The sequence below is a fragment of the Dasypus novemcinctus genome, chromosome 13 (genome assembly GCF_030445035.2).
Source record: "Dasypus novemcinctus isolate mDasNov1 chromosome 13, mDasNov1.1.hap2, whole genome shotgun sequence".
Lineage (NCBI taxonomy): Eukaryota > Metazoa > Chordata > Mammalia > Cingulata > Dasypodidae > Dasypus > Dasypus novemcinctus.
This window is the reverse complement of record NC_080685.1, coordinates 83,210,578-83,348,223: the sequence shown is the minus strand read 5'-3', so window position 1 is coordinate 83,348,223 and position 137,646 is coordinate 83,210,578. Positions and strand designations below refer to the sequence as shown.

Below are 137,646 nucleotides of genomic sequence, written 5' to 3'. Positions count from 1 at the left end.
GGAAATGAGCTCCGTCTAAAATGCTTGACTGGTTTCACTCCTCCTAGCTGGGTGGTGCAGCTGCCAGGCCAGTGCTGGGAAGCTTGTGAGCTAACACCTGAGAGCCACAGTTCCTCGTTTGGAAAACGTAGGAACAGCTAAAACGCAAGGCACAGAGCCCTTAACAATAGGCAGATGGCCCTTTGTCTCACTAGAATTGCCTACGTGACCCACATCCCAAAGCCTTTTGGTGCAGCGCCTTCAGGGGAACCGAAGAGCACTTCCTCAGAAATGAACTGAATGGCCTCCACGCTGCTGCAGCTCGAGGCTGAGACAGAGACGTGTGCTCACAGGAAGTCAGTGGTTCCCTTTTTAATAATACCAGCTCCTTGTTCAGCCTTTTCTTAACTGCCTTTTATAATTTCCCCTGTGTTGGACCGGGAAGCTAGGCTGTCCTCTCAGCTGCCCCTGCCCTGCCCGGGACTTCCCTCCAGAGGCTGAGTGGAGGGAAGAATCCTGCGGGGGAGAGCAGCAGGCTGCGGTCTCAGCACCGGCTGTTCCTCAAAAAGAGGCTGAGCTCCAGCGAGCTGAGTTCAACGCTCAGCTTAGAGGCCCCTGTTGGTTGTGCTAGAGGCAAGGGGAAGTATTCTTCCTTCCCCATGACAATAGATGAAGGTTCACCCATGTATTACATACACTTTAGGGACAGAGTTCCTCCTAAACAGAACTTCCTCCCCTCTCCTGCCATCCCCATACATCACACACACATCCCTGTTGTAACATTTGTGTGTGTGTGTGATGTATATATCTTCAAAAAAATACAATTTACAAAAATGATGGGGTGGGGGGTGGGGGTGGGGGGTGGGGAGTGGGGTGTATGGGAACTTCTTATTTTTTTTTAATGTTTTTTAATGTAACGTTCTTTGTGATCTATTAACTTTAATTTAAAAAGTGTAAAAAAAATAATGAATGAAATAGGTTGAGAATGCCTGCTATTCCTGGAAATATCTGAGATAGAAGAGTGCTCTTACCTTGTTACTATGATGTTGATTGTTTCTACAATGATAAACTAATTATTGAAAAGGAAAAAAAAAAGTGAATAGAGTAAGCCTAGGCCATATCAATGACAAAATTGACTTAATCTTTTCAAATACATTGAATTTTCATCCTAAAGGAGCTCAGTTCTTTTTACTAGGTTTACCCTTCAGGTCACTCTAACCCAGCTAAATAAGAGCAGGTCCCTTGAAGCCAGCTCCTTTGTTTATTTGCTTTACTCTTTGTTCCTTAGAAACAAAAGAACCAGTATGTTTTACTGGATTACCTCTTCTACCCAATAGTCTGTGGTGATAGCTTAAAATGAATGAAAGCGAATTCATTTTTTCAGAACAGAAGAGAGGCCATTCATACATAGAATGCCTCCATATAGATGGACATAAAATTTTAGTTTGAAACTTATAAATTTTGACATACTGTGAATAGGATATGCACACGCAAAAAATGAAGTACAAGCTCAATTATGTGCAAAATTTACAACAAATATTCACTTAAAAAATTCTCATAATGAAAGAAAAATACATTATTCTATTTCATCTTCACATTCTCCATATGAAGACACTGCTATTATATTAATATTTGTATTTATGATTACATGGAAATTATATCTGATATTTGTAATATATCATATCATCATAAATCAACAATAATTTAAAGCTGGATTTTTAAAAGCTGTTTGTATTAAAAGAATCTGGCTTCCACACAGTAAGTAAAAATCATTTTTTCTAGCTATTGCAAGTTGGCTTTCAAAATAAGCCAATTCTCAATATTAAATAGTATCAGGCAATACATGGTAAATTTGTTAGGTGTTTGATAATGGTATTGTGATAATTTAGGAGTATGTTCATAATTCTTTTGGCTATTCAGATGGGAGTCTTTAGGAGCAAGTATCATGACAGCTTTAGAATGGTTCAGAAAAAATATCAAAGAGATTAATAAGAGACTGATAGATGAGCAGATAGACAAAGAAAATATAGCAAAAAATAATAATATTCAGTGAATCTATGTGTGGTATTGGGTGGTCACTGTCCAGCTTTATTTTTATTTAAATTTTCATAATAAAATTTTCAAGAAGAGTAAGTGTACTAGCATGCAAATTTACTTTGCCAATTGGGCTTCCAGTTATTTTATTTTTTAATGTTATCACAACTATTTGATATTCCCCCTCTGAACTACTAACTTTATTACTGAGTATTATTCACTTCACTACTACGATAAATGTATGTACAACTGAAGCGTAGTTAAGGAAGAAGAAACTTCTAAATGCACATTTATTGATGAGATTATCCATCTTCCTGTAAATAGGACAAGTTTATTGATGGGTGGAAAAAGTATGTTCCATCATTTTTATTAGATTCCATTTATATAAATGTGTGTGTGTATGTGTGTTTGTCTGTGAGGGAAGACAAATAGACAAATGTATGTAGAAGGAGATGCCCAGAAGTATGTTCGCCAAGAGGGGAACAGCTTATCTCTGAGTGTTAGAGAGGTAGGTGATATTCTCTTTCTATACATTTTAATCTTGTTTGCTCTTATATAATGAGGGTTATATTATTAAAAAACAAAAAGTATAATACAGCAAATAAATCACACATTGACTTTAATCCTGTCCTATTTGAGAAATATATAAACTTATTTTGAACAGAAATATATTCTCTGTATACAGTATAAATGACTGATAGTGACTTTCTCAAGAAATATATAATGGTATTAAACTATTTTTAGGTTGCGATTACACTCATATTTCTTTTCCTTTCCATTTAGGATAGCATTTGAGTATGTGGTTTTTATTTCAAAGAATTTAAAATTCTAAATAAATAACTTCCTTCAACACTGTATTTTCCTCCATATCTCAGGAAAGAATTATTCATCCTCTGCAGGCTGACTAAAGCAAAAGATTAGTAAGTCAAACTATTACAGTTTCAAGGAAAACCTCTTCATGCTCATTTGAAGTATCATTAACAAATCAAACCTTCACAGTACCAGAGAAAGCAGACGTGACTTTCATTCCCACTTCTTAATGTATCTCATAAATGAATTATACATGTGCTGTTTTCATATAGGAGTACAGACCTATGAAAATGAATAAATGCAAATCACATTAGGCATACAATGTACACTCTTCCTCATCATGTTTATTGAAGTGAGGACATTTATTTAATTTTTATCTTCTGAAGACATGTTTACTAGTTGCTGATCATGGCTAGATTTGGGCCCTACTTATAAAGTAGTATATTTAATTTTTAATCAGCAGCATGAAGTAAGAGCTGTTGCTTGAAGTCGACAGAGAAAATGGATTCGGAAGAGAAGGGTTGCAGTGAAATCTCAAAGGCCTCACTTTTCTTCCCCTACTTTCATCCTTAGTGGATTAAAGTATGCTCATGGGTATTCATGTAAATGTGCTTTGTTCAGTTCATGTGAAAATAGTGAAATGGCAGAAAACTAGTGCTTTCTTTTTTATTTGTTCCATTTATCCTTTTGAGCAAACCCATTCTCAAGAAAGGGTCAGAAAACATCACTAATGATCACATAGTGGATGGAACACTTGAGTAAAAAGCACGTTCTAGCACTTAGCCTTATTTCTGCTATCATTTAGCTGAATGGGCAAATTATGTAAGGTATCTGAGCAGGTCTGTTTTTCTTCTTTTTAATGGAAAAACAAATGACTTGTAATTGGGGTCTCTAAGTTTCTTATGTGTTCATTCACTTCCAAACATGGAAAACATTCTCTCAGTGGAAGGGCCAAGTGTGATGTGCAAAAGGATGTCAGCACCCCAGGTTCTGGAGCTGTTTACCAGCTCTAGTGGATCCCTCAGCTTCCTCTCAGGCTCTCAGGTCTCTGCCTCTATACCAGTATGAACAACCGAGTCCAGAGTTCCCCAGACCACAGATCCTTTCTCTATTTTCTTATCAGTTGCAGTAAGTATCCTGGTTGAAATCAGCACACTAGTGTTTGAATTCAATTCCCATTTGCAGCTATTTTTCCTCCCAGCAGCTTATGGAGTTTTCCAGTTATCTTTGTTTCTGGTGCTTCTGTATGTTTTCCTTCATATTTTTCTCTGGTCATTTCCCTCCTTTCTGCATAATATGATACCTTGTCACCCAGACCTAGCTCCAGATCAATACCATGAGATCCCTGTAAATGGTGAGGATTACAATTAAGCATGCCATTGAAATGTGGAAGTGTGGATTGAGGTGTCAGAGCATTACTGCTCAAAGTTTCTTCAGAAACAGGATATGGTGCCAGTAATTCCTTCCTAGGTATAAATTACATGGTTCTTGATATAGACATTAACGTCCTCACAAATGGATGTCGGCCCCATATTGTATATATCTGTAGATATCAGCAACAGTGGCAAAGAAGGAAAACCAAATATGGTGTGAGAGGTGTCTCAGGGTGTGATAATAGCAGCACATGTAATTCTATTCCTTCTTGCCTTATAGGTGATTCTCAGAACTGTTTGAGAAAAAGAGAATTTTAAATATGGAGTTTTAAATGGCAGAAGGGATAGTGAGAACATATTTTTTACCATCAGTCTAAAATGGAATATGAAAAGGATTTTACATGTATTTTAGCTATATACTTATTTAACCCCCGCTGTCTGAAAATCATCCACAACTAGTCAAATCATTTATAATTAGCTTCTAAATTTTCCATGAAGCTATTCTCCATAAATACTAAGTCCTAACATGAGTACAGTATTTCATCTTATAGTATAGGCTTTTAAATAATATGTCACATACACTGAAACTCTGAAGTGTAGATTACTAATCAATCAATCCACATGTATTTAAGTCACAAATTTGTTGTACGCTTATACCCTAGATTAGTTAGATGTGATGCAGTTATAGTAATTGTGTGAGATTCAGTAGAAATGCCCTTTAAATATTAAGAATAATTAGGATAAGTTTTGAAGGAGAGCTTAGGACTCCAAACAGCAACAATGAAAACAATAACAATGATAACATTAGTTACCATTTATCAATCACTTGTTCTGCACCAGGCATTTTTATAAGCTTTTTAATACATTACACTGAAACATTAAAATAAGTAATGAGTAGTGCAGTATTATCCTCACTATTGAGCTGGAAAGACTGAGATTGCAAAACAGAGAATGCAATTTGTGGCCCACACTATATTATTTTGCTTTATTTTAAATTGGAATTAGTTGCCAACATTTAAAAATAAGAAAGATTTACATAAACATCCGTATTTCTAGTTTCTCTTGAAAATCTAGAAGATTGTGTAAACTAAGGCCAACATTCTCACATAACAATAGCATGCCTCAGCTAAAAAATTAGTGCCTCCTCTAAACAAGTGCCTGCTTTTGAACTCTGTATAAACGAAATAACATGCAATTCATTTGCATTGTCTGTGTGGGTTCTATTGCTTAGCACTGTTTGTGAGATTCCTTCCTATTGCTATGTATAGCTTGTTCACTCTAATTGTGGTATAGAATTCATTTTACAAAATATTGATTTTATTTATCCATTCAAATGTTGACAGCTGGTTATTTCCAGATTTGGCTATTACAAACAGTAATACTCTGAACATTCTAGTACCTATCTGTTTGTGAATGTGCAAACAACCTCTTATGAGAATAAGCCTAGAAATAGAAATTCTGGTTCCTGTGGTATGCATCCATTCAATTTTAGTAAATACTGCCAACATATTTCCAAAGTGGCTTCACCAATTTTTGCTCCCACCAGAACTGTATGAATATTCTAATGGCTCCACAGCCTCACCAACTTGGTGCTCTCATTCCTTTCCTTTCTCTTCCCTTCACTTTCCTCTTCTCCTTCCCTTTCCTTCCCTTCTCCTTTGCTTTTCTTTCTTTCTCTCTCTTAATTTCTTTCTCCTTATTTCTCTCTTTTTCTTATTTTAGCCACGCCAGTGAAGGTGTAATAATGTCACAGCACGGTTTTAATTTGCAGTCCCATAATGTTGAATGAAGTTGAACAACTTTCATAACTATGTTGGCCATTTGGATATTCTTTTGTGATGACCCTGTCACAATTTTTTACCCAGTTTTTAGTTGTCCTTTTCCTTATTGATTTGTATAAATTCTTTGTATTCTAAATGCAAGCCTTTACCAGACATGTATGTATTGCAATTCATATTTTCCTACTATGTGGCTTGACTTTTCACTCTTTAATGATGTTTTTAATGAGCAAAATTTCTCTGTTTTAATAAAATCCAATATGTTAATTTTTTCACTTTTTTCTTTATGCGTGGTAATTTTCATGTCCTGTTTACAAAATTATTATCTATCTCAAGCCATGAAAACATTTGCTATATTTTATTCTTGAATTTTCACCTTTAGGTCTACAATGCATCTGGAGTTGCTCTTTGTCCATAGTGTTGAGATAAGGGTCAGGACATCTTTTTTCCATATGGGTATCAAGTTGACGCAGCACTATTTATTGAAAAAAATGTATATATTGTCCATTCCTTCAGCAAAATGCAGTGGTTCCTTTTTCAGAAATTATATAACAATTTATGTTTGTGTGTGTTTCTGTATTCTATTCAGTTATTTGGTCAGTTTATTTTCCTTATACTACTACTACACTCTCTTAACTACTATACTTCTATAAAAGTATTGATATGTTAAAATACAAGTTCGCCAAATTGGTTACTTCTTCAAGATTGCCTTGGCTAATCTCGGCTCCTTGCATTTCCATATACATTTTAGAAATAGCTTGACAAATTTCCCAAAATATCTACTGGAATTTTGATTGAGAAGCACTAACTGATAGGTCAATTTGAAAATAATTTATATCTTTATGATATTTGTTTCCAGACCATGAATACAATATAGAACTTAATTTATTTAGGTTTCTTTATTGTTTTATCTAGAATATTTTTGTTTTAATTATAAATGTCTCTCATGTCATTAATAGACATATTCCTAAATATCTGGTATTTTTTTAATAATAAAGTAAATCATATTATGTTCTTACTTTCATTTTCTTGTTTGTTCCTAATATATAGAAATGTTATATATTATTATTTTCTGTGCAATTACTTCCCAAAAAATTTTGGCAATTTTAAGATTCATTTGGACATTCTATGTATATAACCCAATGATATGAAAATAATTATAGATTTATTTCTTCCTTTCTTATTCTTATTTCTTTTATTTATTTTTCTTCCCTTATTGTTCTAAGATGAAAAGTAGTGGTGATACTGGGCATCACTGTCTCAGTCCCAATCACAGAGGGAAAGCTTTCAAAAATATACAATTAACTATGGTATTTGCTGTAGGGTTTTTTTAGAGATACTCTTCTTTTAAATTTCTCTTCCCTTCCCCCCATTGTCTGCTCTCTGTGTCCATTCACTGTGCGTTCTTCTGTTTCTGTTTGCATTCTTGTGAACAGCACTGGGAATCTGTGTCTCTTTTTCTTGTGTCATCTTGCTGCGTCAGCTCTCCGTGTGTGCTGTGCCACTTCTTGGCAGACTGCACTTCTTTTTGTGTGGGGTGGCTCTCCTTGCAGGGTGCACTCCTTGCACGTGGGGCTCCTCTACACGGGGGACACCCCTGCGTGGCACAGCATTCCTTGGGCCCATCAGCACTGCATGTGGGGCCAGCTCACCGCCACAGGTCAGGAGGCCCTGGGTTTGAACCCTGGACCTCCCATATGGGAGGTGGACGCTCTATCAGTTGAGCCAAATCCACTTCCCAGAGATACTCTTTATCAGTATAAGGAAGTATCTTTGTCTTCCCAGTTTGCTGAATTGTACTTGTATCCTAAACGTATCTTTTTCTCACCTGTGGATAGGATCATGCTTTTTTTTCCTTCCAATTATATGGTAAAATACCTTGATCGTTTTTGAATGCTAAACTTCTCTTGCATTCTTGGAATAAAATCTTCTTAGTCTTGATAGATATTATCCTAGTTTTTATTTGTCACTATTCTATTTAATATTTTTGCGTTATTTTATACTTTTTCTTTCTTGCAACACCACCGTACATTTTTGAAAACAAGATTATACTAGCCTCTTAAAATAAAATAGAAAGTATTTCCTTTTCTCTGGTCTCTGTATAAGATCACTATTACTTACATAAACCATCTAGGCCTGAAGGATTTTTTAAGGAAATGGAGGGCATAGATTTTAATAATAGAATCAATTTATAGATATAGAACTTTGATATTTACTAATTCTTCTTGAGGCAGATTTGACAGCTTTGCTTTCAGGAAATTTGTTTATTTAATCTAAATTGGCAACTTTATAGGCACAAAGTTGTCCATAATATTCTTTTACTATCTTTTTTTGAAGTTTATAAGAGCTGTAGTAATACCCCTTTTTCATTTCTGATATTGTTATTTTATGTTATCTGTCTTCTTTCCTGATCAGTTTTGCTGGAGATTTATTAATCATTTCAAATAACCAACTTTGGGTTTTATCAATTTCCTCATGTATATTTATTTTCTACTTCATTGATTTGTTTTTTGCGCTTATCTATATTTCTTCCTTTCTTGCACTTAGGTTTGATTTGTTACTCCATTTCTAGTTTCTTGGGATAGAAGTCCAATATTGTCTTATACCATCATCTTAATTAATTTATATTACTTTCTTAACTCTTGAAGAGATTTAGATTTTCAAATTAACTTGTCTAAGATCAACATGATGTACTAAGAACTTACTAAGAGATAATGAGGCAAAGATTAAAATCTCAGAGTTTCCTAACTCCATGAAGTTTCCTATTTATATAGGATTGGTCCTGAGGTAAATGTAACTAACTGCTCCCCCCCAAAAAAGAAAAATAGGAAAGCAAAAGTAAAAGAAATGAACTTTTACTCTTATATACTCCTTGCAAGTAAAGAAGAGCTTTTGGAAGAGATAGAGCAGTGGGAAGAGAACCAACAGAGATGTATCTACTTCCTAGCTAGGGGATCTTGGACAATTCTTTCCATCTCCCAGCACCACTAATTGTTTGCCTACTAAATGAGGTACATGGACTAGTTATTTCCAAGTTTCCTCTCTGCTCTAGAGTCAAGGTTTCTCTCTGTTCTGACAGAGTTTCAAGGAAGAAATGATTATCAATACGATTAAATACTGAAAAGTTTAAAAAACAATGTTTAAGAAAAGGTTAATGAGTTCATTAGTTAAGGGACCATTGCATTGCTGAAGACGAGAGCCAAATTACAATTTTAAAAATAAAATGGATTTTATGTTTTTTTTACGCAGATGTGGAACCCTGGTGGGGTAAGATATTTCCAAAAGTGTTGCACTGTTAGCACAAGACATTGTAGGGGAAGAAACAAGTATAAACCTTTCTCAGACAGTGATGCTCAGTTTTCTGAGTCCTCTTTTTCAAAGCTACAGAGCTGCTCTGGATTGGTAACAGGATGGAATCAATAAAGAACATTGCAAATATTAAAATAGAAAGAATAACACTTGGGTTGTAGCATCAAAAATCTACCCAAGAATTAGTATAAAAATAAAGTCTTAGATAAACCACATCCTCCCAGACAAGGCAAGCTTGAATAGAACAGATCCTTATACCAAGGTTCATGACAGAGTTGTGGCATCTTTTCATTGACCTAGGTTTTTCATTTATGCCATATCAGAGTTGAATCCACAACTAAACTATCTTAGACTCAAGAGCATATTCCAAGATAAAAACCCTTCTCACTTAGACTACATTGATGCCTGCTCCCAACAAAATAATCAAATCACTTGCTAGTTGTGAATTGTGTTGGGAGGGGGAAAAAAAGCAGGGGAGAATCAAGCCTCTGGTCTAAAAGAGAGTTTCTTAGGATCAGAATCTTTTTCTTTCTCTTTCCCAGTAACTGTGAAGCCAAGTAATGGTCTTGAATATGAGCACTCTCTCACATGGAAGAAATAAGAGCAAGTATTTCATTCTATTATTCATGAGTTCAGAAATTTAGCAGAGGCGATATTACCTTGAAGATGCTAAGTAGAGTTTCAGGGCCCTGGCTTATATGGCTTCCAAGGTGTTAGGCAGGGCCCTAGAAAAACAGTGTTTGCAAGGTCTTATATAATTTTTTAATTTGCAAAAGTAAGATATTTGTGTATTCTTTTTTATAAAGAATATCCCCATCACCAGCACTCCTGAAAATCATAAAATCTTTAGGCCCCTCAACATCCAGATAGGCTCATACTTTGAAAGGAAGAAGAAAAATAGCAAGGTAACTGGAAAGGGTGGGTGGATAACACTGAACTTATGTTCCAAAGTCAGGATTTTCACAAAAAAAAGTAGGTACTTTCCAAAAATAGATACTACAATTCCTTGGGGAAAAAATAATTTCTAAAATTCCATCGAAATAATAGGAAAATGAGTTACCCATATGACCTGAATTCTTGACATCCAACTGAAAAACCTGTCAGAAAACATTTCAGCAATACATCTGCCTTTCTTGCAAAAAATTTATTTCACACATTTAAATAGTGGCAGCTAGAAGGAAAATAGTATGATCGTTGCAATGGTGTTGACAATCTTTTGAAAGCAGAATGTTTTTGAAAGTGTCAAATTTTTGGAGTTTACTATTCAAATTATTATATTAAAGTATACTGTGAACATTCTTTTGCTTTCATATGCTGAAAGTATAGCAAAAATGCAATTGTTCATATTATAAATATATTAGATGCTGTGTTAGAAATGACAACTCATATCCCAAATAGCTTTATTTATAAAAGACTCTGCATTTTAAAAATAGTAAGAAGGACATTCACTGAACATAGCCACAGGTGGGTCAGAGGATCCAAGATGTACAGAAAGAGCAGCCACTAAGCCAGTAAGAGCTAACTTAGATGTTTTGTAGTACCTATAGGCCTCCAATATAAAAAGGAGCATAAAGGAAACCCTCAAGACTACTGAAAGACACTGGGAATGAGATATCTTCTTTTGTGAAGGGACAAGGTTTTACAAAAGTTGAAGCAATGTGTGGGATTTAGACTCAGAGTCTTGACAAAGATAGTACTGTGAGTGCACAGACATGACTCAAGGCTCATGATCTACGCCAGTGATTTATGGTCTCTACTCCACTCCCGTTCAGAAGCCTTAAGCTTTAGAAAATTTATTCGATGAGACCTATGAGATTGTCAGTGTTGGCCAGAGCTTTAAAAGTTGTCCTTCCTTCATTGTAATTCTCTCTGGGATTTCCTTCATTCTTTACAAAATAAATGCCTTCTAAGAGCTGATAGGATGGGAGAACGAAAAAAAAAAAAAAGAATACCCTTCCACCCCATTATTTTGCAGGCTCTAGTTAAGAAAAGCTTTGGCCTACCCACAGGTCTGTCACCTGGAACTCCAGGGAATGAGTGGTGATGGTAGATGGCAGCCCATCAAAAGATGGAGTTTGGATCCTTTGGAGCAGGGACAGCATATGGACATGATGTCTGCAAGAGAGACAATGAGGCCAAGTCACGTGGGCTAACAATGCTCCTTGGGCATGTATGTGAGGGGCAGAGGGTTATGGGAGAGAAAAAAAAGACTACCACGAACTACGCAGTACTCACATATTCTAATTTTCTTACGCCCTTCTGTGAATTAAACAATCCTCAGTGATTCAACAAATTTCAGTATTGTTGCAATACAAGCTATTACCATCCTGACTAAAAGCTCCCGTAAGTCTCCACTAGCCTTTTTGATTTTTTGGTTTTGGTTTCTTTCCTTATGACACTATAACATACGTTTATTCTCAAGAGGAAGAGCTGTGTTTAGTAATACCTGATAATCTATTATTAATTAATATTATAAAATAATAATCATAAGAATTCTTGTTTAAAAGCACAAAAATGGAGAGAAAATTCTCTCATTATTCACATTTAATTATTAAGTTTTTTTGGCAACTCAGGTTTAAATACCAAAGACTGAAGTATTAATTGCTTACATTTTATGAGTAAAGAAGTCAATGCAATTTTCTTTTTTAGAAATAAGCACAATTACTCACATGGTACATGTAGTATATTTTGTTCATCTCTAAAGAATATGACAGAAGCCCTAAAATTTTAAATAGTAATAACTTTTTGGAAAAAGTTATTTAGCCATTATAAGAGTTTGTGTTAAGATTATCTTTTACCTATCATCTGTTTATAGATATATAATGAGATCAAGAATGTCAATAGCTCCACTGAATTTAAAACAGCTTTTCCAAATTCTCAACTTATTTGCTTTAAAAAAATAAAATTTCCTGAAGAATAGTAAGGCGATAAGACAGATTTGTCCAGCCTTTTCATTTTACATAAGAGAAAACTGAAGCCCAGTGCTTGTTTTCCCCTGATGTACTCGACTAAAGCCTCATTATCTTCAGCTCTAGAAGTTGACTTGCATTTTTGGGATACCATTTCTAGGTATCTAAAATGAAAAGTTTATCATTCCTTTTTCATTTAATCGGGCTTAAATGGAATGGTTTATGTCTCATCACTGAACTTAAGACTACTTGGTGAAGAAATGGTTATGATTCTGAGACGGTGATTAAGTAGAGACAGTTGATAATCACAGCTCAAGGCTGCTCCTAAATTCACTCAATAAAATAATGCACCTTAAAGGCTCCTAAAAACAAAGTCTGTCTAGTAAAAACAATATTAAAAACAATATTGCAGTTGGTGCTGTCATGTATTTTACTGTGGCATGTATTGATTTAATAGAGTTGAGGATCTCAAATACCCGATTAAGTGATGTGCTTCTTCCTGTAGAAATCTGAAAGCTGCTAAATACCTCTGCCATAGACACAAAGACTTTATTAACATAGTATAAAAGAAGCTGTTATTTGGGAGTTGTTAAATTTGGCAAAAAAAAAGAAAAAAGAAAAGAAATGTGCCTCATTTATTTTTAGCACTTCCAAATATAAAAGAAAATATAGACAAAAAATAAAGGTAAGAAAATGCCTAAAGCATGCTGAATATCATAAAGTACATATTTTGAACACTGTGTTATATAACCAGTGCTGGCCACCTAAACAATAGGAACAAAATGCCTCGCACATAATTCATAATGAATCCAGCCATGTAGGCTGTGTATTATATTTTATAGGATTGAGACCTTCAATTTAATCTAAGAAAACAGTTCAGGAATGTGGGACTCAAAATGATTTAGAATTAATTTCTTAAATTGTTTTCTTCTTAAGCCTCTTATATTTCTAAACTCAGTCTTGCAATATAAAATTGTATACAGATAATTTAAAGTAAAAACAATAAAAGAAGCTCAAATGTTACACTTGTATTTTTAAGTTAAAATTTTCTTGGGGCTAAAGTGTAGATGTCTTGATAGTATGATAGTTGAGGTTCTAATTAAATCATTTGAGTCTTTTAAATTTCACACAATAGTTATGAAATAAAGGGATTTAAATGTGGAATTGCCAGCACGATAGTTAAAACTGCCATATCTAGTTTGTGTGAGATCATTCCGTTATGAGCCTCTGTGATTATTTTGAATATATATCGAGGTTGATATTCTAGGGCTTTGTTTGTTTTTCATACTTTTAGTAATATTAAACAAATTTTATGGTTTATGCAGACTGGTATTCTTGAAGGAGTATGTGTTAGTATATGTTTATTGGTAATATCTCCTCAGCTAATTTCAGCACTCTCAATTGTGAACCACTAGATTAGGCAACAGGATAATTTTTAATGAAGAGAACATATAATGAGTGTAATATGCTTTACTGAGCACTGGTTTGAAATCATTTTCAAATATGGCTTTTTTCCCCTTTTCTTTCTCTTAGGAAGGGTGGTCATAAGGGAACTGAAGAAGAAAGGTTATGTTGGGGGGAGGAAGGGGGAGAGAGGGACAGAGTGCTGGCTGCTAAGTCACACCGTCTAAACTCTGTGGAGAAAACACACAGACAGGATTTGTCACCAGGTTGTTCTGTGGTCAATGGAAAATCTCTATCCCTTACACATATAAATGCAGAAATCAGTAGCTTTTCAAGTAAAAAAGAAAAGGCTTTGTATAATCCAAAGAGATATTCTATGAAACAGCATTTACATTTGTCCTTGCTACTCTCCCGGGGTGCGCTGTGACAGAATCCTCACACAGGGTGACCCTCCCACGGATGCCTCATCACACTGGCCCACCTGTCGTCATTTTTGATGTGGGCTTGCAGAGTCCTGCTCAGAGCTGACTTAGCTGTGGGCTGAGCTCCTTACAGAAAATGTTAACAAGAGCAGGCATTGAGGAGAAGGCTCTCCTGCAGGGATTCTGACCCGAGGCCACAGATTCGGTAGTGAGTTTATAGCTTCAATGCATGTTTTTAATTTAGTCACCTCAAAGATTTGTATTTCTCAGACTTACAAACTGCCCACCCCCTGTCCCCATGCCCTGGGCACCTCCCCCGCTTCTCAACCCCAGAGGAAGTTTATCTTGTAAAGAACAGAGAGTCCAGTTAGGGAACTAATGAGCTACATACACTCTGCTTGATATACAGTTGTTTTCCCTCTTCAAAAGGCAGCTCATAGGGGTGTTTTGTGTTTGGGCATTACCGAAGTCACCACAAATCACCCCCTACCCCACCACCCCTGCCAAATTATTTTTGATTTTTCAGAGTTGGTCATTCCAAGTAGCTTTTAATTGGGATTTTGACAATAGAAATTTTAGAGACCTCTGGAAAAGCAGAGAATAGCTTGTAGAATTAACTATACACGGAAATTGCATTCAATGATTTGGAAGGGTAGATTCTGTTTAGTCTAATACAGAATTTCTCGTTATTGATGTTTTTGATCTGGTAATTCCTTGTTGTGGAATCTGTCCTGTTCATTGTAGGATATTTAGCAATACTTCCGCACTTCTATCCTCATTCACTGAGTCAGTAGCAACACCCCCTCCCCCAATTGTGACACCAAAACTGTCTCGAGGCATCACCAAATGTCTCCTGGGGATAAATTATCCCTGATTGAGAAACACTGACCTATGTAGCACTAAGTAAGTTCCTGTCATTTAATTACACTCTGGAACTCTTGGATTGTTATACATTTACTACTAGAAACAATTATAGCTATAAAATCAGAGTTCAAAACTAACACAAATACCCTGGTTATATTCAAGCTAATGAATAATTAAGTAGAATGGCTTTTATTTTTCCCAAAAGGAAACTGCTTATAGACTTATTTTGTTTTTAATTTTGACAAACACCTTGATGTATAGGAAATAGAGAGAAACCCAGTCAGTAGGAAGCCACAGTCTTCCCCTTTTTTGTGAGTGGTTTTAGTGATAAGTGGATTTTTTTCATAATCCAGAGGAATTTGATGATTTTTTTTGCCAGTTACATACCCATTTCATGTGGCTGACCCATTTTCCTCTGATTGTGTCCAAGATCTCTGTGTTGCCGTGTTCAGGGGAAAGCTGGGGCGTGAGATAAGGCACACCTGTTGTTAATCATTCATTTGTGATTAAACGATAGGGAACTAACTGACTTGGGATTTTTCAGTAAGGAAATATTACCAAGGCAACAACTGAAGAAGGGTATCAAATGGAATTCTTCAAAATTAAATCAATCAATTTGGTCTTTACAACACTAGTATACAAAGGTAAATTTGTTTTTAATATTTAACTAAATGCATTTTAATTTTTAAAACAGAGTAGGTATCAAAAAATGGAATAATTCCTGATGTAACTCAAGTGAAGTAATTAAAATAGACCTTAACTATTTCACTTTGAAGGCATTTTCCTTGAGGCATAAACTTTAAATGATGGCCATTTGTTATAATCCATAAGGGAAACTCTGGTGGAGAGCAGAAAGGTTGATATTTAGCAAGGGGAATTCCTATAAGAACTAGAGAAATGAAGAAAGCAAAAGAAATGTGAAACTTAAAAATACAATGAAATTTTACATTTAATAGCTTTGCAAGTTTAGAGGATGCTTTTGTTATTACCCACGAGGGCATAAAAATTAAACAGTGAGATTCTAGTGAACAAAGAGCAAACCATTAACTATTATTTCAGTTACTAAGAGCAGAGATGGAGTATGGAATATAAAATTTTATTTATGTAATAGATGAAATAAAATTGAATGAAGGGCTTGTGAGTAATAATGGGGGAATTCTTCCAGGTAGCGTCAAAAATGCATATTGGGGGAGCAGATGTTGCTCAAGCAGTTGAATTCCCATCTCCCACATGGGAGATCCTGGGTTCAGGTCCTAGGTTTGGTTCCTGGTGCCTCCTGAGAAAACAAAAACAAACAAGCAAAACAAAGAAACCAACTTAGGTAAGCTGATGTGGCTCAGTTGGTTGAGCTTTCCACCAGCTTTCCACGTAAGAGGTCCCAGGGTCAATCCCTGGTCCCCAGTACCACAAAACACACACACACACACACACACAAAACTTGTATATTGGTGTCTGTGTAAAACTTCCCCCACTGTGCAGATTAAAAAAAGGAAAGCAAGCTTTCTTGTAGGCATTGGATAACTGCAATTGGAGGGATGATATTGCCTGGATCTGTGAGGTACCAAACACGGACAGAAACAGCAGAACTATAAGAGTAAAGTTCAAGGCTAATTAAGACACTGTACTTTAAGAGACTGACCTTGGAGTAAGTGTAGAGAGACATGGGATCATTTCCAATCAGTATACTAGCATTACTTTGGCTTAGCATGGGATATAGATTCAGAAGAAGACACAAAAGATGAGCAGAGAAATGTCAAAAGAAGAAGAGGATCATACGGGGGAAGGAACAAGAAAATTCTGCTAATTGCTTCTGATTCTTGTGAGAGTAGACAAAAACTAATACAGAAAACACTATGGTTAATTTTATATTATTCATAGATAGTAAATATGCTTTTATGCTTACATTAAATATTTAGTAAGCTATACATATTATTTCATAGAAGGGATTTTTCTTTCTTCTCAATTAGTTATTTTATTTGCTTTATGTGGTCCTATGTCAAAAGAATAAAGAAAAGCCTTCTTGTATCATTTTTAAATGTTCCTGAACCCTATGGAGCCAACTAATATTTTCAGACAAAATTTTTGTGCCTAAAGAAGAAAGAGCTTGTAAAATTACAGAATTAGAACACTGCTTGAAAATGACTTATGGGTTAAATATACTATATTTTCATATACATTATCTCAATGTTATTGTGAACTTAGTTGGTCACTAGTCTTTTTTCTAAAATGATCACATAATCCAGATGCCTTTGGAATATTTTCCAAAAAAAAAGGAAGAACTTGTTCAAAGGGTTCTTACTACAAATTTCTTAGATGTCCTAATGGTAGCTTAAAATTTTATCATTCATTCATTCATCAAATACACATATACCTGCACACATATATGCACATGTATAATAGTATTTACATTATGGTAAATAAATATGTATTTGCTGTATATGTGATGTGACTAAACAGTTATGGTCCCACTTCCCAAGAATTTCTCAGTCTTGTAGTGAGAGAAAGAAAATAAACTAAGTAACAGATAAAAATTTAAAATTGTGATAATGCTGTACTGGCAGGGGAAAGGTGATGGGTTAAAAAAACAAACAGAGGGAGTGGAGGAAGCTATGTAGATGTGGAAATCAAGGAAGGTCTTTCTGAGGCAGTGATGTTAAAATTGAGAGTAAAGAAAAACAGGACTTCAGTGTTCAAAAATCTGAGGGAAGAACTTTTTAGCTGAGAGGACAGTTTGGGCAAAGATCCTGAAGCAGGTAAGGATATAGTGTATTCAAGGAACTGGGCAAGACCAGTGAGACTAAAAGTGATGAGCAACAGTAGAAGTTGATGGAGTTTCAGGGGTTAGAATGGGCCAGTCAACACCAGACTTTTTAATCCATGTAAAGGAATGTAGGAATTGTACAATGGGAAATAATTAAGCACTTTAAGTCAGGAGTGACATAACCTGACTTACATTTTTAAAAAAGGTCTCCTTAAACCATTCTGCAAAGAACGAAGAATTGAAGTGAGGAAATCAGCTAGGGTGCTGTTGCAGTGATCAAAATGAGAAATAATGAAGTCTGGAAATAAAGATAGTAAGAGTTGGGTGGAGGAAAGCAGACAGGTTCCAAATACAATTTTGAGGTAGAATTGACAGGACTTGAGGCTTTCACTAAAGTGGTAATGATAGGGGTGAGGGAAAAGTAAAGGAAAAAAGAGAATCAAGGATGATGCCACATTTTCTGGCTTAAAATTGGATGGAAGGTAATGATAATATTGGGTTGAAGAACATTGTCAAGGAGAGATTAACAAGGAATTGAATTCACAAGATGAGAATGTGACATCAAGTTTGGGATTCACATGAAATATTTAGTTGGAGATGTCAGCTACAGGGTAAGGAAATGACAAAGAGCCCTAGCTGCTGTGGACTCTAATATCCATTGCCACATTTTCCCTGAGAACATTTATCCAAGTTCTGCTCACAGCTAGTACCTGTCCCAGTGGGATTACTAAGGCAAGCCTGTTCTTAAGAGACACAGGAATCCTCTGGAAGATGATTTTGGCTGAAGGTATTCCTTGATGACCTTTCCAGACTTTTCTTATACTGCCCTCTGGTCTAGAAGGCTTCCATTCAACCTTGCTTCCTTTACTTGGGGTCAGATGGGCATCCCCGTCTAGCAGCTCTCCCAGCCACCAGCAGCTCCTTCCCTATCTTCTCCCATAGGCATTTCCCCTATTATGTCCTTGCATGCTTAATCTCTTCTAGGCATATATTTCTAGGAGGACACAGATTAACATATTTCACATGTGGCTACTTCAGCCTCCCTAAGCCAAATAGTAGCCATCCAAAATAACAACCTGTCTGCATCACTGCTGACTGACCAATGCTAATTATTTTTATTTTTTTAATGACATGGAATGCATATGTGTGTTTTTATACACCAAAAGTCATAATGTCTTAGAATGTTAGAAATATGTGTTTTACTTTCCCAGGCTGCTTCAGTAAATACCATGAAATGGATTGGCTTGAAAAAAAAATTAGGAATTTATTAGCTTACAGTTTTAAGGCTGAGAAAATGTCCAAATCAAGGTATCATGAAAACGATGCCTTCCTGAAGACCACTGGCAATCCTTAGCTCCTCTACCACATGGCAAAGCACATGGTCTCTCCCTTCTCTGCAGGGTTTCATTGTTTTCAGCTTCTTGCTTCTGTGACTTTCTCTCTCCCTGTATTCATTCCCATTTATAAAGGATCCAGTAATAGGACTAACACCCATCCTGAATTAGGCGGGTTACATCTTAACTGAAGTAGCCTTATCAAAAGATCCTACTTAAATGGGTTTTAAGTACAGGAGTGGATTAGATTTAAGAACACGTTTTGGGTGGCGGACTTGGCCCAGTGGTTAGGGCGTCCGTCTACCACATGGGAGGTCTGCAGTTCAAACCCCGGGCCTCCTTGACCCGTGTGGAGCTGGCCCATGCGCAGCGCTGATGCGTGCAAGGAGTGCCCTACCACGCAGGGGTGCCCCCCGCGTAGGGGAGCCCCACGAGCAAGGAGTGCGCCCTGTAAGGAGAGCCGCCCAGCGCGAAAGAAAGTGCAACCTGCCAAGGAATGGTGCCTGCACACACGGAGAGCTGACATAACAACAACATGACACAACAAAAAAAGAAACACAGATTCCGGTGCCGCTGACGACAATAGAAGCAGACAAAGAAGACGCAGCAAATAGACACAGAGAACAGACAACCGGAGTGGGAGGAGGGAAAGGGAGAGAAATAAATAAATAAAATCTTAAGAAAAAAAAAAAACGAACATGTTTTTAGGACATCATTGATTAGTATGTACAATAAGGGGGGGAGGGAAGACACCCACAGGAATGGATTATATTGAAGAACATGTTTTTCTGGGGTAAATACAGCTTCAAACCACCACAGTAAGCAAACAAAGATATTTAGGCAAAGACAATTCTATCACAGAGAAATGAAACCATTTGCTTCTGGTCACCCCATGATAGGAAGACCCAGACTAAGAATTTATAACCACTAGTCAGAGCATTTTCCCTGCTCAACCATTGGAATGTACATTCTGGAAGCCAGGGAGTTTTCTGTTTTGCTCTATGAGTCACTCCAAGCATGTAGACAAATGCATAGCATATAATGGGTACTAAGTAAATATTTATTGAACAAACTATTAACTGTAAAAATCATTAATAATTATTATATAAATCCAATTACAACATACAGAGCTTGAATGCTTCTGGTCAAAGTAGGATAAGAAGAAATAATCTGGAAAAGGGATTCCTGGAGTGGTTTCAGTGTTCAGCTATGCAAGGCTCCTTTGGGAAAGACTTACTAGGTGACATTCATCTTAAAGAAATTCGTTATAAAAGAAAGAAATATTTTGGTGAAGGGAAGGGAAACTGACAATCTAGTCGATGAGAGTTGACAATGGGGGTTAATATGTTTTCATGGGCTCTTCTTCCTGCAATATGAATTTTGGAGGTGAAAATGTTCAAAGTAGGAAGGCTCTTTGTACTGAATTTAAAAGTTAATTTCATGGCACTTTAATAAAAGATTTAAAAGAACATATCAAAACTGGAAGGACTTGCTGGTAAACTGGATGATATAAACTTTTAAATTTTGAATTGAAGGATGGTTGTGACATTGCAACTGGGAAATGGGGAAATTCCAGGACTGAAATAATAAACTCTTTTTTAATCATGTAACATTGTGTAGGAGGTATGTGGCAGTCACAGTTGGTTAAGTTGTCTAACAGTAGTCCCCTACCTCCTCCTCCCTTTTTAGCCACTCATAATACATTTTGAAAAACTCAGACACTTCCTTTCTTAGCTTGTACTTAGGATCATATGAACTGGTTATGATCAGAAAGAGGCAAGTGAAAGTCTGCTTCTGCTTCACAGTCTTCTAGAAGAGATATTTACTACCTGACCAGAAGAAATGAGATTCATTCTCTCACTCTCTTTCTCTCTCTCTCTCTCTCATTCTCTTTTCACCATTTTACTCTTCTTCCTCTACATTGGATGCTCCATTATTTCTTGCCCATGCACTCTGATATGTAATGACATAATACCTGGAGCTATAGCAGCTATTTTGCCAACATGAAGAGAAGCCCATAGAATCACAAAAATATCAACCCAGGACTTTTTAAAAAAAGATTTATTCACTTATTTATTGTCGATATCCTCCTTTCCATTCCCCTCCTCTCCCCCTCCTCCTCCCCCAGTCCTAATGTTTTTGTTGACTTCTGATGTGGAGACAGGGTCCCTGTCAGTTGCACCACCTCTATTCCTATTCTCTGCTGTACTTTACCTTGACTCTCCCCCTCATCTGTCTTTTGTTGCATCATCATCTTGCTGTGTGACTCACTTGGGCACTTGACTTGCTGCATGGGCACTCAGCTCGCCATGTGGGCATTCACGCAGACACTCAGCTTACCACATGGGCACTCGGCTCACCGCACAGGTACGTTTTCTCTTCTTCTTTCTCACCAGGAGGCCCCAGGGATCGAACCAGGGTCCGCCCACATGGTAGATGGAGGCCCTATCACTTGAGCCACATCTGCTTCCCTCAACCCAGGATTTTAATGAGCCAAACCTGAAATCACCTACTCTAGAGTTCTTATTAAAAAAAACAAATATTCTAATGCTCTAAATAGTTATATGATTTTCTGTTATAAATTCATTCTTATTGATAAAAGGCAGAATATCCAAGTAGCAATTTAGGCAAGAAAATAAATGAAGAGAAGTCACGGATGGAAAGGTATTTGTGAGAGTCACAATTAAACTGAAATCATAACAGATCATATGATGGGATAAACCAGATATTTTAGTTAATTTCACTTTGGGATCTTTTAAACAAGAACAGATTGGGAGGAAGAGTAAGACTTAATTAAAACTCACAGACTTAATTAAAACAGGCAATTCAAACATCCACTCCGCTATATTTTAACCTTGTGATCTTTGATAAAGGTAATGAACCTTTTGTAACTCTGTTTCCTCACTTGTGAATAATTACATTTCACATCTAAAGGTTGTTGTAAGCATTAAATGAGATAATCCATGAAAATCACATAACACACAGAGCCTAGAATATGGTGAACAGTTGGTAAATGGTCTGTGAACATCAAATTCTCACACTGAAATAACAGACTTGATATGAGAGCCAAATGATAGAATACATACCAAATATCTACCAGAGATATGTGCTCAGTAATTATTCATCACTCTGCCAGTGGAACAATAACTGTAGATGATTTACTATGGGATTGGAGGTTAATAGATGCTTAGTTAGCTGTTTTCATATGTCATTTCTGGTGATGATAACACACATAGTCAGTTGTAATCTACATTATTACAACTTCTTGAAGCAATTTTAAAAGTGTCAGAATCTACTTGCTTTTAAGTTCTCTGAGGGCAGGTGTTGAAACTAAATACAAGAAAGCCAGAAAGAACTAGACACTCCATGCCCATTGATTTAACAATTTAATGACTATCAGGTAGAAGAAAAGATTAGCATAGAAAGCTTCTAGATGCCCTTTGCTCTCTTACTTGTCTCTCTTGTCTGTTCTGTTATAGCTTAATTAAGTTTCATCTTGGGCTCTCTTATTCTTGGAAAGTTTCCCTGGTGAGTGTGCCTGGCCTTATATTATGAGACCTGTAGTTGTCATAGCCAAGATGTTGGCAGATACGTTCCCAACCTCAGCCTGGTAATCCAGCTGTGACCCTGGAGAAACACCAACTGGTATAACAATGTGATCTGGTTGTTTTCTACTCAAGCCAATAGCCTTGCCATAATACTTGCATAGTCCAATAAAATATGAGTGCAAGTGACATGGTCACTTCTAGGTGACAACATTAAAAGCCATCAAGATTCACCAAGTTTCCTTCTTTTTCCCTGTAATACTGGAAGCAGATGGGGCTGCCAGCAGCTGGTCTCTGAGGGACTACAATGGGCAGAGAGTAAAACTCCCTGCCAGCCCATGTCGGGCATGTACTATGAAACAGAAATTTATTTCTGTTCTCTTAAATCTCTGAGATATTGGGATTTTGATTTCTACTGTATTACCTACCCTGACCTGATGAAAACTCTCCTTGAAGATGGCCTGAATGCCTCTCCCCAAATTAAAGAATTCCAGAATTCAGATCAGGACCAGCCATCTTGGGGAAGCTCAATAAAATCCCCTACTTGAATTGAAGATGTCCATTAAAAAAGTGTTTCAGGGCCCAATGACAGAAGTCATATAGTATTCTCATGCTTTGATTTTTTTAAACTCAAAGACAAAAGGGAGGATAGCATAAAAGATACTAAGAAGCAGAGGAGAGGTTCTTGCTTATTTATTCCTTCACTCTTGTCAGCAAGGAGCTACATAACTATCCTTTGGAACACTGGCTCAGCTCACACATCGGTATTATTGATTTCAAAAATATGAAGTTATATGATGGAACGGCAACAGATTTTTTTTCCATATTCTTCCTTTACCCATTTCCGGTCAGATAATTGGAGTGTTTCCTTTGTAAGATTGGGAGGAAGAGCAGTCCAGTGTGCCTGCTAGCTCCTTCCCCTCAAAGGTAGAACTGCTCTTATGGGTGAATAGCTTCACTGCCAGAGCCCTTGGCCCTGGGGAGCAAACACACACATTTATACCTAGCACCCATCTCCAATCCCTTCCTAACCCCTTAAACTCTCACAATTCCTCTATCTTCACAGCTACCACCAAGTCTGATAAATAAAATGCTTGCTTCATTCCGGCATTCTATTACTCAGGGATTGTTTAAGCCTTCCTAAATGGTATACTAGATAAGTAAGTAAACAAAAGATGTTTTGTGCATCTTAGAGTCTACTCAGATACAAACAATGTAATAGCTGGAAAGAGCAACTGCATTCCTAAGGTTACAATTAAGTCAACATGTTGTATCAAGCTCATAAAATATTGACTAAATTCATGAACTTCTTAATAGACACTCCTTTTGGAATTACTTTTTAGTGTTTAAATAAATAAAAGATAATCTAAAATAATCTAATCTAAAACATAAAAATGGCAATGGTTGCTTTAGTTAGAGTACTTTTGGTGAGGTGAAAGATAGATTGTGTTCTTTGCCAAACTTTACCACTAGGTCTTTGTGGATTTCCAGTGTCTACAGAAGTAAGTATATAGTGTGCTAACATTCAAAAATGAATGGAGAAATAAATTGTGATTAGAATTTCAGCTTCTTACTTTAATACACAGTCAGGAGAAACTCTTTCCTCTGTACAAAGTGAGCCCATCCAACTCTAGTTTATTGCTTACTTAGGTAGAAGGAGCTGCACTAGCAGACTTTCTAGGGACATTTCCTATCAACCCTTAGATGGGAAGGTGCTGGCTCTCCTATTGAGCTTCAATAACCTAGTGAGTGAAAAATGAAAAGTATGTGGTATCTCTTGATGTGAACCAGACAGGTAAGAAAATCAATGTTTTTCACTGGACATCAGAAGTAAAGGACACAGACATATTATCATCATAATGTCTATCTAAATTTAATTTTAAAAATGTAATACCTCCATTATTTGAGACTTCGGGGGATAATAAAAAGTGGACAGTCATTATATATTGATTAATCCAATGTCAATTCCCAGTTCTTCTCTTCCTTGATCTCTCAGCCACATTTTTTTTTAAGATTTATTTATTTATTTATTTAATTCCCCCCCTCCCCCGGTTGTCTGTTCTCTGTGTCTATTCCGCTTCTGTTGTTGTCAGCGGTTCCCTGTGTCTATTCCGCTTCTGTTGTCGTCAGCAGCACGGAAGTGTGTGCGGCACCATTCCAGGGCAGGCTGCACTTTCTATCGCACTGGGCGGCTCTCCTTACAGATGCACTCCTTGCACGTGGGGCTCCCCTACGCGGGGGGGGGGGGGGGGGGACACCCCTGCATGGCAGGGCACTCCTTGCGCGCATCAGCACTGCTCATGGGCCAGCTCCACACGGGTCAAGGAGGCCCGGGGCTTGAACCGCGAACCTCCCACGTGGTAGACGGATGCCCTAACCACTGGGCCAAGTCCATTTCCCTCTCAGTCACATTTAACATAGTTGATCCCTCACCTCTACTTTAAACCCTTTCTACACTTGCCTTCAGGATACCACCGTTTTTTGTTCCACCTTCCCGATGCTTCTTCTTGGTCTCTTGCTGATTCTGTCTCAAAGCTCCAGTCACTGAAGCTTGAAATGCACCAGGCCTTAGTCATTGGACCTCTTCTTTATCCTCGTGCTTCCTAGTGATCCCCATATGACTCTGTGCACTCTTTTGACATTAAAATAATTGTTTTCTACTCTGATCTCTTTTCTGAACTCCCGACTTGAATATTCAACTGCCCTGCTGACCTCTTCATTTGCATATCTAATAGGCATCTGAAATTTAACACAATTTAATTCTCTCTCAAAACTTTCCTCTCTAGTGTTGCCCATTTTAGTAAATAACACCACTTAGGCCAAAACCTTGGGAATAAATCATTATTCCTCTCTGCCTCTCACACCTTACTTCTAATCTGTCAAATCTCATCAGCATTCTCTCGAAAATATTCTAAAATTGGGTTATTTTATTACCAACTCCAATGTAACACCCTTGTCCAAACCTGCCTTGACTCTTGACCCCTTACAATCAAGTAACTACGCATATTTTATGTTAACTTTTGAATTGTTAAGTCTCTTCCTTTCACATGCACACTCTTAATTAAAACAAAAAAACCCTCCAATCGCTTCCCATCACACTTATAATGAAATCTGAAGCCCTTCTTTCCTGCAAGACTAATATTGTTTGAGCACCTGGCTTTCTCTCTGTTTTCACACTCTCTACCCTATCAACTCTCAAAACCACTCTCTCAATAATTGATAGAAGAGTAGACAGAAAATCATTAAGTATATTGAAGACTTAGATAACACTATCAACTAAACTGACCTAAGTGACACATATAGAGCACTCCATCTAACAACAGTAGATTGTACTTTTTTTTCAAGTGCACATAGGACAGCTATCAAGATAAACCATATTTAAGCCCATAAGAAAGTCTCAATAAATTTAAAAGGATTCAAATATTATAAAGTGTGTTTCCACTTTCCATTTCCAAAGGAATTAAATTAGAAGTAAACAGTAGAAATATCTCCGTAAAATTCGCACATATTTGGAAACTAAATAACATATAGATAAATACTTCATGTCAAAGAAGAATTCAAGAGGAAAATTATAAAATATTTTGAAATGAAAAAGGAAATTATGAGCTATTTGAATGACAATAAGAACATAATATATCAAAATTTGGGGGATTATACTAAACCAGTATTTGAGAGAATTCATGACAATACACCCATATATTTGGGGGGGGGGAAGATCTTAAACCAAAGAGAGCGACTTCTACCTCAAGAAACTAAACAAAGAACAGCAAATTAAACCCAAAGTAGGCAGAAGAAAAAATAATAATCATCAGAACTTAATGGACTAGAAAACAGAAAACAATCATCCCTTGAAAATATCAGTAATATTAATAAGCTTCTAGCCAGGTTAATAATGAAAAAAGAGAAGGCATAAAATATCAATATCAGGAATGAAAGAACTGACATGACTACAAGATTTACAGATATTAAAAAGATAACAAAGGGCCCCCTGGTGCTTACCACAGGCTGTGTTCTTGTACTGACTGTATAGAAAAGGCAAGCAGTGAGCTCACCTCATATATACCTCAGCCCAGGCCTTGTGTCTGGTCTGAATTGTGAATGGGGCAACATGGGGGGGAAAAAAAACATAACAAGGAAATACTGTGAACAACTTTCTGCCAATACATTTCATCACTGACATGAAACGGACAAATTCCTTGAGACACAAGAATCACTCACTCATGGGGGAAAAAAGACAACAAACCCCAGATAACCAGAATAACCCTGTATCTACGAAATAAATTAAATTTCTTCCCAGAAAGAAAAGTCTAGTTCCAGATAACTTTACTGGTGACTTCTATGGAATATGTAAGGAAAAATTTAGTCCAATTCTACCCAAACTACTTCAAACAATAGAAGAAGAAGGAATACTTCCCAACACATTCTTTTAGGTAATACAGAAATTCCTTGATACCAAATATAGGCAAAAACATACCAAACAAAAAAAGAAAAAGAAAACTACAGACCAATACCCCTTCTAAACATAGAGTCAGCAATACTAAACAAACTTCTAGTAAATCGAACACGAGTGACATTTAATCCCAGGAACACAAGGTTGGTTTACCATTTGAAAATCAATCAGTGAAATTCACCATGCTAAAGATGGAAAAGAAAATCTATATACTCTTCTCAATTGATATACAAAAGAGCTTTTCACAAAATCCAACATCCATTCCTTACCACACTAAGAATAGAAGAGATTTTCCTAAAGCTAATAAAGCATATCTATGAAAATCTTTGAACTAACATTATTCTTAATGGTGAAAAACTGAATGCTTTTCCCTTAAGATCAGGAGGAATAAGATAAAGATATCCACTTTCACCACCTCCTTTCAACATTGTAGTAGAGGTTCTAGCCATTAAAGCAAAAATAACTAAGCAAAAGCCAACCAGACTGGTAAGGAAAAAGTAAAAATGTCTTTATCTGAAGATACCATGATCATTACTGCAAAAAAGAGGAATGATCTGTTACACACAGCCTCTTAAAACAATGGCTGAGTGAATGAAGGTAAACAAAAAAGAAAGCATACTGTATGATTCCTTTAATATAAAACTCTAAAAGATGCTATTACTCCATAGTGACAGTGGATTACTGGTTGCCTCTGGGAATGGTGAGGTAGGGAGATGCAGGACTGATAAGAAAAAGGACAGGGAAACCTTTTCAGGGTGATGTTTTCACAGGTATATACATAGTTAAAACATTAAATTATTCACTTTAAATATGTGCCGTTTATTGTATGTCAATTATTTCTCAATAAAAGCTGGTTTTATTAACCATAGTCTGTAGTTTATGTTAGGATTCACTGTCTGTGTTGCACAGTTCTGTTTTTTCATTTTTATTCCAGTACGTACATACAATCTAAAATTTCCCCTTTTAGCCACATTCAAATATGTAATTCCATGCTGTTAATTACCTTCACAATATTGTGCTTCCATGACCAACACAAATTATAACAATATTCTTTCATTAATTGTAGCAAATATACCACGTTAATGCAAGGTATTAATAATAGGAAGGGGGGTGGGGGGGATGTGGGAACTCTTACTTTCTTCATGATTTTTCTGTAAACCTACAACTTCTCTAACATATTTTAAAAGAGAAATAACTAGTTTTAAAAGGGGGTATATAGTAGCTAGAGAAAGAGGTTTTATAGCCATTGTTTAGTAGTGATAGTTGAGTTCCTGAAAAAGGATTCAAGGGGCCATGATTCTGCTAAATATGTAACTAGAATTTGAATGTCATCGTGTATTTTATTTGTAGTCAGACTGCTCACCTTTGAATACCAGCTACATTAACTTAGCAGGTGTGGATCTTTGGCAAGCTTTCTTATCAAATTCATGGGATTGTTGTGAAGATTTAATAGATCACATAGAGAATGCTCAAAAAATGTTAGCTGTTCTATCATTGTGTCAGTATTTTGGGGGTTCATAGCTCTGATCAGGTGTTTAAAAGAGGTCCATGATCAGGGATGTTAACTTGTGTGATAACTGAAACTGAGAAACAGGATTAGAGGACTCAAAGGTAGAGTACAGAAGCAGTGGAGGAAAATGAGTATAGCACCTGAGTTTAAGAGGCGAGAGATGAAAGAGGAACCAGACAAGAAAATTAAGAAGTAATACAGAAGTAAGAGGTAACCAGGAAATGGTGGGACCATAGAAGCTAAGAGAGGAAATATTTTCAACAAAAGGCATGTATTGTCAAATGCTTCAGCCAAGTGAAAGAAGCTCAAATAGGAAATATCAAATAGGAAAAATCCATTAGACTTTTCAATAATAAGTGTATGCTGACCTTTGAGAGTGCAGTTTCACCAGAGAGGTGCGGAAACAAGTGGCTAAGAGTTAAATGATAAAGAAATGCATGCGAAAAGAATGATGAAGCTATAGCTTGAAATGGTAGCAGATCAAAGAGGATATTTCCAATGTTAAGAATGCCTGAATATGTTTTCAAGAGAAAGGGAAGAAGCCAATGAAGACATGTGGTTGGAAATAAAAAAGACAGTGAACTTCACAAAGCCAGATTTTGAAGAAAGTAGGAGATTACAAAGAATAAGGGCACAGATGATTGTCTTAGAAAAGGAAGGTGGAAAGAAAAATGGAAGAATGAGGACCAGAGAATTTGAGCTGAAAGGAAGGAAAGTTGAAAACTCTGGTGTCCTACTGCTACAATTTCTTCATCAATAGCCAAGGTCATGAGCAAAAAGGGACGATAGCTGAGCTGACATTTCTCACACTAGAAAGGTTAGGAGAACATAACTTGAATAATCAAGAGTTTGATCTTACCACTTAGGTGATGTGCTATATGTTGAAGAGTTAAAAGAGAAAGATTATTGCAGCCTCATGTACCTGACAACCACAGACTGAAAGTTGAATTCAGTTTATAATTAGTCATTATGTTGATGCTAGAACCACAAGCAATGACCCGCAGAATACATAGCCATGAAATTGGTACAAAGAGAACTAGTCCTTGGTTCTATTCTGGTTTTGTCATATGACAATGGTGATCCTCAAAGCCTCCTGTAAATCTTGATCTAGGTCTAACATGGTAAAAATTAAATATCTTTCTGATGTCCCTGACTTGCTTATAGATTACATGACTAGCATATTATTTCACTTTCAGAGATGATATCATCCTTAGTTTAATGGGACTTCCTGCAGCCTAGTTGACAAAGTTTTATTGTTGTTTTTCTTTTTTAAAATTAAAGACAGATTATTCTCATTAATAGAGGAAAGTAAATAAATAGGAAAACCCAAACTTTAATGACAGAATGACAGACTCCTTGGAAGCTCAAACTCATTGTTATGTCCTGCAGTCACCCTTAAATTCTAATACATGAAACTGAAATAGCCCACTTGCCTGAATACTTAGGCCTCCTCAGTGATAGAGGCAGTCCCTGTGCTCCTGGCTATATATAGGTCTTTCAAAACAAAACACAATTTTATTTTGTGGATGAAATTCTACAACCATTTAGCTTTATGATATTTTCCAGAGAAAATACTCCATGTCAAGATAAAGCAGTGGGAACAGATGTAGTTTGAGCAGTTGAAGGCCTGCCTCGCATATGGGAGGTCTCAGGTTCAGTTCCTGGTGCCTCGTAAAGAAAAACAGACAATGAGCGAAAAACAATGAGCGGACAACAAGCCAGAAAAAAAGAAAAGGAGAGCAGGGAGGTAGAGTTTAGCAATTAAGTGAAGGTTCTGGAGTTAGATAACCTAAGTATGAATTCTGGCCCCACTGTCTACTAACCACAGCTTACCAATCATTCTAAGTGTCCTTTGCTCCATCTGTAAGAAGCCACTTAATTAAGGAGACTATGCATAGAATATAACAGCCAGCACACAGTAAAGAATACGTATATTAACTATTCTTAGCAGGAATACACTGCATTTTAGAGAAAATAGGTTTGCATCAATAAATAGCTATTTTATTCTAATAATATTCAGTTTGGAAAAGTTATATTTATAGCCTGAATATAAATTAGTTTTTACAATCTTGGAAAGTGCGTGCTTTCCAAACATGAAGCAGAAGGAAATCTTTTCTATACTTTTCCTTGTCTTCTCTCATTAGGTCCATGATGATCAAGAGACCAAAGGAACAACTGATGAACAGTACCTGGCATCCCAGCCTATGTGGCACTGGCTAGAATAATTCATTGTAATTTATAAACAATCATTAAGAACTGTCACCCAGTTTCTGAGAGAAAATTAGGAATCCTTCTGTCTCCTGAATATTTAAGTAGGAAAGAGACAAAAAGAAAGAGGCACAGAGGATATATCCAACTTGGTTTATAACACTGATGAAAAACTTTGCTTTAAAGATGAATTTCATTTTGCCTCTTAGTTTTACTTCTATGCTGAAGAAAAATCATCACAAGAAAATTAACTTCCTAATTGATTTTAAAATAACTGAATAAAAATATCTCAGTTTCCTAGATTTGGTTTACATTTATCAATGCCCATTTACTGGCCTGTGGTAAAGACGGCCATCAATCAATTCAACAACAATTATTCAATGTCCATTGCTAGTCAATTTCCTAGAGTGAATGATACAAAGATGGCCAATAAATGCTGTAAGTGTTAAAAGAAGTAAAAATTAGGTTTATGGGAACACAGAAAAAAGGTATCTAAGTACTTTTGAGGGTCTGAGGTTGGGTCAAGAAGATTTGAATGGATTCTTGAAAGGACATAGGAAATAATGTAAGAAGACAAGGTGTGGGGGGGTGAAAGATATTCTAGGGAGAGGAGCAGCATCCACAAAGCCATAGAGATGAGAGTAAACATGGCCTGTTTGAAAAAACAAAAGTGCTGTGTTATATCCAGAGCAATGGTTCTCAAGAGGAGGGGGATTAAGAAAAAACAAGAAAGATCTTAAGGAATTTTTTGAAAACTACATGTGCCCTTTTCCCACTTTCCCATTACCATATGGTCCCTCAAGGAGCCATTGAATATGGGTTGGCATTTGATTCTTGTAGAAAAGTATTAGTAGAGAATCTTGCAAAGTAGGCAGAGCACTTATCAAGAATTTGGTATGCCAGTCTGAACAGTTTGGAATTTGAGTTGCATACATAGAATGCCATTGCAGAGTTAAACAGGAATGTAAAAAGACTAAATGTGCATGTTAGAAGATGTTTTTGGCATCACTCTCGAACTGGGGCTCTTAACCTTTTTTGTTCCTACCTACTCCTTTGCCAGTCAGTTGAAAACCATGGACTCCTTACTAAGCCCACACTGTACTGTGTATTATTCAATAAATATATCACACCTGCACCAACATATCCCCACAAGAATAAAGTATTTTTTAATTTCAATTCAAGCTCACAGACTCCTTGTTAAGAACTCCTGCTCTAGAACAAAGACTGCAAATTCACAGGTAAAGGGATAGATAGTATATTAACCTTTTCAGGCCACATCGTCTCCACTGCAACTCCTCCGCTCTGCTGTTGTAGTCATAGACAACATAATGTGGCTGTGTTCCATAAAACTTTACTTACAAACCCAGGTGAGCAGAAATTGACCTGCTTGCCATAGTTCCCTGACCCAGGTACAGAGGATGGATTGGAGAAGAAAAGACTGAACCACAGTCAGATATTCCAATTAGGTAATTAGCATAAATGACCAAGTAAGATATGATGAATACTCCAAGGACTCCATTAACAGAGGAGACAGAGGAGAGGAAATAGATTTTAAATATACGTGAGAGATAGAAACAAGAAGTCTTGATAGACAACTGGATATAGGGGAAAGTAATAATGAAGATTTAAAGTTTGGATCTACTTGAGTGAAAGTGTGTGGGGGTACTCCCCACTGGATGTTGGGATTCCTTGTGGGCATAGAACTATCATTACAGAGAATATGGTATCTAAGAAGGTTCTACTCCCTGGCCACAAACCAGAGCCCTGACCAAAGTCCCCATCTCCATACAGGTCCAGGTCCACAATTTCCAGGGCCCAGTGCAAAATGAGCAAGCATGGGCCCTTGTTCAAAATTATTAAGAATTTCAAGACAATGATACCAGAGCATAAAACAAGCATAGGGCCTCTAAGTGCTGGGTTCTATGGATTGAACAGCTCTCACGAATATGAATCCAGCCCTGCCCCCAGCCCCAGCCTGGCACTTTCATTGGGAGTTTAGCTACTATAATTCCAGAAACATGCTATACTTGGTCTTCACAAAAATTAACCTCTGACCCCCATCTCTCTCCCTCTTGCTCCTTTCCCCCCCACCTTCTCCTTCCCCTCCCTTTTCCCTTTCCCCCTTCTCTCAGCTCTCTAATATTAAAGAGAAAATGTTGCTGATTAGTGACATATAGGCCTGTGATTCTGATTTTACACTGTAAGAAGAACAAAAAGCATATGTGTTACTGGCGCAAAAAATGACCCCACTTAGTCCAAACAGCAGTACCCCTGGTAGCAGCAGTGGGAGCAATGGAAATGACCAGCTGAGCAAAACCAACTTATCCATCTGGTGATTGCAACCAGGCACTACTCACCAGGACCTGGTTGAGCTGTCAGTTATATAGCAAGATTGCCTCCACTAAGGCCATTCTGGACAAGACCACAAATAAATGCAATGGTTGTAGCTCTGCAGACTTTGGCAGTCCTTCAGTGTCATTGAAAGCCATAACAGCACTGAAAGCCAGCTGTGCACAGGCATAGATGACAAAGCTGCAGGAGCAGGACCAACAAATTTATGCATCTCAATGGATGGGTAAGAACTGGAGGGAATTCTTAAACCCTTTGGCCAGGTTATCTCCACCTGAATACTTCAAGATGCCAGTGGGGTCAGCAAAGAGATTGGATTTGCAAGCCACATCTGATCCCTTGCTTTGCATATTTGATGATTATGGGCCAAAGAAACAACAGACTCAAGGAAAATTTGCACAAAATGTTTAAGACTGGCCAAGGAATGAAGACAAAGGTGTTATGGCCTAGACCTACAACCTTACCACAGCTCTTCAGAATGAGTTTTTTCCATTGCCTTATAACATCACACCCTACAGGATGCTTACTCAGTCTACACCATCCCCATACCTTCTGTTTTTGGATCAGAAAATGACTCAGACATCTCCTTAACAAGTACCTAACCTGGCTTGGATGCACCACTGGTCATACCTTGTGCTGCCTTCAAGTTTTGTTTTGAGAGCAGGAATGGATAACACCATTTCTCTCTAGCTTGCCTCCAAGTTGGAACCTCTCATCCAGCAAACAGGATATATTTTCATTAGTAGCATGGACAGGTATGTGCCAATAGTTGCAGTATGCAAGAAGCTTACATCTTGCAGTGCACCCTGTAACTTCTTCTAATATTTCAATTGAGCAAAGTCTGCCTAATGCACCTTCTTACAATATTTAATTTTGTGAATTTCTGTTTAAGGAAATTTCATATAGAATTTGGGAGGGGGGGCTGGGCAAGGAACAAGGTAGATCCTTAACAGTCATTGGAAGTGACTTTTTTCTCCCTCTGCCCTGCCACAAACTGGAGAAAAGACTATAAACTTGACTTCAGGAAGAGACATTATTTCAAAGCCTTTGGAGGTCTCCCTTGAGCCAAATTTTATGAAGACTAGGTCTTCACTGGCAAGGGGTTTATTGAAATACAAAATAATTGGGTACCCTGTATTTATCTTTGCTAAATCTGGCAACACTGCAGTGGGAGACTGCACTGAGTGGAACAAGCCTCATGACTTTTAAATCCTTTCTAGTCCTGAATTACTCAATCTAGAACAACAGTAGAATTGAGGAAGGGAGGATAGTGAGTCAATAGAAGAAGAAATGTGCCAATAGAGCAGAAATGTATTCCAAACTGTACATACCATAAATTGCAGTTCTGTTAACCAGCACCCCACCAACCAGATCAGAGGAGGCAAATCAAGTATATACTTGTGGTCTATAAAACGGAATGTGTCCACCATCGAAGATTCTTATGGCACTCCATTGAGATTGAAATGGTTTAAAGCTTTTTATAAATCCCAGACAAGATCATCTTCTTGGAATTAATAAACTCCTGTGCACGTGGGACCCTTTGATTTGACTGAATTTGGTTTGGGGACTTTGATTGGAGTACTTCAGTGAGAAAGGACCCAGGGTGGGTCCCGGTCCTTTTTCTGCAGTCCTATATAAACGGGGACACATGCAGAGACATACAGAGAAAGACAGCTGCCATTTCACCCTGCCATGTGAGAGAGGACGCCAGGACCACCTGCCATCCAGAGGCTGAGAGAGGGCCCCGAAGGCCAAGAGCAATATGCCTGATGACCCACAGCTGAGCTCAAAGAGAAAGGAAGCCTAGAAGAAAAGACAGAGACCAGCCACCATTTTGCCTTGCCATGTGGCAGGAATCCAGGGTCGCCAGCAGCTGACCTTTGGTTAGACAGCATCTCTGATGAAGCCTTGATTTGGTCATTTTCACAGCCTTGAGACTTTCACTCTAATAAAGTTCCATTAAAATAGTCAATCCACTTCTGGCATTTTGCATTGGAAGCCTTTAGCAAACTAAGATAAAGGTGAAGGAAGAAAATACTATAATGTTTAATGTTAAACAAAGAAATAAGTGCTCTGCCAATATTTAATAAAGAATTGAGTTTGGTTCCTTTCTCTGTCAGGAAGTGAAGGTGTCCTGAAGGACCTGTGACAGTTACACAGTCCAGAGGGGTCAATGGAGAAATGTATTTATTCATTTTTTGCACTATTAAAATGGACGAATGAGAACATTCACAATTTTTTTGTGATTTGTCACAAATGAATTGGGAACAATCAAAATATACATGCATCATTTTCTAAACTTAAATAACATTAAATTCAATTTCTTTGGGGTTTAATTCACTTTAAAAAATATATAGGGGTGACAGATGTGGCTCAAGCAGTTGAGCACCCACCTCCCACATGGGTTCAGTTCACAGTGCCTCCTAAAAATAACAAAGAGACAATAAGCAGACAACAAGCAAAAAATAATGAGCAGACAACTAGTGCAAACAATGAACAAAACAGACAAGGGAGCCATCTCAGGGGGAAAATATATATATAAACTACAAAATATCCCAATTATTGTATAACAGTAGGTGATGTACATCAGGGATAGTAGAATTTTAATGGATAAATTTTAACAAAAACTTTTACTTAATTGATGGATGAAATTTAATAGTTATTCATAAGCACAGCTAATAATATATTTCTTCTTTTGAATCTATTTATCAGTGTGGCATGTATTTTTCAGTTTTGACAACCATTATAACCAAATATCAGAATTATGTGATTATTAAAATCATATGTCAATTTGGCTAGGTTATGGTGTTCAGTTGTTCGGTCAGGCAAGCAATGGCTTAATTGTTACTGGGAGGGTGTTTTGTAAATGGACTTGCAACTATAGACAGTTGATTGCCTCTATGACTGATTATATTTACAATCAACAAAGGAGAGTGCCCTCAGCAATTAGGGGAATTTCTTTATTCAACCAGTGGAGATCTTAAAGCTAGAATTGAGGATTTCAAAAATCAGAAAATATTCCTGCCTGTACTTCTGCCAGCCAGCTTCTCCTAGGGAATTCAACTTCACCTTCAGTGAAGTTTACATCTGTCTATCTATATAGATATCCTGTCAGTTTTGTTTCTCTGGAGAACTTTGACTAATACACTATATCATAAAGTTTCTTGACAATAATGAAACATTTCAATAATCTTGTGCACATGTAAAAATATTCTTATGAATGTTTTTGTGAAAACAAAACAGATTTGATATTTTACTTTATATATTAATAATATTGGGGAGAAATTAAGTCTTTTGAATCATGCATAAATAAAATAAAATTATAATATCTTATTATATATGTAATTATTATACATTATTGTTTATTTAATCTTTACTTCATCCTTTTTTTTCAATTTTGTGAATATTTTCTTGTACTTGAATACATTAGAAAATTTACATAATGTATAAATAAATAGTCATAAATCAAAGCTGAATGCTTAAAAATTTCTACTGTATTCAATGATCTGCACAATTATCTATCAGGGGAATTTAGGAGACTCCTAAATAGGTTTGGGGAATTATTATAAATGAGTTCTAAACTTTGTCTTTTTTTTTTCCAATCTGAGTTTATTATTTCCAACAATTCTATGTTATTTCAAGTAGAGCTTAGAAGTGGAGGGACACACTCCTGTTTTTGTGACTAAAGTTTAATTAGTCCCAGGCAACAACTGCTTTAGCTTCAAAATTTAGTGAAAAGGGGATAATCCTTTAGCTTTTCTGATAATGCATAGTATGGCAGCACAGTTTAATATCCAATGTAATCATTTCTTCTGCAGGAAATCTAGTTCCTCTTATTACCACTCATAAAAATGACTTTCAACTCTGAACTTGAACATGGTTGCTGTGTTCTTAATTCCTCTTTTAAAAAAACAGTTTCATCATTTATAATTTGGCAAAGGAGAATGTTGCCCATTCTTTCTCTATTTTTTAAAAATATAACTAATTTTTTCAAATTAAAGCCTTGCATTTGGGAGTACTCTAAAGAAGTAACACACTCAGAAAATATTAGATGGAGCTAAAGAATGGAATATGGATAACTTAATCTTCCCAAAAATTGTAATGAATTCTTGGGAAGCCAAGGAGAAATAAATTGGACTAGAAATCACTTTAAGGTAGCTAGATGTTAAGGATATGCATTAATGTGACCTTTTAGGAGTGGAGCTCATTCTCAATAATATGAAGTTAAAGACTTCTTTAGCTTAGGAAAGATACAGTATATCAATTTTATTACAAATGAAAAATACTTTCAAAATTTTTACTAGACCATATTTTGTAGGTAAACTAAGTATAATTAAGGAAATATTTTAGGAGTTTAAATTTATAATTGTATGTCATCTTTCTATGTAAGCAATGCAATAGAAATGAAGTATAAATACAGAAACAACACACATACTGATTTTTTTAAACTTGCCAAAGTAGTTGAGTTTTCTAAATTAACTGCCTTTAACTGATGCTTTGGTAGCTTATCAAGACAAGTCACTAGAAAGTGAAGAAAAGAAACCTTTACTGAATTCCTGGATACTGACAGCACATGGTGCAAGTAAAATGGGCCCTGGGCCTGACCCTGTCAGCTCTTTCAGGGAAGTTGTGACTTCTTCAGGTTTCAGACCTGACAACAGACCACAAAAGTGTGCTGAATTTGAAATACAATTTACTGATAAATTGTCGCCAGCTTGTAGCTACCAAATCCACCTTGAGAAATATGAAAAAAAAAGAAAGGAAAGAAGGGAGGGAGTAAAGAAAGTAAAGGCCAAATGAAAGATTCTAACAGAATTAACATATTATATTCTGTGCTTTACTTGAGGCTATAAACCCCTCTTCCTGAAGGACTGAAGGACTTGGGTTAATTTCATTTCATTCTATTATAAAGGAATGTACAACAGGTTGAATTTTTTTTTTTTTTTTTTTGGAGGGGTAATAGGGCCAGAGATTGAGCCCTGGAACTCAGTAAGTGGGAAGCCAGCACTCAACCACTGAGCCACATCGGCTCCCCTGAGTTGGGTTTTTTTTGTTTGCTTGTTGTTGTTGTTTTGTTTGTTCGTTTACTTTTAGGAAGCACCAGGAACTGAACCCAGGACCTCCCATCCACTTTTGAAAGCCAACTCATATGCCATCTCTTTTAAGACATCTGTGGTGACTCTAGAATATTTTATACAATGCTGTTATTGATTCATCATCAATTTGTTTAAATGTCTATCTTCTCAGGTAGAACGTAAGCGCTACAAGGTAAGTATATGCATACGTTATTCACCTCCACAATGCCCATTGCTTGGAACAGATCAGCTCAACATGAATACACACTAAATAATAAAAGAAGAAAGAAAGAATGAGAGAGAGAGAAGAGAGAAAAAGAAGGAAAGGAGAGAGGGGGAGGGAAGAACAAAAGATTAAATGAGTGAACAAATAGTATTTAGAGGAGGTTGTTATGGGTATAGGAAGAGTACAGCACATTTTTCATTTAATCTGCCCTGTTAGGCAAGAGGGAGACTCAACCCAGAGCCTTGGATGGGGAAAGCCCAAGAAACGGCTTGTATGGGAATTCAACACAGTAGGTAGCAACAAAGCAAGGTTTGGCAGCTCATTAAAATAAAGCTGTCAATCCAAAAGGCCTAAGCGAAGTGTCAGAATCCAAGTAAAAAGCAAAGGAATAAAAACAAGGAAAACTAGATGAAAGGAGAAGCAGAGGCAAGAGAAATTTCCTTCTCTAAAGGAAGTAATTACTGCAACTTTTTGTGAGCCACTGATGACCTTATCACTCCCATGGTGGCTAAGAACAAGGTCCTGGGATAAGATTTCCTGAACCCAACCTTGGTTCTGTTGCTTACCAACCCTGCTATCTTTAGTCACTTTCTGCGTTTTTCAAATGGAGATGTCAGTCCCTAAACAATGGGTTGTTGTGAGAATTAAATAAAACACAGTGGTAAAGCATTTAGCAGTGATCCTGGCACAAGGTCAATAATAAATATTAGCTATTGCTATTAGGAAAACCTGAATCATTTTGGACATATGAAGTAAGGTAAGAGGTAAAAAATAGATGGGTTCTGGATAGGGTAACTTGGACCAGTCCTAGTCCAAGGATGCTGACCTGGCATCCTATTTGGCTAGCGTGCCCTTTCACTGTCAAAACTGTCCTGCTTCAGATGATAAATTACATATTCCACCTAAATGTAGGTGGATTAAAAACCTAAACTTGAAAATGTTAAAAACTTTAAAAATCTATGTGCAAAAGAATATCTGTGTGATAAATTTTTGAACAAATGACAGATATCTCCCAAAATGCAGAATTGCACTAGTAATCAGGAAAATGCAGACAAAATCATAATGATGATTTTGCTTCTCTAATAGCAAATGGCTGGTTGCAAAGCAAACCTCCCACAGGAACCAACTGAAAAACTGGACAAATTGCAATAGATTTATATTACACAGAGTATATTATTTGATAGCAATGAAATTAAACTGAAAATCAAAACCAAAAAGATAACTAGTTAACACTTAAATGGTACAGAGTTTTTGTTTGGTGTGATGGGAGAATTTTGGTAATGAGTGATGGTGATGATAACACAGCCTTATGAATGGTATTAATACCTTTGAATTGTATATTTGAAAGTGGTTAAAATGGGAATTTAGGATGTAAATGTGTTAATAGAATGAAAATATTAAAAAACATAGATTTGCACAACATAGAGAAAGAACTCTAATATGAGCTATGAACTATAGTTAATAGTATAATTTAAATAATATTGTTACAATTATAACAAAGGTACCATGTTAATGCAAAAAATGTTAATAGGAAAAACTGCAGGGGGGGTGGCTTGTGTATGGGACTCCATACTTTCTGTATAGCTTTTCTGTAAACCTACAATTGCTCTAATAAAAAAAGAGAGAGAGAGAGGGAAAGAATCACTTGAAAATACTCAAGTACTTAGGAATTAGGCAATATATTTCTAAATAATCCATGGGTCAAAGAATTGATCAAAATGGAGAAGATATAAATGATAATAAAAATATGATATATCAAAAATATGATTACAAAGTCTCAAAAACTATTCTTAGTGTAAATTTTTAGCATTAAATGTACATACTAGAAAAGAAGGAAGGGGGAAAATAATTGATTTATATATCTGTTTTAAGACATTTGAAAAAGAAGAGCAAATTAAACCCCAAAATTAGAAGGAATAAAATAATATAGATAAAAACAGAAAAATATGAAAGAAAAAAATGTACTTAAAAACAAATTAACAAATCCAAATATTGTTCTTTAAAAAGATGTAAAGTTGATAAACACGTGCTAAGATTGACAAATTTTTAAAAGTAAAAAATAGTTAATATTAGGAATAAAAAGGAAGTAATCATTACAGATACTTATTCCAGAAAATGCTTCATACTTAAAGACCAAAGTAATTTACCACATTAACACAGTAAAGGGAAAAATTAAGTGATTATCTCAATTAATGCAGAAAAAGAATTCGATAAAATTCAACATACATTTATACTATCCTTACTAAACTAGGAAGAAAAGGCAATTTCTTAATCTGATCAAAGTCTTTTAAAAACTGCAACAAGCATTAGATTTCATGATATTGAAAGCTGTCCTCCATAGATCCCAAATGAGACAAGATGCTGTATAATATTTCCAAATTGGAATGGATAAGCCCGAATCACCCTTAAGTTTAAAATGCATGCTTAGCATCTCAACCTGTTTCTTCCTTAGTATGGGAGAGGCAAGAAAACAGAGGGCAAAGACCCAGAAATTATATCTCTCCCAAATTTTTTCCTTTTTCCTCTTTTAATTTCATTTTGTATATAAGAGGCATTAAGAAGACAGAAAAAAAAAAATATGTTAAAATGTAGGTGCTGCTGGTGTGAAAGAAAGTAAGAGAACATGGCAGAAAGCCAAGCAACTCAAGGTGATTTAAAGAGGCGCAGGAAGAAAGGCAGACTGGAGCCTGGGAAATGAAACACTTGGAGACGGAGGAGTAGGTTTTGGAATGTCCCTATGTTTATGCCTTGCTTCCATTTCATTTTTTATTAGGGTGCAATAAATGCTCCCAAATCCTGGTACAAATTAGATTATTTACGTCTTGCTGAGTCAGAAATAGCCATTGTCTCTTTTGAGTGTGAAGAAAAATGATTAAAATAAAGAAATAAATGGCTTAAAATGATCCTAATTTCTTTCAAAACTCTCAAACAAACAAACAAAAACACCACATTCTCTCTATGCTTTCCCTAACCTAGAGGAAATCAACCACACCCTGAGTTTAATAGGAATATGTGAAGACAAAAAAAACAAAAAAAACCACACAAAACCTAAGGCAGTAGAAAAAGCCTAAAAAATCAATGACAAGGTTTTACTTCCCAGATGAAATTTTTAAATTAAAAATGTAGATATTTTGAATTAACACCATCCATATTACAATAATCATTACAAACCTGTTCATTCCAATTAAATTCAATGCTTGGATTTCAAGCAAGGGCGATGAATATTCCCCTTTGTTGTCGATCTTAAAAATTAAGACAAAAAAGTAATTTTTCCAACACAACCTGTATAAAAGCAATCACCAAACACACATATTCCACAGTGTAAAATTCCCCTTGGTGGTCATGTCTATGTTCACTCCCAATTTGTGCTAAAATAGCTAGGTTAACTTTTTAAAACTCAACATCAGAATTGTTATGCAGACAAAAGAGCCACTAGATTGCATTTTTCATCTGGACACGTTTGTATCTTGCAGACCCAGTCAGAAACTCTTTACAAAACCTAGGACTCCTAGCTGGGTTCAGTAGCCTAGATGATGAAATTCTGGATCCAGTCATAAATGAGCCATTAAAAGCCACTTTAAAATAAATATAAATAAATAAATAAACCAACCAACCAACCAGCCAATCAACCAACCAAACCTGTTGGCTGAGTTTTGCCAGTGCATCTAGAACTAAACTTCACCAGTCCACTATAATCGAGACTGTAAACTGTTATTAAATTGTTTTTCCTGTGGTAAGCAAACAAAGATACATTGAAGTCAGGCAGGTAACAACATTAGCTCCCGATTCATTCCCCAGACTTTATGGAGCCAAATTACACGTTGCCAATCAATATGGAGCCACAGAGTTGTTTTTAAATGCTTTGCCACAGGAATTGGCTTGCAGCCATCATAGCAGGGTGGTGGTATAAGGGAAGCTGATACGGAGGAAGGGGCTGAAGGCTTTTTTTTCCTCCCTGGAGTCTGTTTATTTGTATGTTTGGCTATATAATCAGTATTTTAAAGGAAAGCTATAAATTTAGCACCCCCACAGTCAGAACTCTTAGATTGTGGTTTTAGAAGAGAGAAAGCAATTCTGATAAGAAATCCTTTCTTGAATTCCTGAGTCTTCTCATGTGTTCATAGTGATTTGTTAGATTTCAAACATTTGATTTACTGGTTTCAATTTTTATTGTGTTGTACAATTTTGGAATTCTTTACAGCTTTGCAACTTTGTAATGTGTGCAAAGTCTCCAGCAGGGATGGATCCTGTTTTTAGATGTCAAAAGTCCAGGAAAACAAAAGATAATCAAAAACAAGATAAATATTAAAAGTAATTCAAGTTCGCAGTTTATGAGCTATGCCCATAAACTCATTTTCTTGCCATATACTTTTATTTTCTCATAAAAAATAAGATATTCTTGGCTATTTTACAATTATTTTTCAAAAAATAAATCAAAGGTTATTCCAGGCTTTGTTGGTGATAGAACAAAATATTTATCAAGAAATACCATTATGAGTAGCAATAGGAAGTAGAGCATTTGTATACAATTATAGCATTTGGAGATAATTTTATAAAGCAGACAGCCATATTTTTTAGAATAATCTGCCATAAATAATAGAAGATTTCTTGCCTCATTCTGCCGTGTAAAATGGCAAATCCCTTGGTAAGGCAACCAAAATATACATTGATATTTCTCATGTTGCAAATTTTACCCATTTATTATGGCAGGTTTCTGAAGGTTACGCAGGTGTATCTAGGAATCAAGTAACATGAAACTTTGTCTTTCCTCATTACTTTTTCTCCTTCTGGACATATAAAGCATTTATTAATTTTTTTCTCTCTGGGGAACATTATATCCTCCAAATATGTGCAATAAATTTCATAAGTATCCACAGAAGTTACACTTGTTGCTCAAATGAGGGCAGGGCGCAGTGTAATTATGTATCTGAATCAAGAAAAGTTTCTATTATCCTAAGTTGTGAATGTCTTAGAAGCATGCCCACAGTTTATACATCTCTCCTAACCTTTGGAGCTGGGACATTGCTCACCATATTTGCATTAGAAGTGTATGATGCTCAATGGAGTTGGTGCTTCACATCTCATTCTCTGATACTCAAATCACAGTGCTGTCAAGTTCTGCTTCTCCCACAGCTGGGAAAGGCTGTGTGTACAGGATGCCGTTTCTCAGATTGGGGTTATACATATGTCTGGATACATTTACAGTGTGCAAGAGGATCTGGGAAGCCATAGCATAAATATGGGGCATCTTTTTATGTGGCAGTTTTACTTGGAGGAGAGGGAAAAAGGGAGTCAAGTAACTTAAACTAACTGGTAAGTTATAAAAAATACAATGTTGAAGCAAACATAATAGTCTATTACACTAAATTTGTACAAATATTAAGATAAAAAGGAATAGTCAATAGCAACAACATGCTTCAGAAGTACAAGTTCAACTGCAGCATCCATAACATCCAGGGTAGGCAGTTGTTTCTGCTTTTAGGGCTATTTATGCAGGAAAGTATGAGAATGATGGTAGAACAAAAGTACCAGTGAGCTCTTGACTTTCCCACTTGCTCATGGTATGATCCTGGACAAATCCTGGATCATCTATATATAAAATGGTCAAACTACTGCTACTAAACCAATCTCCCACAGATGTTTTGAAAGAATCAAATAAGATAATGTAGACAAAGGCAATTTGTGAAGAGTAAAGCGGGGCAGGGAGGTAGGTTTTTTCTTTTATTTATTCCTCAGGTTACTAGACACTTATTGAGCATTCACTATGTGACAAGACTCCACTAGGTATGAGTCTTCTTTCCCAGGAACCTAGAGACTGAAAGAAAGAACAGACAAATGAATCAAGCACTTCAACACAGTCCACTGAGGTCAATGATAGCTATTTGCTCTGAGTTTAGTGCTGCTATTTGAGGAAAGACTTTATGGTAAAGGAATAGCTCGGGAAAGAGATATCTGAGCAGAAGGAAAAAATGCAGAGGCCTGGAAGTAAGCACTCACTTCATTTGTTAGAAGGATTCAGTGTTTGAGGAAAAAGCATCTAAGGAGTCAGCAAGTGGTATGTTTTTTTCCCTAGCGGTGTTTAAAGTGGAATGAAAAAGTAGTTGGATTTGCTGAGGGTTGAGGCCTTGCCAGGGGATCACAAAAAGGGAGTCAAATATATAAGCAAAGAAATGATTTTTGTAAGGGCCACAGACTCTAAAGGAAGACACTGGAGAAGTCATTGATAGAGAACACATGATAAGGTCAATGGATGGGAGTCTACACAAGGTTGGAGAAGTTTTCCAGGGAGAGACTGAAGTATACACAACATATGAGGGTTTGACACCCATAAATAGAGATAAAATTATATTGGGGGCAGGGGGAATAGGCTACATATCAAAATGTAGAAAATAATCCAGTTTTGTAAAACTAGACACTTGGAAGTGTACAAAACAAAATATTAATTGTGTTATTGCAGGGTGACAGACTCATGAGCCAGTTTTATTTTATTTTCCCTGTCTTCTAGGTTTTCCAAATTTTCTTCACTGAATATATATTGCTTTTGTAATTGAGGGAAAATTAAAAACAGACGCAGTAGCCCAGAAATATGGGCATAAAACCAAAATAGGTCATTAAAGACAATCATTCTCAGACGTGAATAAATATTTGATATTGGGCAACCTAGAAGCATCACAAGCTGATTGTGAGGTGGACAGACATTGCCGCAGTTACTGTCCACGCTGTCCATCTCCACCTGCACCCATCCTCCTCTCCCTCTCCCGGAAACACACATCGAAACTCATACACACAGTGAGAAACTCACACATTAGCATGCACACACACATACTCACTTCTGCACTTCCTTTTTCTTAAGATGACAGGAAGTCTTAAATACCATTAACATAGGCAACCACACCCAGGGCCCCTCTGAACATTTTGGCAAGACCACGGAGAGTTTTAACTGTGCCCTTTATTGTCACAGTGCAGGTCAGGATATTGGGAAGACCAACTTAAGCCAATAAAATTCTCTGTTGAATAATTCCAGTTTCCCTCTTTACCTCCATCTTTCCACTCTCACTTTCATTTCCAATAAAACACGTAATATAGATAAGTTTATTCCCCATTATGGAGATTTATACAGAAGTATAAAAGACCATCCCCTACCCAAATTCTGATGATGTTTCTCTGAATAATTTACCAATGTCAACATTCAGGCAATTGGAAGATTTTCTTCCAAAGAATAGCCTTCCAAGCTCCATAGGCTTTTCCTCTTATGCTACTCTAATAATCTCTGTTATATATGATTCCATTTCCATATTCATCCTAATATAACTCATAATATTGACTGATTCACAGTATTTCTTTTAAACTCAGTTTAAAGAAGCAGTAACAGGTATAAATTATTAATATATAAAGATCATTCCATCTTTTTTATGAACACATTTTTTGATCTTTTACTCCGCTAATCCTAGCCCTTGGAGTCCATTCATTTTTGGTTAGTTTACTCCACCCCTTTCAAGGGCTAAGCTTTTACTCTTCAGTCCCACGTTGGTCCTAGGAAAGGCAAAATTGTCTTGCTTCAGCTGTAGGTCCCCTATTTCAGTTTCAGGTTAAGCAGTATGTACCTTATGTCCAACTAGATGGGATAGCTGAGATTTGCAGCACAAATGTTCTCTGACTCAACTTTGGATTTGCTTTCCAAAGCTACTTGGCTTCAATTTTGTGGTGCCTTTCATCATTCAATCTGGAAAGTAGAGTACACGTGAACTAAAAACGTACTTGAGGCTTTACAGAACACCAAGGCAGTGTGTACAGAAGTTGTATTAGCTGAGGCATAAATGGCAGTGGATCAGACTGTTTTCAAATTCCTGCAGCACCACTTATTAGCTGTCTCATCTGGAGCAAGTTACTTAACTTATTTGGACACTAATTTCCTTCACTAAAAATGGGATACTAACTGCCAGTTTTTTTTGTAGTTTTAAAGAGATAATATACACACAGCTCCCAGCACAGTGACTGACAATAAATCCATGTTCCTTCACTTCCTCTCCTTTCTTGTGATTGACTGTCTTTTCCTCTGTCACATGTTAGCCATAATATTAGCACATCTAAAACGTAAGTGGAAAGGAACAAGCCCTAAGACTAAACATTTTTGAGAGAAGTATTATTCCGTCTAAGAGTTTGCATGAAGATTGTCTAGGGGTGGTCCAACATTCCAATTATACCAGAATTTCTTGGGAATAAGCTAAGGCTGACCTGAGGGCAGATCCAAACTCCCATTTGGTCCTAGGATCAATCTGATTTTCTCAGGTAAGAACCTCCTCATGTCCCTTTCAAGTCCAGACCAGATTCCTAGGTTCCTCTCAGCCTGGAAATTAACAACAACAACAAAAACAGAAGTAGTTGACTTTCCTGAAGGAGAAGCAAAAAATGACAAAACAAAAAAACCTTCATTCATTTTATGTTCAGCTTCTGGCACTCTGAAATTTTGTATTATATATCCAATGAAATCATTACTCCATAGAGACACAAAATCCCCCTAATAAAATAATATCATTTCTATGACTGAATTTTGACTTCAATAGTCTTTCAAAGTTATCAAACTTCAAATTTCATAAGTGAGCTAAAAAATCAGTCTGCCTTTGGTCAATATTTGCTAATGCAGCCCCTCTTTTCTCTACCTGTTCCGCCTCTTTCTGCAGCTCTTCTCTTGCCCAAATTAAGAAAGCAAAATCTCTGCCGGGAGAAAAGGCTCTTGGAAATAGTCCTGCAGATAGACTTGCATAAATAAGAAGTCAAGGAGTGATATAAAAAGAAACAAAGACTATGATAACTTGCCTTTGGGCCTGCTACTTCTGCTGACTTTCTAGGATAGAGGACTCCTCGATTTCTTTTAGGTCTTACCTTTTGATCTTGAATGTACTGAATTTTTCAGATTGAGTGATAAGAGGTATCATGGACTTCAGTTTGTCTCATTTCACCTGCTGGGATTACAGTAAGGAGAGGAGAAACACAAAGGAGAAAAAGAAACTAAGGTCAATTTGGCAACAGACGCAGTGGGTGAAGGAACTAAGGTTGTGAAAGTGGAACCACTGATGCATATACCACAGTTAAGTCCATTTTCCTTTCATTCAATATTTAACTTCCCTTAATTCCAAACTCTAAAAAGCAACAGCAGATTGAAGAAAGGATTAAATTAAATTTTTCTGAGGGTTCCTCTGACGAATTCACTCCTAGGAATTTTAGACAGAATAGTGCTGCAGCTCTTTGAAAACGTCAGATAGGCTTTTAATAGTGGTAACTAAGGGCCAACAGTGAGAATTCCAAAAACATGCACCCAAATCTGTAGATCAGTTTTGGTGACCACGCTGTTTTATCATAAAATCTTTCAGACTGGAGATGGATGGACAGAGTCACCTGCATTCTCAACTTTCTACATTAGATAGATATTTACTAGTTCATGACAGCAGTTCAGGAATTGTGCTCCTAATAATAGAGGACAGAGTATCATGAGCAGGAAGTTTTACCTAAGGAACTTTGTGTCTTACAATAATGGTGATGACCCTCTCCACTCTTCTACTCTTAAGACTTAGAATAGTGTCTCTCAGGTAGTAATAACTACTTCTTAAATGAATAAATGAACACAGGGCTTACTTTGTAATCAACACTTAAATGCTATGTTCCCCCATCTCAACCTAGGTCTTAAAACCTAGGACTATTAAGGAACTATTTGATAAGGTCCTTAATGACAACAAAATATTTACCTCAAAATTTTCAAATATATTTGTGGCAGTTTGACATTATTTATGAACTCAAAAAAAGAGAGAAATTATGTTTGTGAACTGGTCTGTTCTCCGGGTATGATACCCTTTGATTGTATTAAATTCAAAGGTTTTGAGTTTACTTGATTAAATCAATTTAGAGCTTTTGATTTGGCCAGTCAGTAGGGTTGAGTCCCTGCCCCTTGGTGGCCTGAAAAACAGACACTCACTCAAGAAGACACACAGGAAGAGAGGGAGTTCCAAAGATGCCAGAGGAGAAAAGGCTCAAACTGCTAAAGCCAGGGGACAGATGAGTCGTTCACCTGAGAGTTTGCAGCTGAGCAGCTGATAAAGCCTGAAAAGAAACAAGCCCTATGCCAGACTGATCTAGGACCCTGAGAGGAGAACCTTATGACAGCCTATAGGTGAGATCAGAAAAAGCTGGGCCCATGGCGCCTTAAGAGGAAGAAGGAAGGAGAGACCAGGCAGAGGGCGTCCGCCATCTTGCTTCAACACATGGCAAAAGACTTTGGTGAGAAAGCAGCCTTGAGTTGGACTCTTTAGGGCCTTGTAACTGTAAGCTTTTACCTCAAATAAATAACCGTTATAAAAGCCAACCGATTTCTGGTACTTTACATCAACACCCCTTTGACTAACCAATACAATATTCTTTCAATATGTTAAACTTTCCTGTTTATTCATGCATCCTGGTGGCAAATGTTTATTAAATTCCTACTACTTTATGTCAAGGATATGGCTAGGCTCTGGGATGATATTGACAAAGAAGACATGAGTCTCTGTCCTCAGAGAGCTGCAAAAACTTCCACATAGGTAGATAATTATAAAACAGAGGGCTGAGCACCATTTTCAAGAGATGCAAAGGGAATTGTGGTTATTCAAAGGGGGGAGACTTTTTTTTGTCTTTATTTTTTTAAAAATATGAGGTCCCCATATACCCCCCATCTCCTTCACCCCATTCCTCCCCATTCCTCCGATAACGTCAAACAAATTATGTGAATTAAGATAGCACAAGGCTGAAATTACTCTGGTGGATGTTCAGAGATTCACCTGAGATTATAAAATGACAATGTCTGTATTCATACATTATGCTCATTGTTTCAGTCTTATTTATCATTTCTGATTTTGGTATGCTGTCACTCACACCTTTTTCAGGTTACAAACTCTGAGTCTGTTTCTGGGTTTAAAACTCTGTGTTAAAGTCCTCTATTCTCAGACATTTCACTTTCTGATCTTTTAATCATTTTTGTTGTTGTTGTTGTTCTCTGTATCTATCACATTCATTCAAAATTTTGAAACCAAAAATTAAAAGCAGTTCTCTAAAAATCATTGAGACAATGATATATATCACATGAAAGAGGAATTCTTCTAGTATTCTATTCCTGTTTATATATCCCAAGGTTATGTGGATGAATATCTATTTGTACAAGCAAATCTTGAATAACATATAATAGTCTTGATGATCTAACAAGACCCTTGAAGTGCAATTTTTCTATTTCCCCTTTCTCTTTTTAATCACAATCCTCCAACTCCAGCACAACCCTTGGATTTTCCCTTTCTTTAGAAGTATCCACATGTTGTAAGTTTTAGGTTCACTTCTGAGCAAATAAAAAGTAGTTTAGCAAAAGCAAACTCACAAACAAGCTGCAGTTTCTAATTAAACAAATCACTAATTCCTGTACATTTTCTTCTTATTTACAGTAAACTATACAAAGCTTATTTGTTTATACTAAAAAAACCTGTCCTACCTGCTGAACCCTGCATTGTATGTTTATTGTCATGACAGTCATAAAACAAGGAATGCTTTATGAGAGTTTGCATTTCTAAGATTGTGAAACTTAAAAAAAAATCATCAAATTATTATCATTCAACTGTCAGCAAAATACTTAGAATGTCTTTTCTTAGCTATAAACACATTAAACACATCCTTATTCAACCCTTTTCTTAGAGCTCATCTTTGATTTGTAACTGTATTTACAAAATTCACAAAAACTCTTTTACTAAAAAAAAGAGAAAGAAAAGAGCATTGTACATGCTTTTGTATGCATTTGGTGCTATCAAATATACAAATATTTGCTACAGTTGTTATGATGGATATGGATGTATAGATAGAGAATAAAAATAGTTAACATTTCCATCTTCCAAGTATTTTTCTAAGTGCTTTTCATACATCAAATCATTTCATCCTCACAACAATTCAGTTACTTTACAGTTAATGAATTTGAGACACAGACAGGATAATTAACTTGCACAAAGCAAATAAGTGGCAGAATTAGGCTCTAGAGCAGCACTATCCAATAGAAATATAAAATAAGTCACACTATGTGATTGAAAACTTTCTAGCAGTTACATTTTAAAAAGTACAAAGGAATAGTGAAATTAATCTGAATATATTTTCTTTAACCCAGTACATTCAAAACATTATTTCAATGTGTAATTAATATAAAAATAATTGAGAAATTTTGCATTCTTTTATACACGTTACTTTTTCAAAATCCAGCATGTATTTATAATTGTAGCACTTCTCAGTTTGGACGAGCCACAATTTACGTCCTCAGCAGGTTGGTTTGGCTGGTGGCTGTCCTATTGCACAGTGTAGCTGTCGAGTCTGAGCACAGTTTATTGGTTTTGTTTTGTTTTGATGCTTGACGGTGAGCAATCGCACTCTTTAAAATGAGGAACTTTTCAGAAAAAGTTAGTGGACTTGAATTACATAAATACACAACAGGTCTAAATAACAATGCAAGCATTTTAGCATTTTATGCCTATTTTAACTTCTGAAACTGCACCATAAGCACGAGCTGAGAATTCAGTATTGATCCATTCGATAAGGTAGGGAACCTAGTTCATGCAGATCAGCCCAGTCACACCTCAGCTGCTCATATCTCACCAACTGCCTTGGTTCCACTCGGTGGCAGCAGGCCCCCCTTCTTCCTCCTTTCCCCCCTACTACCCATTTCTTTCTGCTTGGGTGTGCAACTTCCCCTGCCCTAGACTGCGTCCAACCAACGCTTTTTTCTTTCTTTGTAATCTTCTAGAGTAGACACCATCTTGAATTTCCAGTGGCCCTTGCAAGTCCCCTAATACCTTTGACTACCCTCTGGTATTGATGCTCTCTTACATACATCCACTGTGGCCTGCACTTCGTTAGCCAAGGAGAGATTGCAGCTCTGGAGACAAAGTCCTGGAACTGGAAGTATTCCAGAGAAAGAATGCATACTATAGGGCAGAACCCATACCAGGATGTGCTAGGCAGCCTTTTCTCTAGATCTGGATCTTTGCACTTTCTCTTCAAAACCTTGCCTCCCTTTTATTGGGGTTTCCACTCCATCTTCCAGGAACACCAAATGGGTGTTCGTTCCTTCTTTGTCTCTCCCACCCACCCACAAAAGGGAGTTAGGTTTGCCAGAGCATTTTTGACAGCCTTAGAAAATTAAAAAGCTCACAAATGGGCAGCCTGCTGAGAAGGGTGAAAGCAAAGAGGAACACCAGCCCTTCCTTTTGCCCTGACAAGTTTCTGGTGAGGGACATTAGGGGTAGATGGCTTGTTCAGCAGCCTCAGATCTCTGTAAGGACACACTGGGAAATGCCCTCTTCTCCCCAGCCTTGTGAGGCCCTGAGTCATCCTGGAGCAACTTTTACCACAAACAAAACATGGGGGCCAGTGGTGACTACATCCTCTGACCTTAACCCCACTTCCTGCACTGAGGAGCCACTTCCCATTTTACCTCAGGGAAGCACCTCAAAGGCTACACATTTTCAGATTCCATTTCAGACTTATATGCTGCTTTCCTCACTTTGGGGGATGGCAAAAGGGAAGAGAGAAGAAAACTCCAGTGGCTAATGATGATGGATGTATACAGAAAAGTTTGGGTGCTACTGCCCAACACCTACCACCCCCAGCCACATATAAATAATCCAATTTAACTGCAGAATACCCAGTCTTTTGCATGTGAATCTATGAATGTTTTATACCTAAACTACGTAAGAGTAAGAGTAAGAACTTAGCATAGTAGAAGAAATATTAAGAGGCAGTGTAAATATCAAATCTTGGTTCTACCTTGACCTTTTAAAAGCCAAATGACTAAGACAAATCTCCTGAGTTGTCTGAGTCTGTTTCTTCATTTGTTAAATGGGAGAAGTTAATGCTTGTCCTGCCTATCTCACAGTATTTTTGTGAGCTTCAAATATTTATGAAAGTGCTTTGCAAAGTGTCTAGTGCTATACTAATATATTGTCACTATGTCAGGTGCTATTATTAATATCATATGAATATGTACCCCCCTTTGCTACATAAACCTCAGCAGTTGTTAGTAGCACTGTAAAATGTATGTTCAGTTCAACTAGTTTGTATAAAAATGCTCCATATAATAATTTTCAAGAGCCTATAACTTCTAGGTTGATCTAAAATATGTAAAAAAAAAATGCATTTTTTAACATTCATCTTTTCAGGATGATATAGCTTCATTTAAAAGATCAAGGATGACTAATAGGAGAGTATGGGATTTTTTATTTTGGACTAAGACAAACATCCAAAAATTTACTGAGGTGAAAGCTACACAACTCTGTGATGAAAGTGAAAGCCCCTGAGTGTACACTTTTGATTGTACAAGGCATAGGACTATATAACACAGTAAACCATATGGTAGATAATAGACTGGAGTTAACAGTACAATATGAGAGTGTTCTCTAATGAACTATAACACACGTACAGTACTAAAAATATAATAAAGGAGTGTATGGAAAAAACATACCAAATATAAGCTATGGATCATAGTTAACAGAAGTATTTTGATTATGTTCTTTCAAAATCTGTAACAAATATTCCACAACAATGCAAGGTGTTGGTGGAGGGGTGATGAATGGGAATTCTGCATGTTATGCATGATTGTTTTGTAAGCTTACAACTTCTCTCATAAAAATAAATATTATTTAAAAAATAAAAGAACAAGGATGATATCTCAAAATAAGTCCACTATGGACATTAAAATCTATCCTGAGTGTGTTTATTGCTCCATCTTCTTGCTTAATCTTTAGCAAAAGCAAGAAAATTTAATGACCTGAGTCATGGTTACAGACTAATAGTAAAATAGAAGAAAGCAAACCTTCCAAACAAAGAGAAACACTGGCCAATTGTCCAACACACCCTATTCACCACGAGGCATTTGATAGTTGTCTAAAAGCCAGAAAGGTTGGAATAACCAGATACCTGTTTCCTTTTATTCCTTTCTTTAATTTTTATCAGTGGGTCTCAAATTTTAGGATGCATAGGATTACAGTAAATAATTTTTTAAACAATTCCAAATAAGCCAAACTTCAGTGGACTTCTAAGAGTCTTCATTAGAAATCTTGAAATAGACAAACCATGGAGTTTAGAACCTAAAATGTCTTCATAAATTGCAACTTGACTCTAGAAATACCAGTAAGACTATTTACTGCTACCTCTATTATTTCCTTTGTTCCTGCCATTTCAACAATTGGCACTAATAACTACATTTATTGAGCATTTTCTATATGCTGTTCATTACAATAAGCACCTTTTTATTTATTATCTCTAACATTTGCCACACCTCAAAAGATGGACATAATTATAGCCATTCACAGATAAAGGAGCAGAAGTTTAGCTAAGACAAGTAACATTTTGGAGATGATATGACTAACAACACAGTGTCGTCAAAGCAGAAGCCCAAAGTGGATCCAATGTGTGTTTCTTTTTTTTTTTAAGATTTATTTTTATTTCATTTCTTTCCCCTTCCCCGCCCACCCGATTGTCTGCTCTCTCTGTCCATTTGCTGTGTGTTCTTCTATGTCCACTTGCATTCTTGTCACGTAGCACTGGGAATCTGTATCTCTTTTTGTTGTGTCATCTTGCTGTATCAGCTCTCCATGTGTGCGGCACCACTCCTGGGTGGGCTGCATTTTTCACATGGGGCAGGTCTCCTTGTGGGGTGCACTCCTTGCACGTAGGGCACCCCTATGTGGGGGGAACCCCTGCCTGGCATGGCACTCCTTGTGCACAGCAGCACTATGCATGGACCAGCTCACCACATGGACCAGGAGGCCCTGGGTTTAAACTCTGGACCTCCTAGATGGTAGGCAGATGCTCTATCAGTTGAGCCACATCCACTTCCCAATGTGTATTTCTTACGAACATGATATATCACAATAATGACTGAGTAAACTCCTCAAGTAAAATCTTCCCTGTGATAAGTAGATCCGAGGGAATGTATAACCCATGTGATGATTTCTGTTGATTTGTTTTCCTGGTTAAAGAGGTCACTGGGCCTGAAAGCCTGACAGACATTGTCTTAATGGACTATGTTTATAATTATACTGACAATAATTAATCAAGAGGTTAATGCCTTTGGGGGTACTCCCCATGGGCTTCTAGCAAGAACTGATCAGTAAGTTATTTGGTCAATATGAACAAATATTCTTCACTGGTTCGAAAGAATTATTTTCTTCTGCTTTGTAGATTATAGCATCAAGCACATGATTTCAGACTAAGTGGTGTTGACCTAGGAGAAAATCAGATACCTGCATGGTTCAGAAGGGTACTTGAGAAAAATTATTGCATTTACTGATGTACTGTAAAAAGCAAGAAGGTCACATGATACTTTTTTGTATGATGCATAATGAAACAATAATAGCTAACATTTATTAAGCACTAAATATATGTCAGGTATTGCACTAAGCCTTTTTCATACATTATCTCATGTAGTCTTCAAAACAACCTCATAACATAGGTACTTCCTCATCTAACAGCCTTTTTCAGAGGAGGCTAAGTAATTTGCCTGAGATCACCCAGATCATCATTTGGAAGGAGTTTGACCCCAGACTCTTGGTTTTGGATGCCAGTACTGAATCACTGCACACCCCAACATGCCTGAGCTGTTACCAGAGGTTCAGTTTTCTAGGAGTAATGGAGGATGAAATTCAAACATCTAATGACTCTTCAGTTTACCTTTTCCAAGGGATTGGCTGTTTGGGATTGCAAATTTGAAAAAGGGAATCTTGAGCTAGAAAAAGCATTAGGTATATCCATGAATGAGGTAACTCCATTGATATCTGCCCTTTGAATTGGGATGCATTTCAAATGCTAAGGACTAGAAAGTATTCCTTTTTGGTTTCCTACTCTGCTCAAAGCACCATGCACCATGGAAAGGGTTGGTATTAAACAATAGGAATTGATTAGCTTATAGTTTGAGGCCATGAGAATGTCCACATCAAGGCATCATCAAGGCAATGCTTTCTTCCTGAAAACCAGCTGCTGGTGCTACTTGGCTCCTCTGCCACATGGTGGCATCTGCAGGTCTCTTTCTTCTAAGTTCTGTTGATTTTGGTTTCTTGCTCTGTGGCTTTCTTCTCTTTCTGTGTATTCAACCTGTTTGTATAGGACACAAATATGAGGATTAAGACCCATCCTGAAGGAGGTGGGTCACGCCTTAACTGAAGTAGCCTCATCGAAAGATCCTACGTACAATGGGTTTTAACTAAAGGAATGGATTAGATTTAAGAACATGTTTTAGGATATAGTTGATTAATACTGTTGTAGCAGAGAGAAGTTGGGTTCACATAGTATTGAAGGCCAGGATGCAAGAATTCTGAGAAGAAAAATTTATTATGACCAGCCAGACTCAGCGGACTCCTGTCCTAATAAAAACCAAGTCCCACCAAACTGTCCGAAAATAGCTTTAACCCTCCCTCTGCAGGAGGAATGGAAACTGTTTTGCCTCAGTGAAGCTGGCTGATCTATGGCCACACAGCTGCCCCTCAAAGATGTGCCTGAAGTATGGGCAGAGGGCAACCCAACAGGGATGGCACATGACATTCCTCCAATTATTATTGAAATAAAGCCCACAGACAGCCCAGTAAGCATAAAGCAATATCCAGTTCCACGTGAAGCACGAGAAAAAGTCCAGCTACATATTCAGAAATTGCTGAATGAAGGCATACTACAGCCATGCCAGTCTTCATGGAATACCCCACTTTTCCCAGTTAAAAAGGCTGATGGGGATTACCGCCTGGTCCAGTGGGCACATTTTTAAATCCCTGAGGGAATCAAATCCAAGTTTTGCTGTTGCTTTTTGGTGGAGCTTGGATTGTCCCACATAAAGGTGAAAATTGTTTAGTTCCAAGGCTCTACCCAAATGCAGAAGAAGGCATCTTTAAGATCCAGACATGAAAAGTAGATTGCTGATGAGGGTATGTAGCTGAGAAGATTATATGGATTAGAGACTGCAGAATGGAGAGTTATTACTGCTGCGTTGACTGCTTGCACGTGGAACTGGATATTGCATGTCCTGGCTTGGAGCAAGGGCTGCTGAGTACTTTTACCAGTTGCCCCTACGACAGTGGCTTGTCTTTTTGATAATGGCCCTATTGGCTTGGTCATTACTGAGTGCTGAGCCCCAGTGTCTACCATCATATGTATGGTGCAACCCCCAATTTGGACTCCAACCATAGGCTCTGTGGGGCTGAGATAATAGGAGCCTGGTCTGTCCTAATAATCTCATTCAGTCTTCTATTCCCACAAGTCCAATGAGTTGATTTGCATGTTTTCCTTCTGAATTTTTGCAAACCCAGGGTTTGGTCTGTGATGCTCCACTAGCTTTTCTGGTTAAAATTTTGGCCACTTTTTTTCCAGCGATGGGGTTGAGTGGCCTGCTGGGGCATTTCAGTTTCCAATGCCCCTCCTCCTTGTAGTACATGCACTGATTTTGTCCTAGGGGCAAAATCCCTTTCTTGGGTCAGGGGTTTCCCAGTTTACTTTCCTTGACACAGGATTGTTTCTTTCCACTATTGCTGCTGCAAGAATCATCTTCTGATTCTCTTCCCTCCTGGTCTCTACATCACAGTTGACATAAACTTTGGTGGCTATTCCCATGAGCTGAGAAATATTCATACCAGCAAAGCCATCCAACTTTTGTAGCTTTCTTCGGATGTCAGCCTGTGATTGGGCAATGCATGATGTAGCGACCATTGTTTGACTTTCCGGAGCATCTGGGTTAAAGGGTGTGTATACATGAAGTGCCTCACACAGTCTCTCATAGAACTGAGCTGGACTTTCATCAAGAGTTTGTAGGATTTGGGTGGTTTTTGCCATGTTTACTGCTTTTCAGCTCCTAACTCTGAATCCTTCAACTAAGGCCGTATAGAAAGTTTCTAGTTGGTTGAGCCCAGTTGCATTATTGGGGGTCCTCATCTGGGAACTGTGTGCAGGCATATTGGTTGCTGTCCAAGTTTCCCTCAGGTGGGTGCTCTTTGAACCAGGTTAGAGCCCTTTGTGTGACCCACATTCTTTCTTCAAAGTTAAGTAAGGTCATGATGAGTTGTTTACAATCAGCCCAGTTGGGTTTGTGGGTCTGTATGATGGACTGGAAGAGATCTGTCATGGCCTGAGGCTTCTCCAGGTATGCTGGGGTGTGGCTTTTCCAGTTACAGAGGTACCTTGCAGTAAGGGCTGGCACATGAATGTTTGGTTTCCCCCTTGAATCTGGCCATCTGCATCATAATAAATTGGAGCTTGGGCTTCATGGAGAGGTAACTGTAGGGCCACTGTTCTCCCTGCTCCCCCTGCCTCCAGGGCTCCCCATGATCTGAGTTGTTGTTTTTCAGGGACTCCTTCCTGACTGATGGTCAGCAGTATGCTGCCAGGGGCACATGGCTGCAGGGGCATCTGGGTTGCATTTCCTGGTGCAGATGGTGACAAAGGCAGCTGTGGGAATGGTGTTGGTGCACTTTGGTGTGGATGGCGATAAAGGTAGCTGTGGGGATGGTATGGATGTTGCACTTCCCAGTGCAGATGACAACAGGGGAGTGCTGCTTAGTGAAATTAGCTCATCCCCATTCCTCAGCACTGCTGCAGCAGGAGTAATTGCATAGAGCAGTGGGAGGTCATTTTCATTTGGCCCTTCTAGAATGGGTAGGTTAGCACTGGATTTGAGGCTCACTTTCTCTGTATCCTTTGCATGGTGCTTGTTTGGCCTGGTTCCTGGGACAGCAATTCTGGGTTTTTGTAAAGAAGTCAGGAAATCCTAGCTTCTTTAATCGTACACTTCCCTAACCAGGGCATTCTTTGACTCACAGTTCTTGCCAGGCATCGATGTAGGGGAACTGGTGAGGGTGCCCTCATTTTCCGGTTACTACGTCGTGGACTTTATGGATGATCCAGGGGTCAAAAGTGCCCTCCTGGGGCCAACCCATGCTGAAAGTTGGCCATTCTAATTCACAAAGCATTCTAAGCTTTCCTGGCTGGAACTTTATACTGTATATCTCTCCATGGATTGCTCAGGAAACGTTTTTCAGCATGCAAGCTAACGGGGTCCTACCTTGTGTGTTTCCCATTTTTCTACCCTGTGCCAACACTTCACAACACTCACTCAGCTTATGCTTCATCCATTTCCAGCCGTGTCCCTTGCAGCAGCTTATGACACCTCTTAGCCTTAGTGGGTCAGTATTAACCCCTGACTCAGAAGAGGGTCGCTTTGCAGGGAGGTCCTCCAGACTGCCCTTGACCAGATGAGGTTGCCATGGAACCACGGATTGGGACTCTGCACTCGCCCCACAGAAGTGTGTTTCTGCATCTCACTCAGTCTCCACAATAACACGCAACAACCACCCCTTTTCCTTTCTTGGACCTAGAGAAGATGGCTTCATCACTTTTCCTCAGGAAGACTGGGGCCTCCTCTTGAGAGCTGATCAGGCTCCCCTCCTAATTTTTTTTCAGAATTAGGCTTTTCCTGCACTATGCTCCCAGGGGTCTTACCCATCTGGCATGCAGAGCTCCTTGCTTCGTTCTCAGGGTCTCTTGAACCCTCTGGTACCTCCAGTTTCTCAGGGAGGGCTCTGGGGGAGTCCACAACCTCCTTCTGGACTAAAGGGGAGTCCATGGTGCCCAGGACTGGGGTTCACCCGGGCCTCCCAGCCTCCTCAGAGACTTCCAGGAGGGGCAATCAACCATTGCCATCTCTGGACTTCTTTTTTTTTTTAAGATTTATTTATTGCTGTCCCCTTTCCCCACCCTCACCCCCAGTTGTCTGTTCTCTGTGTCCATTCACTGTGTGTTCCTCTGTGACCGCTTCTATCCTTTTCAACAGCACTGGAAATCTATGTTTCTTTTTGTTGCGTCATCTTGTTGTGTCAACTCTCTGTGTGTATGGTGCCATTCTTGGGCAGGTTGCACTTTCTTTTGCACTGGGTGGCTCTCCCTACAGGGTGCAGTCTTTGCATGTGGGGCTTCCCTATGCAGGGGACACCTCTACGTGGTAGGGCACTCCTTGCGCACATCAACATTGCACATGGGCCAGCTCCACACGGGTCAAGGAGGCCCAGGGTTTGAACCATGGACCTCCCATGTGGTAGGCGGATGCCCTATCCATAGGCCAAGTCTGCTTCCCACCTCTGGCCTTCTCTGCATATCCCGGACGAGCCCCCAGAGATGTTGTAGTAGAGAGAAGTCAGATGTATGTGGTATTGAAGGCCAGGACACGAGACTTCTGAGAAGGAAGATTTATTATAAACAGGCAAACTCAGAGGACTCCTGTCCTAATAAAAACCAAGCCCCAAATAAAAGTTTGGGGTTCCTTTTATAGAGGATGTAGAAGTGGGGAGTTAAATGGTGCTTATATGCAAAATCACTTTTTATTAGTTTCTTCAAACGTTTAATCTGAGTATCAGATGGGTTATATCCTATAGGTAAGCTTGAATTAGCACATATCCCTCACATTCCAGGTAAGCCTTTTAACATGAAACCCCCACATTCCAGGTAAGCTTTAATTTACACATTTAGTTTGCATCCTCCCTGAATATCCAAAGCCTATAGAGTTTATACCTCTCAGTTAGCTCTCCAGGAAGCTAGTCATACTTGGATATGAAATAAGTTTGAATTTATTCACAGGCCATATTAATATGTACGATAAATGGAGAGGTAAAGGGTTAACATGATGGTGAATATACTTTAAAGACAGACCCCCACAGACCTCTTACACCAAAACACTCATATTTATTATCAGATAGATTAGTTACAATGATAATACAACTCTTCTTGGTTGCCTCACACACATTTATTCATTCCACCAATATATATTGAGCTTCTACCACTTGCTAGGCACTGTTCTAAATGCTAAGGAAAAAGCAGTAAATTAAACAGGCAAAAACCCATGCCCTCATGGAGCATATTATTCTAGTAGGAGGAGACAGATAAAAAACAAGAGAAATAACTAAAATAAATTTTATGTGAAGATCTGAACTAGTAAAAGAAACAGAGAGTGAGGGCAGGAGAAGGCTTCTGACTCTTAGGTGGTGTATTAATCAAGGTTCTCCAGAGAAACAGAATAAACAGGATATAAAAACATAATATTAAGAGAGTCCTTATAAGAATTGGCTGTCATGATCATGAAGACTGACAAGTCCAATTTCTATAGGGCAGTCCACAGGTGGGAAAATTCTGATGAAGGTGACATTGAATTCCTCAAGAGAAGATGGCTTTCTCAAATCTAGATAGAAATTCTTCTTTCTGACTGCTGAATTCCCAGTTCACGCCTTTACAGTCTCCAACTAATTGGATGAAGAGCTTCTCATCAATGCTGAAGGCAATTTCCTTTGTTGATTGTGGATGCAATCAACTAACTAATGATTTAAATCCATCTAGAAAATACCCTCACAATAACAATCTGGCCAGTGTTTGCTTGACTGGAAACTATAACCTAGCCAAGCTGACACATGAAATTAACCATCATAGATGGGGTTGTCAAGAAGTCCTCTCTGAGTCAGAATATGAAGGTATGGAGAAAGCAAGCCATATGGATAACTGGGAATAAGCATTGCAGACAGAATGAAGAGCAAGTGCACAGGTTCTGAGACAGGTGCACACCAGGTGTGCTGGAGAAACAGCAAGAAGGTCAAGTGATTTCAGTGGAATGAACAAGAGGAAGAGTGATCCAAGAAGGGAGGAAGTATCAAATGGTAGGAGCCTTTGAAAGCTTTGACAAAGATCTGGCAGTTACCCTAAGTGAGCAGAAAAGCCTTTATAAGGGTTTGAACAGAGGTGACATTGTCTTGACGGTTTTAACAGAACTATTCAAGTGTTGCAAGAACATAAATAGAAGAGCAGATAGAAGGCTATTGCAAATCATCTACTCAAGAGATGATGGTGGCTTTGAGGAGGGTGGAAATGAGGAGGTGGTAAAAGGTGGTCAGATTTAGAACAGATTATGAAAGGAGAGTCAACAGGATTTGCTGAAGGGGATTGAACATGCAAATGAAGCAGAGAATGATTCCACAGTATTTGTTCTGAGCAAATGTGTAATTGAGTTACCGTGTGGGAAGAGCGGGTTTATTGGGCTTCAGTTCAGATTATATAATAAAGAGCCTAAAGCTTCTCTAAATCAGGCAAGCCTGGTAGCCAGGAAAATGTGGCTCAGAAAACCTGAGTGACAGGCCCAAGGGCCCAAGTCTTTAAGTGTAAAGACTAAATTGATCTCAAGGTCAAGGATCTTCCTATTGTACCACTCTCTGTCCTGGCAGGAGCATATTTCTTTTTGCTTGATGATGAAGTTAATCCTAAAACCAAGATATCACTTGGCATTTTATTCTGTAGAAAAAGCACTCTTGAAAGATGAATCAATTAAAATACTACATTCTTGAATAATTGATAAAAAAGATATCAAAACAAGGGGAGAATTGGCTTAACCTAGGTGTCTTTGAATATTGACAGTTCCCCCCCAAAGAAATATAATTTCGAGCACCTAGTTTTCTTCCACTTCTATTTATTTGATGACATTTGTTCTGGTCTCACTGTTTATTATATTCTATTTTATCTTTCTTTTACCCCTAAAAATTAAACCAAATAATAAGATTTTCTTTAATTTGAGTGCTGTGAATCATTCTGGTTTCTAAGTTATTGGAAGGTTAAGGCTGATGGTGTCTATGTGTTAGTTTATAAGAAGCACAATATATTAATGTTATTTATTATTGATTCTATTATTTAATTATTATATGATATGATGCTATTTTATAATTTTTATAATTTTCAATGAAAAATTGAGTAGTTAGCTAGACATTTTAATAAAAGTCCCAAGGAGGAGAAGGGATTTGTTTATTCAAATGAGATAGAGAAATAATATAATTAGAATTGCCTTGGAATTGTCATGTAGGAGCAGCAGGCTTGTTGGGGTTCAGCTCAGATTGGAACATATTAATTCTAACATGCTGTCTAAACCTCCAAGTGGATATGAGTCTGGCATTCAGCAGAGAGGTGCAAAGTGAAGATTCAATTTGTGAGTCATCCGCATCTAGATGCCTTTTGAACCCATGAGCCAGGATGAGATCACCAAGGGAGCAAATATGGATAAAAAAGGGAAGTGGTCCAAGACTGAGACCAGGGAAACTCCAAAGATTAGGGAAAAAAGGAAAAATGAGGAAGAACCAGCAAAATAAACAGAAAGGGGGTAGGAGGAAATCCTAGAATGTCAGTTAAAATGGAATCCCTCTTTCACTTGCGTAGTTTAATACTTCCTGTAAACTCAACTACTCTTGTAACCCCTACAATAATACCTTCTATTACAATTATTTCTAAAGGACATCAAGTCTTGGAAGGAATACAAAGTTTTACTCAGTTTTGTAATATTTTCTTTCAACTCTAAGGAACCACCATATTTAACTAAAATATTTTCACCCTTTAAATGCCACAATTGCTAAATACATAGCTGTTCCTTTGATACAAGAAGTACCCCCACTTCCCAAAATGTCAGTGGGAGACACAGCAGAATCCTCATTTAAGTTTCTCCCAGAAGATGCAGTTCTTTGTTGTCCCCATATTTGAAAGCATCAAAATAATAAATAAATAAATAGGTGCCCACTACAAATAAAGCTCAATCTTTCTCCTCAAAGAGCTCACAGTACGTGAAAGAAAAATTATAAGTGAACTTTGTGAAATGTGCTGCAACTGGTTGTATGCATAGAATAAGAAGGGATCATTTAGGGCAGGAGGAACCGGGAAGTCTTGTCCTTTAAAGTTGACATTGGAATTGGGCCTTCCGTGGTTTGTTTTCCAGGCAAACAAGAGTTAGAAAGATATTCCAGGCAGAAGGAAGGGTCTGAGTAAATGGTAAAGGAATGATTCTGGTATTGAGGAGACAATAGTGCAGTGAATAAGCTGGAAGGAGAGAGAGAAGTAGGACAGAGGCTAAGAGACAGAAATAAGGATGGCCATTTCGCTATTTGTGATACAGTTAAGGAAATGGAAAATGATCAATATTTGGACTTGTACTTGTTGTACGTGTTACTCCCCAGCTGAGTATGAGGATGAAAATAAGTGAAGTGAAGAATCACACTGTCCCCTGTAAAAGCACCAAGACTAAATCTTAGCGTTTTTCTTAAGGATTAAAAGGTACACTTTTCAGATACCTAAAAATCCCAGGCCTCCAGGAAACCAGGATGGAATCTACTTTTCAATATTATTCACGTTCCAGGACTAAATCAATGTGGGCAAAAGGATTAGGATGAGGGGTCACATGATAAGCTAAAATACAAAAGGATGATGAATAGATAATAAGAGGAAGTCTGAGTAGAAATGAAACTTCAAAAAAGAGAAACTAATACAAGTATACTGAACACTTGCTAAATTTGTAAATGACAGTATTCAAAACATTAAATGCTAAGTTTTTAAGGTGAGGATAACCAAAATTAAGAAGCATTTTACTGTAATCTTCCAACATTCAACAATAGAAACTTGAGGATAGCATGGATTTTATTTCTAAGATTTTGTCATTTTTGTAACATTTGTTTGCTTTCTGCACTAATAATAATGAAATATGTAGGCACTTAGAAAAGGGAATCAAAGGACAGGGACATAAATATATACTATGCTCATTCTTACATTCCTTTTTACAAGGTTTCTCCTACTAATGTATTTTATTTCTCTATCTCATCTAAATAAACAATTCCCTTCTCCTCCATGGGACTTTTATTAAAATATCTAACTAAATACTCAATTTTTCATTAAAATTATAGTAATTATAGTAAAATAGCATATCATATAATAATTAAAATAATAAATAGAATCAATAGTAACATTAATAAATGTGTTTCTCATAAACTAACATATAGACACCATCAGCCTTAACCTTCCAATAACTGAGAAACCAGAAATGATTCATAGCAATCAAATTAAAGAAAATCTTATTATTTGTTTTAACTTTTAGGGGTAAAAGAGAAAATAGAATATAATAAACAGTGAGATGAGAACAAATGCCATCAAATAAATAGATGTAGAAGAAAACCATGTGCTCAAAACTATATTTCTTTGGGGGGAAACCTCCAATATTCAAGGGGACCTAGGTTAAGTCAATTCTCACTTTGTTTTGATATCTTTATTGTCAATTATTCAAGAATGCAGTATTTTAATTGATGCATCTTTCAAGAGTGTTTTTCTACAGAATAAAATGCCAAGTGATATCTTAGTTTTAGGATAACCCTTTTCATCAGGATAAAAGAAATATGCTCCTAAGAAAAGAGAGTGAATGGTGCATTAGGAAAATCATTGACATTGAAATCAATTCAGTCACCTCAGAGCCCCTTGACCTTGAGCCTGTCACTCAGGCTTTCTGAGCCACATTCTCCTGGCTAACAGTTTTGCCTGACTTTATAGGAGCTTTAGTATCTTTATTGAATAAAAACTAGTATAATAACTGATAACAATACCCACTTTCAAAGCAACTGAATTAATGAATTAATGAATAGAAATATGCATTATAAGTTATAAAGTGCAATTCCTAGTTTCTGGCACATAGTTGGTATTTTACAAATAAATAGAAAATCATTTGTCCATTGATGCTTCAAACATAGAAAATATTTTAAATATCAAACTCAAATCCTAGTTTGCTGGTAGGAAACATTTTTTTTAAGTATGAATATCCTTAAACTGTATAAATTAAAATTCACATCAGAATCCAGCTCTGACTCAAAAAAGGCAATAATTAAGTAATAATAAATCAATCATTAGTATGATAACAAAAACTCACAGCGTATGTAATAAAGCTTAAATTCTAGAGCCATGCTTCTGCCTCTTTCTATCACTATACTTCCCATCTTTCCTTGATTTTACTTTCTCATTTGTTTTGCAATTTTATTGTGAGCTAATGTTCAGGTGACTTTATTTCTAAAGAAGACCTTGGCAGTATAATTTCAAACCTATTACATGTAAGTGCAGGCCTCTAGTGACTTTCTTTTTACCCAGAGCCCAGGCTGAAATGAGACGCTTCCTTGCCATGTTTTTGTGTATGGGTAGATTTTTCTGTCCCACTTTTCCACTGGGAGGTTAGTCCTCTGAGGGTCAGAAAAGGACAGAATCTGTTTTAATTCCCCAATTTGAGCTATGCCCAAAGCCTTTTGTCTTGTGTGGGTATAGTCCAGATATTCCATTTTGTATCTTCTTTGTCAAGAATTATGTAATGTACTGTCTATATTTGTGTTGCCAGACTGACTCCCCATTCAATAAACAATGAAAAAGGAAAGTCTGTCATAAATTGAAAAGAATGTATGAGACCTCAAATGAGAAATATTAAAATTTCTGCCATTGATACATTTACTTCAATTCACAGATATTTAGAGTATGTCTGGCAATATTATTGTATTAGTAGTAACAAACAATGGGCAATTCATCTTCTCCAATCGAACAATTGGAGTTTAATTACAAGTTTCTGATAGAAGCTTAACTCTGTCAAACCAAAATTTGATCAGGACATTGCTGAGTTCTGATTGTTTGAATTTCCTTATCACACAATAAGCCCCAAAGTAAATCAATGATGTATATTGAGGAATGTTATCTCGTGGTGATTGTAGGAAGTAATGTTAAGAATGTTGTTCTCTATATCATATAATGTATATTTTCTGTTCTAAGAAATAAAATATATAATGCCTCCTAAGATATAATGCTTCCTAAAATGACTTAAAATAAACATACACATCTATATTATACTATTTATGCAAGCTGATTTGAATGAATAGAATAAAGCACAAAAGTCAAGGATTGGTGTTAGGCCAGGAAGGTGTTTTTTGTGGCTTAGGGATGTTCTTGCTCAGTGACAATCTTGGTAAGTACCTTGTTCAAATTACGGCAAAGTTATTTCTGCCTCCCACTACTATTAGGAGACATTGCATTTTCTATACCAGTATGAAGAATTATCTTTCTCACAAAATTATTCTTCCCAAATCCCACTATAACTGCACTCCATCTTGTTCATCCTTCCACGGTTATTCAAGTTTGGATGGACCTCCCTCAGAGTATGCACACAGTAGACATTCAATAAATACTGTAGGTATAAGATTGAAGCAAGTTTTTTGTAGCAATCTCTACTTAACCATTGGTAGAAATAACTGGTGATTTCCATTGCCTTAGTTACTAAAAACATACTAATTGATGCCCAAAATAGAAAATAAGCTAATGAGCTACTCTCTAGTTAAACTTTGCACTTTGACACAAAACTTGAAATGTGTTTACCAAAAGCAGTGTTTGTTCACAAATCTGTTTATCCCAGTTGTACTAATTATTGTAATTATGCAGTAAAAAATAATATTTTGACAAATGAGTACAAAAAGAAAGACAGGCTTCCTATGAAAGAAAGCTATTCCTTTTGGAAAGATATGCTTAAAGATGACATAGAGGGAAGTGGTTGTGGCTCAACTGATAGAGTATCCACCTACCATATAGGAGGTCTAGGGTTCATTACCCAGTGCCTCCTGACCCATGTGGTGAGCTGGCCCACGTGTAGTACTGCCATGGAGGGGAGCCCCACGCACAAGGAGTGTGCCCCTCAAGGAGAGCTGCCCCACACGAATAAAGTGCAGTCTACCCAGGAGTGGCGCCACACATATGGAGAGCTGATGCAGCAAGATGACGCAACAACAACAAAAAAGCAACACAGTTTCCTGGTACCACGTGACAAGAATGCAAGCGGACATAAAAGAACACACAGGGAATGGACATGGAGAGCAGACAATGGGGGTAAAGGGGAGAGAAATAAATAAATCTTTAAAAAAAAGATGACATACAAATAATGTTGATCTTGATATGGATGGGATAACTATAGATGCTTAGGAGGAAAATCATGAAAACCAATTGTCTTTCAATCCCTAAGCCTATTTAAAGAAATTGAAACAGACATTTATAGAAGCGCCGATAGAAGTATAATGGATGAAAGCAGGACTATGTAGAACCCCAATCTGTCGGTCACTTCAGGGAAAAAAATACCTTGAATGTAAGTCAGAAGATTAGCTTTTTATTTCAAATAAAAATTTAGGTACATACAAATGATATTTTATGATTCTCCAATTTGAACAACATTCTCATTTGTCCAATCACAACTAGATCAGATCAAATCAAATAAGATGGCTTTTACTGTACTGTCTTAGGACAATGCAAGCCCTGAATAATATAAAATGCATGTTAAATGATTTTAACTTCAAAATCTATGACTATAATTTCCCTTAATATTCATTCAACTGCTACACTGAGATCTTCCTGGAATTCCAGCATACAGAACTGCTGGAGAGCCACAAAATGCCCAAAAGAAATAATTTCATTCCTGTCACCTGAGGCCTAGGAAAAGAAAGTAGATCCCTAGTCTATCTTCTGTGTGTAATGCCAGGAAGTCTCTTTCCCAGCAAAATGTTAATAAATTTGCACCAAGCATATAATTGAATTGCCTGAAACAGCTAAAGACAAAGATGTGAAACTAATACTCCATGGACACAGATCAAAGAAAGCTCTTGTATATTGAAAGAAAAATTCAATGAACAAGTCAATATTTCTTGAAAAAATAAGAAAGCTTCCAAATGCTATCTTACTCTTTTTTTAATAAATAGAACCAACACCCCATTAAACTCTATTTCATATGTAAGAGGTGAAGTTGATAAATGTGATAGGTTCTCAGCTTCCTCATATTGACTTAACTGGTTTTTCTGGATTCCTACCCTTGGACTTTCCTTGGGGCCCAGGTATCTGGCCCAATCAGATCAGTTTAGAAAAAAACACCTGTGTTTAGAGTGAATTGTTGACACAACAATCTGAGTTATGTAGTGATTTCTGAAAGGATAAATGAGTCCCTCACTTACCAAACTTCACAGAAACCACCTGACTTAGAGCACATTGCCATGACCAGCCAGTCTCAGGGAATCCATCAGCTCCTTCAGGCAGAAAAAAGGGCCAAGGACAAATTAGAGGAAGCCAAAAAGAGTAAGTGTTCATGTTGTCTGATTTATGAAGGGTTTGTCTCAAATATTCTTTAACTGGCAGAGCTAGGTTCAGTGTGATGAGCATGGACTTTAGGGTCAGTCAGATCTCATTTCAAACCATTTCCAACACATTCACTGTGAGATATTGGGCCAGTTCCTTAAAACTACTGAACCATAAGTCTCTCAGCACTAAAGTTGGTATGAAGTTGCCTAATTTACATCCTTTCAAGAGGGCACATACTAAGTGAAAATATCACAGGCATTGAAGTTATAGGCACCTGGGCCTAAACCTTGGTCCTACAACTTCCTTAATATTCTTGTGTCTCAGTTTTGTCAATATCATGTAATGACTAAGAGATGGACAGCTTCCAAACTAAATCCAAATTCTGTCACCAGTGAGCAACCTTAAGAAAGTTATTTATCCTCTGTAAGTAGGTGTTTCCTGTTCCATAAAATTAGGAAAATAACAGGTAATATCTCGTTCTTAATCTTCTCTTAAGGAATTTTTATTTCCAATATTTAAAAATTCCTTTTTATTCTAATTTTGTAACTCTGTTTTTACTTAGTAATGTGTATATATACTCTCTTATGGAATATTCTCAATAAATTTCAATTCCATTTCTTCTCTCTTTGATATTCATAACAACCATGTGAATTAGATATAATTATTCCAATTTTAATGCACAGAACCTGAGCATTGGTGTTTTGCCCAAGGTCATAAAAACAACAACAATAAGCTAGACACAAAAGGACAAATGTATGATCTCACTGATATGAAATAATTAGATTAAGCAAACTCATAGAATATAGGTTTCCAGGGTGGGGATAGGAAATAGGAGTTAAGGCTTAAAATATGCAGAGTTTCTATTTGGGATGATGGAGAATTTTTGGTAACAGATGGTAATAATGGTAGCATAACTTTGTGAATGTAATTAACAGCAATAATTTATATATTTGAATGTGTTTAAAAGGGAGAAATTTTAGGTTATACACATGGTACTAAGATAATTTTTTTTTAGTCCATGGAACTTCACAATACAAATAACAATCCCTAAGTTAAACCATGACTATAATTAACAGCATAATTATAAAAATTTGCTTACATCGGTTGTAAAAAATGTGCCACTCCAAAGCAAAATGTTAATAATAGGGTGGTATTTGGGGACCCTGTATTTTATGCATGATTTTTCTGTAAACCCACAACTTCTCTAATATAATTAATTAATTAAACAATAGTTAATCTAGTGCCATGTACTGTGCTCAAAGCTTTATTTCCTCTACTCCTCACTATGACACTTTTGTAGAGGGGGAAACTGATATTTAGAGAAATTATGTAACTTGCCCACAGTCACACCAAGGGAAAATGATAGAGACAGAATTTAGATGGGGTTTTCCTGATTTCCAAGCCTAGATCTGAAACATTATAATTTTCAAAACTCACATAATTTTTATAATCATAAACCTACTATGCTTTAAATCTATAATTCAAATTCAGATTCCCTGAGGCCAAAGCCTATGTGTTCCACAATCACATTCCATATCATATCATTATTTAATCTATAACAATTGGTAGTGTCATTCAACTCCCTTCTAATTGTTCTGCTTCTGCAATTAGATTCACAAGCCAGTGAGATAGGGGCCACACCTTACAAATGTTATTTATGTAATTTTTTGGGTGAATGGAGTGATATTTATTATAGAGTAGGTACTGACAAAAACTTAAATGTATTGAGTGAAATTAAGGAACAGGCCATTGTAATGCAGGAGAGGAAGTCGTAAATGAGGTACTGTAGTCCACTTGGGATTTGGACCACAAGTAAAATCATTTTTCTTTCTTAAATAAATTGATATCCTGAACACTAGGCAGTGAGGGCACAAACAACATAAAAGCAAGACTCCATGCGGGGATGGTAGAGTACATAAGAAGAAAGATAACAAAAACAAATTTTACCTACTTCTCAATTTCTTTTTCTACACCAAACCACGACCATGATTGCAAGATGATTTGAATACGAAGTAATATTATAGAAAACAAAGCAGTCAATGATATGCTAATTGAAAAGGCTAGAACATTCACTTACTTTTTATTTAAAGTTTTTTAATCACATTTAAAATTTCCAGAACAGAAAACTGTTTTAAAATGTGATAGTTATGCTACCTTTGCTTCCTTATTGTGGAAGAAACAAAATGACAATATTAAACACATGGAGAACTGATATTAAAGTACAGTTCAAACAATTTTTACCAACAATCTCTTTTCCAAAGTCATTAGAAAATAAGAAAAATACTGCTAATCATGCAAATTGCTTGGGATGTGAGCTACCAAGAACAGCCTAGCCTCAAATTTCAAAACAGAGATACAGGCCACACTTATTTTCCTTTAGTCTTGTGAACACGTTGTGACTAGGCAATCTTTCCTCAGAAGCCAGTATTGAAAAATACGTATTGCACCATTTGTGTACAAAATGTTCATTTTACTTGCCAATAACTGAAAGTACTTGTATATGTTTTTCCCTTGGTCTATTATGACTTTGTACAGGAATATTTAAGCAGACTATTCAACCAGATATAGTAAATATCCAGGCTCTTAAAAACATTTTGGAAAATATTTTGACGTTCAACAACTAGTCTCTGTGCTCAGTTTTAGCAGAAAATATCAGCCTGTCCTGTTTGTCTCAGAAAGCACAGAGACTCTGAAGCAATTTTCACTAGGTAGAAGCTGTTTTCTTACAAAACTATCAGCAGACAGCAGTTTAGAGTTGCAACTTAAATAACATTCCCATTCTATTCACACCTTAGACATTCTATGGCAAAATAGAAATACAGCCTCTGCAGCCTGGTATTTTGTAACTTCCCTCAGATTCCTCTAGTCTTTATTTCCTTTTGGGTATTTCATCAATAAGTATTTATTGGGTTCCATACCTTTCCACACTATGGTGTGCTTTCACCATTTCTATTTATTTCTAAACAGTTCCAAGCAACTTTTTACCATTATTCCTTTCTCTTGTTTTATGGAGTTTCCTCACCTTACCTCAGAGTTCCTAGGTCCACTTATCAGGGTATACAAATAGTGTTTGTAATTAGTAGAGCTAACATATGGTTATGATAATGGTTTGTTTTTTATTGTTTATTTTTTAAGTAATGAAAATGCTCTAATATTGATTGATGAGTGTACAACTTTGCGATTATACTGAATGCCATTGATTGTACAGTTTAAATTGTATGTTTATGAACAAAAAGGAATAATGACAAGAGAAATGCAGATAGCCATCAATGTCAGAAATCCATATGTTTTCCTTTTACATTTTTCCATAAAGAGATTCAATTGAAAACCTCATATATTAAGGCAGAATACAGATTAAGAATTAGTACCTTCTTAAATTCATTTATGTGAAAGTCATTCAGAAATTGTAAATACAGTCTCTGTAAAGGCAGGACTTCTGAATATATATGAAGAAAAGAGAGGGAGGGGAGGGGGACAGAGCAGATCCTACTAATCATTTCAGAAAAATACAAGACTAATAAATGGGAGCCAGAACTCAGAAAACTGTCTGACTTAATATAATTATTGATGTATTATATATGTACTAAGGAGTACTGCCTCAGACCCTGGTGCAGCTATTACATAATACAGAATATGGTGTTCAAGTTTTACCTTAAAGGCAACAGATAAGGAGTTGTGGACTTGATATATCAGGGACTCTCCTGAAGGCTGTGAAGTGTGTAGAAATGGAATGTACAGGTCCCTGCCCTCAAGATACAGCAAGTGAGAAAGAACATTTGAAAGGAGTGGACAGGATTGTGAACAGGCTTGATACAATGGAATGTGGAGTCCAGAACAGGAAAAGCATTCAATCAGCTCTCGTTGAAAACCTAAGTTTCTTTGTGTTTTGCTTTTGTTTTTGTTTTGTTTTGTTTTGCCAAAGGGTTGCCTATGCAAAGTATCAGAAATGTGTTGGCTTTTATAAAGGTATTGTTTGGAGTAAAAGCTTACAGTTCCAAGGCCACGAAAAGTCCAGCTCAAGATACCATAAGAGGTGCTTTCTCACCAAAGCCAGCTGCTCTGTGTTGAAGAAAGATGGTGGGCAATCTCTGCCTTCCCTTCTGGGTTTCCTCTCTCAGGCTCTGCTGCTCTGTTTTCAGCTGCAAGCTGACACAAGGTTTGTCTCTTTCCAGGACTCCTATATCAGTCTCAGCTGTTCTGCTTTCTTCTCAAGTTCATTTGTAAGCTATCAGGCATATAGCAGGGCTGGTATCCTCTTGAGCTGCTCTGTGAGCCCTGCCTCTTGGGGGACTCATGCTTAAGGGATCTTCTCTCTCACATTGCAGAATCAAAAATATGCTGGCTCTATTTTATCTTTTGTCTGCCTGAGTGAGAGTCCATTTTTATCAGACCCAGCAAGGGGCAGAGACTCAACCTGAGTCATGCCTCACTGACATAGTCTAATTGAAAGCCCTGAAGCAATTTCATCAAGTAATCTAATCAACATCCCCTTAACTGAATTCAATGCAATCAAAGGGTATCATACCCAGATGATAGATTAGTTTTTAAACATAATATTTCTCTTTTTGGAATTCATAAATGACCTCAAAATGCCACACTTTGTGTAAGTTATTTAGCATATCTGAGCTTCAGTCTCTCTTTTTCAAAAGAAAAATAAAGGAAAAATATATATGATGAGGATGTTTTAAGGATCAAAAAAATATAAGATCCTAAAACAGACGCATACCAGTTAAGTAAAGAATTGCCAAATGACCCAGAAATTCCACTTCTAGGTATATACCCACAAGAATCGAAAACAGGGAATCAGATATTTGTCCAATGATGTTCATGGCAGAATTATTTACAATTGATAAAAGATGGAAGCAGCCCAAGTGCCCATCAACAAATGAATGGATAAACAAAAATGTAGTATGTATATGCAATGGAATATTACTTGGCTATAAAAAGGAATGAAGTCCTGATACATGCAACAATGTGGATGAATCTTGAAATTATCATGCTGAATAAATAAGCCAGATACAAAAGGATAAATACCATATGATCTCACTTATATGAAATAAGTAGAATAAGCATACTCATGAAGTCAGAAACTGGAATACAGGTTACCAGGGGCCAAGTTGGGAAGGGGAATGAGGAGTTAATGCTTAATTGGTATGGAATTTCTGTTCAGGAGTGATGGAAAAGTTTTGGCAATGGATGATGGGGACGGAGGCACAACTTTGCTTATAAATTAATTTCACTAAATTGTATATTCGAAAAGGGAATAAAGGGAAATTTTAGGTTGTATACAAGTTAACATACACACACAAACACACAAACACCACAGATCTGTACAACACAATGTTAACAGTGCATTAAAGTTAATAGCATAATTATATTAACATTGTTTCATGAATTTTAACAAAGTTACCACACTAAGGCAAAATGTTAATAATGGGGAAAACTGCATGGAGGGAGGGGGTAGAGAGGAGCTATGTACCACCTATATTATATTTCTGTAAACCTACAACTGCTCTAATAAAAAATAAAAATGCTTTTAGAAGATTAGTTCTGCCTGAAAGAAGAGAAGACTGGCATCCCATTATCCAGTGAGATGTCTTCTTAAGTAACGGATTTGTAGATTTGTCCATCAGGTATCATTTGACAATATCTGCAGACAGTTCGGTCGTCACAACTGGGAAGGTGCTACAAGTATCCAGGGAAAAGAGGCCAGGGGTGCTTCTCAATATCCTACAATTCCCGGGATAGCCTCCACAACAAAGAATTATTTGGAACAAAATGTTAATAGTGCACAATTGGGAACCCTGATCTACTTAATGCTATCAGGACAGAGGAAAGGAGAATTGGGGAGATGGCAGTGAAGAGAGGAGGAGGCACAAGTGCAGCCATCCTCTCTCTCCATATTTTAGCTTTCTGGTCTTTATCACCCCTTGATTCCCCATGCCACCCCCTTCTTTCTCAATCTTATTCTTCTCCTTTTCCCCTGCCCTATCCTGCTCCCCCAAAAATCTTGGGTAATTTTCCATTAAATAACATTGAGAAGACATACAGGAAGATGGAGGATTCGAGAGACAGAGGGATCACTTCTTTTCCAGAAAGAAAAAGCAGCTAGAGGACAGGCAGCAACTGTCTGGAGGTCTGCTCTGGAGTTCAAGACACCAGGGCAGAAACCACTCAGAAGAGTGGGGTGAAGGTAAGAAGTCTCAGCTGGCTGAAAAGTCCTCAAGAGTAGAGCTGGAAAAACAGCAATGGGTTACCAACCCCCCCCCATTTATTGAACAAATAGCAGTCTGTGAACTGTAGCAGTTGTGGACTGCAGTGCCTAAGGACTGAGCGGCTTGCAGGGCTCCTCTTCCAAAAGGAAAGGGGAGAGGGAGAGACACCTACAGAAAATTCAGATTTTGGCCTGCAACCTTGGTCTGCTCCATTGGAAGCATTACATAGTTCCAGGTAGGGTAGGGTGATGACATTGTTTGTCCTGAGAGCAGGCTGGGAACTAAAGATAATTTACCTTCTCAAAAGCTCTCCTTACTGCCTCTGGCTATTGTTGAAGAGCAAGAGAGGGTGTGGCTGGCCATGGCAGGAGAACTCCCTCTGAGATTTGTTTGCAGGCTTGGCCAGCCCTGAGGACATTGCTTCTTTACCACTCTTCTCTACCACCAGTCCTTCTCTACTGCCTGAGGAATTACACAGAATGTATTTCCCCTAGTACCTGGGATCTGAACTTAGAGATTTGTCAAAGATCACCATCTGCTGACCAGATCAAAAAAGTGCATTAAAAAGAAAAATAAATAAAAGAGGCAAACAGGTGCCTTTAATGCCACCCTCCCCAAGGCCCTTGGAACTGGCCTGCATCCCATTATGGGGTCCTTAGCCTTGGTTTGAGCACATAAATAAGGGGAATTCTAAATATCTAGAACCAGTTGAACTAAGAGTCAAAGAACAGTCGTACCTCACAGCTACTTAACAGTAAATCCCTAGGCATACTGAATATCAGAGTAAACTCAGCATCAGAATCAGCTAGACATCAGCCAAAAATTACAAGCCATACAAATATAAAAGAAAATATGACTCAGGCAAATGAACATGTCAGTGCTCCAGATGAGACACGGGACTTGAAACAGCTAATCAATGAGGTTTATACAAATCTCCTAAATCATATTATGGAGTTGAAGGACAACATGGCTAAATAAATAAAAGACATTAAGAAGACACTGAGTGAGCACAAAGAAAAAATTGAAATCTTGGATAGCAGATTTATGGGAAAGAAAGACACAATAAATGAGATTAAAAATACAATAGAGACACATGACAGGAAATCTGAAATCATGGAATAAAGAATCAGTGACATAGAGGAAAGAACAATTGAAATTGAAGAGAGAGAAAAGGATGGAACACATTGAGAGGGGCTCAAGATGTTAAATGATAACACGAAGCACACCAGCATATGTGTTATGAAGTTCCAGAAGAAGGTGAGACGGGAAAGAGGGCAGAAAGATTATTTGAGGAAATAATTGCCAAAAATTTCCCACCTCTCATAAAAGACATGAATATACATGTCCAGAAAGCACAGTGTACTCCAATTAGAATAAATCCAAATAGAACTCCTCCGAGACACATAATATGCAGAATGCCAAATTCCAAAGATAAAGAGAAAATTCTGAAAGCAGCAAGGGAAAAGTGAAACATCGCATTCAAGGGATGTCCAAAAAGACTTAATGTGGATTTCTCTTCAGAAACCATGGAGGTGAGAAGGCAGTGGTATGATAGATATGGTACTGAAAGAGAAAAACTGCCAGCCAAGAATTCTTATCTGGCAAAACTGTCCTTCAAATATGATGGTGAGCTTAAAAAATTCACAGATAAACAAGAATCCAGCTCTGTAGGAAACATTAAAGGGAGTTTTGCATCCAGAAAAGAAAAGACAGGAGAGAAAAGCTTGAAGGAAAGTGTAGAAGTGAAGACGATCAAAAGGTAAAAATATGGACAAAAATAAGATATGATATATGAAAGCCAAAGGATAAAATGCCTGAAGTAAGTAATGCCTTTACAGTAATAACATTGAATGTTAATAGATTAAACTCCCAAATCAAAAGGCTTAGGCTAACAGAATATATAAGAAAATATGGCCATCTATATGCAGTCTGTAGGAGACTCACCTTAGACCCTAGGATGCAAATAGGCGTTGGAAAAAGCTATTTCATGCAAACAATAACCAAAAGAGAGCCAGGGTAGCTATACTGGTGTCAGACACAACAGACTTTAAATGCAAAAAAATGATAAGAGATGCAGAAGGCCATTATATATTAATAAAAATGACAATCCACCAAGAAGGAGTAATAGTCATGAATATCTATGCACCTAAACCAAGGTGTCCCAAAATATGTAAGGAAACTATGGCAAAACTGAAAGGAGAAATAGATGTCTCTACAATAATAGGTAGAGACTTCAATATGCCACTCACATCAATAGATAGAATAACTAGACATAAGATCAACAAGGAAACAGTTACCCTTTCTGATAACTGGACCTGACAGACATATGCACAACATTGCACCCCAAATCAGCCGGTTATACATTCTTCTCAAGTGCTTATGGAATTTTCTCCAGGCTAGACTACATGTTGGGTCATAACATTGCTCTCAGTAAATTCAAGATTGAAATTATACAGAGCACCTCTCTGATCACAATGGAATGAAGCTGAAAATCAATAATAGGCAAGAAAGGGGAAATTTGCAAATACAGAGAAACTAAAAATACTCAATCAGTGGGTCAAAGAAGAAATTGTAAGAGATAATAGTAGATATCTTAACATGAATGAAAATGAGAATACAACATATCAGAACTTATGGGATACAGTGAAGGCAGTGCTGAGAGGGAAATTTATAGCCCTAAATGCCTGTACTAAAAAAGAAGAGCTAAAATCAAAGAACTAACTGAACAACTGGAGACACTAGAAAAAGAACAGTAAAACAATCCCAAAAGAAGCAGAAGAAAGAAATAGCAAAGATTAGAGCAGAAATAAAGTGACAACAACAACAAACAATAGAAAAAATCAGCAAAACCAAGAGTGGTTCTTTGAGAAAATCAATAAAAATGAGAAATCAAAAGCGAGAAAAAAAAGAAAAGGTGCAAATATTAATAAATAAAATCAGGAATGTAAGAGGGACATTATGACTTACCCCACAAAAATGAAAAGGATCTTAAGAGGTTATTATGAGAAACTGTATGCCAACAAATTAGACAGACTTATCTAACTAGATGAAATGAACAAATTCTTAGAGCTGCACAATCTACATTGGCTTTACAAGAAATACAGGAATTCACCAAACCAACCACAAGCAAAGAGATTGAATCAGTCATAAAAAGTCTTTCAACAAAATAAAGTTTAGAATGAAATGACTTTGCAAATGAATTCTACCAAACATTTCAAGAATATTTAATACCAATCCTGTTTAAAGTCATTCAAAAAATTGTGAAGGATGGAAAATTACACAACACATTTTATGAAGCCAACATCACCCTAATACCAAAGCCAGAGAGAGATACTACAAGAAAAGAAAATTACAGAGCAATCTATCTAATGAACATAGATGCAAAAATTCTCAACAAAATACTTGCAAATAAAATCCAACAGCATATAAAAATAATTATACATCACAATCAAGTGGGTTTTATTCCTGGTATTCAGTGGTAGTTCAACACATGAAAATCAATTAATGATTAACGTAATACACCAAATTAACAAATTGAAGGAAAAAAAACACATGATCATCTCTATTGATGCAGAAAAGGCATTTGACAAAATCCTGCATCTTTCCTTGATAAAAACACTTCAAAAGGTAGGTGTAGAAGGAAAGTTCCTCAACATAATAAAGGACATATATGATAATCCCACAGTCAACATTGTACTCATGGGGAAAGATTGAAAGCTTTTCTTCTTAGATCAGCAACAAGACAAGGATGCCCACTGTCACCACAGTTATTCAATATTGTACTAGAAGTTCTAGCTAGAGTAATTAGTTAAGAAAAAGAAATAAAAGGCATCCAAATTGGAAAAGAGAAATAAAACTCTCACTATTTGCAGAAGGCATGGTTACTCTAATTAGAAAATCCTGAAATATCTACAACAAAGTTACTTGAACTAATAAATGAGTTCAGCAAAATGTCAAGACACAATATCAACATGCAAAAATCAATAGTGTCTCTATTCACTAGTAATGAGCAAGCTCAGGAGGAAATCAAGAAAAACATTCCATTTAAAAGAGTAACAGAAAGACTCAAATATGTAGAAATTAATTTAACCAGGAATGTAAAGGATCTGTATTCAGAAAACGATAAAACACTGCTAAAAGAAATCAAAGAATACCTAAACAAATGGAAAGACATTCTGTGAACATGGATTAGAAGATCTAGGCAATACCAATCAAAATTCCAACTGTCTACTTTACAGAAATAGAAAAATCAATTACCAAATTTATTTTAAGTGATAGAGGTCCTGAATAGCCAAAACCAACCTAAAAAAGAAGAGCAAAGTCAGAGAAATCGTGCTTCTTGACCTTGAAGTGTATTTTAAAGTTACAGTGGTCAAAAGAGCATGGTATTGGCATAAAGATAGACACATTGATCAATGGAATTGAAGTGAGAGTTCAGAAATAGATCCTCACATGTATTGTCAATTGATTTTCAATTAGCCTCCTAAGTCCACTTTTCTGGAACTCTTCAATAAATGGTCCTGGGAGAACTAGATATCCATAACCAAAAATATTAGAAAGGACCCCTATCTCACTCCCTATACAGCAACCAACTCAAAATGGATCAAAAACCTCAACATAAAAGCCAGGACCGTAAAACTTCTAGAAGATAATATAAGGAAACATCTACCAGGCTTGTAGTAGGTCTCTTAAACCTTACACCTAAAGTACAAGAAACAAAAGAAAAAATAGATAAATGGGACCTTCTCAAAATTCTGTGCCTCAAGCCTCAAAGGACTTTGTCAAAAGGGTAAAAAGGCAGCCAAATCAATGGGAGAAAATATTTGATAATCACACATCCAACAAGGGTCTAACATTCATTATTTATAAGGAGATCCTACAATTCAACAATAAAAAAGGAAAATAACTCAATTTAAAAATAGGCAAAAGTTATTTTCTAAAGAAGAAATATAAATGGTGAAAAAATGCATGAAAAAAATGCTCAGCAAAGCTGGCTATTAAGGAAATTCAAATCTAAGTTACAATGAGATATCATTTCATACCTACTAGAATGGCACCATTAACAAAATTGAAAACTACAAATGTTGGAGAGGAGTGGAGAGATAGGAATTCTTATTCACTGCTGGTGGGAATACAGAATGGTACGGTCACTGTGAAATTCTGTTTGGAGGTTCCTATAGAAGTTAGATATAGATCTTTCATGTGACCCAGCAATACCATTATTAAGTATATACCCAGAAGAGCTGAGAGCAGTGTCACAAACAGACATCTGCACAATAATGTTCACAATGACATTATTCACAGTTGTCGAAAGATGAAAGAAGCCAGGTATCTATCAACTGATGAATGGATAAACAAACTGTGATATCTATATACAATGGAATATTTATTCAACTATAAGAAGAAACGCAGTCATGAAGCATTTGACAATATGAATGAATCTGGAGGAAATTATGTTGAGTGAACCAAGCCAGGCACAAAAGGTCAAATATTGTATGAATTCACTATTATGAACTAAATATAATGAACCAAACTCATGGAGTTAATAGCTAAAATAGGGTCACAAGAGAAAAGAATGTGGTTAGAGAACAGAAAGCTGAGGTTTAATCTGCACAGAATTAGTAAAAAGTTGTGTGTAAATGTTTGGAAATGAATAGAAATGGTGAAAGCACATCATAGGATTTGTAATTAGTAGCGCTAACATATGGGTATAATAGTGGTTTGGGTTTTTTGTTGTTTTGGAGTAATAAAAATGCTCTAATATTGGTTGAAGTGATGAATGCACAACTCAGTTATTATACTAAATGCTATTTATTATACACTTTAGATAAATTGTGTGGTTTATGAACAAAAATAATAATAATAGGGTAGTTTGGGGGGGAAATACACCAAATGTAAGATACAGACTATAGTTAGTATTAATACTTTGATGATGCTCTTTCATGATTTGTTACAAATGTTTCACAACAATACAAGGTGTTTGTAGTGGGATGATGTATGGGAACCCTATATGATATTATGTACATTTGTTTTGTAAATGTTCATGTATAAATTATATATTTTAATAAATTCTTTTTAAAATGAAAAAAGTGTTGATTCAAAAAATATTAGACTTGAAGGGACCTTGCAGATTATTCAATTTAACCATTTCATTTTTGAGAGCTAAAACTGAGGGCTACAGAGGGAAAGTTTGTAACTTATGCAAGGTCACTCAACAGTTAGTTCACCCTGGGCCAGAGTATCTACTTTTACTCCATGCAATAAAACTGTGTAATCTTATGCAAAATGCTCGACTTCTAGTCCATACTTCCAGGGACACACATGCTCTGATTTTTGACCCAGGTGTTATGGCTTATTTAACTGAATGATCCTGCATAGGCATTTTGAAAGGGAAGCTACTCTATTAGTTTTTAAAATTGTATTGCTGGTTAGAATCATCTGGGGGAGACTTGAATGTTCCCAATATAACAACTGCTACTGATATCAAGTAAATCAGAATCTCTTGGGATGGAACCCAGGCATCTGAATTTTTAAAAACTCCCAAATAATTCCAGTGTGCAGCCAAGTTTGGGAACTTCTGCCCTACATAAGCCATATCTCCTGGGATATGTCTTCAAGTGAATGTGCGGTTCTGTTGCAGTTGCATGGCTGGTGGCATAGTAGAACTAGCAATGGCAGTCCAGGTATTGGCTGTTGAATAACGGCTGGATATATTACTTAGCTCCAGGCATATACATATATATTACTGATTACATATATATTTGTATATATTAAACATCCGTGATTAGCCACCAATCTGTCCTCAGTAAAGATTGGGCTGGTTTATTGGGCTATACAATGAGTAATCGCCAAGATATGGAATGCTGAAAGTGAAAGAAACATCAAAAGTCTTGGATTTTCTCTTTATTCATTAAACATGGATTTAGAAAACAAAACAAAACAAAACAAAAAGATTGGGAAGATGTTTCAGAGACTGGGCTGACCCTTGGTAATAGGTCCTTGGTAATGTAGGTCATCGTTTTGAAGATCACAATGGCTTTCGCCTTATCTACGGTCCTCTCTCCCTGGTTTCAGGTTGATTGCCTGGACTTGGAGTCCTTTCATATTGGGTCTATGCTTCTTAAAGTGTGTCTCTTCCTTAATTGGTATTACCACTAGTTTACTGTTTCCTTCATCTCTCCTTTTCCCTCTTGACATTATCCCTTTTCAATGGACTCAACCTTTTTATTTCCAAAATCCCTCCATCAATAACTCTGGCTGTTGTGAATGCTGGGACAGTGGGAGGTTTCTTAAAAATGATTTTTAAGTTAAAGAATTAATGAACATTATACAAATAAATAGAATATAAATAATATATCCATAAAAACACAGCAATAAAATGAATACCTGTAAGTCTGCTCACTACCCAACCTGAGAACTGTATTGTCACCAATGCCTTGTTCACACTGCTTCTATTCCAGCCCTCTGCTTCACTGCCAGAGTCAGCAGTACCCTAAATTTTGTGTTTATAATTGAGTTCCCTTTTAGGGAAAAAAAAAATCAAGGATATAAGGATACCTGAACAGTCTATTATTTGATTTGTTTGTATTTGAGTTGTTTTAAAATGGTATCAGGGTATATAAAACAAGAGAAAAATTACAATTGAAAATAAAAATACAAATAAGTGAAGGTGTTTTAGTTTCCTAAGCTGCTTAAGCAAATGCCGTGAAATGGTTCTGCTTAAACAGTGGGAATTTATTCACTCAGTCTGAGGCTTGGGAAAAGGATCAAATCAGGCATCATTAAGGTGATGCTTTCTTTCCAAACACTGTGGTATCCTGTGGCTGCTGCCAGCAATCCTTGCTTGGTTCCTCTGTCACATGACAAGACACATAGTCACGTTTCCTGCTTTCTCCCTTGTCTTGGGAGAAAGAGTCCGTTGATTTCAGCTTTGGCTGCTCCCTCGGTGGCTTTCTCCTGTCTGAATTTCATTCTGCTTCTGGGATTATAGTAATAGGCTTAAGATCCATTCTGATTGGACTGAGCTGTACCTTAACTGAAGTAACCTCATCAAAAGGTCCTATTTACTGTGGGTTGACATGCAGAGGAATGGATTAATTTTAAGAACATGTTTTTCTGGGGTACATACAGCTCCAAATCACCAAAGAAATCACATGTTTCTAATTTTCTATCGAAACACCATGGTCAGTGCTTACTCCCTTCAGCCAGTCTGCCTGGGTGCAAATCCAGCTTCCCTTGCTGTCTTGCACAGCTTACCTCTTAAACTCACTGGACCTCAGCCTGAAAACGTAACTATTAGTGGTACTTGCTTCATGGCATTGTTGTACCGATTAGCTGAATTAATACTTACAAAAGAGCTAAAACATCACTTGGTACATAGCAGCTGCTCAAAAATATTAGCTATTAATATTGTTCCCCTACTTAATAAAAAGACTTCTGTGGCAGAGAACAGCAAAATAGGAGAGGTCAATGGTCTCTACTCACGGTCTTCTATGAGACCTTTCACTGAATTTTATTTTGATGCATATTAAATACTTAAAATATGTTTACTTTCTACTTAGATTATACAGTTGCTGCTATACTACTGTAGATAATTTTTCTAGTTCTATAGGATGCCAACTATGTTTTTTTTTAAATCAGTCAATTGTCAGTTTGCAAATATGCAGATATTCTGAATTATTTTAACAACCATCTTGTTTTCATAAATCCTTCACTATTTAAGCAAATACTTTGGTTCATGAAGACATGAATTTTAATAAACTAATAAAATAAAAGTTGTTCTATTAGAATTTCATGGGCATGTCTCGTATGTTTTGTAGGCCTGTAAATACTTCCTCTTTCTTTATAGTACAGACTAATGGGGTATTTGCAAGTATATTGGATTTTCATTTCTTCAAGTAGGTAATATTAAAATAATAACCATGGAACATTTTCATTTATCAATAGCATTTGCTTGTATTCAATCCAGTATCTACATAAAACTACCTATTTTTTTTAAATAAGAAAAGTAAAAGCAAAGGAAAATATAAAGGAAACTGAGGCATGGGAGAAAATAGATTGGAGTCTAAAGAGAAACCCTGTAACATTCATAATCCCCAAAAGAGAGGCTGCTTCTTTGTTTTTTTGGTAACATTACTTTATCCATTGTTTATAGTAGTTGATCAAAATAATAGCATCCTTTGAACCAGGTTGGTTTTATCATAATATTAACAGCCCCTAAAATCCAAGGGATTTTTTTTTTCTGAATGAAAATAATTACAGTAGACAGAATAAAACTAATGATTATTAACAGGTAGAAATCTCCAATCATTACTGACAGTGCTCTAGAAAGTTAGAAAATTAAGGCGGCCTCTGTTCTGCCAATGGATATTTTTGCCAGGAGGCATTCACTTGGACACCTGTTCTTTCCACCACACTGAGTATCCAGCTTCGCCTCCAGTGCTCAACTGACATCATCGTCTCTGAACTCCTCACTGATCCTCCAACTGTTAAATCTACTTGACTGTCTTACTTACTTATCTTACTCTCTTTGTTTCCACTAGTGAAACTTCTCAAAGAAGTTGCCTATATTCCAGTTTCTACTGAGCCCACTTTGGGCCTGGTCTCTTCTTTACCTATAATCACTTCCTAGGTTATCCCATCCAATCCCATGACTTTAAGTTCCAGCTGCCTATGTATGACTCCCAAAGTTGACATTTCCAGCAGATCTCCAGCTTCCCATAAACACCAGCCTTCTTGGCAACCACTGGAATGCTTAAAGAGGCATTTCAGTTAAACTGCATTCTTGTTTCCTGTCCTCTCCCAGATTTGGAGTCATCATTGACTCATCTCTATCTCTCTCAGTTCTGCCTTCAGAATAAATATAAACCTCTCCTTACCAACTCCGCTGCTACTTTACAATGTCTTACATCATTAACATTTGTCTGAACTATTGCAATAGATTTCAGTTTGATCTCTCAGCTTCTTCCCTTGTCCCTAGTCTATTCTCACTAAGTAGTCAAACAAATCCTTTGAAGTCATAAGTAGTATTGTGTCACACCTTTACTAAGAATCCTCATGAATTTAGCATCTCAGGACCAAAATTCTTACCATCCCTATGACCTCTAAATAACCAGGTCCCACTGCTTCTACTCTTATACATTGCCTAACTTTCAGCCACCCTCTCCTTGCTCCAACCACACTGCTGTTATTTTTGCTGTTCCTTCAGCCAAATGCCCTCCTACCAAGGGCCTTTGCTCTTGCTCTTCCTTCTGCCAAGAATATTCTTCCTCTTCAGATATATGCACAGCATTTCTTTTTAACTTATATTCAGGTCTCAGCTCATATGTCACTTTATCCAGGAGGCCTTCTATTGGGCTTTGAATTATGTACCTAAGAAAAACATGTTCTTAATCCTAACTATTCCTGTGAGTATGAACCCGTTTTAAATAAGATCGTTTGGAGACGTTACTTCAGTTAAGGTGTGACCCAACTAATCAAATTGAGCTTTAACCTGGATTACTGGAGTCCTTTATGAGTGAAATTCAGACAGACAGAGAAAAGAAAACCATAGGAGAAGCAAGAAGCCTGAAGTCAATGGAACATGGAAGTGAAAGGAGAGTCATAGCCACGTGCAGAAAAGCTGAGGACCCAAGGATCACTGCCAGCCAGCCCTAGAAAGTCACAGTCTTAAATGACAAAGTATGGCCTTGCTGACACCTGGGTTTTGGACTTCTCCTAGCTTCAAAACCATGAGACAATAAATTCCCATTGTTTAACTCTTTTTATGGTATTTCTTTTAACAGGTGAGAAATCAGTGCATCTTTGGTGACCTATCTAAATTAGCACCCAACATCGTCACTGTCTATCCCTATGCTCCTTTATTTTTCTTTACAGAACTTATCATCACTCTCACATTATTTACTTGTTTTCTATTTTCCCTTTCCAGCTCCCTCTACTACAGGGGTTCTTAACCCCTCTATGGAGGGTCTTTGAGCTTGAATTGAAAAAAATCAACTTATTATCTTTATTTTCTCTGATGTCCAATGTTGAGTGTTATAAAACTATCCGAGCTACATTCTGAGAAGGGGTCTGTGGTTTTCACCTGACTGGCAAAGGGGTCCATGGGAAAAAAGAAAAAAGGTTAAGAACCTCTGCTCTACTAGAATGTAAGCCCTATGAAAGCAGAGACTTCATCTGCTTGTGGTTTTCACTACCGTGTCCCACAGGTCTAGAACTCTGTCTGGTACAGAGTAGACATCCAGGAATATTGCTTGGTTACATGCCTTTTATTTGATTTTTCTATAGCATTTGGTACTATTGGCCACTACCTTTTCAGAATGTTCTCTTCTCTTCTTTTGCCCTACTTTTCCGGTCACTTCTCTCACCCTCCTCCAGAGGCTCCTCTTCCTTTTCTCATCCCCTGAAGGTTGATATTGCCCAAGGTTTTAACCTGAGCTCTCCTCATTCTATACATTTTCCTTTTATTTCAGTCCAAACCTCATTGCCATGCCTACCAAGTACGTAAACCAAGATGACTAACACCCAAATCTTTCTCCTGGATTCTAAATTTGTTGATCCAGCTTCCCACTGAGTATCTCCACCTGGATGTCCTCTGGGAACCCTGCGGAGGTTTCCCTAGTGACAGCCTGAGGACTTTCCCTCACATTCATGCCTTACCTGCTGCCCTCTTTCTTAGCAAAAGACTCTCAGGATTTGGGCCTGTTTTCCTAATAATGATATTAAAAAAATCCCAAAACCTTAATGTCCTATACTAATCTTTCTAATGACTCTTTGCTGTAGATTATTCAATCTGTTTTTAGTGAGAAAACTTAGGCTCAGAAAAGCCAGATAAGTTGTTTAAGATCACAAAACTGCTGATTTCTTATAGGAGTGGTGCCTTGTATATAATTCTGATTCCCTTTTAAGGTGGTAAATGGAAGTCCACCTTCCCAATGAGAAAGAGTTTCAACGCCAGTTTAACAATGCAAGAAACGGGATAAATTTCTCTGGGCCTCAAGAGGTCATTTGTTGGGAAGTGGATTTGGTTCAACTGATAGAGCATGTGCCTACAACAGGGGTGGTCCAGAGTTCAAACCCAGGGCCTCCTGACCCATGTGATGAACTGGCCCACGCGCAGTGCTGATGTGCACAAGGAGGGCTGTGCCACACAGGGGTGTCCCCCGTGTAGGGGAGCCCCACATGCAAGGAGTGTGCCCCATAAGGAGAGCTTCCCCACACAAAAAAAGTACAACCTGCCCAGGAATGGTGCCACACACACGGAAAGCTGCAGCGGCAAGATGACTCAACAAAAAGAGACACAGATTCCCAGTGCCACTGACAGGGATACAAGCAGACACAGAAGAACACACAGCGAATGGACACAGCAGACAATGGGGGCAGTGGGGGGGGACGGGGGGAGGTAAATAAAATAAATATATAAATTGTTTAAAAAAAAAGAGGTCATTTGTATCTTGGGACACTCAGTTCACTTGGCCTCTTTTAACCAGAAAGCCAGGAAGTTTCCATCTATGAGCACTGCCTCCTCTGTCTCTCACACAGAGTTCAGTTTTAATCTGCCCCAAATCGAATTTTTAATCCTTTCCCCTAAAATCACATGGAAATCAGCCCATGAATCTTGTATCTCCTCCCTAACACCCCACACGTCATCCTACAGAATATACCTCAGTAATGTTTTGTTGATCGTAGGGTACTTCTGAATAACAAACCATATGTCTCAATGGCTTTATTTGAGGTGGAACTGTTTACAAAGAGTCCCAAAAATATTTAGAAAGTATCTTTTTGCATCTTCCTAATCCTCAGAATGAACTCTCTCACCATTGCTGTGCTGGTTAATAAGTTTATTCATATTCATAGTCATCTCCCCATACACCTTTCTTGTCCTCCCACAGCAGCCTTTTCGGGTCCACCACGCCAAAAATCTGAGCTTATTTCTTTATATTTCTGATTTACTCTGTCAACATAAGGCATTACATGACTAGTTGGGGAGGAGAGATCAGCACAGATTCTCTAGAATTTTAGTAGTAGATGTCTCCATAAATGTTGTGACAGAACAAATAACCCAAAACTTATGTTTCATTATTTTCACTTGATTTTGTATACACTCCACAATTTATGAATTACTTAACTTCCTCTTGGTACCTGGAAGAGCAAGTACACATTTCCAGAACACACTATTTAAGCCTACTGAAGGCAAGGACCATAGCATATGTACTTCTCTATCCTCTGTTTCTAGCATCATTCACAGTCTAATAAGTATTGAATGAATAAATGAAAGCTGTCTTTTCCCACACCACATTGCCGTGCCTACATTGGCAGTATTTAAAATCTAGATGTATAAGATGACCAGAAATTCTAAACAAAAATCAGAACATTTGATTTGATAAGACTGTGTGTTCTTGTATGAACTTTTGGACTAAATATTAGATTGTAATACTTGAAATATAGACTATCCTATGTGGTCAACCCCATGTTTTATACAGATAATTCCAAGCAGTAAGCATAGGAAACCCTTTTGGTTCACAGCAGTCATGTTTTTCATGCTTAAGAAGAAAAAGGTATCATTTTTAAATTTGGACATCTTCATATACAGACACAAGGAAGCTAGAGGTTAAAAAGAGTGGATATGATGCATGCGTTTTGCATCACCTCTAGCAGAACAGTGGACTTTAGACGCGTTTCTTTCACTGGAATAAATCAGGTGTAGCTGAGCAGCCTCTCACACAGCGGCAGCTGCTGAGTCTATCCAGAAAATTGCTGCGCCGGCAGCGATTTCCCTGCGGCTCTTCTATTTAATTGAATGAGAACCAGCAGGTGACTGGTGCCAGGACCGGGGAATCACAGACATACTCTGAGCCTGTCACTGTGTGATGGAGCTAATATACAGCCTCTTAGTGCTTGATTCTGCTCAGGGGTAGGGCACACATAGCTTTTCTTCATTTTTTTGTTTATGTGTTATGGAGCCCTACCTTTGAAAGCAATAATTTCACATTTTATGCAAATGATAGTTACAATGTTTCATGTGTTTTATTTTAGAAAATAACTATGTCGTCTATGACCCATTATTACTAAGAAAATGATAATATTTCTTAAATGTATTTTTATTCTGATATTAATGACAAGGAGTGATAAGAAACTGAGCTGGGAATCAAGAAATTGTTTTCCTTACCAATTTGTCATCCATTTGCTCTGTTAAAAGAGAATCTCCTTGAAGAGTATGTGTTTGTTACCATGAAATGGTTAGAAATGTAGAGAATGAAGCAATCAGTATATACAGAATAGTAATGGCATTAATGAAGTAGGAAAAAGGTAAGCATTGCTATTAATGTGCCATTAACTCAAGCATCAGAGGAGCATTAGTTTACATGTGCCCCTGCATTTCAAAGAGAATAAAGACAGAGCTTTAATATCTATTCTGAATGAGGTTTACCCAGGATGATAGGACACTCACATTTAGATTTGTAACTCAGTGAATCTATCCTTATCCATAAAATATACACAGTAGCAAAGAAACTCAGACATAGCAGGGGAAGAAATTTAGAAACAACCTACGCTCCAATGTTACAAATAGAGGACTGATAGATTAGGTAGGTAGATAGATAGATAGATAGATAGATAGATAGATAGATAGATAGATGATAGTAAAAATGATAAATTAGATAAAGATAGATATTGATGATAAATAATAGAGAAGTAAACATTTTTAAAGGTTTTCTTTTATGCTACTTATTAAGAAAACACTTAGCTCAAGGGCTATACAATATAGCAAAAATTATAAATAAAAATTTAATAGGCATTATCAGAGAAGAGAAAATATACTAAATGGACAAAAAGAATGAAGGCATTTAAATGAAATTGAAAGGCAATATTCCTTGTGTTCTATTCATTAATTTTTTTTTAAAGGCAATAGATGCAGACCAAAAAAACTTTAATATAATTCAGAGTTTAAAGATAAAGTTTTAATGATCAGAAAGTGTTAGTAACTAACCCCCTGAAGGAGGTAGGAGGTGGTGGCATAGCAGCAATTAATACTAGTCTAGAACACCCCAAAACTTATTCTGGCTTTCAAAAAAGTTATATGTTTGGCTAATGATCCCCACAGCATTGTGTTTGTCTAAACCTTTCATTTATCTTGCTGTCTGCAGGCTTAGGGCTTACACCTTTGCTCTTAATAAAAGAAAGAGTGCTGTGTAACTAAATCTCCTAACCATTAAAAACAATTGGTTTTACAACCACTTTCAAGTTCCCCTCTGAGAGAGCTAGTACAAAAAAAAAAAAATCTACTTTGATGTGCTTTGGGTCTTAATCAGACATTCTATAGTCAGAAAAAATCCCAATAAAATGTTTTTTTAAAAATCGTCAGTCACTTGATAGAGTCTGAGTTGCATGTTTGTGGTGCCTTTGGAGATCTGCCAGTGTTAAATGGGATCCAGTTGGTGAGGACTGAAGGATTCCTGGCAGCAAATCAGGACAGAAAATCTGACCAAATAATATCTTTTTGCATAAGTGACATCTAAAATCTGTTCTCTGGCTGTTACTGTTGTGAGTAAATGGGCAGATATTTCATTTAAACATGTAAGTGTGAAAGAAAGTTTTTATTTCCATGTTCTAAAGAATCCACTTGAAAAAATAAGCAACCTTTCGGTGTCTTGTTTCTTAATGAAGTTTCTCATTGTAGAAAAATTCATCAAAAATAATGTAGACATCACCCATTTTTTAAAAATCAAGCTTGAAATTCCATTTATATTAAAAAAGAAATACTATACCTTTCTATGCCACTGTTAATTTTCAGGAAAAGTGAAGCGATTAAAACAAGCTAAGGAAGAAGCTATGGCAGAAATTGACCAGTATAGAATGCAAAGAGATAAGGAGTTTCAGCTGAAACAGTCTAAGGTAAGTATAAATACCAACACTGATTTTTATGCAGCACAGAATATAAAATAGTAACATACATAAAATGTGTTGTAGAATATAAGAGAAAAACCAAAAAACACTGGGCTTGAACAGATAAAGTTCAACGAAGGCTGAGTATCAAACTACATCTTAAATATAACAGAATTACTGATTTTGCATTTTATTTTCAAGGCATTTTGATTTGTCATTTAAAGGGTCAATATAAATATCTATCATTTATATATCTATATTCATACTCTTAAATATATAAATTGAAGAAATTGGTTATGTCATACCTACTACAGATTATTGACCAGCTAACACACTTTAGTAAAAAAAAAACTTCAGAAAACATTTTTTATCCGTGGTTTACTAAGAGAATTAATAAAAAGTGTTGGACACTAAGTCATAGAATGAATTTGTGAAGCCAAGTTTTCTTTGATGGATTCAAAATTTACAAATCACCAAATTAGATATTTTTGTAAATTGTTCCAAATCTTCTGGTATTTCTTCATGATTTTCTGTTTGGATGGTTTCTCTCAAATTTTTCATGAAAAATGTAAAACAATACTTTTCCCTACACCAGTATTTTTTTTTAATATTTGGTTTACAGTAAAAATAAATACCATGTAATTTTCAGAGCCAACTTTCTCCTTTCCAAGTACAACATGAACTAAAAAAAAAATCATTAAATTCAGTGTGTCATAACTAAAGTTAATACAATATTTTCCCTTTGCCACAATAAAAATATAAATAAAATTCAGTGCAGATGCCTGACATTGCAAAGTGAACTACAAGATGTTTGGAAATCTCTTGGTTTGCAGCTTTTATTCAGTGGTAAGTAGATGAGGAAGTCATATAGGATTAGGTATTATAAATTGGACCCAAAGACAGGAAAAACTTTTCCTATAGGCTCTCCCTACAAATAAAGAGTCCTTCCTAGAATAATGTGAATTACTAGAAAACAATAAATTCTTCTTATCAATATTTGGAAAAATAAATCCCACATGGCATATTGGGGTCCCATGAGTTGTCCTTGGCTATCTCTCTAACCACATTTCCTATACCCTTACCTCCAGAAATTCTATTTTAGCCGTACTGGTCTTTCTGTTCCTCCCCAAACAGATCCAGCAAGCCACGGCTACAGGGCCTTTGCACACCTGACCTCCTCTCCCTGGAGACCTCTTCTTTTAGACCTATGTATCTTTCACTGATCTCTATTCAATTTAATTCCTCCTCCTAATCACCTCATAAATGAAAGAGAGTAATATTCAATTAGAGTCCATTATTTCTCTTCATATCATTTATCACTGTTTGCTTAATGGCTATCATTCCTTGTAGATTGTAAATACTAAAAGAGCAGGGATGTTTGTCTCTGTTGTTTGTCTAGACACTAGAAAAATATCTAGCCCAGAAGGAATGCAATATATATTTGTAGAAAGAATGAATAACCAAGTATTTCTTCTGTACTTTTATCTTTCCTATTGAATCCCTTTATAACCATTATATAATAAGACTTGAGAAAATAATCAACCTTAATACCAGTCAGATTTGATTATCTTATATAGGATATTTCTGATACGATTTTTAAAAAATTTTTAAATAGTAGGAAAACTAAGCATAATTTCAGAAAGTGGTTATGTTAAAGCTCTTGAAATAATCCTCAAGAAGGGTCTTGTAAGATGTGAGTCTGATTTAGGATATGTGCTCTCTGCTTTGGACAATAATTAAAATTCTTCATCATGCTCACAATTAGAGCTTTAAGCCAATCTCACAGCTAGTTGATCAAAAGCTCACATAGAGAGGTCAACATGTTTAGGCCTCTGCTATTTCAAGCATATTGTAAAACCATTAGCACAGATCCTCTTTCCTAGGCATGACCTCCATATGTCAGTCATGTTACTATTCCAGTTAAATCTCATCATCATTAACCCAGGGCAACTAGAATGTCTGGGAGGAGACCAAAGAAGCTAGTTTTCTGCCTACCGTAGGGGCTGTGCTTCAATATTACTTTTTTGTGTTGCTTTTTAGCCTTGTTTATATATGGAGTTTTTTTCCCCAACTCCCTTGATTTATCAACAGAAGCAAGTATTCCAGTATGGGTTGTAAATCAACAAATATTGTTTTATCAAAGATTTATTTATCCCTTGCTTATCATTGCTATCCAATACAACATCTTCTACTGAAGAAGATATTACAGGCTCAGAATGAAATTGGGTCTACAATGGAAATATTAAATCCATTGTTAATACAAGTGACAGATAGATGAACCATGAATCTAAACAAAAGCCTGAGAAAGGTTGCCTTGGGCATATGGAAGATTTTTATATCTTTAATTCGTCTTCCTGAATTCATATGGTGAAGCTATAACACATTGAGAGTGCCAAATTGTGATTTGCTTGTGATGTTAGGACCTGAAGCTCTGCTTTACCCTCCAAGGGGACATTTGAACATCTTACAAGAAAACTTACTGAATATTTAAAGCATATTTCCCACCAGCATCATCAGTCATTACGCTATCAACAACCTCAGTCTCAACAGTGCAGCTTTGAAAACTAACATGGAGAAGTTCTTAAATGGTCCACTGTGACAAAATATATCCTTATACATCACTAAATTGACAACTTCTGATTTATACAGTGTCCAATCAGGCAGCAGGCTTCTGCCAACAAGAGCAACAGAACATAGGTTATGAGTTCTGAGTAATATTGGAGATCTGATTATTCTATTAGACTCAACAAACAGTGCCAGGCACTGTTCAAGATGCTCACAATACATTAGTGAGCAAGATGACACTGATCCCCTGCCTTTTGGGTGCTTACCTGCATTCATTTAAATTCCTTTATGTGTTTCATTCACACTCTGGCTATAGATACAAAAGTGTGGAATGCAGATTCTTTCTATGAAAGACCATTTAGAATAGTGTATGTTTAGTCAATGTCATGGTATTGTCTAGGAAACACTGTAGAAACTCAAATTACTGGACATCAGATAAACTCAGACATAATATTGTATTTTATTTTGTATTTTATTATGCATTTTATAGACTATTTACAAAGATGCTTCAAAGTTTCTGGAAGTGCAAAATGGATTGGAAAGAGAAAAAAACTACAAGCAGGGCAATCAGTGAAAAATCATAATAACCGCTAATATTTACTGAATGTTGGTTCAGTGCTAAGTACTCCACTTACAGTAAATATCTTCAGAAAATTCTCATGTTGTCTTAGCAAGAACACAACAAATAAAACAGCTGCCAGTTATTGCAGTAGGTCTGTGCAGTCCAATATGGTGGCTGCTTCACATGTGACTACTGAGCACTTGAAATGCAGCTAGCCAAATGATGATGTCTTCTAAGTATAAAATATATAGAGTACTTGATTAAAGACCTCATATTAAAAAGTAATAACTTTTATATTTATTAGAAAAAATAATAATATTTTGAATATTTTGGGTTGAATAAATATATATTATTAAAGTTAATTTTACTTCCTTTACGTTTTTTCAGCGTGACTTCTAGAAAGTTTTTAATTACTTATATGGCTCGCTCTGAGGCTTGTATTATATTTCTACTGGATAGTACTGCTCTTCACACTTTACACTGATGAATCTGGTTTACTTTTTATAACAATTCAATCAAATGGGTGATGTCATCTCCATTTTAAAAATAAAGACACTCAGGTTGAGATTAACTTTCCCGAAGTCATATAGGATAGTGGCATTAAAATAACCTATGAATAACTATTTTCACCATTGCTCCAAATGAAAAATTAATAATAGTTCCACAACTACTTGTCTTTAATTTTTCAACCACATAAGCATTTGATTTAGGGGAAAACCAAAATTGAGTGTAGTCGAACATTGCAAATATTTTAGTTAGGTAAAACTAGTTTGATTAGTAGTTCTCTCCTATTTTTAAACTTCTTAGCAAAGGAGATTTGGTCCATATGTTTCTGCTTCTTGTGTACTCATTTATCAAAATGTTACTTTGTAAAAGTTATTTGATGTCTTATAAAAATTATCTTCTTTGAACTGGGAAACTCCTATTGCCTGGACTATAAACAGAAAAGAACTTGAATCCCATGCCCTCCTTTGATTTCAATTCTAAGACCCAGAAAGATCAAGTGGATTCTACAATTTAGAATAGATTAGCAATCCTGGAGTTGAAGTCAATCATTCCTGGAGTCTCTTGGAATAAATTAAAAGCATGCCTAACAAACAAACAAACAAAAAAAACAGATGTCTTGACTTAACAACCCTGTGTTTAAGAAACTCTGAGTTTACAAAGGAGATAAAGCAGGAGTTGATTGTTTGCTTTAGCAAAGGTAATTTTACAAAGGGTTTCACTGCAGAGTTCCTTTAAATTGTTAGCTCCCTTGGTGAAATTATGTTTTGGTCAAATCATTACCTGATAGAGAAGCTAAGGGGATAGAGGAGGTCATGAAATATACTGGAACTTACTGCCTGTTAAAGAGAAATCAGTGAAAGAAATGTTAAACTGCCTCTAAAATTATAAAATGTAACTAAACGGTCAAGAAAATCTCAATTCAGAACAAATTCAATTTACATTAAAAGTTTCAAGATTATAGATAGTTATTACCCCAAAAGACAGATATACACATGTAAAAATAGCTTATTGGACATACTAATGGTTATGTCTTTCTGAAAAAAACAGTTTGTTGATTTAATCCATTCAGGCAATGTAATTTAAAAATAGACAAATTAGTTATTTGCTCTTTAAACCTAGCAAAAATGGGGTTAATAATGTTTTCCAACTTTATTTCCAGACTTGTAATTCAGAAATTAAGCAATAGGGAAGATGCCGGAACTGCATGGAAACTATTATAAAAACTTGAAAATGTGATAAAAATAACTTCTGAGCATAGTGTACTGATCATAAACTAGCATTCAGTTTGAACTTTGAGGAGGGTAACTTAGAAGTGGAAGTAACATGCCATGACCAGCTTCCATTTTCTAAGAAAGTTCAACCATATTATTCATTGTGCTAGTGATGTTGTCTGATCACTGAGAATATCCTGGAAAAATAATGTATAATATATATACTTTAGAGCAATCATTGATAAATAGGGCAAAACAAAATTAACTTCTAAAACAATTACATTTTAATATTTTGTATACTGCAGTGAATTCTTTTGTTTTGGTAGATTATGGGCTTTCAGAGTAACCTCTCAGAGGAAATAGAAGAGCAAACACTAGTGAAGATACAAGAACTGAAGAGAAATTACAACAAGTACATGGAAAATGTGATGGAACAACTTCTGAGCATGGTCTGTGACATGAAACCAGAAATTCATGTGAATTATAGAGCCAACATATAATCATATACTATATTCTTCAATAAATGGTGTATGCATGCCACCTGGCTGATTATGCCTCCATGTTTATATTAAGTAATTGAAATGTTAATTTTAAATATACTGGACAGCTACAGATTCCACTATGGTATAAATCACACATGGACAATTCACACATTCTCCCCTGGTAATAGTTAAGTCTTAGACATTTAACTTGGAGTAAGTTAAGAATACAGAGTAATGTATCTTTTGACATTTGACAGAAAAACATGATCCCAACATTGTCTTTTTCTCTTATTTCTTTTTATTAGTTTAGAAAATGTGGTCTTCATTGTAGGGCTGCAAAGAAAAATTTTAAATGCATTTATAATCAAGATTCTCCTATAGATATACAATGAACACGTCAAGTATCTTACTTAATCATTAATCAATGAGGAAATCAGTAAGATTTAACCACTAGTTCAAAGAAAGAATTCTAAGAACTTTATAAAAATTCAGTATATATGTGTATGTGTATAGTAAATGATGAAATAAATTTACAGATAAATTCAAAACAGGCTTATTGCATAACGTTGCGTGAGGATGAAAATAAATTGTCTTTCCAACAGTCAGAATTAATTTGCTTATCTATAAACAAAATCACTTGCTTCACTACCAATTACCCACAATTTACAGAGCGGTAGGTAACTGATAGAATAAATAACTCAAAAATGATTAAAGAATCCAACCTCCTAGAATCAGAAAACCAGGAATTAGGGTAATTAGACAATGTCTAGTCTCCATTAGAAGACACCGTGTAATTTTTTCTCAAAGTCCTTCACAATTTTCCCAAGGGTTGTTGAGTCAAAGCTGACCCAGCATTCAAGAGGTACAAAATAGCCAAAATTTTCAATAACTAACTTTACTTTATATCAGAACACTTTAAAATATGTAAAGAAAAATATAAAGATTAATTAAATAAACTGACAGCACAGATGCTTGGGTTTAAAATAAAAAACTACCAGAAGACATATTAGATTAATCCATCTTTAGACTCATCTCCCAGACAGTAATAACTAACATATACTGAGCTAAATACTTAAGTACCAGGAATTTTGTTAGTGCAATGTAGATATTATTTCAATCTTATTGTGTAGGTAGTATTAGCATCCCCATTTTATACATCGGGAAACTTGCCTAGAGTTGCTTGGATAACAGCAACAGCCCTGGGAATCCAACCTGGAACAATGTCCACACTTTTCACTGCTTATCATAGTATTTCCCTGAAACACTTCCATAACTCTATCATTAAGATTCCTGGATACCTTAAACTCATTGATTTTCAAATTATGTATGTAACCAAATTTCAGCTCAAATAAAAGAGAATTATTAAAGTTTGTTACCAAACTATTCATATAATCAATTCCAAATGTGAGCCAAAGTGTTTTAAATTGATCATTGCTTGAGATTCCTGTATCCTTGTTTCTTTTTAGCAATCAAAGTTAAAATTTGACCATATATTTTAAAATCTCAGAAATAGTTAATTTTATATTCATATTAGGTATTAGGTAAGAGGAAGAAAGTTTGAATTTCACTTGTTTCTCTGTTTTCCCAACTTTTGGGGCAAAAAAAAGCAAATAAGTTAGTTTATTGTTTTTATGGGGCCTGCTTTTCCATTTACAAAAAGACAACTGATTCCCCAGTTTATGTAAACTTTTGTAGGAACACTACCCCTTGTTATTTGGTATTGGGGAGTGGGGCAGAGGGTTGAAGTGTTGTCAAGTAAACTTACACCCATAAAATGAAGACAACCATGGAAAATTTCTACCTTGTAGTGGCTTCATATTGTTTATGAACTCCTAAAATATATATTGGATTGTGTACTGGTCTGTTCCTCTGGGCATATGAGATTGTATTAAATTTGGAGGTTTCATTTTTATTGAGTAAATTATTATTCTGATTTTGATTCAGCCACATCAGTAGGAAGTTGAGTCCCCATTCCCTTGGTGGACAGGGACTCACAGAGAAAACGACATAGCAGAGAAGAGAGTTTGAGTTTTGATGCTGGAGGCCTGGGAAGTAAATATGCAGGAGAAGAACAGAGAGGAATAGAGATGGCTCTATAGACACAGCAGAGGCCCCAGGATGAGAGAGAGCCTGATAGCCTACAGCTGACCTTGTGGAGAGACCAGAGCAAACGAGCCTGGGAAGAAATGCCGGGGAGAGAGACAAGCCTTATACCAGCCTACAGCTGAAACCAGAAGTTGGACCCACAGAGCCTGAAGAAGAAGGCTGAACCCTTGCAGAGACCAGCAGCCATCTTGGTCCAACATGTGACAGCAGATTTTGGGTAGGGAAGTAATTTACTCTATGGTCTTGTGACTGTAAGCTTCTACCCCAAATAAATACCCTTTATAAAAACCAACCAATTTCTGGTATTTTGCATCAGCACCCTTAAGCTGACTAATACATTCCTCAACACAGATTTAGAGAAATCCATTACTCTAACCTTTAGAGGTAAGTTGCACAAAATGCGTAAAATTATACATTTGAAAAGTAGATCTGAAAAGCAAAGGCTTGTAATTTGCTTTAAATATAACAAGATTTAAACTTCTGTACTATCGCATGTAAAAACCATCAAGATATCAATTTTCGTAAATGTAAAAGTTTGAAAATATTCCCTGGAACAACTCATGTCAATAACAAATTCCTGAGCCTGCACAGGAGAAAGGATAATTTTTAGACCCAAAATACTGTATAAATAAGTTAAAGTTAGCACAGGATGGTTCTCATAAGTCACGTGAGTGTGACACCCAGCAGAAAAAACGAGGCCTGGATATCAACAGCCTGTGCATCTGGTCTTGGCTGGGCCCCAAGCTCTCCACGTCTGGTTGGCAACTCAACCTCTTTGGGCCTCAGATTACTTTTTAATGCTTTAATCTATAAAATGCTGTTGAACTAAATGATCTTCATAAGCCCTTTGGTTCAATCTTTAAACCACATACAAAACCAGTCCAATTTCAAAGAGCAGTATTCCAGTTCTTACGGTTTTTCCCTCCAACCCTGCAGCATTTGTTAAATTCTCAAAGGCCCACCTCTGTTCTGAACACTGCACAGACAAGAAGTCCATGCTGGTCCCCGCATCTTATACTCTATGCGCTCACGTCTTTCTACATTCAAACATGGTTTCATATCTGCCTGGCTGAATGACTCATTTTCCAAGAAGCCTCATAGCTGCCAGATTTTATGTTATTTACATATGAAAAGGTTTTGCATCTTTCAGAGCTAATTCACTTATCTATAATAGCTTCCTGAGTCACATTAAAAAGTTGACATTTTTGTACATATACTAAAAAGGAAACTAAAGTGCTCTTTCTTTTCACACTGCTTTTCACATAGAAATGAATTAACCAAAGCATACTTTTAATTCTCCCCTACCCTTCCTTGTTTTCTCTTTTTCACAATTAGAAACTCTAAACTGAAAAATGACTCCATTAAGTTCTTATTCATTTCCATTGTACCTAAAAAACAAAACCATGTAAGGTACAGAACTGTAGAGTAACTAAAAGGTTTAAAGATATTTTCCTCTATATTAACACACAAACACACAAAAAGTCAAGAATGGCATCAGGAAATCAACGTAATTATTTTCTAGGTAGGCCTAATAGGAAAGGTTTGCCAGAGTATGCACAGCAGTGGATTTTGAGACATTGCAGCTGTGGTTACCCTAGATCAGCCTACATTCAGCCAATCTCCCAAAAAGCAAGAGCCCAGTAAAGATCCACAGAGCCACCTATATTATCTGCAGCTGACCATACACACATAAATGAACAAAGAGGAGACCACAGAAACCACCCAGTTGATCCATCAACTAACGAACAACAATAAATTGGTGTTTTAAGCCACTGAATTTGAAGGTGATTAATTTTGAGGCAATAGCTAACTTATATAAGATGGTACTTTAAAAGGGGAGGGTGCGATGTAAACTAAAAATCCATGCTTAGTGGCAATGCTCCAAAATGAGTTCATCAATTGTAACAAGTGTACCACACTAACAAAGGATGTTGTTAATGTGGGAAAATGTGGGAGAGGTAGCAACAGGGCATTAGGGAATCCTACATATTTTATGTAACATTTATGTAATCTAAGTATCTTTTAAAATATATAGATATATATAAAGAAAAATTTTATGAAAAAAAAGGGAGGGTAATCAACTCTCTTGAACACTGCTAAATATTGAAGTGCAATAGGAGCAGAGATGTGACTATTAGATTCAGATATGTTTAAGGAAGGATTTGAGAAAAGATTGTGTGGTGAGAAAGTGAGATGGCAGATATAGATAATTCTTTCAAAAATATTATTATAGCTATAAAAAAGATCAGAGAAATGGGACAGTAGCTGGAGGGGGATGTATATTAAGCATGTGTGTGGGGTTTTTTTTGGGGGGGGAGAACAGGATAGGAAATGTTACAGCATATTCATATAGTGATTGAAATTCCACTAGAGAAGAAATTTTCGAGGCAGAATATACAGGGAACCATTGAGAAGCGAAGTCCCTGAGATGATTAGAAGTTTGGGATTCAGGTCAGAAGTACAACAGTCAGTGTTTGATAGAAGTAGAAACAATTATATATGGATTTATATCCGAGTAGGTGGATTTAGTGCCAGGAAGATGAGGAAGTTCCTGTCTGATTACTTCTGTTTTCCAAATAAAATATGATGGAAACTATCAGCTACACATGAACAGAAAAGGGTCATTTGTGAAAGTAAAAAAATGACTCTGCTAGGAAAGGACAATAGGATGGCCAAGCAATGTTGGATGTCTAAATGCGATTTATTGTCATAGAAAATGAAACTGATTTATTTGGTTGTATGTTTTTCTCTGGTGACAGTGAGCTGCTCAGGTGTAGGCAGGAAGGGGGCTTATATTTTGGTTCTACCTCTAGAGTCATGTACAAAGACTGAGGGAAACTCGCGTGTCTCACATCCTGGGACTCTAAAGTTGAATTGGGGTAATTCTTCTCAACATGACTACTTTATCCTTAAACTTAAGGAAAATAAAAGTGTTTGGAGGAGAGCACTGAAAAGGAAAATAGGAATCTGAACAGAGAGATTAAAAACTTAACGATCCAAATTTATCAACCTGAAGAACTATCATCAGTGCTGGTGCTTCTACGTGGTCTTCCAATTTGCCCTTCTCTCTTGGTCTACCTGATGTTGGCAGAGTAGGAAGTTACTGGCATAACTTTCCTCACTCACTTCCAAGAGTGGCCTGAGGAGGCTATTTATTTACTAATGACATGAGTGGTAGAACTTACGTCTCGTGCAATATTAATCACCCATTCACTCATTCATTATTCAAACAACATTATGATGTCACACATTTGAAATCGGAACTGAAAATACTACCACGGCTATTATCCGAGTTGAGGAGTCTCATATTTCACTGTGATGACTTCCGAGTGGCCCAAGTTCTCACTTCCAGTTTAAGATGAGGTGCACTTGGAGTGCACAGGATTCCTCTGTGTCCTCCAATCAATTAAACCCTTGCTATTTACACTGTGAACAGAAGTGTATTTATTACGAAGTTCATTAAAGAGGTAACGCAGCATATTAGTTAAGAGCACCATCCCCTGCCAGGCCACCTGCGTTCATACTGCAACACCACGAATTACCAGCTCTGTGACCTTGAACCTGCTGCTTAACATCTCTGTGTTTCAGTTCCCTGATTTATAAAACAAATAATAATAGTGTTACCACAGAGAGTTATTGTAAATATTAAATAACTAGGTACTCACAAAATTCCCAGAACATTACCTAGCACACAACTGAAATGTAAGTGTTTATAACAATAATAATTATTACTAGAATAGTCGAAAAAGAACTAAGCCAAATAAGCTGATTTAAGAATAAACTGTGGAAGGGGATTATGAGGTGAAGAAAGGAGAAAATCTTTTTAATTTACAGTCACAACCAGTTAAATACATTATCCCATAAAATTATCTCACTTTGAAAGTAAAATAACTCAAATTGCTTATCTCCAGTTAAGTGGAATCCAATGAAACAGAATTTTAACTGAGCCTGCTCTATCATACTAGCACTGCCATTGAAAAAGCTTCAGCAATTGTTAACTTGTCATCATTTTTATTAATGTATAATCAATTAATAACAACATATGTGTTCCACAGGAAAAAACCTCAAAGATATTTAAAGAGACATTGTCGTGAACATGAGAACCTTGCCAATATTTTGGGACCTGTTTAATAGTGAAATTCACAGTTTGTAGTCACAGCTCAGAAAGATGCTGTCCTAAGTAAAAATGCAAACACCCCCAAGTGAAAACACCAGTGCTAAATGTTCTGCACATATGAATCGATGGCGAGGCAAGAAGCTTTGCAGGATGACAATACCAGTGTTGGTGAGGTCTAAAGGAGCTGTGATTTTGATGACTGAAACTTATGAAAGGACTTTCAAAATTGTCTGTGACCACACAGAAAGGAAAGAGGAAACATCGGGGAATATAAACCAACACAATCCCACCACCCCCAAGCCACGAAAGGAGTCAATGAATCTAGTAAAACTTAACCAGTATGGCTCTCCTTAACTCAAGTTAGACCTTGCTAGTGGTGAGAAAGTCACAGTAACAGAGTTAGCAACAACATTGGAAAGTAAAATAATAATAAGGCCAGTTATTATAATAACATTATTCCCGTTGCCTGCAATATCCTTTCTTCTCTTCTCTGTCTGGCAAACCCCTACTCATCCTTCCGGGTAGAATTTAGAGGTTTGTCTAGTTTATGAACTCTTACCAAACTCTTCTGGGAAAGATGGTCATTACCTCCTCAGTGATTCTGTGGCTCTATCATAGCACTTACTCTAGTGCATGGCATTTAGCCAAATTTGTCTTCCTGTAACTGTAATTTCCTCAAGGGAAGAAGTTACACTTTGGTCATCCTTGTCTCCTAAGGTCTAACTCAATTCTTTGCATATGTACTGGTTAATGATTAATTGATATATTTAGGACAACCAATAAGCTACCTGTATTGCATGTTAATACTAATCAATAGTTACTTTTATGCTAGGAGAATAACTTCTCATGAACATTCCAAGAGGGATCTCATAGAATTAGAACTTAAAACATCTTAGATCTCTTACTGGTCTACCAGAAAGACTAACAATAAACATTATAAACAATATTTAACAGTAACTCAGAATGGCTTTGGGAGGCATAACACTGTTCAAACTGAGAACTGGGGATTAAGTAATGATCACAGCATAAAAAAGGAACTCTATTTTATGCATGATTTTTCTGTAAACCTACAGAAACCTACTCCTCTAATAAAACAAAACAAAGCAACCAAACAAAAAAAAAAGGCAATATCACCCAGCTATCAATATTCATCTCCTTACTGACAGGATATTTTATTAAGTTAATATACTCATTAAGGCATGCCTCCTTTCTTTTAAAAGATTTGTATATTGGGTATATAATTTTATGTGAATATTTTGATAACATTACTGTGATGCAATTCTTACTAAACCCTAAAGGTATTTATTTCCCAATCATCATCCTCCTTATGCCTTTTCAGAAATTGATATTCTTAATTTTTTACCTACTGAAACTTGCATCTGCCTGAATTTCTGTGATGCTATACTTGTCCTCTTTCTGACCCATTTGAACACTAGTTCTGTAAATTAAATTCTGTTTGTACTTTGCTTCCAATCCTGGAAAGATCCATATTTGCTAAGTCTTAGGCCTCCTCACTATAATCTCTACTTGAGCAAACTTATCTCTTTTCAAGACTTCAATTACCTCCTCATTGTGGGTAACAATGAAATCTGCCTCAGCTTTGCTCCTCCCTTACCAGCAATTCACATTTCTGTAACTGTAGTATAGGATAACCCCATTTGAAAAACCAGCCATTTCCTCTAATTCAGTGTCTCCAACATTTAATTTATTGTTTTCTCTGAAAGCTAGCAACCATTATCTTGTATTGTCAAATCTTTCTGTGCAATCATAATTCTTCCAGGCTTTCAAGCTAGAAGCCCTAGTCTAACTTGATTATTTCTTACCTTCATGATGTGAATCTGCCACTACACGTTATTAATTCTTCTTTTGAAATATCCCAGATCCACCACTTGCTCATGTGACTTGAAGAAATCATTTAGCCTTGCTAATTCTCATTTTCTTTATCCATAAAACAGAGATAATAATATTTACCCAAGGCTCTCTTATGACAATTACAAATGTAAAGCACTCAATAAATGGCATAGAACATAAAGAACGTTCACTAAGTAATATCTGTTGCGATGATTTGAAACTGTGTGTACCCCAGAAAAACAAGTTCTTAAAGTTAATCCATTCCTATGGGTAAAAACTCCTTTTGATGAGGCTGCTTCAGTTTTCAGATTTGAACCATCTCACTCAGAATAGTATTAACCCTATTACTGGAGACCTTTATAAGAGAATGAAATTCAGACAGAGTGAGAAGCCACAGGAGGAAAGAAGGTGAACCTGGAAGAGGAGGGAGAGACCAGCAGACACTACCCATGCCTTGCCATGTCACAGAGGAACCAAGGATTACAGGAAGAAAGCATCACCTTGATGATGCCTTGATTTGAACATTTTCCTAGTCTCAAAACCATGAGCAAATAAACTCCCATTGTTTAACTCGACTCTTATCATGGTATTTGCTCTGAGCAGCCTAGGAAACTAAAACAGCTGTAGTTAGCATTCTATTCTTATTCTCTATCTCAGATTCTCATCATGTCCAGCTGGAAAAAGCTTCCTTATTTCTAGCCCTTGCCCCCACTCCTCACTCCTTCCCGTGTTCACTACCTACAGAAGTTCCTAAGACACCACTTGAGCCACATGAAGATGTGATACCCTCTGAGCAGTGTCTGGCCCCACTCTAACCCTAACCCCTTCAGACAACTGATATGGAAAAGGAAACAAAGGGCCAAGTGATGGGTCTGGACAATAAGACATTAGAGGAAACATGGGAAATGGAGGCACTCTTTCCTGGGGACCCCTCACCTAGATTCCCAAACTCACAGAGGAATACAGATTTCTAATCTCTCCCAAATACGCATCAAAAAGCAGAAACAAGTGACAATCCTTACGAAAATAAAGCCATATTCAAAACTTAGGAGACATATAAGAAGCATGAGCACAGTGAAGGAAATAAACTATAGGATAAATATACCCCAGAAAGCAGAGATATTAGTGCAGAAAGAGCAGGAATATAAGACAAGTGTAATAAATATCCCCAGGAAAATAGAGGAAGGTATTTCAGACTTGTCTAGTCACCCATCTCTAAGGAGTGGCTCCTCACTACACACCAAATTTAGTTGAACATCTTGACTTTTAAGATTCATCTTATTTTAGTCTACCTAACTAGTCATATGCCTCAATGTGCTCCGAACAGTTTTCTGACTTTAAAAAAAAGTAAAATCCAGTCCCCTTCATCTCTTTCTTGACTCTCAGTCCCGCCTCTTGCAGACCTCTGCTCTTGCAACTTCTTTCCCTGTAAAACACTTTGTTTTTGTACCCAAATCCTATACCTTCTCCAAAGTGGTCCCGTCTTCTCTGTGAGGCCTTCTCCCATTGCTCCTGTTTTGCCCATACATGATCTTTGAGGATATAAACCTGCCTTAAGTACCCTTGCTTATTTTATTTCTAGAATAACTAGAATCATTAACAAACACACTAATTAAAATATACTTTCTAAAAAGTTCCTGAGATGATTACTGTACGTAAAATTCCAGAAAATGCTGAAATTATCTTTAGAATTGGAAGTATGAATATTTCTTTATCCTCTATACTTCTTCATCTTATCTATTAGATTAGGAAAGTAAGTTAAATGTTCCCTCTTTTTGCAATAGGCTCTTATTAGTATTTTGTCTCCTGAGCAGATGTATCTTTCAGTTTGTAGAGTATAAAGTTCATTATTTGTACTAATCATGGCAAATCACTAATATCCTTGGCATGCCCTAGTGAGAAGTCTGCCACGTTAAGTAATGTAACCACTTATTATTGGCAGAGTTCAAAATCCTAAAGAGATATAGCACGACTAGATTTTCAAATATTCAAGCTCTCTGTGAGAAATAAGAGAAGTTATTTAGAAATAGCTATTAAAAAGGGATAAACAAAGACATCTTAAAAAGAACATAAAACCATATGCTCATATAAATCAGCAAGTCATCATAACTGTAGTTATATAGCAACATGATACAAACAGGATTACCAACAGGATTTGTTTTCAATTTATTGAGCCTGATAGAATGTGAAATGATTTTTAAATCATTTATTCTTTTGGAATTGTCTTTGTTTGAGCTCAGATCCATAAAGAGTTATCAGACTACCTACAGAAAGCAGGAATGTTACCCAAACCATAAGCAGGCTAATTATAACTGGCAGTTAGACTGCCTCTCAAAGCATCATCGTTCTAACAGCTTTCTGTTGACATTATAATTCATGGCACCTATTCCTAAATTGGTGCTCAGTTTGGCAGAAAGACCAAACACATGGGAAGAGAACTAAGCATATGGAGGAAAATAATGGATTACAAACACACACACAAACACCCATGCAACTTGTACCCAAGAAGCTATTAGAAAATTATTATTAAATGTGGTTTTAAAAATATTTAGTAATACCAGGTAAACTCAATCTAGGAAACTGAAAAGAGTCACAAAATTCATGAATTGGAATTTTCTCCTTTCCTAGGAAGCAAATTCGGGTGCTCTTTGGGTTTTTTTGCTTTATAATTTTAAGAGTTTTGTTTTTGCTTTTTTATTTTAGCAAATAGTTTTTATACCTCTATCCTCATTGGGATATATTTTTTTTAATCAGGTCCTTTTCTAGGATTAACCCTCCCTAGAACCACTAAGGGTTAATGCCATACAGAGCATTCTAATCATAATGGGGGGAAATAGCCTTTCTTTTTAATTGAGTCAATAAATAACCCTTTGAGGAGCTATTGCTTACATAGATCTGAGCTTGGTATATAATACCAATACGTATATAATATTATGCCATGCATTCTTTCTAATATTATACATATATAAAATCTATGTATAGGCCAAAGATAAGTTATGGATGATGACTGAACACTAAATGGGTTTGCAAAGTATTCTGGGAGCTCAGAGAGAGAAATAAATGAAAAAACACAAGGATACCACAAAGGTAAATTTTGAAAGATGGGAAAATGTGAATTATAGAAAGGAAGAGAGAAAGCCTTTCAAGGCGATAGACAGGACAAGAGCTGGGTTTGGAAATTTTTAAAGTAGCCATCCATGTCCCAAGCAATGTGAGGTTATCACCTCCTATAGAGTAGAAAAGTGACTTAATTAGGTTTCAGTTTGGAAAGCAGAGATCAGTGTTAAGGAGGATGAATTGAAGAAGGATTACAGACAGAGAAACAAATTTGAGACTATAGTTAAGTGTCGAGTTAAAAGCTGACAGAGTAACATAATGAGAATTGTACATAAAATGACCAGGATACATCCAGTGGATTAGAAAGGGGGACAAAACTAGAGACAAGGACATCTGCTAGGAGGCTATTGAAGTTGTATAAGTGGGTGCCTATCTATAGTAGGAATGGAGATGGGAGAATAAATGGAGAGATAATATAGAGGCGAATTGCCAGGACTGAGAACTGCCTGGATATGAAAAGAAAAAAGAACATGATAGAATGCTAAAGGGTCCTAAATTTTAAAAAGCATCAGAGAAAAGCAAAAGACTGGGCACTGAGAAGAAACTTCTTGAGGACAAAAGAGGGAACAAGATGTTAGCATCCTGCAGAAGAGGGTTGAGTGTACCTTTTTGTTTGATCTCATCAGACAGACCCAGTTTATACCCCTTTTCTCAGAGTAACTATAAACAGCTCCATCTTTTACCCTCAGAATTGTCATCCTATTCAGAAACCAATTGAGACACCTGTAATTTAATGTGCATGAAATTCTACTGAATTTAATGTTGCCTCTGCTTCTACCCACCACAACTAATACCCCTTCTTCCTACCAGAATTTTGAACATGACTCCCGGTTCTCCCAGCTCTCTCCATCTCAATCCTCTTAAACCTTTCAGTCCAGGCCACGGTCTCCTTTTTTTTTTCTTTTCTTTTTTTAATATATCCACTTTATTTTATTTTTATTTTTATTTTTTTATTCCCCCCTTCCCTAAGATGGCTCCCTCATCTGTCTGCTCATTGTCTGCTAGTCTTCTTTAGGATGCACCAGGAACCAAACCTAGGACCTTCCATGTGGAAGGTGAGTGCCCAAACTCTTGAGCCACTTCCACTCCCAGCTGGTTGCATCATCTGCTGGTTGCTCTGTCTGCTGCATATGCTCCTTGCTGCATCTATTCCTTGCAGCATCTGCTTACTGTGGCATCTGCTTGTTGTGGTATATTGCTCGTTGCAACATCTGCTCATTGCAGTGTCTTCTCATCTTCTTTAGGAGGCACCTCGAACTGAACCCAGGACCTTCCATGTGGGAGATGGATGCCCAACTGCTTGAGTCACATCTGCTCTCCACTGTCTCTTTCTTTCCCCCAAAACAATGCAAAAGAATCCAGACAGCTAGGATATCTGGGTGAGTTGGTGTGAAATATCTTTGCAGCTTCTATAAACTTATTTCCCATGACTGATAGTTGCCATCGCATTCATGCAAGTGGATCCAACTCTGACCTGTGACAACCTGGAGGCAAGTGTCAACCCATCATTAGTTTCCTCGAAAGAGCTCATCTCTCTAAACATACTTTGGATTTAATTATTTTCCTGAATATTGATGAGGTCAAAAGGATTGCTCATATCCTAGCATGCAGCATTTCATTAGAAAAGTCCCATTTGTGCCTGCTTCTTCCCCCAAATCTCTCTAGGCATGTTTTGTCACCCCCAATAGCACAAAGACCAGTCACCAAATGCTTGGCTCTTTCTGGTTTCCCTTTCTTCAATTGCCTTGTTTTCTCCCTCCCTATAACCCCTGTATAAGAAAGAGAAATAAATAAAGCTCCAGCTTCTATCTCTAAAACTTTTATCTTCATACCCATCACTTTGCTCAACAAAGAACCATCTAGCTATCAAGATCCAAGCTCTATCACGACTGTGGGCAATTTTAAACAACAAGCCCTAAACTTTAAACAGGTTATACTACACATGTCCCCAAGAAAAGTATTCCCTGATCTTTCAAGGGAGTAATTTTGGCTTAAAAAGTGAATTTTGTTTTATTTTAAGTGGCTAGTTTGTATTTAGTTGAGTAATTTTAAATTCCTCAAATTATCTAACATAGTGTTTTTTTTAAAACTATATTTATAATCAGAGGTAACATAATGCTTAAGGGCAGTGGACCAGTGGTGAGGGCGTCTGCCTACCACATGGGAGGTCCGCAGTTCAAACCCCAGGCTTCCCTGACCCGTGTGGAGCTGGCCCATGCGCAGTGCTGATGCGCGCAAGGAGTGCCCTGCCACGCAGGGGTGCCCCCTGCTTAGGGGAGCCTCACGCGCAAGGAGTGCGCCCCGTAAGGAGAGCCGCCCAGCGCGAAACAAAGTGCAGCCTGCTCAGGAATGGTGCCGCACACACGGAGAGTTGACACAGCAAGATGACGCAACAAAAAAAGAAACATAGATTCCCGTGCCGCTGACAACAACACAAGCAGACAAAGAAGACGCAGCAAATAGACACAGAAAACAGACAACTGGGGTGGGGGGGAAGGGGAGAGAAATAAATAAATGAAATCTTAAAAAAAAATACTGCTTAAGGGCATAAGAAAGGAAGGAAGACCAGTGATGTTACTTAGTAATTAATTATGTGACATTAGGCAAGTTTCTAAATCTCTAATTTTAGTATTTTTACCTAAATTCTAGGGTTTTAGGATTGTAAGGATTAAATTAAGTAATAATATGCAAAATGCTACTACAGTGCCTGGCAAATAGCTCTCAAAAAGTGGTAGTCAGTTTTTTAATTTACTTGGCAGTAAACACATTCGATCTGAAATATTCAGAATTGAAAACTAACATAAAATAAGCTATTCTTATGAGGGGTGGAGATTTTTAAGGTTAAATTTATTGACTTGCCTAGCATAATTAACTTTTTATATATTTTAGTACTCTCAGTAATGAAAATGCAATTGCTATATTTTAGTAATGCTTTTTATTTCTACATATTAAACTTATTGGGTGTAATTTTTTTAAAAATGTATATTTTGGAACACTGCCCTTAGAGATTTAATTCAATAGATCTGAAGGGAGGCCCACAAATCTCTTGTTAAGCTCTCTCGGTGATTCTAATTCAGCAGTCCATGCTTTAATAAATGCTCGCACTGATCAGTAATATAACAACTATTTAAGGGAAAGTTTTGAGCTCGAACCACAGATGCCAGGAACAGTCTTAACAAATGCAGCCTCACAAAGTGTGACCAATGACTTCGCTTTTCCTCCATCAGGCCAGAGTCATGAGAGCAGGATTCTGAGCAGCAGTAGCAACAGAAATGAAAAGGCTACAAATATTTCTAAGGGCAGTGGAGAGGGAGGTTTCAGGGTTAAGAACATGGAATCCTAGAGAGGACCAGTAGAAAGGAATAAACACCTTCAAGTTTAAAGGTGGGGGAGGGGTTCCCATGTGTAGGATGTCCATATATTGAGCAATCTTAGTTCAAGGAATACATGTACCAGTAGCTGTCATTTTTAAAAGAGAAGTAGGATTAAACAAAAATAAAGAGTACATGATATCACAGTAAAGAATAAAAGAATACCATTATAAAAAACAAGGCCTTAGAATTAGAGAGAACTAGATTTAATACTTTCTATCTGTGACACTTAATCTCAATCCTCATTCCCCTTATAAAATATGAAAAATTGTCCCTACCTCATTGAATTATTGTGCAGGATAAATAACAAATGTAATGCACTTAGCAAAGTATGCACTCAATAACAATTAGCCATTATCATTAACTCTTTCTTACCTATGAGAACAGAGCCTGGCCTGTAGCAGACACTCAATAAATACTTGTTGAATGGACAAATGGCTAAATGAATGAATAAATCCTTGTTCATACATATAATCTGACTTGTTTGATCAGAAAGGTAGATAGAAGAAATGTTACAAAACAATAAAACATTTGGATAGGCTACTTTTTATATACTCAGTCCATGGGCATAAACATAGCTTACAAAGATTTTTAGGGGACCGATTTCCCAAAAAGACCTGTTAGGATTAAAAGTTAAGCCGTCGAACTGGGGCAGAAGGCTCCTTCCCTGTGGCAATGCCTCACTCAGGCAGCACCCAGTAAGGAGTGCCAAGGGGGCCCAGCCACACTGGGTGGCATCTTCGCGTTTCATTGTGGGGAGACAGGCAGTCTGCTTCCCTCTTCTTCTTAGCTCTTGGCTCCTGAGGAGACACCACCTCTATTTTCCAGCTGTAGAATATGTAGGAACTTTAAAGATTGACAGTGATGAATAAACTGAACTGAAAGGAAGACAAGAGTTAGAGGTTCAATTTGTGGGGGATGATGGTGTTCTTAATCATATTCTTGGAAGAGCTAAATTAAGAAAAGTTTGACCTCAGCTTTTGGTCCACTGCCAAAGGATGAAGATGATGATGATGATGATGATGGCAGAAATTGATTTGGAGGAATGACCAGGAAGTCTTAAAAGATCAAAACTATGTGGACGCTTTGAGAAGAGATGTTCAAGACTCCTTGAAAAATGGCTCTGCTGCAGATGGTGGCAATAAAGTTTATTCTTTTCAGCACAGAAACCCTCTGAAAAGATGACTAAATTAGCTTCAGAACTAGAAAAGCACCAAGAAAAAATGTTTCATGCAATTTAAAGGATGATCTGCTATAATGGTGTTTCTCAAAGTAGCCAAGGGCATTCTACTTCAGAGAAAACTCATTTGAAGACCAATAACAAAACTGAATATCTATCAACAGCACCTAGAGATTTAAGGAAAAGATTAGTAGTTCTAATCTAATTCCGACAGTGAAAGTGAATATTCTGCTTCCAGCTCTGAGGATGATGATGGAGTTTGCACTGGAACATGTAGAAGGCACTAATGAAGCCATATGGACCTAAAGGATTCAAGCTCAGAATTGAGTAGTTTCAGCTTCTGTTTGCAAAGAAACACCTTCTAAGAAAATGAAAAGAGATTAAATAAGTGATTAACAGAAGAATATTTTGAAGCTCACAGTAGTTCAAACGTTTTAACTTCTGATAGAACACTGCAGAAATTAAACAGAGCTACACTAGATTAACAAACTTCCTTCAATTTATTGAATAAAGTTTCTCCTTCCTTTTCTGCTGAACTTAACTAAATCAACAACATAACTTATTTCATAAACGGATGTTGCAGTTACACTTGGGGTTTAACAATGTGCTTTATGATTTGTGTTCTACGAGAAATTTACTAGAAAGATTTCAAACCACCATGTTGCAAGATTTCATTCCTGTTCTTACCAATGGCTTCTTTCCTGGAATCAGTGTGAAATCACTCCTGAATTGTATAGCAGAAGTCCTTGGTCATGCAGGTGCTTTCCACAGTGTGCTGGATCATCTAGATTGGATAATAAACAACTTTAAAGTAGATTGTACTTTAAAACTCTTCCTACTTAACCAATATTGGATAGCTAAATGTGGAGAGGACAGTTGTCATCCTTACATAACATAATACTTTATAGTGTCCACCCATCACCTCAATGCTCCTCTCATATGGGATCATGCAAAGCAGAGTCTTTAAAACTGCCTCCGGTATGCAACTACTGTATATCGTCCATACACTGAAGAAACCTCCTATGAGAATTCTTTTCTGGTTAAACAGTCTGAATCATTACCACTTAGTTCCCTGACTTGTGTCTTATGAAGCCTTTCTCCTAACGCAAGAGGGGTTTTCAGGCTACTTATAAACTATCAGCTAGGTAACCAGAATAACCCATCTTACACTGGACTTTCTTTTCAAGATTTTTACCAGCAGTGTTGGGAGGCATTCCTTGCCAATAGTCACCTAACACTTCAGGCCCAGTTAACTGAGCTGAGGAACCACAAGCTTATTAGAACAAAGCTTAAAGAAGAAGGGAACAGATGAAGCAGAGTATGTCTTAATTCTTGTTGGTAATGGAACATTGACTGATTTCCTGGAAAAGGAAGAAGAGGAGGCTTGAAGTTAACTTCTGTGGAAGGGTTGTTGTATCCTGGCTGCCACTCTTTTAGTTAAAGGGGTGCTTACATCCAAAAATAATAATAATCTATAGAACTATGCTTAGGGTAACTTTAGTGTAAAAAGAAATTCACTTCTGGTTTTTCTGAAATTAATTTCCTGTTCAAATAAGCTGTAAAAACTTAGAAATTTAAATTATCTTGCAGAAAAAGTGGACTTTGATTCTTGGTCCATGAGGGCATAACATGGGAGTAGTCTTTTAACTATCTGACCTTAAAAGCTTCACTGGTTAGAGTCACAGAATGTGGCATTGCAAGGAGCTCCAAAAGTCACACATCTTGTTCAACTTTTAACCCAGCATATAACACCTCAATGCCCTAAGGCCTTGACTTGAGCATTTCCAATATCCTCAAAGGGGACAGACAAGAATTTCCTATAAAAGCTTTGAGCTTTTGGGGAAATAATACTATAACTAACATTTTGCATTATTAATTTTATAATCATACTTTATAGATATATGATGATATAAACTCTTATATTTGTCTTTTTAAGCCCATGGATGTAGACTGTTTTTGCAATTGCTATAAATTAAAACTGTAATATTCAATTTGTTACATAATCTCTTCCGAAGCACCATCTGTGGCACCTCTCAGATTATAGTATAAGTGCCCTATTCTCAAACTTTAATACGGCAGATGTAAAAAATCTCTAAAAACTACCAAATGATAGAACAGTGGAGAAAAAGAGGAAACTACAAGTAAATATAACATAAAATATGTTCTTGAGCATTCACTATTTAAAAATGGATCATTTAAACAAAGGCATTTCTCAATCAAAAACATTCATTCATAGCACCAGGTAGTTTTTAAATGAATTTAAATACTCCCTACTTGCAAACAATCTTCATTTAATTTTCATTCTACAATTTTCTACTCAGGACAATTGATAGTATAAAATTTAATCAACAATGTCAATTGAGGTGTATTTGTGAAATGACTTTCTTTAACTGAGAAAGAAGATACTTAAAATTCTATTGAACAGAACATAATGAGAAGATATTAGTAATTTCTAAAATATATTTTAAAGGAAATATGAAACAGATATTTTTTTAAAACATACACCATAGGTATCAGTTCCAATAAGTAGCTAAAAAGTACAAAGTTTAATTGGAAGATAATTCTTAACTAACCGATTTAGATTTTTATCATATCTTATTTCCTTAAAGCTTAAAGTGAAGGATGACATTTTTGTAGTTTTAGAGTCAGAAAAAGAAGTACATGAGATACTAGAAGAGTGCGTATGTGTCAAATGTGGGACAGTGAAAAGAGAAAGTTGAATAAAAAAGACTTGAGATGTCACTATAGATATAGTTTCCTTTGAATTATTAATTACAAAGTAAAAAGTACATTCTCTATTTTTGAGAGTTTGAACTTTTCCTATTATTAAATAACCTCTATCAAGATTTTATTATCAAATGTATCTATATGTGTTTCTTCTTCCACCAAATAAAACCAATGAATTTTTCATAAGACTTGCCTACTACTTGATCCCTCTTCTTCCACAATATGTTTTTGCCCTTTGATTTGTAATTCATTTGCAAAATTTTGCCATTTCTTTAAGCTTAATATTCTCAGTCTTTACTATTTTTCTTTTACATTCTTTCTTTGGGATGTATGTGCCAATTGTCCCAATTGTTTTTCTTTTTATCCTCAGTGGCTTCAAAGCCTTTGTTTTAATATTAATACATTAAAGGACTATGGCACTGATACCTCTCGTAGTTGAAATCCTGACTCAGTCAACTCACAGGTTAGCCTTCAGCAATTCCTCTCCCCTCTCCAAGTCTCCTTTCCTCATTTTAAACCAGGGTGAATAATGCCTAACTCATAAATTAGTTGTGAATATTAGATAAAGCAGAAAGTAAAGGAAGGGTCTAGCATGTAACCTAGCATATGGTAAAAGATCAAAAATATATGTATATTAATTCCCTGGCTTTCACTTTCCATTAAGTAGGCAGCATCTGTCCTACCTCAGAGCTCTTTTGGTTTTAACCAGCACTTTATGTAAGACACCCCACAAAACATTTCTGCTTTGTCCTGGTTCTATTTCTGGAAACCTTTCAAATGTCTTTTAAATGTCCTTATCCTCAAATCTTACATATATTTTGTTTTAAAACTGATTGTTATTTGAAACTATCCAAGGTTTCCTTTTCAAGTTCTTGACTTTTATCTTCCACTTTGCCATCTTGTTTATTGTATCCTTTTCTTGAACTGCCAAGTGGCTTTTTCTTTGTAAAATGTTCCTTTCTTTTCAACAGAGTGCTCTATTCCACTTGTCATTTTACCTAGCAAATGGAAGGCAAAATTTGACACCAGGTTGCTGGGATCCAATCTTTTCTTAGTCGAATCATAGTATGTTTTTAAATGGAGTAACTGTGTATTAGTCATGCTTAGCACACTTGCCAGATATGTGCTCTGCCTTCTCACTAAGATACTTCTGTCCTTACAGTGTCTGCATCAGGCCACCATACAGAACTCCTAGCCAAAGGAAATGTACAGGGAAATTACTAAACAAAAACAACAAAAATAGAGCTGTCTTGTTTCCTTTTCTAATGACAAATGAAATTCTCTTTTATTGTTTTCATTTCCTTTTCTTTTTACTTTTTGTTTTTACTGTATTCATCTTACTTTGTTTTTGAATCTCTGGTGTTTTTCTGATTAGAAAAGTATTATGTGTTTTCTTTATTTCAGTTTCCTAGTTTCCTTTGCATCTTCTTCCTCTCTACATTAAATAATAAAAATTCCTACTAAAAGCCTTGACTTGATATCTTTAATAGCACATTTCCATTTCCCCTGATATATACCTTTAATGGAATAACATGTAACTTTAATTACAAAATATAACAATAATATTTCCATTTTTTACCATTTAACTTTGTACTTTTACTTAAATTTCCTTTATTCCCCTGAATAGCTTTATAGTCACTCTTCCTCATCTATTTTTTTTCAGGTTTTTTTTTTCACTTTTTATTTTTTTTAAATGTTTAATTCAAAAAAATATAAGAGGTCCCCATATACCCCCACCCCCCTCACCCCACTCCTCCAACATCAACAACCTCGTTCATCATTGTGGCACATTCATTGCATTTGGTGAATCCATTTTGGAGCTCTGCTACACCACATGGATAATGGTTTACATTGTAGCTTACACTCTCCCCCAGTCCCAGTGGGCCATGGCATGACATACAATGTCCAGCATCTGTCCCTGCAGTACCATCCAGGACAACTCCAAGTCCTGAAAATGCCACCACATCATATCTCTTCTTCCCTCTCCCTACCCTCAGCAGCTACCGTGGCCACTTTCTCCACATCAACGCTACAATTTCTTTCATTACTAATCACAATAGTTTCATTGTAGAATAAAGGCAAGTCCACTCTAATCCATACTCTATTCCTTCATCCTGTGGACCCTGGGATGGTGATGTCCACTCCACCTCTATATTGAGAGGGGGCTTAGATTCCACATGGATGACAGATGCAATTCTCCTGTTTGCAGTTGTAGGCACTCCTGGCTCCCTGGTGTGGTGGTTGACCTTCTTTACCTCCCTATTAGCTGGCCAGGCTAAGTCCAATAAACCAGGGGGTAGGAGTTCTTCATCACCTATTTTTGCAGAAATAATGCTATCTTTGGAGCCATAGCCAGGTCTGGAATCCATATCATTGTCACTTTTTAATTTTCATAAAATTTGATTGATTTACTTCTGAGAAGATCTACAGGCCATAAGCTCAATGAGAGCATATCACATAGAAATCCCCTTTTCCCTTCCCTCCAATCATTGACTTTCTTCATTTACTGATTAAATCTGAAACCTGGGCCCAAGTACTGAATATTGGTAACTGCAAAACACACCTCAAAAAGTCCTAGGAAGTACTGGAAAATGCAGTAACCTCACTGTATCTCTTGAAAACAAGTTTATCACTACCCAAATACGTTGTTGAGGTATAAATGAGATTTCTTTTTCTATTGTAGAATAGAAAAAAAATTAAAGGACTGAATTTCATTTAAAATAATGTCCTTAATATTTAATGCTGTTCTGTGACATGGAGGGAGAAGCATTCTGCTTTCTTGTCTAAGGAATGGAGAAATACCACTTACTAGGCATCTGTTGACTATTGGGAATTCACTTTGGTCATAGTTAGTCCTTGCAACTTTATTAGGAAGTTATTATTCTCTCTATTTTATAGTTGAGGAAATTGAGGCTTTGAAAGGTTAAATAACTTGCCCAAGGTTACATACCTATTGAATTCATGGAACTAGGTTTTAAACTCATGCCTATCAGATTTCATAACCTAGTGCCAACTATTCTAGATGCCTCGGACATATCACTCCAACTGAAGAAAGCCTGAGGTACAGGGCAAGGGGAAAACCATTCCCAAGAAAGATGGCTTCAGCAGAGTGCAGAACACCTATCACCTTATCTTACTGAGTTCAGTTCATGTCCTGGGAGCCAGGCACAGCATTTACTGAGTTCAGTTCATGTCTAGGAGTCAGGTATACCAGCTTGTTGTTGATATATTTAGAAGCAACTGGAGTTGCTTTAACTGAAGGAGTAAGTGCTCTAAACATAGTAGACTAAAAGTAGTATAAGTACAGTAGAATAAGTCAGAAAATTTTACTCTGGTCAATCTGCTATGAGTCGAGAATATTCATGATTCCAGGCATGTAAAAACCTGACTTCCTAGATTGTATAAAAAAAATCCTCACCAGTTTCTGACCTAAGATTCATTTTATTTCTTGGAGTTTCCCTATTTCTGTAGCCCTGGGTTTGTTTAAAACTTGGTTATACAAGTAACCTTAAAGAAATCTGACCAGAAGAATAAATGATATTAATCCCAGCAATTTAATAAACTCAAATTCAATCTGAGTTTAGTAGTCACATTCATATTCAAATTCATTTGTTTTCAACTAGGGAAGGTACTTGAAATGCATCAGTAAGAAACAGCCCAAGGTCCCTTACCTCACTGAGTTTATATTCTAGCAAAGAGAGAAAAGTAATTAAATCACAATGAAATCTCTAACAATATATAAGTAAACTATACTTTATGTCAGAGGGTGATGACTTCTATGGGAACAGCTGGTTGTATTATTAAACATGGCGGGCCTAATTAAGAAGGTCAAATTTAAACAAAATTTGAGGAAATTGAGAGAATTGGTCAAGGTGATATTGGACTATGACAGATTGCATTCTTGACCAAAATATTTCCTTCCCCTCTTTTTGAGAAGATTATAAATACCTGACCTTTTGATATCCGGCTTGATTGTTGCCTTTTTCAGCTAAACAAATGTGAATGGAATGATGTATTCATTCTCAGAAGAAGGTTTAGGAACCATGTTCTTAAATGTTTCTTCCACGGATTGTTTTTGTCTACCATGAGACCAGTAACGTCCAGATAAGGACTGCTCTTTCAGTCTGGGTCCAAAAATAACAAAACTTGGCATCACATTGGACATGGAACATTGGCAAAATATAAATATTTGCTTTTGTAGGCCACTGAGGTTCTCCTAAGATGGCTGATATATAGCAAAGAACTTTCAGGAAGAGGAAATAACTTAAGCAAAGACACAAACAGAAGCATGCCTATTGTGATTGAGGAACTGCAAGAAGCCAGTGAATTTGGAGGAGAGTGAATAAGTGGGAGACTGCTAGAAGCATTCATAAAGGGGGCCATATCATGTAGAGTCTTATGGTCCATGGTAGGGAATTTGGCTTTTTCTCCAAATGAATTGGTGAGTCATTGCCAGGTTTTGAAAGAATGAAATGATGAAATGATCTAAACTTCAGTATTCGAAGAATCACTTTGGTTTTTGTATTGGAAATAAACAAAAGCAGGAGGGGAATAGAAGTAGGAAGAACCCTTACAAGGCTACTGAAGAGTTACGATGGTGATGGCTTGGTTAAGAGAAGTAGTAGTAGCAGCAGTAGATGTGATAAGAAGTGTTTAGATTCAAACAATCTGGAGACTCTGAGCAATATCTGCCTTCATCCAGAAGGCATGAATTCAGGAATGAACAAAGGAAGACCTCAGAGTACGTGGACACAGTGAAGCAAGGTCACTGGCAAAGGCAGGGCAAGTGGTCCAGAAATTAGAATTGTGGGCATAAGCAAAACCTTAACTTAAACCAGGAACCAGAAAAAAATACCTAGGAGTTGAACTATCAGTTTATTCTAAGAGTTAAGGGAGAGCCATACTCACAGGTATAAGTTGTCCCAGGACTCATCTTATACCCACCAGAAAATAAGATGCCGTAGTTACAAAAGTTCCACATTCCAACTCTGTTGTTCTGGATCCTGTAAAATTTCTGCAACCATTTCAGCAGCTTGTGGGTCAAAGCCTACTCGGTATGACATGTCGTTGGTTGTCTAACCTCAAACAGAAATAAATATCCTTCTAAAAGTCCTTCTTTGGAAAGTCTGTAATTTCTCTTAAGCTCATTCAATTTATTAGCAATCATTCAGCATCAGCTATAGTTAGATCCCAGTCTAGGAGCAGGGATAAAAACATAAACAAGACAAAAGCAAAACAAAACCCTGTCTAGAGTTTCTCGTCAAATGTGAAACCAGAATGGAAAAGGAAAACGATACACAATCTGATGGAAGTGGGGAGAGCTGTTCATGTGATGCTACCACAGTGTAGGGGTGGAGATGCTGTGGAAAGGGAGGAAGACTTCTCAGGGAAGGTAGCCATTGAGAAATCCTCAAAGGTTAAGTAGGAATTTGCTACTATAAAGTAGGGAAGGTATGCCAAACAGAGAATTCAACAAAAGCATGGAAACACAGGGTTCAACGAAGGCATGGAAAATGCTTTGGGTTTTCAGAGAATGTTTAACAGGAGAAATCGATAAGAGATAAGGGGAAGGAAAAAGTAGGGCCCAGATTGCAATGGACTTTGTCATCATGCTAGCTCTACTTCTTGGAAATTTTATAAAGAAGAACCACTAGAAAACCAAAAATAAATACTTTGTCATGTCATTGTCATCCAATTTTTATATTCACTGCATTTCCGTTTAGAAATATCATTGTCATTTTCAATTTTGCCAATCATTTTGTCTTTTCCATTTATCTGCCACTGAAAAATGCAACTAAAAGCATTCTTCATTGATGCTGGAAAGTAGAGTAGAATGGAAAGTGAGACTTGAGACCTCTCCATCAGTCCCACCAGAGTCACATTTCTTGATCAGTGCCTGCTACTAACAAATTGTTTGTTAATGTATTATTTCTCCATGCTTTGATGTGACAACAACTCACATTCTTTTCTCTCTCTAAGCACCTTTTTTCTTGCTCTCAAACAAGGCTCTAAAGAACTTCTCTATTATACACACCTTCTCTTCTTAATCTGTTGATTTTGATCCCAGAAACCCACCACCCAGAACACTCCAAGATGCCTGGAGGTTGTGTCTCTAGCCTTGCTTGAACTTGTTTTGTCTCCATATGTCACTTTATCTTGCCTTTCAAGTGTTTATCTCATTTTGCCATTTCTTACACTAAGAGTTTTTTAACCAGTGCTTTCTATTAATTACTTCAGCAATTATCATGTTTATTATTATGAATTTCAACTCCAGTATTTCTGTTTGGTTCCTTTTTTAATATTTCTATGTCTTTATTGAGATTCTCATATTGCCCATTCATAGTTTTCCTGATATCCTTTATTTTTTTCCTCCATGTTTCCTTTATCTCTTGAGCATATTTAAGATCTTTTTTTCTTAATGCCTTTGTCTAGTACATTCAAAGTCTGGTCTTTTCATTGATGGTTTCTGGATTTTTATTTCATTCTATTGGATGGACCATATTTTCCTGTTTTTTGATTGTCTTGTAATCTTTGGTTGCACTTTTGCACATTTTAATATTTTTACATGTTAACTCTGTGAATTAGCCCCCTGAGCTGTGTGTTCCTTTAGTTTTCATCCAGCTAGTGATATGAGAGAGATTTCTTGGAGTGCCAGGAGTTAACAAAAACAAACAAATGCAAAAAACACTCTTTATAGCCTTTTCAAAATGACTCTATTGGCTGGTGCTATATTTCAAAGTTTAGCCCTCCTGTGAAGAAGATCAGCCCAAGGAATACAGAGTCCTTGCCATATTTACTGAGCCTGCCTCTTGTCCTTGTCTTGTACTTACTTGTGGCCTTAGAATTCCTCAATTTATAATAATCCAAATGTCCCTTTTTCTCCCTATGAAATAGACTTTCAATTATACTAACAATTATGGCAGTTCTTAACATATGCATGTAAATAAAGGGCCATCAACCCTATTTTATATGTTTGGAAATATTTAACCCCACAGATTGCGCTTTGATTATTTTCAAGCCCATTCTTATCACCTTTTCCTGTGACTCCAGTTAAAATACCTTGTCATATCTTCCAAAAACCTACTTCCAATATTTCTTCTCAGGGTTCTGACATTCTTTTCTCTTTAAGTCACATCCATAAACAAATTTTCAACAGCTGCGCAATTTGGTATGAAGAATGCTAGAATAAGTGTCTGAAATTCCAATCTTGGTCTGATTCCACATGTTTAATAATGTTCATAAAGCAGAAGAATAGTATTATCTAACATTAAAGCACTCATTTTCTGCCAGACACAGGAGCAATTTCTTTATATATGTTATTTGTCCAATCTTCATAACAACCATATAGGGAAGTGCCATTCTCTCCATTTTAGTTCTAAAGTTCTAAAGGTCCAGAGAGGTTAAGTGATTTGCTCCAAGACATAGTGTCAGTAACTGTTAGAACAGACTCAAACCCAAATGCCCATAATTCTAAAGAATATCATCCAAATTGCTTCCCTAGCTACGTGACCTTACAATTTCACTTTCATTTGAAAAACTGACAACCACCAAAAGAGCTTCCCTAACTATTTTCTCTCAGTTGGGAAGAATCAGCTTTTGACATAGACAAGGAGTTAGAATATCATTCAGTCATCCCCTAAGTGCTTTATCCATGCAATTTTGAAAATCCAAATTGTGATGGTAAACCCCATCCTGAAAAGGCCATTTGATTTTGGTCATCCAGAAATCCTAAATCCAGGACCTTGTCCTAAAATGAAATTTACTAATTATATCCAGCCTTTTCATTTATATTAAATTATATTAAGACTGCTCTTTTGCTTTCAGATGTTCAGAGGCTGCATCTCTAGTTTCTGTATTTCTAGATATTAGAATATATCCTACTTCAAGCTGTGCTAGTTACGTGTTTGTAAAATTTTAGATTCAATTCTTCTAAGGCTCATTTCCTTTCCACTTCACAGGTGTGGAACCTTGGCTCAGGCTCGAGAGCCCTGCCTCCCTTTCTGACTAGGGCCTGGGTCCCATCTAAAGAAGTCCTATTATTCTCTTTTCCCTTTGCTTTTCCCTCCATTCAATTCTATGGTACTTTCCCTCCTCTTTGCTTTTCATCTTGAAAACTCAGACAAAGCGCGCTCCCATGAAGTGGTCCCGTCTTCAGGAGCCATCTTCTCCCCGCTGCTCTCTTGGTACAAACCCTTATTTACCCCCACCCATTGTATCAGCTCTCCTTTGTTTCCCACCACAACCAGAATTCTACGTTCTTTATTTTTCTCCCTTGCTTCAAAAAGCCTCCCCTTCCTGCATATTTCTCCCTCCCTCACAGACCCAGGAGCGTCCCTGCATTCAGGTGGGCTTTATGATCTGCTCCAGTGTTTTTTATCAGACCTTTTCATTCCACGGCCTGAGGAGGGCACAGCTGTTTCTGAATCCTTTTTATTATAACAAGCTATGGGAAATTTGTCCTTTTTCATCATAAAGGTTACATACAGTATCACTGTGATTTGCTATCAACATCCAAATCACTTCTTGATGGCACAGCACCCAAATGATAACGTCACGAATAGCTATAAAAGGTTTGGGGCTCTACACTATCAGAGAAATAGCTCTTCTCTTTTCCTTAATGAAAAGCTACTTGCAACTAGTTATTCATTGCCTGCACCAGTTTCTCCCCTTGGCTGTTGCTACTTTCTCCTTTATTTTAAGACTTCTCCCCACTTTATGTTTCTTCTCCCAGGTCACCAAAAAAGCAAGTACCCTATGTCATGGAAATTTTTCTGTATTCTCAGATTTGCACTCCTACTATGAAATTTCCCTCCACATTCCTAGGTTACATCGGATTATAGCTATATATTCATTTGATTTAATCAATATTGGGAGCTTTTGAAGTCTAAAAGAGGAACTGGTTAGCCGAATTGTCTCTACAATTCAAAATAAGAATTGTTTGAGCAAGTGCTTTGCCATGCTTAAGAGACCACTGCTTTCCTCCTGGGAGCTCCCATCTCATTACATACTCTGCCGAGCAGTAATGCTGCTACATCCACAAGCTCTTCTCCTATTTTTATCAACTACTCCATATCCCTCAGGACTTGACTGGCATAGAAAATAAGGAAGAGTTGGAACCTAGAATTATGACTCATCAGATATGGAGTCTCTAGTAGAGTTTTAGTTAAAAAAAAAAAGTGGGAGGTAGAGTAGGTAACAAGATGGAAATTGAAGAACAAGGTTGATTTTTTCCAGTTAAAAGGGATTTTTATTTTTCCTGAGAGACTATTTCTTTTTTGACAAGCTCATTCTAGAATAAAAATTCCTGAGTTTTATGTCTCTTCCCAAAATATTCCTTAATGCTATGGTGAATTGCAAAGATGTAAATGTGACCCCCAATAAAATGTTATTCTGTGATAACAATAAGTGATAAAAATAGTAATTTCTCAATAAGCTTATCTTGTAAAGAGACTAAGTATTAGGAAACAAAAATTGAACATCAGTCTTCTAGTATTTATTATTTAGAAGTAGATTCCTTGCATTTGTTGGCAGTTATTAAGGTTTATATAAAACGATGGCTCAGGAAATTGAAATTGAAATTTTAATATACCTTAAAATATATCAAAATTTAAACTACTTTAAAAATTTTAGTCTTATTTTGACAATTACTTTGCATATGCAATATGCGTTTGTGGTACCACTCTTTTATAATAAAAAGTATTTATTAAATCAATAAAATAGGATTTGGTTTCTTTTATACAACCTAAATGTTTACCTGCCGCATCTCTGGTGTACTTAGAACTCTGCTAGGGAGACCACAGGGACTACCTGGACTCCACACTCAGGGCGCTGTACTAGCCTTAGAGCATCAGGATTTACACATGTAAAGCGGTAACAGTATTGAGGTGGTGTAGAATTCAGAGCCAAATTATTTAATGTTGATGAGGCCCACAGATATCCAGAGGAAAAGAGACCCAGAATGGAGGGTGCTGTCTCCATGTCTTGGTAGGTCTGGGCCCTGAGAGATTTAGATGGGATTTAGATGCAAGCAGGATCAAGTGAATTTCATAGGAGGAGTGGAAGCACTGGGGCAGGAAGCGACATGGGTTACCTGTAGGTCAGCGCACCTATGACTAAAACACAGGGATCTCTGTGCTAGGGAGAGAGCGGGAAGTAAGGTTGGCTGGGCAGATTGTAGTGTATCTTGAACAAAAGTCAGGGAAACTCAAATTTTATAACAGGCTGTGAGAACCTATTAGATATGTGCCTTAAATTTATAACATTTATTACTTCTTATATAAAAGGTTTACATTCTCACTGTAGAAAAATCAGGAAAAAAAATAAAATAAAATAAAATTACTCTCAGTGCCATCACTTAGAGATAAGTACAGTTTTCATTTTGATGTACTTCACTGAATTTTTGGATATATGTGTTTGTATTTAACAAAATTGATATCATATTATCTACATTTTGTATCCTACTTTTTCATTTAGTATATCTACACATTTTTTAAAAAGATTTATCTATTTATTTCTCTCTCCTCCACACCCCCATTGTCTGCTCTCTGTGTCCATTCACTGTGTGTTCTTCTGTGTCTGCTTGTGTTCTCATTAGGAGTCTCTGGGAACCGATCCTGGGACCTTTGGGAGGGGAAGAGAGGCAATCATTCTCTTGCACCACCTCAGCTCCCTGGCCTGCTGCATCACTTAGTCTCTCCTCTTGTCTCTCGCTGTATCATCTTGCTGCGCCAGCTCTCCGTGTCCATCGGCAGGCACTCCTATGCGGGGCAGCACTCCTGCGTGGGCTGGCACTCCCACATGGGCCAGTTTGCTGTGCGGGCCAGCTTGCCTTCACCAGGAGGACCTGGACATCGAACCCTGGACCTCCGATATGGTAGAGAGGAGACCAACTGCTTAAGCCACATCCGTTTCCCTATATCTACACATTCTTAATTACTATGGAATATTTCACCATATAATTATTAAATTAACTATTTTGTAATTCCCTTTTGTTGGATGAAAGGAATTACAATTTTTAGTAGGAAAATATCAGGAATAAAAACAGTGTTTAGGAAGGAATTTGTCTTCAAATTTATAAATTCTGGATAAGGGGTAAAGGAAAATCTGGTATTATATTAAATATTTATCTTAATTATCTCAATAGGTAAGATTGCAAATCAGAAGTAGACTGAGTATTGAGAGAAAAAAGGAAAGATACTGAAGAATTTTGAATAATATTACATAGCTTTAATAGGTTATTAGTCAGGACAGAAAGAAGTAAGTTTAAAATGACCAAGACTTAGAATCTGATAGAAGAAAAAATTTAATGTAATTATCAGAGTAAGGGAAGTGTAAAATAAAATTTTGAGGAAAATAACTTTCATTTAAACATACTGAGACAGAAAGAATCTCAAAACAGCTAATTAGGATTATCCAATAATCAATTTAAGCACTAGACTAAAGATCAGTTGGAGAACAAGGCTGTAATATGAATAATTAAAACATTATTTAGGTCCTGAAATGTGCCAATAACTGTTAAGCACTTTACAGGGTTATCTGTGTCCTGTATACACGTATAACTTAAAAGGAAAGAAAGAGGACATTTTGGAAGATTCGGGTACAACCCACCAGATGGAATAAAATGCCAATATGGGGCACTTGGGTCTAGAGGCAGGAGAAAATAGTCACTTTAGAACTCCCAGATGATGTGGTCGCAACCACTTTCTGGCTATTCAAGATTCAGAATCAGTGGTTCTCAAAGGAAAGTCAAGGTAATATTACAGAAACTGAGGAATAAATGATAGGAAGCCAAAAACATTAGAAGACAACTGTCTCAGTAACAATAACTCTGTGCCAGGCATTTTGTCAATTGATTTACAGTCTCACAACAAATTTCTGACATAGGTACTAGAGTCATCGCATTATATAGTATATTAGTCAGCCAAAGAGGTGCTGCTGCAAAGTACCAGAAATCTGTTGGTTTTTATAAAGGGTATTTATTTGGGGTAGAAGCTTACAGTTACAAGGCCCTAAAGAGTTCACCTCAAGGTTATTTCCTTACCAAACTCTGTTGCCACTTGTTGAAGCAAGATGGCAGGTGATGTCTGCAAAGGTTCAATTCAGCCTTCCTCTTCCCTCTTAAGTCTCTGGGTCCAGCTTCTTCCAATCTCAGCTGCAAGCTGGCATAAGGCTCATCTCTCTTCTCAGGCTCATTTCTTTCTGGGCACAGCTTCTTTGTTCTCTTCACAAGGTCAGCCGCAAACTATCAGGCAAACAGCTCGTCTTTCTTCCCAGGGCTGCAGGGTCCTCTTCCGTGTCTATGGGGCTCCCTTCCTCTTTCTTGCATATCTGTTTCTGTGTGTCTCCATGATTCAGTGTCGGTTTATATAGTACACAAATGGGACAGAGACTCAATCAAAGCCCTAATCTTAGCATAATTTAATCAAAGGCATCTCGGCTGAATCTAGTACAATCAAAGGGTATCACACCCAGAGGAACAGTCCAGTTTACAAACATGACAAGTGTCTCTTTTTGGATTCATAAATATTATCAAACTGCTACATGCACAAAATAAACTAAAACTCAGAGAGGTTTAGCAAGTTGCCCACAGACTCACAGCTATAAAGTTTATGTTTGTGCTATCCTCCAACTAGTTTGTAAAGTGTCTGAAGGCATATTTCCATCTCCAGCATCTGTAGCATAGTGCTTGACTATAAAATACATTTTTTTAAAGATTGATTTCTTGACCAACTGCCAAATAACTTTGATATGTGCCTATCACAAGGTATATGGATTTCAAATAAATAAATAAATAGATAAATAAATAAATAAATAAAGCAGCATGCCTTACAACCCAGAGATGATAATAAATTTAGCATTTGCTTTGGCCTTCTCAAAATCAATTATTCTTTCAAGTGCTATGTTATAGAAACGAGCTTCCCAAGACAAATAGCTATAAACCTTACCTTTGTCTTTCTTTAATTTTATTAAGCATTTTTGTAGCATGCCTTACAATTAAATTTGATACCATTCCTAGAAAGAGAAGGTGTTATTTTTAAAACCAATTCATTTTTAAAATTAAAATAGCCATATTTATAGTTGACTGAAAAATCTCTTAAGTTAATGTTTTATTTTATTTTCACTTTGCAGGTGAAATTCACCTTATACTTCCTCAACACAGCTTCTAGAAGGAAATTATGAATTATGACTATCTACTGGCTTATACCACTATGTCTTAGACCTTGACTTTCTATATATTCAGTACCAGTTACAAATAATTCCTATTTGTAACAAAGTCAAGCAGCTTCCTCATATACCACACACCAGAGTCATATGAATCAGCTAGTTCACAGTTGCTTGTGCTCTCTACCTTTTATTGTCCTTCATTTTACAATAGTAAAATATAATTCAGACCATACAAAATTTGCCTAAGGAATGGAAATACTTGCTGTGAATACATAACCCAAAAATTATTAGTGCAAAATTCTAGTAAACATGATATTGGAATATTATTAATAATCAGTGTAGCACTTATAGGACATGATAGCACGTAGAATTCCAAGCCAAACTTGTTTGCTTATTTGGGAGAATCCCATGACCTTTTCGCATCTTAAACAGAGCGCCTCATGTGATTCCATTTGTTACATCACTTGCATACCAATTTATCTCCTGTTTTCCCCATTATTCATCCCCACAGGCTATTCTTTTCCAGAATCATGTCCAGGAGCTTTTTCCTGCCCATCCCTAGCTAAAGCTCCTGCTATTTTTCCCATATCACTTCACTATTTAAAATCATCTTGATCATTTAACTGTTTATTTGCATTGCCTGCCTTCCTCCCCACAATCACTGCTGTTCCCAGAATGCAAAACTGTCCCAGGCACGTTTAAGTGCTCAATAAACACCTATTCAATGAGTTAATGGATAATTGAATCCAAACTCTTATGTCTAATTAAAGCTCTGTATTACACTTGAGCTAATAGTAGAGATTGTATGTTCCTTGGCAAATTTGGGAAAGCTATATAAAGGGGAAAGGGAAGAGTTCGTTTTTTGTTTCTGGGAGGATTTTTCTGTAGGTCAAGTCTTTCACTGGAAATCTTTAGATCCATTTAATATATCAGAAGGCAAGCAATATAAATTTTAAGACAAAGGGAATAATTTTCTAATAAAATAACAATAATATTCGACTCAGTGCAAGACAATTAGATGTAAATGACATCACATTATGACTTCAAATTCCTACTTAGAATGTTTGATGCATATGGATAATTAAAAGAAATTAGAAATGTGTGTATCACCCAGCATGACATCAATCTCTGTCAATCAAATAAAAGTCCTTCTTCTCTCCTTCTTCCAAACTAGTTATTGCTATCTAACAGCTGGAGATGAACAGTATCATTATCATACTGTTGTTATTGATGTAACTGCTAAACCAATTTATTCTGTGCTTCTGCATGCACTTCATTCATTACATGAAGTGCAGGAAACATGTCTATATTTCTCAACACTTTTATTCTATGTAGTTGTCACAATTCCTCATACATAGAACTTACTCTTTGTATTCCACAAAAGAATGGTTAAGAAACATTTGTCAGGTACCTGCTTTATGTAGGCTCCATGTTGGGCTCTAGGTAAGCAAAGATAAAAGGAGCAGAACTGAGTGTGTTGGGTGGACAGCAAAGCAACTGATCATTGGGTTATACAATGTAGGAAGTATAACTGTAGAAATATTCTCACTGAGGTGGGATAGTTAAGGAGCATTTAACCCAGCCTGGTCAGAAGGTGGATGACGGAATGAGAGGCAGATGCTAACTATGATCTTGGCACCACTTTGACTTCTCCTGTCTTCTCCTTAAGAACATAGTTTTGTCCACCATTTAAAAATACATGCCAAAAAGTCATGCTAGTGGATCTTAGCTGCCCCACCCAAAATGCGGGTAGGATCTTTTTCCTGCCAATTCATGTAACTACGGATACTGTTTTTACCCATTGCCATGAAAGTAACTAAATATGGCTTGCTCATCCTCTAAAGCCTCTGGAGAAAGTCAGCCCATTTCTTAATTTATATCTAATGTCAGGAATTTTTTTTTCAGAATGACAGATATTGTTTGTCTATTGTTTCTCATTTTCCTCCTTTTCAGCCAGAGTAATAAGGATAGACTTCAGCTTCATTCTTTCTTTTAATAAATAATTTCCAACCCTTCCTCTGTAGGAGTCATGTGAAGAACTAAGGCAGGTACCAAAAAAAAATTATAAAAATATGGCCTCATGATGTCTTATTTTGAATATCCACTCTCTGCTCCACAAACACTAAGGTGTTTTAGGGAATCAGGTGTATTTCTATATAGAGTTAATAATTCACTAACGATTTCTTTTTTCTTTTTCTTTTTTTAAATAAGATACTTAGATTACATAAATGTTACCTAAAAAATGTAGGGGATTCCCATATGCCCCACTCACTACCCCTCCCACACTTTCCCATGACTAATGATGTCTTGAACCTATTTCTTTCACACCAACTCTTCTTACAGCCAAGGCCAATTCTTCATTGGCAAAGATTATATTTCCTGAACCCTCCCAACACAGTGTTGGTCTGCAACATAAGGCTCTCCTTAGCTTTTGTTAAGAGAAAATTATCACCAGCAGAGCTGACAAATGATACTCCTGTTTGTTTTTCTCTTTCTCTCACCAATTACTGGATTTCAACAGTGAAAACTGAATGTGAGTCATGTAACTTATTTTGGCTCAGAGAATCAAAAAGATATCTTGAGGGGTGAGAACGCTTTGGCAAGAAAGGAAATACCACTTACTTGGAACTTTCTCTCCACCTAGCACCAGTCCGGGAACTTGATGTAATCCACTTTCTAATGTAATTCTTACAACTGGATTGTAAGGTAAGTATTATCACCATTTTACAGTTAACAAGACTGAAGGATAGTCTCATCGTTTCACCATTAGTAAGGAAAGAAATTAACGTTCAAACTCGTGTTTCTCTAACACCACAGTTTACATTTCTTCCACTGCACTAAAAGGCCTACTATCAGTAAAGAAACAAGGAGAAAATGACTAAGAGTGTTACTTACATGATGATGATAAGAGATATTTCCACAATAAGCAAAAATACGCCATACTGTAAGGGAAAGTAAGCAAAAAACTTGATGTCACAGAACATAAGTGATCTTTGAAATTATTGTAATTTGCATTGTACTGCAGCAAATGAAAGCAAAAAAGGGATAAGCCAGTAGACGAGTGGGGAACAGAGAGCAGGAGAAAGATTCAAAAGTTATCAATGATGTGGATTAGTGTAGAGACTCTACACCACAAAGTGTGACATGGAGAGCGACCAACAGATGCTAGTTAACTGGTTTGCCCCTCTGAATGCTAGAAATCTGACTGAAATCATCAATTGGATTCTATTTGAATCAGGGCCTTCTCTTAGCAACTTGCCTATGTTTTGATTTTTCTGAAACTTTATGGCTGTTTTCTTGAGAATAACTTAATTCACACGGTGGACTATTTACTAACTATTGGTATGCTTAAGCATATATTCATATGCCAATAGTAGTTCAGCTCTAACGACATTGTAGTAGTAGTTTTAAATGCCAATCCTTCCTCAGGGAGATGAAAAAGTTAGCCAGATATACCTAAGAAAAATGTTTAGTCTTGGTCCCGACTGCTTCCTCTTGGGCTGTCTGTGTGAGTTTAGGTGGTATGGATGAATGTGCTTTTTGCCCTTCTGTAGTTTCTGTGCTGTTACAGCTCAGGCAGGGCAGCTCCATATGTGCCTCTGGATCTGGTAGCTACAGATAGCTACAGAAACCCCTCAGTCTTTCTACCTGCAATGACTCGATGTTCTCCAACTATGGTATTGTCATAGTTTTAGTTTTTTCTTTTTCTTTTTCTATACAGATCTATGCAGATATGGGAACCTGAGTAGATGCCACATTCTTCCCAACACACACTGGAAATGCCCTCTTCACACACTTCTATATTAAGCAGGATTTTATATGCTGCCGTGAATTTTGATAGGAGGAGAACAACTTCTGGATCAATGCTCACTCCATAAATCCCTTAATTCAAACAAGAAAGGGGGGAAAAGGAGGGGAAGGAGAAGGGAGGAGAAAAGGAGAGAGGGAGGGAGGATAGAGAAAGAGGAAAAAAAAAATCCTTGATTAACTCCTGTTTTGTATCATCAAATGTTTCCTAAACTTACAGCAGCTATGGTTAAAGCAGTCTACCTATTAACTGGTTTGAATTTCTGTTTAACCATGGCATACCCATTTATTTCCAGGCAATACAAACACAAGCAGAGTTCTGTGACCATAGACCTGAACCAATGTTTTCTACTTCCTTGCAAAAATATATCTTATAATCTATATTTTAGACATGATTTTCATTCTATAAAAAGGAAACAATAAAATAACTGTCTTCTAAAAAAAATAAGAAAGTTGATCATTTTTGATGATTTATAGAAAACTAAACTATCATTAAGTAAGACAGGTTACCTACACATGTATGAGCATGAAACTTAACTGGGTGCTCACACTGCTACATGCACAAATTACATATTCATCTACACTACGCCACTTCTGTAATATGCTTGGTGGTACTCAGTATGTAGCAATACTCTCCACTGCCTTCATTTTAATTTAATTTTAAAAAGCCTTTTTATTATATTGCTAGCATATTTTGTAAACTCATTCACTCAACAAATAGCTACCCAGCAGCAAGGCTATATAGTTTCAGATGATGCAGAGATGAATGAGTTCCAGGAGGCCAGAATGTCATTAATACAATGTTTTAAAATGTTAAGTGTATTAGGAGAGTTTTTGGTCGCACGCTGTGAAAGTTTAGAAGAGGCAGAAGGCTCCCATTTTCTTCCAGGAAGGCAGGAAACAAAACTTTAAAGTAACTTATGCTTTTGTTCCAGAGCCATACAAAATAATGACTGTATTAGGCCTCTCTAAATGGCAAGTTTTTTCTAATTTTTGTGGCGGGGGTTCGTCTTGGCATCAGCTGGCTTTTTCTGCTGGCCCACAACTTGGGAGCTGCCAACACAGTCAAAGTTATTATTTACTGTAAATGTGGGTTTACACTGTGCCATTGGACTGAGGCTTCGAGAAGAAGGGCCTTAGTGTGGACAGACTGCGCTTTGTCCCACCAAAAACGGCAGTAAAGTCAAATGAAGTCTTTCTACTGATGACAAAAAAGGAAATCCAGTCAAATAAATATGTGCCTCTAACTGGTGAGGCAAAAGTTTTCTTCCGCTTACCTGCCAACTCCTCTCAAAGATGATTCCCAAAGGCTTTTCTCCCTTGTTTAGGTTTTTTGTTTGTTTGTTTGTCGGGGAATTAACATTCATGATTTGTTGTTATTAAAAAAACAATGCAAAGTCAAACAAAAATACTTCTTTCCCAAGTCTTCCTCAAAAAACCCACAGGAGCCAATCCAATGGAATGGCCTGAAACAAAACACTTAAGCTCAAAGGCAGTAAGGCTGGCAAAGCTGCGAGGTCTGCCCATCACTACCTGGATCACTAGTAGCTGCAGAGAAATATGCAAACTGGCAAACTGGGTACATTTTACTGTTCTACAATATGTTTTATTGTTCTCTCCCGAAGTTCTTTGCCAAAGGCAAGGAACACTGAAGTAGCTAGCAGTAGCCCCATCAAAGCTGTCAGCAGTGAGCCTTACCAATTCTGGCACTGCCTTTGTAACCAAGAGGCATTGTGATTGCTTACCAATAAGTCATTATGAGTTGATAATGCAAATAGACTAAATCATAAATATTTTAGCATTTAATCATACCTTTCATCCACCATGGCATAATACTGCTGTGGCAAAGGATTTCCTCCTAAGAAGGGCAATTAGGGATAAATCGAACAAGTATTAGAACATTCATAATAATAAAAATCTTATTTTAATTGAGTAGATTAAATGGCTAATCTACAATTATTAAAACAAAACACTATTTAAAACTAAGCTTTATCATCACATTTTCAAAATCTATACTAAATATTTTAATTGCAAAATATTTATAACATACAGCTTTGCTTCTCTAACAAAGTAAAACCAAAAGTGAATTATCTGAAATGAATCAGAGGGGATAAGAAAAAGGAAAAAAAAACAACTTAAAAAGTTAAAGAATCTCTCTACTAACATCACTCTGTACATTAGCATTTTCGTTTTGTCCCTTATAATTATTAATATTGCATTTAGAGGTATTTTGTTAAGGATGGATTGCTTAAAATATTCATAATTATTTTGCCATTATTTAACAAATTCTACCATTATGTGTTATAAAGCCTTGTATAAAATTTTGCATAAGGATTTCACAACCCGCCTCTCTTGCACATGATTTGAGCCATCCTCTGTTCCTGCCCATTAAGTTAAATTCCTCTTCTCTTTTCACTTCCTTCCTGTCCCTAATCCTTTTCATCCTGCCTCACGTTCAATGCCTCAAGTCTCCACTAAGAAAGAGCTGCTGAGGCAATGTAGTTGTAGCAGTGCCATAGTGTAGGGCACAGATTTTAATGCCAACTCTGCTACTCACTGTAAAATGGGAATAATCATACCTACTACACAGAGTTGCTAGGAGAGGAAACAGCTCCTATGAGTGAATTTAAAATTTTAATGTGTAGAGAAATATAAAATATTATTGTATTCTAATTCTAAAGAAATAGTGGAAATACATCACTCTTTCTGCCTTGATCAGAAATGTTTCCAAATCAATAGAATCCTAACTATGCTTGCCTCTCCCACAAATTTTAAAGTTCTGAAAATATGGATACAATTTTATATGGGAATGAAGGGCAACCTAGCCTGAAACTTTGATAAATGGAAGTTACCATGTTTACTTGAAGTAGAAACAAAGAACCTCATCTGAGTTGCTTTTTCTCTTCAGTGTACATTTTCTTCTTTGTATATCAGTTCTGAATTGACTCCAAGAATATATATTTCAAAAGTACATGGAATTAACTGACATTTGTCCTCAGTTTCCACTGTTTTACTTCAGCCTATACATGCAGGGGGGGATTTAGTTTTCAAAGGTTGTGATTTTCATCTTCAGTACCGTTTGGTTTTATTTGTGGGTTCATTCCATCCTTATATCTCACGAAAGAAAAGGAACGTGTTTCTAACTATGTTTTAGGGATTCTTTGCAAGCTATCCTTTAATCAGTGATTTCTCACACCGGGTAATTATAATAAAGCAACAATACCCAGTCTATTGCGTGTAATCTAAAAAAGAAAGCTTGAATCTGCTAAGTAAATCAGCCAAGTGACTCCTTTAAACAGAGAATTGAGGATTTTTATAGCCCATGCCCGATTTCTCCACAGTTGCTCCGACAATTCTGTTTTCAACCACTAGATGGCACTATGAATTCACTTAATCCAGAACCAAACAAAACCCGTCCGTAATTTCAAAGAGAAAAAAAGATGAGAATTTTTCTTTAGCTGATTTGATAGTCTGACACATAGTCATAAAGAAATGAATTTATATGATGTAACAGTTATTTCATTAAGTTACAGTAAAAAAGCATCCTCTTTTGGCAAGGAAAATGTGACTGTTTTTAATAAATACAAACCAGTCAAATCAGCATTAAAAGTCTTCACTAGAAAAAAGTCAGACAGGCTTGTTGGCTAACTTGATTGCTTTTGGACTGACTTAAAAATATTTTCTTGACTACTTGACAGTCAAAACAGTCAAGTCAGTTTGTGTGTCAATACAGACTCTACTTTATACTGTTAAAAAGTGAATGTCTTTATTTGTCAGATTCCTTCCCTGTGCCTTTGTAGTCTGGCTGGTGAGCTCAGTTGGTTAGGGCAGGCTACTAATGAGGCCAAGGTCACTGCGGTTTCCATCCTGACAGTGGGGGTAAGTTCTCCTTACAGAGAGAAAGGCTTTCCCTGGCTAGGAACTGCATTCTTAACTCTGACCAACCTTCTCACAAATGCCTGCTCTTAAAAGATTAGTGCATAGAGAAATCTAGATGATCAGAATAAACACATCATTAAAAGAAGACAAAGATAACACAAAATGTATGTCCTATTAACAGTAGATCCACACTGTCATTTTTTCTGTTGAAAGGACTCAACAGAGTGCTTCTAAAATCAGCTTGGTTAAGCAGCCAAGTCATATTTCTTATCCATCTTTTCCACAAGATTGTTGAACTACTCTATGCCAGATAGGGAGCCAGCTACTGAAGGATAGAGAAGAAAGAAAGAGTCAGAATCATAATGACTTCACAATGTACTTAGGAAGATCAACAGGCAAGCAAATATTAAAGAATGTGATAAATACCACAGTAGAGGTACATATAAACAACCAAGGAAGGTAAAAGAGAGTCTAACCAAAGAGACTCAGAAGAAAGGTGTTAGAAAAGAATGCCATGGGAGCTGGATTTTAAAGGAGTGACATGAATTCAATTACAAAATGTGGACAAGGCTGTCTAGCTAAAGAAATAACAGCGCATGAGGACAGAGACAAGACTGAGAGACACATTTGAGAACAGAGAAATATTTTTCTGTGCCTAGATTTCTGGATCTGTTTTGGGGAGTGGCAGGAGCTGGGAGGCTAAATAAAATTAAACATATTTTCTGTAATATTAAAAAAAAAAACAATCTGTGAAACACAAAGTATAAAATATCCCTTAGCCCTTACTGATGTAAATAAATGATTGAATAAATAAATGGGGAAAAGAATAGACAAATCTCTCCAGAAGAATCCCAAATTTATGCAGATACCTTCTTCAAAGAGGTGGAAAATAATTACCCACTCCTTAAATGTGGGCTGCTCATAGCAACTTCTTTCCAAACAATATTTAAAAAAAAAAAAAAAGGAGAGAATTCAGTGGAGAAACCCAATAAACACGACATCTGAGCCAGGGAATCAAGAATACCCTCAACTGCAGTAAGTCGCATTGGTAGTACGTACCCTTGATATGTGATGTGAGTGGCAGTTTATCACTGTGGCCTTTCTTCCCCAAACCCAAAACCCCAGTCTCATCATAATGAATTCCAATTGAGGGACATTCTACAAAATATCTGACTAGTACTTCTTAAATCGTCATGGTCATCAGGAACAAGGGAAGTCTGAGAAACTGCCATAGCCAAAAGGATTTTAAGGAAACATGACAGCTTAATGTAATAGGGTATCCTGGATGGGATCCTGAAACAGACAAAGGACCTAAGGGAAAATCTTAGGAACTCTGAATAAAGTATAGACTTTACTTAATAATTATGTATCAATATTGGTTTATTGTGACACTATACCATATGCATATATGATGTTAATAACAGGGGTGTGGGACATGAGGATTCTTTCTACAAACACTTTCTTCACAACTTCTCTGTAAACATAAAATTATTCTATGAAGAAAAGTTTACTTAAAAGATCTGTAAGCCCCAAATTGTCTTTGTGAATAGGACTGATGTATTTTTTTATATACTTTTTAAATTTTTTAAAAAGATACTTAAATTACATAAAACATAAAAAAATACAGGGGACTCCTATATGCCCTCTTCTCTACCCCTCCCACATTTTCTCACATTAACAATATTCATTAGTGTGGTACATTTGTTACAATTGATGAACACATTTTGGAGCATTGCCACTAAGCACGAATTATAGTTTACATTGTAGTTTACACTATCTCCTGTACATTTTTGTAAGTTATTACAAGATACATAATGTCCTGTATCTGTCATTGCAATGTCATTCAAGACAGTTCCCAAGTCTCGAAAATGCCCCCAAATTACAGCTATTTTTCCCTCTCTCTCCCCTCAGAACCTCCAGTGGCCACTGCCTCCACATCAATGATAAGAGTTCTTCCATTGCTAGACTCACAATAAGTTTATAGTAGAATAATAGTAAGTCTATCTAGTGTATTGTTAATTCCCCAGTCCTAAGGATTCTGGGATGGAGATGCCCACCAAACCTCTAATTGAGAGGGGAACTAATGTATTTTTAAAAATTATTTTTTAACAGTCTGTTACCTCTACCTATCTTCTGAAAAGAAGGGAAGGAGAGAGGGAGAGTGGGAAAGAGGGAAGGAGGAGGGAAGGAAGAAGGAAAACTAACCTATTAAATCTGGCTCCAAAAATAATTACACATTCTGAGTGGCATATAACACATTCATGTATAAAAATTAAAGTGGTTTTAGAATAGAGGGAAAATATCCATTGTCAATCCCATGCCCAGTGGACACAGTGGAGGCATAGGCACACACAGTACACTAGAGAATATGAATTGTGTGCCTCGTTTTTTTGCCTTGGTTTGGTAATTGAAATCACCCGCTAGAATTTGTTCATTATTTAAGTCCTCCAAAGTTTCCTTACTAAAATATAAATAACCAAAGATACTACCTTAAGTCAGTATTATTAGCATACAAAACAAGGACTCCGTTAAGCACCAGAAGCAAGGAAGGAATATAACGGAAAGG

General features: G+C 36.7%; 1 protein-coding gene, 1 long non-coding RNA gene, 1 other non-coding gene and 2 pseudogenes across 3 annotated transcripts; 4 read left to right on the top strand and 1 right to left on the bottom strand.

The window, feature by feature from the left end:
• Positions 1–15,962: 15,962 nt before the first annotated feature.
• On the bottom strand, positions 15,963–47,368 carry LOC111759961 (uncharacterized). The gene is made up of 3 exons (XR_011645324.1): positions 47,224–47,368; positions 46,576–46,687; positions 15,963–16,158 (listed from the first exon to the last, which is right to left on the bottom strand). It is a non-coding gene; the product is annotated as an uncharacterized lncRNA (long non-coding RNA).
• LOC131273179 (small nucleolar RNA SNORA51) lies at positions 26,505–26,634 on the top strand. The gene has a single exon (XR_009180338.1). It is a non-coding gene; the product is annotated as a small nucleolar RNA SNORA51 (small nucleolar RNA).
• Positions 31,668–33,851, top strand: LOC101432245 (RNA-binding motif, single-stranded-interacting protein 2 pseudogene; annotated as a pseudogene).
• Positions 47,369–68,222: 20,854 nt separating the features above from the next.
• Positions 68,223–95,819, top strand: ATP6V1G3 (ATPase H+ transporting V1 subunit G3). The gene is made up of 3 exons (XM_004476342.3): positions 68,223–68,334; positions 90,343–90,443; positions 95,606–95,819. Exons 1-3 carry the CDS (start codon positions 68,253–68,255, stop codon positions 95,777–95,779), a joined length of 357 nt encoding a protein of 118 aa, XP_004476399.1. The 5' UTR covers positions 68,223–68,252; the 3' UTR covers positions 95,780–95,819.
• A 15,376-nt stretch (positions 95,820–111,195) lies between these two features.
• Positions 111,196–112,891, top strand: LOC101433146 (origin recognition complex subunit 2 pseudogene; annotated as a pseudogene).
• The last annotated feature ends 24,755 nt before the right edge of the window (positions 112,892–137,646 follow it).

What these genes read in the sequence shown, in the direction of transcription:
- ATP6V1G3 (XM_004476342.3), top strand. Translation starts at nt 68,253, where the DNA reads ATGACCAGCCAGTCTCAGGGAATCCATCAGCTCCTTCAGGCAGAAAAA. An exon ending in ATTAGAGGAAGCCAAAAAGA is followed by an intron (nt 68,335 to 90,342) that starts GTAAGTGTTCAT and finishes GTTAATTTTCAG; the next exon opens with GAAAAGTGAAGCGATTAAAA. An exon ending in TTCAGCTGAAACAGTCTAAG is followed by an intron (nt 90,444 to 95,605) that starts GTAAGTATAAAT and finishes TTGTTTTGGTAG; the next exon opens with ATTATGGGCTTTCAGAGTAA.